General features: G+C 35.7%; 5 protein-coding genes across 19 annotated transcripts; 2 read left to right on the plus strand and 3 right to left on the minus strand.

Moving 5' to 3' along the window:
- The first annotated feature begins 7,145 nt into the window (after positions 1–7,145).
- On the plus strand, positions 7,146–13,766 carry LOC129270048 (uncharacterized). Its single transcript, XM_054907465.2, has 3 exons — positions 7,146–7,460; positions 8,688–8,899; positions 12,533–13,766. Exons 1-3 carry the CDS (start codon positions 7,214–7,216, stop codon positions 12,551–12,553), a joined length of 480 nt encoding a protein of 159 aa, XP_054763440.2. The 5' UTR covers positions 7,146–7,213; the 3' UTR covers positions 12,554–13,766.
- Positions 13,767–24,682: 10,916 nt separating this feature from the next.
- LOC129270416 (cyclin-F-like) lies at positions 24,683–41,565 on the minus strand. The gene is made up of 16 exons (XM_064105703.1): positions 40,979–41,565; positions 39,227–39,438; positions 38,627–38,736; positions 37,532–37,599; positions 36,725–36,906; positions 36,023–36,076; positions 35,398–35,526; positions 34,533–34,610; positions 33,980–34,131; positions 32,893–33,057; positions 32,109–32,232; positions 30,618–30,798; positions 30,204–30,291; positions 29,589–29,843; positions 28,884–29,038; positions 24,683–28,553 (listed from the first exon to the last, which is right to left on the minus strand). The coding sequence occupies exons 1-16, from the start codon at positions 40,983–40,985 to the stop codon at positions 28,072–28,074; spliced, it is 2,442 nt and encodes an 813-aa protein (XP_063961773.1). The 5' UTR covers positions 40,986–41,565; the 3' UTR covers positions 24,683–28,071.
- LOC129269388 (protein HID1-like) lies at positions 41,269–78,877 on the plus strand. 15 transcript variants are annotated; one of them, XR_010294889.1, is made up of 21 exons: positions 41,269–41,491; positions 43,339–43,488; positions 44,771–44,932; positions 45,787–45,813; positions 52,204–52,308; positions 53,509–53,677; positions 55,461–55,518; positions 56,011–56,218; positions 56,485–56,598; positions 57,260–57,434; positions 58,131–58,282; positions 59,103–59,181; positions 60,496–60,660; positions 61,435–61,662; positions 62,489–62,616; positions 63,181–63,378; positions 64,296–64,387; positions 64,721–64,879; positions 72,597–72,711; positions 74,514–76,463; positions 77,231–78,877. XR_010294889.1 is itself a non-coding variant. In XM_054906876.2 (21 exons), exons 1-20 carry the CDS (start codon positions 41,426–41,428, stop codon positions 72,667–72,669), a joined length of 2,568 nt encoding a protein of 855 aa, XP_054762851.2. In that variant the 5' UTR covers positions 41,270–41,425; the 3' UTR covers positions 72,670–72,711; positions 74,514–76,826. The 15 variants fall into 15 exon arrangements, 10 of the variants coding, with proteins under 10 accessions (XP_054762855.2, XP_054762851.2, XP_063961769.1 ...); XR_010294890.1 differs by having other exon boundaries at positions 41,270–41,491; positions 72,597–72,696; positions 77,231–77,883; XM_054906876.2 differs by lacking the exon at positions 77,231–78,877 and adding an exon at positions 50,544–50,603 and having other exon boundaries at positions 41,270–41,491; positions 74,514–76,826.
- An 18,145-nt stretch (positions 78,878–97,022) lies between these two features.
- LOC129269389 (N-acetyllactosaminide beta-1,6-N-acetylglucosaminyl-transferase-like) lies at positions 97,023–108,103 on the minus strand. Its single transcript, XM_054906883.2, has 2 exons — positions 107,443–108,103; positions 97,023–101,567 (listed from the first exon to the last, which is right to left on the minus strand). Exon 2 carries the CDS (start codon positions 101,361–101,363, stop codon positions 99,936–99,938), a length of 1,428 nt encoding a protein of 475 aa, XP_054762858.2. The 5' UTR covers positions 101,364–101,567; positions 107,443–108,103; the 3' UTR covers positions 97,023–99,935.
- A 12,429-nt stretch (positions 108,104–120,532) lies between these two features.
- On the minus strand, positions 120,533–134,021 carry LOC129270420 (uncharacterized). The gene is made up of 6 exons (XM_064105704.1): positions 133,886–134,021; positions 128,794–128,864; positions 127,600–127,669; positions 126,073–126,295; positions 125,404–125,576; positions 120,533–124,820 (listed from the first exon to the last, which is right to left on the minus strand). Exons 1-6 carry the CDS (start codon positions 133,895–133,897, stop codon positions 123,684–123,686), a joined length of 1,686 nt encoding a protein of 561 aa, XP_063961774.1. The 5' UTR covers positions 133,898–134,021; the 3' UTR covers positions 120,533–123,683.
- Between the last annotated feature and the right edge of the window lie 8,725 nt (positions 134,022–142,746).

Genomic DNA, 142,746 nt, shown 5'->3' on the forward strand with positions numbered 1-142,746 from the left:
CCCCCCCCCCCCCTTATCTCCGCAAAAAATAAAATTATAGCAAATTAAATTTCTTAATGTTATATTTGCATGATGTGGAATAATGAAATAATGATTTTGAATTGGATTGCTATGAAATTACAATTTCTCCCACTCATCTGAGTAGTTGAATTTGTTTGGTACCTCGTGTAAAAGATCTTATTCATGTTATCATTATCACGGAGAAAGCAATACCCTGGTAGTTTCACCAATATTTGCCAGGTGCCAATGCTTGTTAATTGTTTCATCATTAAAATGCGAAACATCGTATAGACCTAGATCTATTTTCAGCTAAAAATCGAATCAGTGTGGTAGGGTTATTAACGTTGCTTAAGTTTATTTAAGAATGAATTTGGAAACTAAGCACGTACCAAAATCCTGTCGGGAATTGTATATTTATTCTTGACAGCTTTTAAAAATCTGCCGCCTATACCACAAATGCAACCGCGAACACATCCAGGAGGCTATTGGGAATCTCTTTTTCATCATCATAATATCGACGTTGGCAGAACATGTCTTTTCAGTTTATGTCATATGGTCGTTTTTGGCTATCCGGAATATATATGTGGGCCTATACTTAGACCAGCGCAGTTGGCACAATCATAGCCATGGGGGGGGGGGGGGGGGGCACGTGCCGTATTGGACGTCGATCAAATTGCAAGTATGTATACCCTCAAACGGCAAACTCGTTCTTCGGCACAGTAGCCCACGTTGAAACAGTGATGTTATAATCATAGTAAGACAAATAATTTGTTTTAATCATCACAATCACCATCTTCTCCATCTTCACCACCATCATCATCATTACCCTCACCATCTTCATCATCATCATCATCACCATCATCGTCATCAGCATCATCATCACGACCCCCGGGTCACGACCATCGCCATCATGATGATCATCAGCAGCAGCATCTGTCTAGAACTACCGGACACGTTTATGACTGATAAACAAGATGACAGCGAAGTATTATGGTATTTATTCCATGGTTCTAGTCTCCTAAAGAGCGACAAAATGAGTGAATATTGTCAGGCGCAGATTTCATAACGCATTGATTTGGTTCACACAACAAATTACACTGGCAATTAATAAATTTTGAATGTGTTATTCTGGTGAAATTCATATAAAATCACCATTGTTCACAAATAGATGAGAGAAGAATCTGAAGAAAATAAACTTCATTCCCGATATAAAATTCTTAATGTTTTCCTTTGCTTCTTTTGCTTATACCTCTTTTCTTGATGTAAATTTGAGGGGAAGGACGATGCGCTCGAGTACATTGCGGTCCCGTAGCGGTAGGTCACATCGAATAATCGGTGAAGTGAATCAGATCTGTTCTCTATGGATTCAAGGTTCCTGAGCGTGCATGCTCGCGTGAAAAAAAGTGGCACATCGTGGCGCATATGGGGCAAAACAATAAATTATGTATATATTTTTTTTTCTATGCATACTCGTTTTTATATTTATCTTTGTAAGTTTGGAAAAGAAAAGCCTAACTTTCATTCCCTTCTACTTCTCTCCTTTTAAATGTATAGTATAAATCAGGGGGCCGTTTCATAAAGCTGTTCGTAAGATAAAGAGCGACTTTAAGAACGACTGGTGATCCTTTCTTGTGGTGAATGATGTTCACCATTATGTCTTCATTGGTGATTATTTAGCACATAAGAAAGGTTTACCAGTCGTTCTTAAAGTCGCTCCTAACTTACGAACAGCTTTATGAAACACCCACCTGATTATCTTATTGATGCAAAGCATGATGATTAGGCAGCACTCCCAAAAGTTACAGCACTCCCAATTTTTGTTATCTTAATTGTATAAAGCTGTTACTGTACCTTATATCTTTAAAATATTTTCAGCTCGCGCTTTCGCACTCTCATCATTTTGTTTAGATAAAAATATCATCCTCAAATTTTGTAAGCTCCAAATGTTATGATATAATGGTTGCATACACCCTCTTTATACCCCGCCCCTCGTTGCTGGCACGCCTTATTCCAAACCCCTTAATCAGCCACTTTTGCGCCTTTAAACATTAAACTCTGGCTAAGGCGCGCCGCGCAGTTTTGTATCACGGACTTTGCCCCCCCCCCCTCCCCAGAAAAAGAGAGAAAAAAAAAAAACAGTACTCGAATATAAAGCTTCAAAATAATTTTATCCAGTCGAATTTGAAAAGCATTTTTAATACTGAAAAAACCAAGGGAATGTGTATAAAATAATTTTTAAAAAGATGAAGAAAATAAATACAATGATAAAAATCATTACGCTCTGTGCAGTGATTTCGCTTTCAATATAAGGCCAAATGTGTTTCTCCCTCTGGCGGTGGAATAATGGAACAGTTGGAAGTAAAAAAATTACGAATATCTGGGCACATTCTACTTCTACTACTACTTCTGCTATTCACAAGGACATTTCAAAGTGTCCTATGCAAACGGGCAGGGGATTTGTTTACGATTAAATAACTATACCGACGCTAAAGTTCAAGTTCAAGTTTTATTTTTCATTTCCATCATTAACATTATAAAACGAATACAAACCAAACATACATCATATATAAACAATAAAGAACGCTAATAAAGTAACCAAATCGATCTGGATATTTGGTGTACCATATACGATCTAAAATGTGGTTAATCAATATTTGCTTATTATCTTCAATTCTAATTTTGAAGTTGACCAATGAGCGTCATACATATTTTCATTATATTACAGTTTCACTGCAACCCTTTTCAACGTTAATTATGTCTTTGTTGACGAAACTTTTAATAAAGGTCAAATCTATTTATTCGATCGGTAATCATAATGATTTGAGGGAAACGGAAAGGGAAAAATATATTGATACAACCCTGACCATCAGGATAATTAAGTTATATATTTGCTTCAGATTTGATTGCTCAAAATTATTAAGGGATGCATGTGGCAGATAAAGGAATTCGTGCAGGTTATAAACCGCCACCCTAACCTCTATAATAATGTATATTTGAGCTTTGACAGGATTCCAGAGTTTATAATTCTAGGATTGGCAGGGGGGCAGTGGCGTATGGAGTAAAAAAATCATGAGGGGGCTTGAGTCTGCGCGGATGCGGTGCACTCGCTATTGGCCCGAATCTGCAAGGGAGCGAAGTAAACTGAAAATTTCACATTTCCTTGAAAAAAAAATCTGAACTCTGTTATAGATTTGGCAATTCCAAATAAAAAGAAATCCGCCACACGTTAAAAAATGTTCGATGACAATTATAATGTTGGACAACATGATACAGATCTTAAATGATTGAACAAAAACCATTTTCCTTTTAAATGGGGTCTGCAGGCACAGCCCCCCCCCCCCCCACCCGGGATTCCTTAACGGTCGAACTGCACTATAATTGACCTTGGCTTTACGAATGTAAGAAAGCTAGCTTGCCTGGCCCAATAAAATTATATACCAAGATCTGAAAATCAATTTCGCGCTTGGCTGTCTTTATTGCGTGAAAAAAAGACACCAATTATAGTGGGTATCCTTATTGGTTTTTAAAGTGAATGGGTCAATTGAAAACGTATTTTAGAGGTATGCAGCTATTTCGTAAATCTAGATTACTTAGGGGAATGGAGGGGAAATGGATTTCAGTGTGGCAAGAGTGACAGCAAAAGTAGAAAAAACAATTACTGATGTGTAGGCATCAGATATATGAAGAGCTCACATGCAAAAGGGGTTAGGTCCATTTTTCATCAAATTTGATTTTCTGGTCTCAATGTATAGATTTTTAGTAGCTCTATAAGATGATACCAAAGAAAAGTTGAAATTCCTATTTAAAAGTGATCAAAAATGGCAAAGAAAAATCACTTTTTTTAAAAAAGGGGTTAGGTCCATTTCAGTTTAGTTGCAAAAGGGATTAGGTCCACACCGAATTTTTTTTTTGGAAAAGAATATTTTTAAAAATATGAATAAAGGTAAATTTCTTTTATACCCAATTTTATGTTGTCATGGTAGGGAATCTTGAACATTTAGTTTCGCATAAGAATATGCAATATAGGAGAATAAAAAAAAATGATTTTCTTGGAGTGGACCTAACCCCTTTTGCAAACAAACTCTTCTGGAGAGCTCATTTGTCAAAAGGGGTTAGGTCCATTGTTCATAAATTTTATTGTTTTCTGTCTCAAAACCTCTAAATTTTTAGTCGCTTTGATGAAAACAAAGAAAATTTGAAATTTACATGAAAACGTGAATAAAAGTGGCAAAGAAAAATCACCTTTTTAATCAAAATATATTGGATTCATTTCAGTTTACTTGCAAAAGGGGTTAGGTCCACAATGATAATTTTTAAAAGAATTTATAGAAAAAAATTGAAGACAGGTAGATTTCTTTTATACCCTTATACCCAATTTTATGTTCACATGATAGGGTAGTACATCATGACAATTTAGATTCTCATAAGAATATTGCAGTTAGTGAGAATAAAAAACATGGTTTTTCTCAGAATGGTCCAAAGAGGACCTAAGCCCTTTTGCAACTAAACTCTTCATATATACATGCATACACAAAAGGTTATGGGCCTGTTGAATAACTTTAAACCATTTCGCTATAAGTCTCCTGAGCAGAAATACACGCGAAAAAACGATAATTCACAGACATAACTTGACCCTTTATAGATTAGATAGAACTCTGATCCAATTCACATCTCAATATTAAGATTAGACTTTATCAAACGATGAACACGATAAATGGAGGAAGAGGAAGAAAAGAAGAAGGAAGGGAAAAAGAAGAAGAAAAGAACAAGAAAGGACAATAGATTAGGAGAGTGAAGAGAAGAAGAACAAGAAGAAGAAGAAGACAAATAAGAAGAATAAGAAGAAGAAGGAGAAGAAGAAGAAGAATTACGTCCCATGCTGAATTGAAGAAAATAAAAAAATCACTACAATTTTTTAAGAAGATGAAGGGCTAAATTCGCTGAATTACTTGGGTACTTATGTAGGTAAAAGCGCGTGAAATAGTAACTGTTGTTTTTTTATGGGACGTTTGCTAACTTGTAGGTATGATGACGCAAAGACGGTGCTACATAGAAAAAGTTAGTCGACCCCTTTGCTTTTTTGAAATAGATCTAGGCAGTGGCGTACCTAGGATTTTCCACAGGGGGGGCAAAACCGTCCGCCAAAAAATTTGACAAGCAAAAAAAAAAAAAAAAAAAAAAAAAGGTCTTCAAGCTCGTCAGGGGGGCATCAGGGGGGGGGGGGGGCAAAAAAGGTTTTTCAAGCCCGTCAGGCGGGGCAAAGATACGTTTTTGCATGGGTTGTGACTCGTCAGGGCCCCCCCCCCCCCCCGTAGGTACGCTAGTGGATCTAGGCCTAAAGGGAAAAGAGAGATTAGAAAAAAAGAAAGTTAAGAAAGAGGAATGGTAATTAGAGAGAGAGAGGGATCTGGGTCATAATATTTATTACCCCTGTAATTGAGCAAGAAGTTAGGCCTACGTCCCCTTGATTTGCCACCCCCCCCCCCGTATATTGTGTAATTGCAGACAAAACAATGGAGGGTCAAGGTCAATCCAATTTTATTTCGCGTACACTCCAACTGCGTAGTGCGGTATAGAGCAAAATAACTGTGACGTCACAAAAAATATACCGTCAGCGAATAATGACGTCAACGCGAAAAGCGCTCCACATGCGCATTATATATCAAGATGCGCAACGCAACAGGAACAGAACGTCCTTGACCTTGACATTTTCTTTTCGTACGCGTCTAGTCAAAGCTTGTTGTATGTATGCAAGAAACTCGCAATTAATTAACATTACAAGTTAAAATACGAGTCCCAAAAATCAATCATAAGTCTGACATCTAATTATTAGTTGCGTTTGGATGGCACTGGTACGCTTTTTGCAACACTTAATCAATATTGTTACCTTACCGATATTAGTATATCAAAGTGGTATCAAACATAACTGTTGATTGAAAAAAAAATCTAGCAGCACCCTGGGGCAGCACCAGCACCGTCCCCCTCTTTATTCTGGCTCTAGCAGCTGCAGCTGCGTTGCATTGTACTGTACACTGACCTCTTTGTGACGACACAATTCAAGCATGACTACTGTATTACGTCTACGTCATAATCATAGAAACAGTTTGATCGTACAGTAGGCTACATACAGGGAAAAGATTGGGCAGACTAGTAAAAGGTATTTTCATATTTTTTTTCAAATCAACTTGATAAATCAATGGGTGTACCATTATCTATAGATTTCATGAGTCTTAGTTCCAGGATCTACAGTAGATGTGAAGTGATTGGTTTTGCCACTGCTATTGCCAGTAGGGCTAACGTTAGACGAGATCTAACGTTAGAGCTTTACTTTTACTTTTAGACGAGGCCATGCCCATAGCATAGCCATAGGCATAGCTAGCATACCGTACCGGTAGTCACTCACAGTAGAAATGAATTAGAATGGGGGCTACATGTAGCTGCCGCTCTAGCAGCGGCGCCAGCAGTGACAGTGTTCCGGTCGGGCGCGGGCATGGTAAGGGTGGTCGTGTTGCCAGCATGTAAAATTTTAACTAGGATGGGGTGGGGGTGTCCGGACGGCCTATAACTTACAGCTTTAGAAAATAAGCCTTATTGATTATTCTACTAGGCCTAACGTTAGATCTAGGCCTAGGCCTACACCAAAAATATTATTCAATAGTTGTAAGTTAGATCCTAGGTCTAGGACCTAGATCTAGATCCTAATCATCTTCATTTCAATTTTGTTCTCTAATATTATTAATTTTGTCACTATCTAGTCTAGCCTAGGTCTAGGACGGTCTAGCTCTTGATTAGATATATTCTAGATCTAACTTAGATCTAGTCTAGATTCTACTAGGCCTATATCTAAGTCTTACGTTAGACTTAGACTCTCGATCTCTCTACTACTACTAGTCTAAGTTTTCAAACAACGAAATGGCTGTTTAAATTTCGATTGTCCAGACACACAACAAGTGGGTAGACTAGAAAGTAGGCGTAGCCTACTCTCTGACACTCTGTGTGCATATGCCTTGGCCTGGGGCTGGGCAGGACTTAATTTCTTAAAGACGTGTGTAGAGGTTCTAGACCTAACTTAGATCTAAATCTGAATAGGCCTAGATCGAGATCTTTTAAATTATAATTCAATTTTCACATTCTTTACTTTTCAGATCTGGCAAATTCGTTCTGAAAACCACGGGTAGAGGTAAGGCCTAGGGCTAGTCAAGCCATTGTCGACATGGCAAGCAGTCAACGCCTCTCTGTCATGTCCATGATGAATATGGGCCAGCTGACTGAAAGCATGAACAAAACACTTCGTTTTGGTCAGAGGTGGGGAGAGGCTAAGGCCTTTGCAGCGGACAAACCTAAGACGGCTCTTTTTCTCCTTGCAGTCTTTGTAACATTCAGCATCCCTATCACCTCATTCATCATCGTCATTGGCTCATCATTGTTTGTCGGATTGACAATGCTACTCTGGGTCCAAGGTAAATTATAAAGTTTAAGAGGTCATCTGACCATGTTTCTGCGTATCGTACACGTCAAAGACGAAGTGAAAATATCGATTCTAAATAGGGCTTACTGCCTTAAAGCCCTTAATTTCACCAATATCCATGAATAGCTGGTTTTCGCCCAGCGTCGTACGACGTAGAACGTAAGGGTCGTGTGCAAAAATTGCCAACTTCCATGGAAACAGAGGCCCAAGCGATCTTGAGCTCAAATCACGGACGGTTCTTCCGCAAATTAGCGGGCGTCCGCATTAGAACGTAGGATTTGTCAACAGCCGTCAACAGCCAATCAGATCGCTTGTAGAGTGAGCAAGCTGAGCTGAGCCGCGCCGACAGCCAGTTCATAGAGCGCGGGCGCGGGATTTTCCCTAGTAGTGGTGACGTCATGCAGTCTACATACTTCCGGTCGATCCGGCCGCGATCAGCGATTTGCGAAACTGCTTACAAGCGAGAGTTGAGCGCGACGGACGCACGAACCAAGAGATCGTTCTACGTCGTTGATAGCGTCGTACGACGCTGGGCGAAAACACACTAATGACAGTTAAACAACAAACGAAACATTGATAAAATAGACATCTAAAAAATCAAAGATTTTTAATACGATTGTAGATCCCTGATTGGTAGTGTTTTATAACATTGTATGGAAATGAGCACTTTAAATATGTCTTTTTCTTTGATCATAGCTTTTATTGTCATCTTGCAATACTCTTGCCAAAAAAAAGTCAATAATCAATTAATAATCCCGACATAATCACTTTGGAAAAATGTTTCTTGGTTTTTTTTTTCAGTTTGTTCCTAAACTTCATGCATCCATGATCGTAAAAACTTTAACACTTGGAATTAAGTTTGACCTACATGTTTGCAAGTATTTTAATGCTCAGTCCTGGATCATGTGGATGAAGGAATAGTGTAGGGTACTAACTTATGTATGTAGTTGAATGTGGAATTGTAGTGAAATATCGTGTTCACTGTTTAAGGTCCTGATGTCTGAGTATTTGAGAATAGCCATGCGCGGCGATTTAGTGAGATTTCTTTATACCTTCATTCATACCAATAACTTCTGAGAGGGCCTCCTTCAAATTGTTGCTAGATGCAAAATTCCAAATTTGAGCGACTCCCCCCCCCCCCGACATGGCCACTCATGAGAATAGCAATATATAATTCATTTCATTATTTCAAAAACTTGTATGATCTCTTTGTTTTCAGGGGCTATTCTAACCACTGCCACTGCAGTTCTCCTCCCAACACTAGGATTCTGTGCCCTTATTGCTGCTGGGGTGACCGTCGTCATCCATGGTTCCAGATACATTCTGGAACTCCTACTTTCAGTTTGGCAGCTCATCTACAACGTCGTCTTCCCATACGTTGTCGCTACGCTTGGGGTACTCACCAACCTTTGGGGAAAGCCAAGAATCAGTGTAAGATTAGGTTCATTTGCTTAAATGTTTTGCATTTATTACATTAAGAAAATATTTTTTTATTTGGATATGCTTTTTTTTTTTCAGTTTAAGTGATACCATAAAATAATTTACAAACTTTGTGTTTGAAGAATGATCTTAGAAATGTATAAAATTTGTCAAGAATAATTATGAAATATGGACTCGTCTAGGGATAGAACACTACACGGACATGTATGAAGCACGGATCCAGTTTGGGGAGGGGACGCCCTGATGAGCGTGATTCTGTTACCCATTTAACTTTGTTGCTTTTCATTTTTAACTGGAAAACATTCCTTTTGACCAGTAATATCTCAAATTGATTTACAATATAGGCTCTGTTCAATATTGCAGAAATTTGCTTTGTCCCGTTCTTGTAAGATTTTAGAATCAACGATAAAAAAAGGTTCAAACATTTTAGGAAATGCATTGCCTCATAACACAATGAATGCCAGAACTGGCATTTCCATGACAAATACCAAAATATCCATGTCATTTTCATCAAATTTTGCACAGAGTTACATAAGCACCTGAATATTTCAAATACCGGTATGCAAAAAATAGCATGGGTTCATATGCTTGATTTTTTGCTATTGAGCTTTAAAGTTCACCCAATTGGCAGTTGTCCAGAATTGTGCATTAAAAATGATTTGGCATTTTTAGGTTAAACCTTTATAAGTCAAAAGTCAAAATCTATGTAAATTTCATCAAATGTCATAGTATAGTCCAGAATTGTATACTGAAGATGAAGAATTCATTCATATGGCTATTTGTTTGCCCTTTTGAGGCTAGTAGCACCTTAATTTATTTAAAATTTTGTGAGAAAAGACAAAAACATAATCTCAAAGTATTGAAATTTCTATAACAAATATGAGAAGTATACAATAAATGCTGCACTTTATTCAAAATCCATGTCATTTTACCAAAATTTGCGAGCTTGTAGAGGAAGGTGTACTTACATGTAAGCAGTGTAATGATAAAAAACAGAGGTTCATGTGCTTGTTTTCAAACTATCAGCAATTTTGTTGGAGCAAGATTGTTTACTTAAAACACCCCAAAACGCACCAAAGGCCATGTATCTATGTAAGGAGAAAATCCAAACCACGCTAAAATTTAGTCCAACTCTAGTCATATTCGTCATACTTTGCAGCATTTCTGAGTAAAAAATTCAGAGATTGTAGTAGTATTCAACATTCTTCCATGAATTATTTTCAGCTTATTAGCTTTATGAAATAAAATATCAGGCCCCGTCTTACAAAGAGTTACGATTGATCCAATCAATCGTATCTCTGGAAATCCATCAATGTCATATTTTTTTTTAAATGTCATTTGTAATCAAAGGAGAACATACCGAACTGACAAGAAATCAATGAATTTACGGATATACATTCATATCTAGAAGAAATTTAGAGCAAACATGGATTTCATATGTTGACTTTGCCAGCTTTCCATAGCTGCGATTTATCGGATCAATCGCAAGTATTTGTAAGACGGGCCCCAGATCTGCAGGTAGACAAAATGGATCTCAGAATACCACCCCATTTGAAAAACCAGCTGATACCTACAGCAGCTGATTAACCACCTGTTCATCCATTGTGACGTCATACGCATAGCGTAAATATGTGTAGATCATGATGCGCACAAACATAACTAAATAAATATAAATGAGTAAAGAAATGAACAAAAATCATACATTTCAGTGATTTAGCTTTATGACTGGTAAAGGAATAAATTTTAGCATTTTTTTTTAAATATGGACATTAGTACATTGATGATAACGACGGTTTTGTTGGTCATTATACCCATTATCAACTACATGTCTATGAACAAGCTAACCTATTTTCCAGCATGTTAAGTGCCCATTACTCTTGAAACCCGTGTTTGCTTACAAAGATTTAGACTACTTAAAGTCTAGCATGCTTTCTGCGTGTTCTTCGATATCGTATTGCAATTCTCCAGGCTCCTCAACAAATTGATAAACATTCGTTTCTTGTCTTAACTTCATTTTAAAGCAAACCTGAGAGTCAAAATGTAGTTTAATACGTAGATGGTATTATTTGGGACGATAAATACGCTTATGACCCCATGATGCAGGCATTCTTAACTGTAAAAAAAGCAAAACAATGAATAGAGTGAAGTTTAAAAATGAAAAGTAATGATCAGGGGTCTGTTTCATAAAACTTGTTACAATAACATATTTACAATAACAGTCATAAGCTATTGAAATCCTTCGATCTAATTGGCTGATAGTAAATTTGTTAGAGAAATCTTGCATTTATTATTACAACAAGTCTTTATGAAACGGTACCCTGGAGAAAACTTGAAGTGAATAAAAAAAATATTCAGGTTAATGATCGGAAGAAATATTGGAACTTTGGAAGTGTTTTAGAAAAAATTAGAATAAAGTAAAACGATGAAAGTGGTGAATTTGGGACATGTGGGTAATGATCTGAAGAAACCTTGTATTGCATTAAAAATATAAGTGTAAAAATTAATGATAAGATAAATAATTAAAGGAATCCTTGTTGGGGGTAATGATCTGAATAAAGTGTGAATTGTATAAAAATAAAACGAAATGCTTTTCAGGGTATTTAGAGAAATCGTAGGGGATTAAAATCAGATCAAATATGCAGACATCACATCATTCGTTAAAGCCGTTCCTAAACAAGAGAGGATTATTCTATACATGTCATCGTCAACATCATTGCTTTTTTTCATTGTTGTTGCTATTTTGGCCTGTATGTCATTCTGATATCATTACAAAAGGCCGAAAGGTACACATTCAGTCGAGGCCAAAAGTTTACATACATGTACACCCATGGAATTCAGTGAAATTTGCTTTCCAAACATTTAGTATATCTTCATAAATATAAATACTACCAGGACGAATTTGGTATCAAATGAAAGAGCGTATTATTAACTCTTTCACATGATTGGGATACCGTTGGGATTAAAGTATACTTCAGGTGGAATTTTGTTTGAAGAAAAAAAAGGAATATTCGTGCCAATGTATTATTTTGTTTGTTATTATATTTTCAAACATCGTTTCATAAAGATATAAAAATATATAAAAAAGATATAAAAAAACGCCTAGCTTAGCCGGGTAATATAGGAGCGCCTTGAGCACCTAACAAGGTGGATATGTGCGCAATATAAATACCCTATACTATTATTATTATTATCATTAAAATCAATTATTTATATTACTTTTTCTACATGTATCATGATATGTTACCAATGAACAAAAAGTGTAATCTGAAATGTTTGTGTTGAGAAGTAACTAGCACAAATATGATTTTTTTTTTCAAGTTTTTATTTTCATTTTGTCTAAAATATGAAGATTGCCGGTTTGGGGAAAAATGACACCTACATATTTTTTAGCTCCTGATGACAAAGCAATGTGATGAAGGGGCATGACATACTCATTTGTTTGATATTAAATTCGTCATGATAGCACAAGATACAGTAAATATTATGTTTGGCAAGTTTTAACTTTTCTTTAAATTTCCTGGGTGTATGTAAACTGTACATGTTCATTTTCAAACATTGTTTCTGAATAGCCCACTTGATGTATATTTATGTTTCTATCATGTGTGCCCCCCCCCCCCTTTCCAGGAGCTTCAGAATGATGACTAGGACAGACAGCACCCGGGAGGATCAGGTCACATTCACACTCATCATCCTACACCCATTATTTCATCGAGTTATCTTTACGATGTGAACCGAGGTCACTCAACGCATATTGAAGAGGGCAGCACAGGCTCTCTTCACACTTCAACCTCCCTTCAAGCAAATGCATCACCACGACAGCTCAGAGAATACATGCATACTACCTCTAGTCAAGACAGAAACCCCTTTCTCACCGATTCACTAATGAGGCATCGACGCGAAAGTACGAATCCAACCCCTGCCTACACTGAGGACCCCTTTCAATCCCATTCTCGTTATCTCGCCAATTTGAACGCAACAGAGAACAGAAGACAAAGCGATTTTGATGACTTTTCACGACTGAAGTCCAACGCATCAAATATCGATACCTGCTCATCAGTGCTGCTTGGTAACAATTTGAGTGTGAACACGCTATCTATCCAGCGGAACACAGAACAGTTTCCATTTCCACTTATTTTACTTCTATGTATTGCTTTGGCCGTTGTATCCTTTCACTTTGCTCTGCCTTTCTTATATGTAATTGCATGGTTATCTGAGCCCTAAAGACTGACTTTTTGATTGATTTTGATGAGTAGACCTCGAGGTTGCATTGCTATCTCCACCTATAGAATATTATCGTGGTCTCCCACACATGTATCAGAATGATCAATTTTCATATGACGTTTCTGTTTTGTTTTTACACTCTTTAACGCAACATTATTCAGTATTCTTTCCGGGTGCGCTGAAATTGTAAGTCAGATGTCGATCGCATCTTCAGATTTTGTATATAGATGTACATGTTACGCCATAAGCTCTTTGCTCATGTCTATATACATGATATATTTGAGAACATAAATGAATCGTTATTATTCTACTGGAGGCAATTGGGTTCTCTATTACAAAATGAATATTGATTACTCGCAACTCTTTATGGCTAATCGATTTCATGATCTCTATATATATCAAAACATTCATTGCCTTTATCAAAATATATTTGTCACGTAACCCACTCGAACTACCTCACTTTCTTATTTATCATTAAGATACAAATTTTGAATGAAAAGGATGATGATTATCGATGCCCTTGTTCGAATATCGTCTACTTTATGAACTTAAGCTTGTTTATTTTTGCCATGTTTGTAGTTTTGGCCTTAAATAGAGTTAATGAATTTTCGACATTAAATGTTTAATTCATCTCATGACATGTTATAGATGTTTTTGTTTCTTTGAAGAGATTTTGATAACAGGATTGCATAATATCTTGTATGGATTTAACCGAACTGAAAAGTTTGATAACGAATGGAAAAATTGCAAACTAGATCTAGAAATTTAAAGAAAAAACAAGCACGTACTACTATGACTTATCACTATACGCATGACTCTATGAGGACTTGAACTTCAAATTTGCCTCATTGGTGATATCATTGTGAAGTAGGATAAGGTGGACTCAAATATTCTTCAAAACACAGCATCACTAAAATGTCCTTTATTCAAAGATTATTATCTATTCGTAAATACATGTAATACATACAAAGTAAAAGAACATTTTAACAGCAATAAAGGCCAGAGTGGCATGAGGGTCAGAGTTCATAAAAAAGAAATTCTCCTACATGTAAGTTGCCCGTAGGCATGTGGATTTACCCTCAGAGTTACATAGGCGGATCCAGGGGGGCCGAGGGGCCCGCCCCCCCCCCCCTATTGGCGGAGCAAAAAAAACGAAAGATAGAAAAAAAAGGGGGGAAAGAGGAGAAAAAAGAAGAGGAGGAAGACGAGTGAATAAAATAAGATGAGGGGAAGACTTGGAAAATAAAATATCTTTCATGTCACTATATAAAATTTTCGCTCGCGCTCGCATTGCCTGTTGGGTGATTTTCATATCTTGTTCAATATGCAGTTTAAATATCAAGTTTGGAAGTCAATATACAAAACATATTTCACCTCGGAAATCGAACTTTCATTATTTTGTGTGATTTAAAAATTGTTTTTAAAAAGTGCTATGTAAAACTGTCAGTTTTATGGTCTGAATAATAACATTTTCTGCTCGTGCTGCGCGCTCGCAAATTTTGATTTATCAGGAACCTATCATTTTCGTGTATTCCATAAAGTCTTCTAAATATCCCTTTTCAGGTCTGATTGCCAAAACGTATCAGCTAGCGCTGCACGCTCGCATTTTGATTGGCGAGTCATGCATGTCTCAATATTGATTATACAACAAACTACTTAAAATCCCTTTTTCATGACAGTTTATCAAAAATGTTGGCTCGCGATTTGTGCTCGCATTAATGGTTGAAATATGTGAACTTGATGCATCCTATTTATGATTACAAAAAGTGCTTAAAATGTCCAGTTTTCAGGCCATAATATCATCAGTTTTCGCGCCCTCATTAGGTATTAATGAATAAGGTATTTATTTAATATTATTTTCATGATAAAAGATGTATTTAGAATGCCTAGATTCTAGGTCTAAATATGAAACACGCGCGCGCATGTTTATTCAGATAGTCAACTTGTTCTCTATTCAAATCATTATCCAGTTTCAGATCACAATATCAAAAATTCTGTGCTCGCATTATTAATGTAGGAAGATCTCCTATTCATTCTTTTCATGATTTACAAAACATGAATAGAGGAGTGTCCCGTTTTTGTCTCACCTGCATAGCAGAGTGAGACTATAGGCGCCGCTTTTCCGACGGCGGCGGCGGCGGCGGCGGCGGCGTCAACACCAAATCTTAACCTGAGGTTAAGTTTTTGAAATGACAGCATAACTTAGAAAGTATATGGACCTAGTTCATGAAACTTGGCCATAAAGTTAATCAAGTATTACTGAACATCCTGCTTGAGTTTCATGTCACATGACCAAGGTCAAAGGTCATTTAGGGTCAATGAACTTAGACCATGTTGGGGGAATCAACATCAAAATCTTAACCTAAGGTTAAGTTTTTGAAATGTCATCATAACTTAGAAAATATATGGACCTAGTTCATGAAACTTATACATAAGGTTAATCAAGTATCACTGAACATCCTGCATGAGTTTCACATCACATGACCAAGGTCAAAGGTCATTTAGGGTCAATGAACTTTGGCCGAATTGGGGGTATCTGTTGAATTACCATCATAACTTTGAAAGTTTATGGATCTGATTCATGAAACTTGGACATAATAGTAATCAAGTATTACTGAACATCCTGTGCAAGTTTCAGGTCACATGATCAAGGTCAAAGGTCATTTAGGGTCAATGAACTTTGGCCAAATTGGGGTATTTGTTGAATTACAGCCATAAATTTGAAAGTGTGTTGGTCTAGTTCATAAAACTTGGACATAATAGTAATCAAGTATCACTGAACATCCTGTGCGAGTTTCAGGTCACATGATCAAGGTCAAAGGTCATGTAAGGTCAAAGAACTTTGGCCACGTTGGGGGTATTTGTTGAATTGCCATCATATCTCTATAAGTGTATTGGTCTAGTTCATAAAACGTGGAAATAAGAGTAACCAAGTATCACTGAACATCTTGTGCGAGTTATAGTAGTTTTCAAAATCAGCACTGCTGCTATATTGAATCGCGTGATGCAGGTGAGACGGCCAGAGGCATTCCACTTGTTAGGTCTAAATCTCGATTTTTTCCGCTCGCGCTTCGCGCTCGCATCAATTGTTTAGTTATATACCTATCCTGTTCACGATTACAAAAATTGATTAAAATTTTTAATTCTTTATGTAGAAATGTCAAAAATTTTCAGCTCGCGCTTCGCGCTCGCATTATTTGATTGTTGAAATATGTAACGTCTTCATGACTAAGTGCAAGCCATAGAGGTATACTAATTACGCTATTAGTATATATCTCTATGGTGCAAGCAGTCCTTAACAGGTTACCTTTTCGATCACGATCAGTTCAAAACGTATATAAAAATTTTCTTCTCGCGCTCTGCGCTCGCATTATTAATGTGAGGAAGATCCCCACTTACTCATCCTTTTCGTGATTTACAAAACTTGAATAGAGTGTCTCGTTCAGTAAGTCTAAATCTCTAAATTTTCCGCTCCCGCTTCGCATCAATATTATTGTTTAGTTATATACCTATTCTGTTTAAGTTACAAAAAAAATCAGCTAGCGCTGCACGCTCGCATTTTGATTGGCGAGTCATGCATGTCTCAATATTGATTATACAACAAACTACTTAAAATCCCTTTTTCATGACAGTTTATCAAAAATTTTGGCTCGCGATTTGTGCTCCCATTAATGGTTGAAATATGTGAACTTGATGCATCCTATTTATGATTACAAAAAGTGCTTAAAATGTCCAGTTTTCAGGCCATAATATCATCAGTTTTCGCGCCCTCATTAGGTATTAATGAATAAGGTATTTATTTAATATTATTTTCATGATAAAAGATGTATTTAGAATGCCTAGATTCTAGGTCTAAATATGAAACACGCGCGCGCATGTTTATTCAGATAGTCAACTTGTTCTCTATTCAAATCATTATCCAGTTTTAGATCACAATATCAAAAATTCTGTGCTCGCATTATTAATGTAGGAAGATCTCCTATTCATTCTTTTCATGATTTACAAAACATGAATAGAGGAGTGTCCCGTTTTTAGGTCTGAATCTCGATTTTTTCCGCTCGCGCTTCGCGCTCGCATCAATTGTTTAGTTATATACCTATCCTGTTCACGATTACAAAAATTGATTAAAATTTTTAATTCTTTATGTAGAAATGTCAAAAATTTTCAGCTCGCGCTTCGCGCTCGCATTATTTTATTGTTGAAATATGTAACGTCTTCATGACTAAGTGCAAGCCATAGAGGTATACTAATTACGCTATAAGTATATATCTCTATGGTGCAAGCAGTCCTTAACAGGTTACCTTTTCGATCACGATCAGTTCAAAACGTATATAAAAATTTTCTTCTCGCGCTCTGCGCTCGCATTATTAATGTGAGGAAGATCCCCACTTACTCATCCTTTTCATGATTTACAAAACTTGAATAGAGTGTCTCGTTCAGTAAGTCTAAATCTCTAAATTTTCCGCTCGCGCTTCGCATCAATATTATTGTTTAGTTATATACCTATTCTGTTTAAGTTACAAAAAGTGCTTAGAATTTCCATTCCTTAAGTAAAAATGTCAAAAAATTTCAGCTCGCGCTTCGCGCTCGCATTATTTGATTTTTTAAATATGTAACGTCTTCATATGGATAACTGCAAGCAGTCTTTAACAGTACCTTTTCCATCAGTTCATTTCTGCTCGCGCTTCACGTTCGTAGTAATTATTCATTTACATACACATCTTTTTCAGGATAACAAACATTGCCAGAATTTTCAAATTTTAGGGAAAAGTACCATAAGATTACCCCAAAAATTAGCTCGCGCTTTGCGCTCGCATTACATAAATAAGGAATATGGTATTATATATTTGTGTTTATTCATAAGAATAAAGCTAAGAAGTGACTAAATGGACTATCCCTTCAAAGAAACCAAAATCCCGGTAAAAATCATCTTCGAGCGGACGATCGGGGAAAATATGGCTGAGAAAAAATTCCGCCCCCCCCCCCCTTATTGGCGAAGGCTGGATCCGCCTCTTGAGTTAGATAAGTTCTACCTTCGTGATACCTTGGATTTTGTCTCGTAGAACCTTTCGATGACGCTTGGCACCACCCTTTCCGAGACCCTTTCCTCCTTTTCCGCGACCTGACATCTTGATGAACAAGAATAATATGCTTAATGTATTATATTTTTGTTTAGGCAAAGTCTGAGAAAACGGGCTAACGAGAAATAAAAAGTAAAATCTGATTTTAAGTACATGACAAATATTTCTGTTCTTTCCGCCTAATCTACTCACCAAGTGGCCAATTTGAAATTCGCATCTCCGCCTTGTTTTTTTTTTTTTTTTTTGGATACATTAAACTTTCTTGTCCGATTTCTTTCAAACTTTCTCCATTTGATTTCTCTTAACTTTCCCCTTCGCACACATATTTCATTACCTAAATAGGTTGTATTCCCCTCAGTTATAATATTATGTACCTCACAATGTATATGCGTCCCCCTGTAATACGAGTTCCCTGAAGGAAAACTTCGTAAATGATAGTAGAGTTTGATTTACTATAGGTCATGAACGTCACAAGGAGATGATTAGATCAGTGCCACGCTGTGGCGCCAACGTGACGTCACAACAGTCGTGAGATTTTTCTCCACGATTCAAAACTAAAAGTTTTCTTTGTTCCATTAGACGCAACATGATATTCAACAAATCAGATCTGTAAATTCATTACATGCGTTTGATTTCTTGAGTTGAGTCAAACCTTTTCATACCTGCATGGCCAACCTTCACGAGGGGATTTTTTTCATCTCGTTGACAAGGGGAGAAGGAATAAACGAAAAGATCGAGGTCACCCCCTCCCCAGCTCCCCGAGGCACAATATAGTGGTTAAAACACGTTTTTTTTTTAATTCATGATTGCTAATTGATAATGCCGTTGCATATTTTGTTTTACCCAAATCATGTCGCCGAGTGTGAGATTGAATAAAACTTAAACAAGATTCAATGACGAGGTCAATGAGACAAGTCAGACAAGTATGACAAACAAAACTGACAACTGTGGTAACTTTGCCATAACCGTAATTTACATCACCATTGAAAGTTTAATGATGAACATGATAACACACTCGGGAATACATACATATCATCGGCTTTTTAATCTTTTTTTTTTTACCCAATTCATATCGTTATCAACTATTTTAGCCCCAAAAAGGACAGTTATCGCAAGTTTTTAAAGGTCATGTTGATAGGGTTTCTTGATTTGAATGGCATAGTGTAATAAAGCGAATTGCTAAAATGCCAACATGTTACTGCTATTGATTTCATTATGATCTCTCCTTATTTTTTAATATTTTTTTTTGGGGGGGAGTGGTATGTTTTCTATGTTTACATTCTTCCGTTCTTCATCTGTCCTTCCACCAACTACATCAACTAAGTCCATGTAATCCGATAGTCCCTATTTTCCCTTTTTTTTCCCTTTTATTATGTTTCACTCGTTTCCCGGCCTCCTCCTTTCTTCTTCTCCTTATTCCTTTTCTTCTTCTTCTCCTTCTTCTTCTTCTCCTCCTTCCTCTTCTTCTTCTTCTCCTTCCTCTTCTTCTTCTTCTCCTTCCTCTTCTTCTTCTTCTCCTTCTTCTCCTCCTTCCTCTTCTTCTTCTCCTTATTATTTTTCTTCTTCTTTTTCTTCTTCTTTTTCTTCTTCTTCCTCTTCTTCTTCTTCTCCTTCCTCTTCTTCTCCTACTTCTTCTCCTCCTTCCTCTTCTTCTTCTTCTCCTTCCTCTTCTTTTTTTCCTTCTTCTTCTCCTCCTTCCTCTTCTTCTTCTCCTTATTATTTTTCTTCTTCTTTTTCTTCTTCTTTTTCTTCTTCTTTTTCTTCCTCTTCTTCTTCGTCTCTCGTCATCGCATCCTCGCTGGTCTGACACTCTTTAAAAACTATATATACACTTTCATATAGGCGGATCCAGGGGACCGCCCCTGCATGGACCTGGATACGGAGCTAGATGATCTATTGTTACTGGTGCTGTGGCAATGCTCAGCTGCACCCCCAGTAATAATAGACTCCGCGTTCAGGACCCTCACTGGGACTCCCCTACCCCCATTGGCGGAGCATTAAAAAAAATGGCAAGAAGGGGTAAAGGAAAGGAAAGGAGATGAGAAAAAACAAAGAATAGGGAAAAATGAAGAGGAATATGAGTGAATAAAATAAGATTAGGGGTAGACTTGTAAAATGATTAATAAAATATTTCATGTCACTATATAAATTAGCGCTCGCATTTCATGTTCGATGAAATACATATCTTGCTCAATATGCTAATATGGAGCTTAAATATCAACTTTTGAAGTCAATCTACAATACATATTTCAGCTCGGACATCGAGCTTTCATTATTTGTCTTTATTTACAAATTTATTTTCAAAAAGTGTTCTGTAAAATGTCCGTTCTATTGTCTGAGTATCAACATTTACAGCTCTTGCTGTGCGCTCGAATCATTTGATTTGGGAAAAACCTATTCTCTTCGTGTATTCTATAAAGCTATATCAAAATGTCCCTTTTCAGGTTTGATTGTCGAGCCTATTAGCAAGCGCTGCGCGCTCGCATTTTGATTGGTGAGATATGTTTACCTCTATATAGTAATTTCATAACAAACTACTTAACTACTTTTCATGACAGTTTTTAAGTTTAAGTTTCACAAAATTTCGGCTCGCGATTTGCGCTCGCATTATTTAAAATGTTTAGTTTTCATGCCTTAATATCAACAAGTTTTGCGGTCTCATTATGATTATAGATTGATAAATAAGATCATAAAATGTGTATGTATTCCTAATTACTAAATTGTCCCTCTTTTCAGAAAGGAATATCGACAAGTTTTATCTCACGCTTAGGAAGAGGAAACAATTCATATCTTCTTCACAGTTTTCCTACACAGTGCTTGAACTGACCCTTTTTAGATCGGAATATGAAATATTTTCAGCTCGCGCTTCGTGCTCGCATTATTGATTTTCATGATAAAACATGTATTTAGAATGCCCAGATTCTAGGTCTAATTCTAAACCATGGTCTAAAATATGCGCGCGCATGTTTATTGATGTATACGCAGATTGTTCTTTATTTAAAACATGCTTAAATTATCCAGTTTCAGATCAGAATATCAATAATGTTCTGCTTGCGCTTCGCGCTGGCATTACTAATATAGGAAAATGCATCCCTTTCATAATTTACAAAAATATAAATAGAGTGTCCCGTTTTTTGGTCTAATTCTCATTCTGTTTACCTTTTTCGCTTGCATTGTTTAGTTCTATACTTATCCTGTTCCTGATAGAAAAAATCATTAAAATTTCAATTTTTGTTTAGGTCGGAATGTCAAAGATTTTCAGCTCGCGCTTCACGATCGCATTATTCGATTGTTGAAAATGTATCGCCTTCATGGCTAATCGCAAAAAGTCCTTTTTCAATCAGGCCAGAACGAAATTTCATAGTTACATGCGCATCTTGTTCAGGTTCACAAACATTATCCAGAATGTATAATTTTCAGGAAAAATTCATGAAATTTCTAAAAACTTAAGCTCGCGCTTCGCGCTCGCACTATTTAAATATGTGATTTATGTTGTTTTATAAGAATATAGCTAAAGTGACTGTTAGGTCTATCCCTTCAAAGAAAAAAGAACACAGAAATCATCTTTGAGCGGCCGATCGGGGAAAAGATGTGAGAAATATTTTCGCCCCCCCCCCCCCCCTATTGGCGAAAGCTGGATCCGCCCCTGCAAGTCAAGTCAAGTGAACTTTAGTAGTATACATTAGGGTTATTATTGCTCGGCTATATTAGAGAGTGTATTTAAAGTGACATTTAAGAAATTTGAACATGTCATTCACCTAATGACTACTTTACATTTTCGTCATGTACACTCATAATTTCCCTGGATATGCTGAACTAACCGCATTACGTCAAACAGGATCTAATGTGGGGTTTTTTTCTCTTGAATTTTGTGGATTTTTTTTTGGAGAGACTTAAGACCCAGGCTTCAAACATAGGGTTTTTGCAACCAAGAAATATAATATTGTGCAAGACATTTAGCTGTTTACTACTTTATCTTCGGCTGTTGGAAATTGCCATTACCAAGAAGAGCAATGGTTTTGGCATTATCATTTCGCGTATGCCGTTTGGAATATCGTCATCACAAACAGTCCTCGCTTTCCTCTGCCCCTCCCTCTTTCTTTCTCCACCCTCCCCGTTTAACCCCCACTCCTTAATTTGGGTATTTTCATGGTCTACAATTTATTTTGGGAATGAAATAATTAAGTTGGAATGCATTTTGATAAATGAAATTGCGATCACCTGTTATTTTTTTAGATAGTATTTTAAAACAAGTGGAATGCCTCTGGCCGTCTCACCTGCATCACGCGATTCAATATAGCAGCAGTGCTGATTTTGAAAACTACTATAACTCGCACAAGATGTTCAGTGATACTTGGTTACTCGTATTTCCACGTTTTATGAATTAGACCAATACACTTATAGAGATATGATGGCAATTCAACAAATACCCCCAACGTGGCCAAAGTTCTTTGACCTTACATGACCTTTGACCTTGATCATGTGACCTGAAACTCGCACAGGATGTTCAGTGATACTTGATTACTCTTATGTCCAAGTTTTATGAACTAGACCAACACACTTTCAAATTTATGGCTGTAATTCAACAAATACCCCAATTTGGCCAAAGTTCATTGACCCTAAATGACCTTTGACCTTGATCATGTGACCTGAAACTTGCACAGGATGTTCAGTAATACTTGATTACTATTATGTCCAAGTTTCATGAATCAGATCCATAAACTTTCAAAGTTATGATGGTAATTCAACAGATACCCCCAATTCGGCCAAAGTTCATTGACCCTAAATGACCTTTGACCTTGGTCATGTGTCGTGAAACTCATGCAGGATGTTCAGTGATACTTGATTAACCTTATGTATAAGTTTCATGAACTAGGTCCATATATTTTCTAATTTATGATGACATTTCAAAAACTTAACCTTAGGTTAATATTTTGATGTTGATTCCCCCAACATGGTCTAAGTTCATTGACCCTAAATGACCTTTGACCTTGGTCATGTGACATGAAACTCAGGCAGGATGTTCAGTAATACTTGATTAACCTTATGGCCAAGTTTCATGAACTAGGTCCATATACTTTCTAAGTTATGCTGTCATTTCAAAAACTTAACCTCAGGTTAAGATTTGGTGTTGACGCCGCCGCCGCCGTCGCCGCCGCCGTCGCCGTCGCCGTCGGAAAAGCGGCACCTATAGTCTCACTCTGCTATGCAGGTGAGACAAAAATGGACAAAGGGTAGGGGGGTAGGGAAAGAAATGAAGGAAGAAGACTATACGAAAGAGGTGATGCTGGGGTCCATGTAATACCTCAGCCATATTTCCCCGGCTACGGCTACGGTGGCCGCACGGCGAGTCGAAAACAGCCGTTTTTAACATTTTTGTACCAGCTACATATAGGTGGTTTGAAAAAAAATTAACATAACGGCTGTTTTCGACACGCCATACGGCCGCTGTAGTGGAAATATGACTGATGTACATAACTCGAGTCGTCTTGCCACCCTCTCCACTCCCTCGAGTTGTTTTTTTTTTCACGAAAGCTGGCGCTAGAGTCTAAATGAACGCGGTTTGAAAATAAGAAAATATGCCGCAGCCTTTGCCATGTATATTGTATATACATCCAGGCCTGTTTCATTCTTTCTTTGTCGTTGTGTCGTCCGTCAACTTGATAAATTAAAAAGCATGCCTAGTATTGCATACCCCCAAATAATGATAATAATACCAATAATAATAAAAACAACAACAAAATAATAATCATTATAACGTGAAAATTATTCTAAGTTTTATTTTCGTCGCGATACATGTACTGAGAAACCTCTGTCTTTGGGAAATAATTCAAACGGCGGGGATTTCGTAGGGCTCACCAACAACAAAATCATATGTTATCATCCTCATCATATCACCATCATCATCTTTACCATTAGAATATTCGTCATCATCATCATAATCATCGATATCATCACTCTTTCATCACCAACAGCAGCATCACCATAATCATTTGAACGCCTGACGAATTACTGCCATGACCATCATTATCACCAGCACCAATATCATCATATTCAGGGTTACCATAATTGTAAATCATCACAAACTGCATTACCTTTATCAACAACGTCCTTTTCATCACAAACACAATCAGTAGTAACACCATAATCATCAACATCAGAATTACCATCACCATTCAGTTACTACTGCCGTTATCACCATCATTATCTTCATCACCACCATCTTCATCATCACCACCATCATCATCATCTTTATCATCACCGCCATCATCATCATCTTTGTCATCACCACCATCACCACCACCATCATCATCATCATCACCATCATCATTACCATCATCTCCTTTTTCTCGTAAATCTAAAAATTTAGATTAAAAGGTTGAACTGTGTGTATTCTTCTTATAACCAAAACCAGTTCCATAGTAAAAAGGATATATCACAACAGTAATTGAAAATCAACAACTTTGATTCGTAATGAAGACAAAATGAGTGCTTTTTAATTTCCATCTTTACAAAAAGGCACATGTACTGAATATACAAACATACACATAACTAATGCTGGAAGAAAATAATAAAGCGCCATCACATGGCAGAGGTTGCATAGGCATCATGTTAACTTATACACAAGTCATAACTAAATATTGTATATAAAAAGGGGAAAGCAATGTAGTACCGTTTTCTGTAGTACTTTCCAAATGATTGTAAAAGTTACAAACTTAAAGATTGTAAAAAGCAAAAATAGAAAACGGAAATGCATTGAATATATTTACAATTTCAGCAGATTTTACCTAGAATCAATGTAATGATAAAAGAAATGTTGACATGTTCTGAAGAAAGGGGTTTCACTTTCTTCCCACAAACAAAAATAAAAAAGAATGGTAGATGAAGATGTTATTTAAAACAAAAAAGGAAAAGTTTAAAAAGAAGAAAAATAGTATAACTGAATAATCTACCTTGAGCAGAGATTCACAGAAAAAAAAAAAAAAAAATTTTTTTTTTTTAAAGACCATCATCTTTAGAATTTCCCTTTTCTTTTTATTTAAGGCACATGGTGATTGTATAAAGTATTATATACATGGAGCACAGATACATCAGTGATTGAAAATCTGCCTTGAAAAAACTACAGAAATTCAAAACACAAATTCAGCATATCATAATTTTTCATCAACAATTGGAATACATCTGAAAGGGAAGACAATAATATTTCATGTGAAAATAATGCTTGTTTTGCATCACTAAATTTTGAACACATTTGAATATTCGAATAACTTACACCCAAATTTTTATTCAAATACATATCAGGAATTCTCATAAAAATACAGTTATGGAAAGTCAGAAATACAATTCTGGTCAGTATTTTCCGAGTATCAAGACTTAAATATATTCTTCATAATGCTTTCAAGATTCAAATTCAATAACTTAAAATTTGTGTCATCTCAATTAGCATAATATCATCTTTACATACTGGAAGTTCATTGTGATTATCCATCTTACAACAAATAAACAAGGCTTGTTCGAAAAGAAAAATTCCATTACTTTAAAATTCCAAATTCAATCAAATTCTTTATCAGTCTGTATCTAACTATCTGACTGTCCAAACTGACAGAAATCACAAAATGTACCACTCAATACAATACTGCCAATTTAATCTGAATATGAATCTCTTTTTTGCAGTCCAATAAACATTTTTTCTCTACTAGTCTAAACTCACCATCCCTCATCAACACTAAGATCAAAAAGATATTTGGATCATTCAGACACCATAAAAAAGCACCGTTGATATGGAATGATTATGCAGCATCAAAGGAATGTACACTGATTGTGGAATGCTCATGAAATAGTGAACAAATACTTTTTTCTCCAATTGTAGCTGCTAGAGAAATAATTCTAAATTTCTTCTATTAAATGTGTATGCTCTATACACTCAAAGAATATTGATGAATGTAGTGTGTAATATACAGGGAACTTGGACTATAAATAAAGTCAATTCTAATGGGACGAGAAATCACTCTGAATTAGATGAAATTTGACTCGCAAGAGGTAAAGTATTTCTGCATAATGACACAAAATATGGTTTAAAAAATTGCTTCGGTTTGGGAAAAAGATTGTTATGCAAGTTATTTAAACATGTACATGAACTCTATGATTGATGATTACAACCAACTAGAACAAATGATTTTTGATGAACCCATATACATGTACATGTCATTTAAAAGGACAAGTGTGTAAACAAGCACCTATGTTGTAATCATTGATGCACAACATGTTTATTTAAAATTTTGTGGAAACTTGGGTCCACTTGCCACTGTATAGAAATATAAAGCAATCATTAATAATGCCCGGATTGCTTCAGTCGCTGCTGGTACTAGATTACAATTATGTAAATTACAATGACGGGTGAACGCTGGATGCCTGAAGCACGAGACTGCATCCATCATTGCCACTTACATGTAGGCATGAGTGAATTCATCATAAGTAACAAGATAAAAGATCCTTCGTTCTTGAGAAAGCCAGTATTATATCAACTCTCATTCACAAATCTCAATGGTGCGCTATTTCAATCAGAAAAATTTGAAGTTTCTTTACGTAAAAGGAAATGAAAGCTCTATTTGTGCAAAGTTGAACATTCCTGAGACAACTAAGATATAAAAAAAAATCATCAAAAGAAAAGAACGATACCCATCGTCACATGAAAGTAGATATGAAAAGAATGATACCCATCGTCACATGAAAGTAGATAGAGTATATAAAAAAATAAATGTACATCTATGAAATTGAAAATTATACATTCAGGTTGGTTGAAAATTGATTAAAAAACCCTTCAGCACATCAATGGAGTGAGAATAGGCAAAACTGAAACAAAGATTTGAGAACAGTACGAAAATAATTTCTGACGGTTTTTATGGCGAAAAACACATTCCAGGTAATACCTTTAAGTTATAATTAATCAAAAAACTGCTTACATGTAGCACCATGCTTATCACTTACACATACAGTATAACATCAATAATAACTTCCATGGTTCAAACTACAATCAATGCTGAAAATTCATCAACATTGATGACAGAATTATCATCAAATTTTGTTCAATATTAGGTTTCATGTAATGAGACATATTTAAACCAAATATTGTCTGCATTTCCTCCACAAATGGTAATTGATATTGACATTCAGAAGAAACAAGCTGAATATTCACTTTATTCAGCTGAAGGAGGAGTAGCGACCCTTCAGCTCTCAGTCAATATGTAGTGTAAAGTATTTGATGGACCCATATGATACTGTATGAAACATTCAAAATGACGAGAGGTATACCAAGACGCAGCACAAGATGATAGCTGAGCTAGGTAGATCAAGGTGAAGGATTCCATCAATTCGAGAGATAGCATTTTTAAAATAAGATTTGGAACGCACATATTTTGTGAACAAGGTCAATTCATCAGTCCAATTCTGACAGAAGAAACAAACTGATTATTCATAACAAGTTAACAACAAAGATCATGACCACCTCTCACATATCAAATTGAGTCAACTGTCACTGAAATACAAAATTTGCTCACCAATCTTGCAATTGCAACATTGTGATCTTATTCCCTCTGTCAAGTTGCATCACGATAAATGTCTCAAAGTCAACCATGATATAGTAAGATCATAGATTCTGCTAAGTGAAAGCTAGCACCAATATGGATGCTAATTAGCTGTAACTCCTCAAAAACCAGCAAGACAACAAACCTGTGCGACTGTAGCCTTTGCATACAGAGGTCAGGTTAATCCCATAATTGGATATAGGTCCTTATAAGGCAGTAAGGAAGAGATAATCAAAGTAGGTCTTGAGATGATAACATTGTTATTGTGGTATTGGACTCAATGACCAGCTGCCCCTTCGTCGCTTGAATCATCCATGCTCTTGCGTTTCACGGACTGCACAGGTGTCCTCTGTCTGAACTGGTACCTCACTGTGCTTGAGGGCGTGCAGCTCTTCATGCTGCTACACTGTGGAATGCTCCTACTTCTACTGCTCACAGGGCTTGCCCCGACCCTCCGAGCTTTGACTTTCTGCTGACATAACCTCCCGCTAGCGCTGATGGTGTATGCTACCTGATTATTTGACTTCGCCGACGACGATGAGGATGATGAAAGGGAGGTTGATAGAGGTAGGAAGCAGTTGGTGGAGCCGGCCATATCCCCAGATGTCATCGAACAGGGTTTCGATGATGACGATGGAGCTGATCTTCTTGTTTTTACCGAGACGGACTGGCTCTCGTCTAAAACAACCCACGAGGCCGAGGATCTGGTAGAGACGTGGTCTTTGTTGTTCTTTGGAATAACTTCTTTACTTGGTTTTTCTGCAATAATGTATGAGAATAAGAAAAAAAAGTTCTTCAATATAGTTTTTCAACAAGAAAAAAAGGAAAGAAAATGGGAAAGGGAGGTGAAACTTGAATAAAAAATAAAAGAGGTTGGAATTTGGAAAGCGGTGTCCCCTACCCCAAGAGATTTCTATGCTACAATGAAATTTACTGCAGAAATGTGTAAGAAGGGTTTCACACCATTCTCTCCACCACCATCAGCATGCATCAACAAAAGCAAACTAAAATGACAAAAAAATAATATTTCAGAGATGTGTAATTGGCAAGACTGGTCGCAAGAGAAGTCATAACGATCACAAAGCTTACCAAAGATCTGTGGATCAATATCTGACTCGCTGATATCAATAGGATGGACATCAACACCCAACAATGGCTCATCATCTTCAGGGAATTCATGGGTCGGCGTGGAGACACGGTCACTACGATCATCCTGTAAACTATACTCTGCCGCATTTGGCTTTCTGTGAATCAAAGAAATGAAAACATTTTATAGGAAACTTTATTATTGTGTGAGAGCCATTCAAAATTGTGTATGAAAGTTCATTGTACAGAATGTAAAGTTTTGTTATCTGAAAAAAAAATCCCATCCCAGAACCGTACCGGCAAACTTTCAGTTTTCTGTATTTTTTTTTCTTATCACGTCCGGATAACAATTACAGTATAGTAAATAAGAATACTATAATTGTGAAATCTAGCACAACAAAATATATATTCCCTCTCTCATGACTGAAAAGTGTTTTTTAACCCTATCCCTGTCACAGGCCAATCTGTCTGGCACTAAATTTGCAACTGGGATGTTTGGGCCTATCGCATCAGCTATAACTTTGATTGACAGCTGTACTGCCACAGACGGTGCTAATTATATGAAAACTCATCTGTGACAAGCGAGTTGCTTGCAGATCAGACAATCAATGCTGTATCCCCACATACCAATCAGATAACTCGTTTTCATTTTCAACTAATAAGTTTTCCCAAATGAAACATTAAAACAATGATGTCACGATGACTTACATTTGACCTCTTGACTTTCTTGATGGCGACATGAGCAGGAACGCATCCATGCCATCTTTGCTAGACGGCACCGGGTCGATCCTGCTTGCATTAGACGGATCCTCATCGTCATCCTCCACACACAGCATAGTCCTGAGAGTCTGGTGATCCATAACGTCCAACTTGCTGACCGCTAGGAAGAGGTCCTCTGAGAAGCGCTGCTTGACCGCTGCCAAGGTCACCTCACGGTGGTCTTTGACCGGATCGTCCAGGAAGCTGGTGGTCAAAGGTCATAGAGAAAATGAACCAATCACTGACAAACATTTTACTCTGTTACTAATTCCATATCATTAAACTGTAATGGCGGCTGGCCAAGACTATCTTGTACAGCTCTTTTATTTTAATGTAGAAGGGACTAAGAATACCAAGGTGCCATACCATCAGGGTCTTCTTTCTAAGATTTGGCATAAAGGCTCCACTTTTACCAGATAGAGTACTTGGACTAGTCTTTTTAGCTTATTTGAATTTGTAAATGAAAAAGAAATGAGAATATTAAAAATTTGGCTTCTGTCTTTTAATGTTCTATAAACCATTTAATGCAATACAAAAACCTGCTGTAAAATATATGAGGCTTACCATTTATTATGAAGGTGTAGTGTGCATTGTACTAGATCGCAGATCTCAAAACCAGTGTGTTCAACTAGAGGAGTTGGCCAAGAAAAATCTAGAAAGAGAGAAATAAGCAAATTATAAATGAGTGATAACATTTCCTTTCATGCAGGACTTAAAACTGGCCAGTTGCAATTCATCCATGTACAAACAGAAGATTGATTAAAAGAAAAAAATACTGAAATTGAACATGAATCTTAGTTATAGGCCTGAATTCACAAGGATGCTTTAGAATCTGTTGATTGAAACCAATGTGTAGATATAAAGTTTTTGTATCATTCACCACATAGATTAAAATAATGAATGTGATTTTTCTGTTGGGGGGGGGGGGAAGGGAGTTTAAAAAAACCAACTTTTTTTTTAGTGCACTGCATTTCTTACCTGCTCCTAACATAAGCCTTGAAAGGAAAAGCGAGCAGGCAGCTATCTGGGCCCTGGAGTACTGCCCAAAGTCTGCATGGAGTAATGATAGCTCGCTGATGTACAAAGCTAAGTATTCCATCTTGCTATCGGCTGATACAACTTGGCAGAACAGATGAAGGTAGTCTAATACTGTAAGTTCCTGTGTATGGATGAAAGATAACATCATACAAATGGTCAATGACAGTTTATAGTAATATCACATTTATATCTGGCCATTTCCGGTATGTGGAAATGGCATTTAACCCTAAGAAGACTGGGGGGGGGGCTGATTCAGCCCCCCCGACATTTTTTGCGATAAATCCGCCGCTTGAAATTTAAAAAACAATAGAATACATAAGAAAATAAATGTGATGTTGAAATTTTTGATAAATAAATTTGATCAGATGCCTATCTAGAGTATGTGAAACAAAAATTAGCATTTTAGGGGCATTATTTTATTAATTAGAGCAAACTTATAATTTTACACATAAATTAGCATGATTAATGAGCAATGAGATTTTTCGCAGAATTTGATATTATAGTTTTGTAGATAATGCCATGGGTAACGCGTGTGCCAATTTTTGTCGCGATCGCGCGATCGACGGCGGAGATCATAAGGGGGGGGCTGAATCAGCCCCCCAGTCTTCTTAGGCGTCGAAATAACCCAGTCTATTTAGGGTTAAAGTGTTGAAACGTAACACCTCAAAATTGATGGTATTCAAACAGTTCTCTATTATCAGACATATTAAACATCTAGTTGCATGTACACTCAGCAAGAAGTGTTTGATAATTGCAAAAACTATAACAGTACAAGCTTTGACACTGCCTCAGCAAGAAGTGTTTGATAATTGCAAAAACTATAACGGTACAAGCTTTGACACTGCCATTAGTGACATTTTTCTAGCCCCGTAATTGTGTGTATTGGTTTTTAATGTGAAATAAATGAAATGAAATGTCTGTTACACAGAATTGCCCATATCACTCTTGCTCAAGTTCAGCATTTCATCAACAGTTTCATCCAAAAATTTGTCAGATCTGACAACGTTCCCTGATTTTGATTAGCTGAGAAGCATTGTAACTATGCTAACTGTCGAATAAAATGGGACTTGTCAGATAATTCCTTTCCTGAAATATTCCCTAGTTGTAATTAACCTTATAAAATACAGGTACATGACATTAAATAAAAATCATTCTAATTCATCCCTTCCCTCTATTTCACTAATCAATATACTGGTTCATTTCCATTTCTATGTGGTGGAGTCTAATCAACATTTTTTACCTTAGGAACATGATTTTCAACACATCAGGTTTCAACTTTGCATTAAACAATTTTTGGATGGTAAAAGAAACATCATCCAAAATGAAAAATATGAAGACCTAAAATGGTGTGCTTTATAAGGTAAGCCTACAGATCCAGTCACATATATATTAGATGATTCACTTTTTTATGGTGTGCCAACTTTTCCTTACCCTAAGATTGCCTTTGAGTGTTGCCACCACATCTCCAAGCATGCGAACCACATCTTCATACTTATAGGTACCGTCTGTCAGCCATGCTGCCTCACGGATTGTTATGATGTCATCTTCTAGCAATCTGTAATAAAGTTGGGTATGAGATTCCATTTAGGGACCTTACAATATCTGTGACACTTTTTGAACTGATGCGAGATTCATGTATCAATCCAGAGAATACCAGCCTACCAGGCCCACTTGCATAAAAGTTACTATTATGGTAACTTTGCCACCCAATGGTAAATACCATGGTAACGATGATCAACAGCCAATCAAACTCTAGGATACAATGCAAGTTATTATTGGATGGCAAAGTTACCATAATGGTAACATTTATGCAACAGGGCCCTGATGCAAAAATTATATCCACCTCATCTCAACTATTTGTTACTTTTTACATTGTAATTTCTAAATATCTTGTGGAAGAATATTAGAAGCTATATTTACCCTCAAAATTTATAAGGGTGTTGCAAGAAAACCATTTGCAATTCATTACAAACATCAATTTGAAGGTTCAACTGAACATCAATTTTTAAAGTATGAAATCAATATGTTCTTCCAGTAGCAGGAACAGAGAGCAATCAATTGCAAATTCTATGACTTTTGATTGGTTGAGATTTGAAATTGATTGCATGTTTCTTTGCAACACCCCCTTTTAAGATTGAGAGGTGGATAAAGCAAACTCTAAAAAAAAGAAAAAAAAAGAAAAAAAAAAGAAGCAAAATCACCATCAAATTGTTACCTTGAGCAAATGACCATGCATGTGATGCCGACTAGCTGTAGAGTTGACCGAGAGATATTCCTAGCCATTAGGTAACGGTCAACTAACTGGACAGCACTGTGAATGGTCAAGCATGAGTAATCCTTCATACTACCAACCTCGACTAACCAGTCAACCAAGATGTATCTGTAAAGAGGAAAAAAAAATCTCCAATTCTAAATGTCATAGTCATTATGGAAATAAAGATTTTTTTGAAAATTTAAATCCTGAAAAATAGACTTGTTGAGGTACTGGGTATGTTGTTTGTGAATATCACAACCACCTAGGGAACAAATTTTATTTCAAAGCAATCTTAATTGTTTAACATATTTCCAGAAATTACACAAGCAGGAATTGTGATAATCATGATCCTGTGATTTCACCTTCCTGAACTCCGTCTCCAATTATGTTGACCACTGGGGTTCACAAAATCAATAAAAGAAGTTTCCTTTTTAAATGGCTTGAATAATTTGATTTTTATTTCAGACACTACAAGTACTTGGCATTTAGATCCCAATATAAAATTTGTTGATGGAAGACCAATGCTTGCAAGTAAACCAATTAGCATGACCTGACCAAAGCAGTGATAAGTTAATACCACAATACCTGGCAATAAATGAATGTAGCTGCAGTAAACACTATTTTTAATGAGAAAGGCAGCAATACCAAAGTTAACTGTCACCATATCATCCTAGATCTAGATCTGGTACAGTTACCTAAACTGAACTTTGTGACATCCTGAAATCTCAGGTGTAAAATGGTCACACTAAAGATTGCCAACACAGATAAGCACATATGGGACAGTGTATAATTATTGCTTGGGAAAAGACCCCGCATCAGGCTGGATTGTCATGCTTATTTTGCTAATTTCTCAGCAATAAAACAATTTCATCTAGAACCCTTCGGTAAATATATATATATATTTTTTTTTATGCAAACAGAAACTTGGTTGATCATTTCATTGGACTCTGTAAGACAATATTTTTAAATTGCCTCAACTGACATCTATTAGTAAGTGTGATGTTAATCATATCATTGTGAAGCACCCCATGTTACAGATTCTCTTTACCTCATTGCAGTATTGAGTCCATTTTGAGATCTGAGTATTGTGTTCACTTTAGTCGGCCGTGATTCTTTTACGAAGCCCCTCATCGCTTCCCTGGCATGGGCCTGTGAGACACCTCCTAACTTGCCTTTGGCGTATTCTGAATACAAACGCAGCTGTTGGGGAAATATGGTAGACAATAAGAGAAGTAAAGTTAAGAATATAATGGCTATATACAGGCAATATCATTCCAGTTGTAGTTAATTTGCCTGTGATACAATTTCTCGGTGCACGCTGAAATTCTTCTTTTTTTCTCTCAATCATTATTACGAGTAATTTCCAATGGCTGACCCCACATGTAAGCAAATCAGTCTATATTCATATTGTTAGTTTTGTTTTAATATAAAAAAATATCACAAGTAAAATAACTGATCATAAATTGAATCATACATCCAGCAGACAGGATTGAATCATGTGATAATGATTAATACTGAATTATACTTCCATAGTTTGTAGTGAGCACATTATTTTCAACTGAATTCAAGAATTGAATTGCACGACATCCAATCATACTCACTTTAGCTTCTAAACAGCCCTGAGATGCAAATTCCCTGAGTTGCCGTAGAATGTTCAGACTAGTTGCATGGTCATTAGTCTGAAATAACAGAAAAGAATAGGAGACAAAATGATACACATACATTGCCTGACGTCTGTACATGAAACTAGGGCAAAACAATATAGAAATACCTGGACATTTAAACTTATAAATTATCGATGACATTGGGCGATTACAGGGTCTATGATTATTCCTCATATTTTCAACAAATTTTCAAAAAGGAGATTTCAACATAGTTGGAACAAACCTGTTTTACACTGCTATAATAAATCATTGACATAGGGGGTGTTGCAAGAAAATAACTGCGATCAATTGCAAATTTCATATGCAAATTTACGAGTGATGGATCAATTTAAAATAAAGCAAATCAATTTATATTTGTTGATGCAAGAAACTGACCATCAATCAATTGCACATTTTCAATGAAATGCACGACTTTCAATCAAGTTTGGAACCTAAAATTGACTTGCAATCGATCGCAAGTTTCTTGCAACACCCCAATCTCACTCAATATGGTCCAAGGGAGAGGATTATAAAAATGTTGACCCCCCCCCTCAATAAAAAAGAGGTCCCTCCCAGCTGCATGTGTATTTCATCTGTTGTGTGTTGGTCAATAGCTAAGAAAATATCTTGTCTGACCTTACTTTCCTTCAGACCAACTTGAAAACCAAAGAATACCAGATATTCTCTGATCTTGAACTCCACCCTGAAGACCATGATCAGATGATCATCAAAATGGAGGAGGATATTTCACGAGATCGTAATAATACAACTGTTATACTTCCAAATGTGACATCCTTCAATCCTCTTTTGCATTTGAACTTACACTTTCAGTGAGATCGTTTTTCCAATATTCATATTTGGCTGCCACACTTCCAGCATCTGCTGCCTTCTTCAACCATTCTCTCGCTTCAGACTGGTGACCATTTTTCTTCTTTGTACTCAGATCCATGTCCTGGTAAAACAATTTTGAGAAATAGACACATTTTACAATTTTTTTTCAAAGAAAAAATTCTGTTTTTGTTTCCAAGAGATGGAATTATGTTGTAAACGTATCTCAAAGTGATAAGAAAATGTTTAATATGATGAAAAAGAATTTGTGTATGCTCTATTAAGATATAAGACTCATCATAACAAAACAATTATCACAAATCATTTCAATTTCTTTTTGTCTGTTCAAGGAATAAGTCTACTTCTCAAATTCAATTAGCATTTGTGATAAAAATCTTTCACCTATGTTTTGTAGAGTTACAGGTAATCATAAAAACCTGTGGAGCAAATTGTGATGCGATACAAGGAAAATAATTTCCTTTGGTTAAATCAACTAGTGTTTTGGTAAATAAAGAAACAAGAAAAAAATCCATTGGTATTCCTGCCTGGCATGGTTTCAGAGTTCAAATGGGACAAAGAAGTATTTTATCAGAGAATGAGCATCAGGAGTTCCTACGTACCTCGACAAACGAATGAAGCTTGGCTAGGCAGAATAGTACTGATTGGTCAGCTTCCTGGAAATAATAGAGAGATAAAATAATAGGGTTTAATACAAAAATTAGTAAAACAGACAGCTTAATCTAAATATCCAACTATTTGATTGACAGCAAATCGCCATTTTTTTACATAGATCTCCATTGTTGTAAAATTCACTTTGCAAAAAAAAAAAAAAAATCATCGTACAATGATGATGGATTAATAAAGCAGATACCTGTGCACAGATAAACTGAATTGAGAATAAGTACACAGATCAAGACACTTTCTGCTTTAATACTAAGATGTGTATCATATTGGCGGGTTCTCTTTACGTGATATCATGTGTAGATGAAAAGAAGTCCATATGGCACTGCTGTCCACCATGATTATATGGTTGAAGATGTTCACTCTCGGGTTTGCTGCTTATCAAGATGTACGCTAATTCTAAAATTCATCTTTTCCTCTATATAATTTTCATTAAATTATTACTATAGGAATGTGATACTTTATGCTGAGTTGAGGTCTAAGATACTTACCACCCCCCCCCCCCAAAAAAAAAAAAAAAAAAAAAAAAATATTTGTGACTTCAGTTTCAAAGACTTTCACATAAGAATTTGAGCAGGAGCAAACACGAATGATTTGTTTCAGATTCTCTTAAAATTTTCATTCGCAATACAAAACCTTACCTTTGACTCAGTAGAAATATCCTTCATACATTGAAAGACCCTGGCTTTGCAGCATGTTCCACAATTGCTCCAGGGGGGACGGATGAGTAACCACGTGAAGGGACTATTACAAGGAGCTAATTTCTCGGCCTTGGTGAAGTACTGGGCGGCTCTGCTTCCATCCTTACATAGGGCAGACTCCACTGCAATAAAGATTAGAAATTAGATTAATGTGAACTATTAAAAGGTGATGATTTCAAATCAACTGATTTTAAAAGCTAACAGGAAAATTTGCTGCTAACTGGTACTCATGACTTGTTATGTTGGCTAGTCATTTTGTTGTTGTTTTTTTATAAATAACAAGGATCCAAATTAAAACATACAATGCACATCATTTTGCTCAAGCATTAGAATTACACATACCTTTGAAACAGTACATAAAGGGTAGTGTGATAAGAACTGTTCCAAATATCTCCTGTGCATGCAATTTCCTTGATAATGTGCAATATTTGTATTTACCTTAAGTAGTTTATTAAATAAAACCAAAAAAAAAATACTGGCAAGCATACCAACACTGTTTTCATTAAAAGTGGGTTACAGCGGGCAGAAAAAATGAATCGTTAATTTATAAATAGGACATTTAATTTAAAATCTTGTTCTGCAGATATGAAAAGTGTGTCATAGAATGTGATTGCATCTACATGTACTATTGAACAAAACCAGAAGTTAAAAGCAAAGTGAAACTCATTAGACAAGTAAATTTTACAGATTCAAACTCTGTTTTTACTTTCAGTGAATAGTCATTAAAAAGCTCCTGTCCTCACTTACCTCCTTCACTATACAAATATGCAACACCAAGTTTGATCAGTGCCTCAATGTTTCCTAATGCAGCAGCCCTGTCAGAGGGGGAGGGGATAGTCAAACCACATAAACAATCAATGAGATGAATCTCCAACACCAAACACAAGTACATCAAATTAAGTATTTAACAACTACAGTTCTAAATTTGTTCAATCGAAAGTAAAGGAAAAGGCATGATTTCATACAAGTGTAGTAAGACAAAAAACATAAAGGGCAACAAAGGTAATGCAGGATTTCATCTCCAAATACCAAAGTTGACCGTGTTAAGTTGGAATTTGACTTGGTCAGAAGTAATGTAAAGAAAAATGCACTTGGGCTTGTTCAGAAATCATTTACGTTTTGCTAAATATTTACACATGTACCTCTCAAATCACCCAAGCTAGTGATTTCTTCTTGTGCATTGAAATACGTTTCTTTTATTTTGTTTCATAAGTAAATGTATGTCTCTTGTCTACAACTGTTTGAACTGTAGTGAGTGCGTCAAACTATTTTGAAATTTCAAAAAAAAAAAAATTGTCCATCAAAAGCCCTTCATTTCTATTTGTTTCCAATGTTCCTTAGCATGTCTCATGGAAAAATCTGTTATAATCTGACCCATGTTTGATCGACTGCTTGAATTAAGCAACCAATGTGTGTCCAAATAATTGAGTTTGTTAAAAAAAATTCCAGTTGTGTTCGGGGTTGATAGTAAAGCAACAGAACTTTAAACATTTTAAACATTTTTCATGCTGTATCAAAATTAGAAAAGTTCTTTCATGGAATAACAACTGAAATGCAAACACAAGTCAAATAATGTCCCTCTTTCTCTTTCTAGTCTAGTGGCAAACAATATTATTGTTTAATAAAAATTGATTTTTGTAATGATTAAATCGATTAGTCACTAGAATCAGTAGTCATTTGAATGAAACTCACAATGCTTTGATGATTATGCAATCAATTATAAAAATCAACTACATATATATGATAATTTCTCAAGCTTTGCATTCCTTGGCCCATAACATTGTGAGATCAGTATACTGTGATACACTGTACACAGGCCTGACTGTAAGTCAAAATTCCTACCTGTTGAAGCATTCCATTTCAGTTGAGTTGGTTGGCCACCTTCCGACTACACTTGCATTGGCCCATATCCTTGGGGTAGAGTCTAGCAGCCATTTGAATTGTTTGTTTATCTGTAATTGTCAACAATAAACGTTTTAAAATTAATTGTGTCAGTTACCATATTTTGCACTTATTTTTAGAGCAAGAATGAAAAAAAAAACTGATTGGCAGATTATCATACAAAATACTTTAAAACACTAAAATGATTCACTGTTAAGAATCTGTGGTCTGATTGGTGAGACTGCATTATTCTAATTAATAATGGGTCCAACAGATCATAAGTATTAAATTATACAAAATCATAATGTTTAAATAGCGTATTTGGATTGCCTGCTCAAGCCAAAAGTCACAAGTAACTTTTCCAGTATTTTTATGACACTCGAACCTGATCACATAGAAATACATTTGTATTTGTATTTAAAAAAAGGTACCAGTATTTTTCACCCTCTCCCATGTCCCAAGTACATGACAAGAAAACAGAAGAGAAAAGAAGGCAGTTTTCTTTCAAAGAGATTGGAAAATAAACAATCTGAAAATCAGATAATCCTAATCGATACTTACTCTATACATATTCTGGAGATCACACATTGGTAAGAATTTCAGTAGATAAATGAGGAGTTCATCTGGGAGATCGATGAGCATGGTTTTTGGCAGCTTACTGTTGCTCCTGAGAACCCGTACATGGAGACTGGTTGACCTTGATGATGATGGTGACTGTTTTGCCATTTCAGATGATGACCTTGCAGGCAAGGTACATGTACGGCTACAAGTATCTACAAATTACATTAAAAAAGAAGAAGATTATTCATGTGCTATAAAACAGCTACAATGCATGGATTTGATTATGAAATCAATAAATTCTAGTACAGATTACTCATCACGATAAGTCAATACATCATTATACATGTACTTATAAAGAGTAATGCCGTTGTATGGAAAAGGGGTCTCTCAACAAGGAAATCTTTGCCCAAGAAATAAGTTCTTTATTCAACTCAAGCTCTCACTGAATATCCACTACCTACAGTACATCCAAGTCCCAGACCTAGTCCTGCCTGCTGACCAAAGCAGTTGTTATGTCCAGGCGGGTGAAAATCCTGACAATGTCAGTGACAAGACAGTAATTTCAAGAATTTGACATGGAATGTTGGTCACTGATTCATTGGAAAATGTGAAGACTCATGGAGGTACATGTAATCGCCCCTAATATATTTCACTAGAATAATTTGAAATTAAAAAAAAGATTACCGGTACTTGACTTATCTTCTACTCCATAAACATGACCCATCGCTTGGCGACAGCACGCTAATGCGCGGTTTGCCTGCTGTCGCCAAGCGAAAGACAATGAAATCAAGATGGCGACGTAAACACGGTGGCAACTTTTCCCCGTCTTTTCATAACATTTTTCTCGTTTTTAGAATGAATTCTTGTTTAAAAATGAAATCAATATCGTAGAAATATTGGAAATGAAATTGAATCCCATATACATGATTTAATTAGGGCTAGATCTTTTAAAAGTAGAAATCTCGGGGGCGAAAGTTTGAGGTTTTTTGGCGGTACGTGCAGATGAATGCAATCAAATCCCTGGCTCTGTGTAGAGTAAACATGTACGTTAGTAAATGATTTTTACTCTCTAGACTAGGAGCCTCCTGGCTACCTGGTCCTGGGGATAAAAAACCTCAACTTCACTTCACACAGCTACAGTCCTTCAAATAAATACCTCGAAACGAGTCGAAAGGTGTCATTCAGTGACATTCACCAGAGTAAATTGCACATGCACTGAAGCGACATCACACCTAGACAATACTACTAGATGATACCTGCTATTGCTAATGAAGCGATGTCTGGATTACCCCTTTCTGAGATTCTGAGATCAACACCATCAGATTCTGAATTCAAATTTGTCTTTGTCATTAAGTCAGATCTTGTCTTAAGAATAAGATAAATCGCCTTTGCTTTGCCCTTGGGCTTGGCTAGCTTTGGGTCCCCCATCATAAATCGTTTCTTTACTTAGTAGGGAGGGGTGTGCATGTTGCCACGTCAGGCAACACAAACAACGAAACCAAAAAAAAAATGAGCCTGGACGGCTGTCAGCGGATATGGATGGACGACCGCAACACTAGCCTACGAATTAACGGTCAACGGCTCAACGCTCAGCCAGAAGCTTCGGCGTGCCCTCCCACCAACGACTGCATCAAGAGGCTTTCAATTTAAAATAAGAGTTTTGACTATAAAAGTTAGAATATTTCAACAAATCTTGAAATAAAACATTCAACTTCAAATCATATATAAAAAAAGAATGTGTGTTTATCTTACCCCTCATCTTTTAGAAGACAAAGTACTGCACTCAGGAAAAGAAAAGGACTATAAGTATAATTTGTACGAATATTTACACATATCGCATCAGGCACAGTTGAGCGGATGCATCATTCATTCATTCAAGTTTAGCGCGTTGGCTTGCATTGAAAATACACATGCCAGCCGTTTGTGTTTACGTCCGTTATGAGCGTCGTAGCTCATGATTGGCTGAAAGATTTTGCGCTCGGTTAGAAGTATCCGCCCACTAATGAGGTCAACGGAAACGAATGACCTTTCACATTTACGACTACGTGACGTCATCGTATATGTTTTCGTGCTAAGCTAGCTAGCTACGTTGATTTCTGCTACGTCGAAATCGAGAAAGAATCGAAATAATACTTGTACAAGTAAATGTTATTCCATTAATTGATGCAATCGTGAGAAGCAAGATTTGTGACAATCGAGATGGGAGGGACAGACTCCAAGCTGAATTTTAGGAAAGCAGTCGTACAGTTGACAACAAAAACACAGGTAAACGAGAATCGGCCAATACAAAAATTACAACAACACTCGAGCTCGACATGCATGCACTTCACTGCACATGTTAATCATGGACAACTCACGAGCTCACAGCTGGTAGAGAGCTACTACTAGTACTAGTAATAATACCCAGTTGTTGTGTGTCCGGACGATCAATTTTAGAAAGTCTTTTGGAAAAATTTACAAGCGAAGTTTCATCAATTTTTAGTAGAAAATGTTAGGAAATATTAGAGAGAACAAAATCGAAGATGATTATAATAATTAATAATAATATAACTTATTTTTAACTATTGAATTCATATTTTTAGTGTAATCCAAAGACAAAAAAAGAAGGCTTCAAAAATATAATAAAGTGTCCGGACACCCGACCCCCCATCCTACTTGTACTATGAAAAAAGTGCTACGCCGCGCCACGTCGAAGCGTATTAAATATTGCACATCTGACGGAGGTCTAACTTAGTAACTTAGAATTAAATTGTTAAAGATATTTAAGGTTGGATGTCATTCATTAAAACATTATGAAGCGAAACTCAGCTCAGAATGAAGGGGGAGGGGGATGTCTGTGAGTGTCACTGTGCACTAAATAACATTTAACTTTTTTTAAATAAATGTAATTTTAAACATGAATTTCTTTTCATTCCAGAATTTAATTCAAAATGTGGTTGATTAATGACTTAGTTAGGCCTAAGGTTAGATCTAATGTTAGATCTAAGTTAACGTTGCATGTCATTAAATGTTCCTTGGCCTTAAGCAAGGTTAAGTTAATTTACTAGATCACGTTGACTGCCAAAAATTGTAATCCTGGGGTGGTATTTATGTAACTTTTCTTGTAATGGGGTGGTATTCATGTAAATTTTCTTGTAATGTAACTCAGCACATTAACAGTTCGCAAAAATTATCTTTAATCTGTATTCTGAAAATTATCTTAAAAACTCATCTCTTTAAGGACGTGTCCCCTATTTCATCTCCGACACGCGCAATATCTCATCATCAAGTCAACCAATAAATCATGTTGTTTTATGCTTGGGTTCAACCAATAGAAGCGTCTCTTCTGTAAAAACTCTTAAGTTTAGGCTAGCCCATTATTGACATGATGAGGGCTGAGGCGTAATTTCCCTTATGCCTCTGACGCTTGTGCTTGTGCGCTACTGTGCTAAGATACATTTACTTACTTATTTGGATTTACTTGGAAGTTGGATGTAGAGACGTAAACTTGTAGCTTATTTGCCCCTCGTCACTTTAGATAGTCTGGTTACATGTGGTTGTTCTCCCAGGCATATTTACTTTGAAAAGATTCATCATCTCGAATGAGATCTTTAAATTGCTGCAAAGTCTGCCAATCGGTCTCTGTAATATCTTCAGAATGTTTCATTTTGGAAAACAAGATGTTCTTGTGTGATGCAGCAAAAAAAAAATTGTTGACTGAGAAATATGGCATGCAGCATTGAGTTACAAAAGCCCCAGGCTACCTCTCGAAATTTTATTGTATTTTCCAAGGAAGTTAACAGAAAGCAAAGATAAAAGAATTTTCAGAATACCTTTTATCTCGATATCTTATCTTGTGCACAGAGATATATATGCGCCGTTCTTAGTTTTATGCATCATTATACTAGCTCTGACATCATGTACCCTAATAAAGGAAATGTGTTGTCTGAGGCTTATATGGAATATCATGATCGTGCAGCCCTTCAAAGAATCCATTCTCATTTTTTTTAATGTGAAAATCGTAGCATGCTTATTAATAATGTAAATTACAATTTTTTTGTAAAAAAAATTAAATCATGATTATGAATTTTTCTCTAGTCCTCCATGTTTGCTTTGTTCCTATTATATGACAGCCTGTCGAGGCAGGAGATGATGCCTTCTGGGACCAGTTTTGGGCCGACAGCGTTACCAGCGTGACCGATGTCTTTGCACTCATCCCAGCTGCTGAGATAAGAGCACTCAGAGAGGAATCACCATCTAATCTGGCCACTCTCTGCTACAAGGTATATCTCTGAGCTTAGTCTCTGAACAAATAGGGGAGAGTGTTGATTAAGGCCTCGGGGTAAATAAGGCCCCCACTTAGTTTTTAGCTCACTGCTTAAATTTACCAGTGTCGAAGGGATCGGTGTTTGTGTGGTATTTGAGACAGTTCCTTTAATAGCACATATCACAAGCATAAACAATATATCATGGCCCAATGCACATGGCCAGGAGGAGTACAAACCTATCAGAAAGTCAAAAATCAGCATTTAGAAAGTAGCATCATGACTTTATATAGGCGAGTACTGTATCCACCGAGTAGTGTGATTAATCTCTATATTAGTTTACTTTTGTAAGGAATTATTGTGCAAATGAGTACTGTTTTAATATTTACCGCTTTCCCTCTTTTTTTTTTACTGGAAGCCTATGAACTTAACATACCCAATGGGGCAAATGAGGCCCCCGGATTAAACCATAATTAACACTGTATGGTTACATCTGATAAAACAGTAAACCGCAGTGTAGACATTTCCACACTTGCTTTAATATGTACACCAAAAGTTTTCATTTTCAATAGAATGTCGAAACATATAACTTTGACAGTTGAAAACACAATCCGACAATCATTTGATTGATAATATTGGATAAGATTAATAAAGAAATTCTAAATAGGGGCCTTGTGATTGTATTAAACCAACGGAACTATTTTCACTTTGAATATAGCGACACAAAACAAAGAACAATAAATGTATCAAGTTCTAGACAAGCGATGAGATGACCAGAGGTTCCTGTATAAAATACCCTGAAGAACAACACTGAATTAGTGATTATATTGTTAGTAACTACATGTATGTCTGGGTAAAATGGAAATTAATATGAGGTTCTCTACTCACCAGTTCATTTGTAATGCTACCCATCAGATAATACCAGTTATTTTGCCAATGTGAAGCAAATTACTTGTAATATCTCTGAAAGAAAATATCTTTGGAGGAACTTGTTAAAATTACAAGACCTTTCTTAGGAATTCTCCAAGGTGTAGAGTTCTTTTGCAGTGTAAAAGCAAATGATAAGTTCTTCAAATGTGAGACAAGATAGGCCTACAGGCTTAGTTATATGTACTTTGTATAGGAATGCAATAGACTTGCTTGCTCATAACGAATTGGAACATTATCTGAAAGTTCAGTTGGGTGTGAACAAGTTTATTAGGTATTCTTAGGCCTGTATAAAAGTGCATAAATACAGGACTGATCAAGTTGGTTTGGAAGCACTGAATCATTTTTCATTGATTTTCCATTTCTATTGTAGGCTGTCGAGAAGCTAGTATCAGCTGCAGAGTCTGGATGCTCCGCCCCTAGAGACCAGCAGGTGGTACTCAATGCAGCCCGCCTCCTCACCCGCATCCTGCCGTATATCTTTGAGGATCCTGATTGGAGGGGATTCTTCTGGTCTACCTTGCCTGGCCAATCAGTGAGTTTTTTTTCATATCGAGCTGTGCCTAATCAACTTTCTGGTACAGGAAGCTGACCAGCAATTAGGTTCAAGATATTTGATTGATTCTTATTATTCCAAATGGGCAATTTACAGAGTGTCAGATGTATTGCTAAGAAACGAATGCTGTGGGATTTCTAGAAGGCCTTTGTAAAAAAAATATGTCAACTAAAGAGGTGCATGGCATGTTTCCTTTATTATTCTTCCCTCTAAAGGAAAAAAAACTGCTTTCTTTATTACATGTCAATGATGTCAAATGAAAATTCTGTCTCCTTGCAAATCTCATGAAGCAATGGCATGGTACTATAAAAAACATGCTGCATGTACTATTGCAAAAAAAAACGAAATCCAATTATAAGAAAATATGAAATCAGTGACAATTCAGATTAAATCGCTTGAAACTGCAACTTCCAAGCATGCCAATTGATACATTTTTTAATTTCATATGAAGAAAACATGAATGTTTTGCTTTCCTTTTTGTAAAACGGCAACCTTTAGTATTCTAATGACAATCATGCTTAAGTCAGAAATGTACAGTGTACATCTTATTTCATTTTGATATTCTATATCTTTTCTTTTGTGTGACTATATTGGTTTCATTTTGGATGGACTTCCTAATATTGAAATGTAAATATTATCCCATCTTCTTCCTTCAAAATGTGAAAGTATACTTTGCTTCATCTTACATACATGTATCTTATTAAATTTGACTCCACTCTGGTATGTAAGCATGGCATTTTTTCAATATGCTAAGAATGGTTTCATTGACTTTAATCTTAATACTATCTTCTTTTGTTTTCTTCATGGTACTTTTTTTTCTTTCTGGTGATTAGGCAAACATGGATGGGGTGGATGACTTTGTAAGTTTGCTGTGTGCTCTTTCCCTTCCTCTACTAACTTGTAGGTTTGCTTCAGACAATTTCATGTAGGCCCAAATTCACAAAGGTGGTTTTTGAAACCATCTGTTGAACCCATGACTTATGCAGATTTTCTGTATGAATTACAATTATTTACCGCGTATGTTAAAATTTGTCCTTTGCTGATGCATGCTTTTGTCACAGTGCACCAAAACGCCGCCTGTTCTCATGATTAATTACGCTATTTTATTCATGAGTCCACTGTTTGAAGAGTGGACTTATTGATTCAAAACAGTGGACTTCTGAATGAAATAGTATGCTAAACCATGGCAACATGCATCAATTTGGCGCACTGTGACAAAAGCGTGCATCAGCATTGGACATTTTTTAATATACGTAGTAAATATAAAGCATAATTTATACAGGAAATCTGCATAAACCACAGGTTCAACCGATGGTTTTAAAAATCACCTTTGTGAATTTGGGCCTAATAGTCTGCACAGGGCCTGTTTTTCCCTCATGATCTATCCCAAGTGCTTAAATTTTGCTCACAATATACTGTTCACATGCTTTACTTAGTGTCTTACATTGAAAGTCAGATTGGATTTCTCCCCCTTCTTTTCCTTTCTTTGCTTTTAGGAATTCGTTTTGTATTGTTTATTTCAAAGGGATAATTCATTACCCACCATAGTGGATGAGAGAAAAAAAAAATCAAATTTACCTCTCTTGGGAGATAGGTAAATTTGAGGGTCGCATGATCAGTGCAGTGCGGAGGAAAAGCATACAGTGGATGGAGCGCAGTGAGAGTGAAGGGGAAAAAATCTTGAAGGGCTAGCATCTGTAAGCAAAAACCTGTAAGAAAATTTGAATGATGGATGAGTACTTTAGGTTGCACAATGAAGGCAAACCCCAAGTGTATCATGCTTTGGGATAGTGAACATAACCAGTGGATATTGACTCTTTTATTCAAACAAGTACATTGACATTGAATTATCTTTACTCCACAATACTAACAAAAATAATGATGAAAACAATATGCAACTGTTGGAATTACAATGTAGGCATGAAACAGTCATGACCTATTTTCTCCATCAGTGTGCATTTAAACTTGAAATGGACAGTCAAGCACTGCTGTTGCCCTTCTTAACATGTTCATTTTCAGGGTTCCGATTTGATTTGCCTTGTAGATCATGGCTTTTTTCCTTGTCAGATCAGGAAATTCCCTGGTCAGATTCTGGATGATCAAAGGGGTTGATATGCTAGACAGTGCAGAACAGACAGCAGTGCAGCATGCAAACTTGGAATGGGCTGAAAATGGGCTGTCTAATACTTAGATTGTGTATTCAAAACTGCCGAAACAAGACCAATGAAATTTTTACAGAAGTTAAAACATGAAATGGGCTTCCCATTTCCACTCATTGATTGAGAATAATATTCAATTTTGGAATTAATTCAGCCGTTTATCACAAGGACATTTTGGGGTATGCGCTGTATTGTGAGCTCAGCATAAGGGGGCTTTTAAAAACCTCTGTCTAGTTGCACATGTGTACAGCAAGACCTCCTTTGCAGTTTTTTTCTCCAGATAATGCAGTGAACAGATACATGTACACGTACATGTAGGCTTTAGCTGTAGTGTGCTTGTTAGTTTTTTGTTTTCACACAGTGCAATGAGTGCATTACATTTATGCACAGTAGGTCTTGATACCTATAGATGTGTGCTTTTATTTGAGTGTTTCTGAAAATTTGTACTAACTTTAATATTAGACTAGAATAGATGTGTGCAATTTCCCAACAAAACATCCCTTCTGGGAATACAAAAACTTTGTACATGACATATTTCAAAGAAATAAAGGTTTGGGAGAATATTGCAGATTTTCTTGTTTTTTCTTTCTTCAAATGACATGCCACTTTTAAATTCTTCTATTAAAGTGAAATTTGTTGTTTATTGTATGATTGAAAATGAAATGTTAATGTTAACCGTACAATTTTCACTCAGCAAACACAAACTCATCACAATTGACCATACATTTGGTATTCAAAGAGCTCTACATGTACAATGTACATGAAGGACTTTCCTCTCTCAAATAGGAAGACCCATTCCAGCACTACTCAATCTCCATACCCTTAACGCCTTTATGGCTTGAACCAAAAGGGTGGAGGATGTCTTGTCGGTTACCCTTCGTCGAAAGCCCCCCCCCCCCCCCTATATTAAACGAAAGGGTGCATTGGGATGTTATCTTTTTAATCATTTCACCAAGTTTCAAATTTACAGTAATCTTCAAAGAGCCATTTCAAAGATGCTATTGTCCAGATCAGTTTATTACCACTTGGTCTACAGCCATTTGGTCTACATGTATATTGATAGACAGTTGGTATAACATCATGCATTCTAACATAAGTTGGTCTAATAACCAGTTTGTCTAGTCATTGTTTCGTCCAATAGACCTATTTGCCTTGGTCTTATGGTTATTTGGTTTCATTGCTATTTGGTCTATTCATCTAATTCCCACCCTTTTGGTACAATCCCTCTTTACAAGGGATATTATGATTTTTTGTGTCATACATATACATATAGAAGATTATTCAATGAGCATCATAAAAAAAAAGTAAATTAGGTAAATACATTAGAAATCAACGTTTTTTTTTATTTGGAAGCCAACAAGCAATCTAAAAAATCAAGATTTTTTTTTCCTTTTAGATGCACAGTTAGATAGCGAAATTGCCTCAACCTTAATAAAAATTTAAGGCCTGCTTGTTCTGTATTATTAAGCTACAAAATAATTAGTTGTACTTGTATTTGCTTTGTGTGCACAGTGAATTGATTTAATCTATTTCTTTATTTTGTGTTTGTACATGACTTAAACTTTACAGCTTATGGGCAGTTCCACGGTAACGGAGTGACATTCAGAAACAATTTTTTTTGCATTCGAACAAAGATATCACCCATATTTGAATAGTTATTTGCAAAGAAATGGTACCTGACATTAGTTGCTGAAACCCACTTTTCAAAATAATAACATTTGTTATTTTGATTTACTGAATAATGAGATATGAATATTCATAAACATGGTTACGGAGTGACGCAAAAATGGACATGCATATTTGAGAAGAAAACATATTGCTCAATCTCTGTGAATTTTGAATTGCTATCATAATTTTGATTTATTGATTGGATTCTATGTTGTTCTAGCTTTAATATGCTGCATTACATAAAAAAATTGGTGTATTATTTCATAAATTACGACTTAAAACGTAAACCCATACCCGGTTACGGAGTGACATCAGAAATATCCACTCACTGGCAAAGTAAAATGAACTTATATTATAAAATTTTTGTTTGGTATGATGTAAAATGATGACTTTCAGATTATCCAAAAGAAAATTTTACAAAACAAGCAACAGTTTTCTGTAAATTTGAAATTAAGTAAAAAACAGTATATGTAGTCCCATGTATAGAGTTTCTTGTATGGTTTAGATTCACCTATAAGGAGATGCGTAAGAAAAAAAAATTGTGGCTAATTATGTTCCCCCTTTGTATTTATGAAATCCCATATGAGTTTTGATTGAAAAATTTGATCCAGATATAAAATAGAGCCAATATAAATTTTTGGAAAATGTCCCCTTTTGCTTGGAATTGCCCTTATGCCTTTCACCGTGTACCTCAACAGAATTTTATTTCTGAACTCCTCAAAGAAAGTTTTGAAATCTGAGTTTGGCCATTAATTTCTCCCAACTCCCAATTTTACACAATGCATCTTTAATATCATTCAAAAGATCATTTAATTTTCTTTAAAATGGTATGCTACATGATATGATTATGGTTTACATAGAGGTGCAGTGCCTTGAAATGTGGGGCAAGGTCAAAATTCAAAAGTTGCAAAATGACACAATATTGAAAGTCACTGTTCATTTTTTTCTGTGGTGACGAGTGAGCTTCTCGGCGGTTTCTTTTGTTTTCATGCACCTTACCATCAACATTAACATGGAATCAAACACACCTCTGCACAGGTAAGCAAACACATAACAAACAAGCAAGCATGCATGTGTATTTCAGACTACTCAAACCATGTTATCTCACAGATCTCCATGTTAATGTTGATGTTAAGGTGCATGAAAAGAAACTGCTAAACTCACTCATAAACCACGACGAAAACTTGACTTTCAATATTGTGTCATTTTGCAACTTTTGAATTCTGACCTTGCCTCACATTTCAAGGCACTGCACCTCCATATGAACCATAATCATATCATGTAGGATATCATTTTAAAGAGAATTAAATGATCTATTCATTGGTATCACTTACTTTTAACTAAAACAGAGGAGGGATTTTTGATCAAAATCAGATTTCCAAACCTTTTTTTAGGGGTTTATATTATAATTAGAGAACATTCAGTGTGAAAAAAAGTTGAACTACACTGATAGTCTAATTAAAATTGTTGTTGCTACATGTACATTAGGCTTTTGTTTTAATGTGATACATATTTTTACACATGTCTGTTTTTTTTTCTTCATGGAAGAAAACAGCAAAAAACAATATCATCTGAATTGCAGGGGTTCCTTTCCTGTTTCTTGACATAAACTTTGGTATAAAGGGGGGGGGGCGGCTTTTTTGCATCTTATGGGGGTAAATTGGAAATTTGGAAACTTTACAATATATAACTCTGTAATAAACCCCCATTTTATTTTTACATTGCAACTTTGCATTATATTTCCTCCTTTTTTATTAATAAAGTTATCACAGCTGCTTAGTGATGTTGATCTCCATTTGCCCAAAGAAAACTACCTGACACGGGTTTGTACAGAGTGAACTCCTACTTTTGAGGTTTTCAGTTTGCAGTCCATAGATTACTATGACAATTAACCAAGTGTTCAGTATTCGTTCTTACATGTATTTTAGGAACGGATGTGATGTCAGACTCTGAACATTCATGATTTTGTAACACTCATTAACCTAAAGTTATCTTTTCCTGTACTTACTGAAAAAAAATGCACATCTGCACTCAGTCACTATCTCATTCTAATGCTGTTTTTGTTTCAGTGCAATTAAAAAAGAAAAATTGAAGCTTACAGTAATCCAAGAGTATACTGATCATATAACTTTGCAATGTTCTTGTGAGGAAGGAAAACTTTTCTCATGTCCTGTGAATGGTGAAAACAATTCAATGAGATTTAGTGCCCGTGCATTAATGGGTACCCGAAGTATTGGATGTGTATACTATGCATAGCTCTTCTTGATGCTGCGGGTGGACTGGAGGCACATCGCACTAAATTCTGTTATTTTTCTAATTTGTTTTATTAGAAGCTGAGTACTTTTCTAAACCTTCAAGAAAGAGTTACTGTATGAAGTTTTACCAGAATAATTGAAGAGTCACCATGATTGAGTGTGTTATTTTCAGTCTTTAGTGATGCACTTGTACTAGTAGTTTGCTATAAAGCGCTGTAGAATGCTCCCTTTCTTTTGCAGTTTACATACGTGTAGATGTACAATGTAGTGTAGATTTAGAAGGAAAAAAAAATCTGTGACCAGCCCACTCTCCTCTCATCCCCCCCTCCTTCCTTCCTCCACCCACCAGACACAATCACACTCTCCACCTTTGTCACACTAACAAAAGTCTGTTAACATTGTCTTAATTCCAATTCAAGATTAAGTGATTGCTGTCAAGACTTTGAAATGAGTACTGTAGTTTTTCACAGAGAATAACTATCAGATGTTCTGATGCTTTTAATAATACATGTACATGTACTAGTACTGATATTTCCAGACTCCGTTTTTTCTTATCAAGAAGTTTTCTTGAATGACATGTTGTGTTGGATTGGAATCGTTGGATTCATTTTGTAGAAACCAGGTATACATGTAGGTCTTCTTTTATCCAATTCTCTCATTTTTGTTAGTTACTCAAAAATACAGGATTCAATTACAAAAATGTGCAGGCTTTGACATGTAAGTACCAGTCCTGTAGCCAGGCGTTTCAAATAGATGGTTCTATCCCTTGGCTGAAAAATTTGACATAAAAAGAAAAGGTCATCAGTCAAAATTGTTGGGTTTTTAGTAGCCAAGAACTCTCCCTACTTATCTTGCTTTGGAAAGTTTGGGGGTTCAATCAAATCCCCCGAAATCCCCAGGCTACGGGCTTGAGTACATATATCGATGAGATAATTCAGGCAATTTCGTACTTTCATTTCATCAAAATATTGATTAAGTACCACTGATATATTGTCTTGCATAACAATTTATGAATGACAGTAAATTTATGTAAACAACTGTTTGTTTAGATGTACATGGAGTACACTTTGTGTCCAATTATTTTCTGTATACATAACAAAAATGGTTAAAAATGTTCCTCTCATACAAATTGAATAATGCTTTCTATCAAATCATGTTTGTTTGATAGAGCGATGAAGAATCATTACCCCTGGCCCAGTCTCTCCTTGCAGCCCTGTCAGACCTTCTCTTCTGTCCTGACTTCACCGTGGTCGCTGCCAAGAAAACCGGACCGGTAAGTACATCCTAGGACCTGTCAAGATTGCAATCTTAGTTCGGATTCACAATGCGGTGCACCACCCATCGGTTTCAGCAGACAGGCCAAAATTCGCAGTGCCTCATGGGGAATAGTCAACACTTGTTGCGCACGTTACGAGTGCATGCGATAACATGTATGCTGCACTGGCCAACGGGACTCGGCAGGATTGCATAAAATTGTGCTGTTTACCCTGGTCCAGGAGGTCGGAGAGAAGTTTGCCGCATATTTCTTTGCGAAATTCATACTGTTTTCGGTGAATTCTCCCTCTGCTTTTGCCATATGGTTCTCATTTTTGAAGCATCATAGTCACATTGCAGTACAGTACACTAGCGCTGTGCTCTGCCTGTGCCTGCGTGCGATGTCGACCCTCAAAGTTATAAATTGGCCTGTCCGCTGCAACCGATAGATGGCGCACCATATTGATCTAAATTTCTGTAGTTATTAGATGACACTTTTAAGTCAATTGCAGTGTGAGTTTGGTTTGAATAAAACAAAAAATCCAACACTGAGCATTACACTGAAAGTTTCATCACAACCGCCTGGATGTAATTATAAAATAAGAAAGTTACAACCTTTTTAAGATGCGCTCAATTTCACAAAACAGTTATATGCACATCTTGTTTGGAATGCAAATGAGGAAACTGATGATTTTGCCCACTGAAATTTTTATATATATTTTATTGTATGAAATATTCTTTTTTTTTTCCTAATTGTCCTGTAAAAAAACAAAGTTGTATTACTCCCTGAACATGTGGAATTATCATTGTTTTAATATTTTATAGTTTAGTCAATTTAGTTCTTAATGTCAAATCTGTAAAAATTGAAATATTGTTTGTATAATTCAAATAATAATAAAACAAAAGAAAAAGTGAGTGAGTGACATCATTGACTCCCTCATTTGCATACATGTATCAATGACTTTTGCACATATCTATTTTGTGAAAAATATTAAGTGAAACATGAAAATATATCTTTCTTATTCAACATCCAATTTTGGTGATTTTTTTAAGTGTTATGCATGTTTGATTTTTCTCTTTTGTTTAAAACAATTTTTCGTTGGGGTGGACTTGTCCTTTAAAGAATGACAGGTGGAATAGCTCTCTTTTCATCATCAAAGGAATATGAATTAAAAGCTTTATACATGTACTTCATTAAAACTTTTTTCTCTGTAAATAGGAGAAGCCTGATGACCCTCAGTCAATAGACAGCTGTGAATACATCTGGGATGCAGGGGTGGGGTGTGCCACCGCCCCACCCCACTTTGCTCACTTGGATCAGAATCGGACTGAAATCCTTAAGCTTCTCCTTACCTGCTTCTCAGAAACAATGTATCTTGCTCCGGCCAGTAAGTAACCATCATCAAATTGGCAATATACACTATTTGGGGTTGTTGCAGTTAAACATTGCAATCAATTGTAAATTTACATTGTAATTTTACAATTGATATATATTACATGTAGTTTTTAAGTATAGAAAATTGATAGGAATTTTCTGTTTAAAAAGTAGACCAGCAATTTAGTGTAAATTTGCAATTATTACAAAACTTATGATTAATCATGGGACCATTAATGATTTTTAATTGATTGCAAATTTCTTGTAATGCTCCATTAGTGATATCATGCTCTTTGTATAATAGATATCACATAGGAAGAAAGTCTTCAAGTGTTTTACAGATATGGTGTATCATTACTCCGGGCATCAAATTGTGACTAGTCAAATGCGGTGTATACTGAATCTCCACTCCCTAGGGAGTATTCCAATGCTGAACAGTCAAGTCACACAGATTAAAACAAAAACGGCATTGCTCTCATCCTAATGAGGATGTAACCATGTGCATGTGTAACACCACCATGTCACCCGTATTTTAATGGCAGTACATTTCAGGCACTTTTACCAACTTTTATACTGCTATCAAGTATGCTTTTACGCATAAAAAACAGGAAATGCAAACTACTAGGACAAAACCCCTCACCTTTCTGACAATATCTACTTTATACAAGCTAAAAAAAAATAAAAAATTGCAATTTAGAGTACAAGTTCATTTAAATGCCTTTTTTTCAAAGAAGTGTACATCTTTGCAAACATGCTTAAGAAATTTTTAATGATCATGTGAACACAATGTTACCGTTGAGAGTTTATCATTTAGGTCTCCATATGTGCATATTTGCCTTGGTCTTGACTATCAGATTTCCTTTATTCATAATGATGGTAAATAGCCTGGATTTGAAATGATACCATGCATGAAGTACTACTTGAACCATGACTTCTGATGGTAGTGTAGTGTAGTGTTTGCTCCCAGACATAATTTCCTGGTCGAGATCTAATGAGTATGGGCTCCTAGAGATTCACAGACATAATTTCCTGTAAATGGTATTTTTTGTTATTGTACTTGTATGTAGTGGGTAAAAGCTGATTTTATTATATTTTATTCAAAGAACTTGTTCAGTCTTGCTCTAGACATAATTTCCTGTATATACATGAATAACTTTGGCTCATAAATTCTGCCATTCATGCTATCCTAGTAATGTATTGCTCAACGATAAGTCGAAGTCAAGTTTGCCATGGAAATAGCACTTAAACCCTGGGGAAAATCAATTTCAATGAAAAGAGGGGATTGATAGGAACATTTTTTCCCAATTCCATTGAAATTATAAATGAAAAATGTATAAAAGGTCAAAATGGAATTTCTCAGTTTACTTGTAATTTCTATGGTGATCCTAAAATTTGCATTGCTCTTTCATAGTAATAACTTTATATTAGTATAACACTCCATTAGAGTGTTTTGTGCACAATATGGTACATGTATATCTTCCCCTTTTATCACTCAATGTGCAGCTTATGTCTTCATTACCTCAAGATAATATTCGAAAATGTATTTGACACAAAAAATGCTCCAAATATGTTCACAAAATTTCAGAAAATGAAAGGCAGCATCTCTAGACAATTTGTATATGTATAAAGCACAGTGACAGATGTACTACCAAACCTGCCATTTCGAAGCAAGTGTGAATGAAAAATATGTGGTATCATGCAGGGGCTGAATTCATTTCAATTCTACAGTAGGTACATGTATAGGTAACAATATATGTCATCATTGGTATGATAATTTCTATTTTTGTGTATTTTAGGTGATGCACACAGTCTGCCCAATCAGTGGATTAGTTTCTTCTGTTCATCAGACAACAGGTAAGGAGAGTTCAGATTAAAAATGTCTACCTACATGTACAATGTACATCAAAGGGCAAGGGATATACCAGGGGGCAAAGGGGGGGGGCATTGGGATCGATTGGGTTTTCATGATTTGTGTCCATATATTTCATTGAGTTGTTACCCATTCTGGTCCAGACTTCCTTGTCCCTGATTATTTTGAAAATGTTCAATTTTGATACTTCATAATTTATTAATGACCTAGTGTAACATAAATTTAAGATGACTTAATTTAATAATTCATCTTTCCCAGACCTTCTGTTGTTGTTTTGTAGATGTTAAACATGACATGTTTCTACATGTATATGATCTTGTCAGGTATGAATTGCTGTTCATTCATCTTCTTCCATTCATACCAATAATGGCTTTCCCTTCCACCCATATCAACTTAATCTAATCTGAGTGAAATAGTAATCATATATTAATCTGAGTTAAATAATAATCATATATATGTTTCTCATCTTCCTCCAGACATGCCCTCCCCCTGTTCACCTCGATGTTAAACATAGCATGTGCCTACGATCCAGTGGGCTATGGAATGCCGTACAACCATCTACTCTTCTCAGATACAAGGGAACCCCTGGTAGAGATCGCTTCACAGATCCTGGTGGTCACCCTTGACCATGCTAACCCTCACAATGTTGCATCATCGGTTGATGGGGCAGAAGAAGTCCATGAGGTAGGACTCCAACTATAATCCACTTTTAGCAATACTTCTCAAACACCTTACAGAATATCCTGGTCATCATATTCTTGCATGACAACACACATGTTACATATCCTTTTTTCCACTCCCAGTGGGACATATTCTAGCTAATCAAATTCAAATTGCCTACATACAGGGTTTCTTTTTCATCAGGAGTGTAACTTACAACTGTCGCTACTCGTCTCCCTGCATTTTTTGTCAAGAGCCAAGTAACCATTATTCTCGGTATTATATTGCAGGGAGTGTTACCGGAGAACTTGTTTGTAAACTACCTATCCCGTATCCACCGAGAAGAAGACTTTCATTTCATTCTGAAAGGCATCACAAGACTCCTGAACAACCCACTCATCCAGGTGAGGAAAACAATACTTTAACCCTATTGGCCCGTATTCTGAAGTCGGGTTTAACTTAAACTCAGGTTTAAAGTTGTGGTTTAAGTATGGACAGCCAATTGTTACATAAATCACTAACAGTAGAGATATCATATTTCAACTCATTTGGCTCTCAAATCATTCATAATTGTCTAGGAAGTATAAATAGATTGTCTTCACCATCGATGAATCAGGAAGGAGCATAGTAGACATAAGAAACATGCGACGTAATAAAATTTTTGACACGTTTGGCTTCCCATAATTTTAGCTCAGAGTTAGACCATGGTCTAAATTAAACCTGAATTCAGAATACGGGCCATTGTGGTTGGGCTATTTCCGAGTTGATAGAAGAATTTGATGGGAGGGGTAGCAATCATATCTCTCCATCTGATCTTGGTTGTCATTGGTGCGACTGTGCTGAAATTTGGCAAGGTCACTCCTTCTGCCTTTCTTTTACAAGATTTATTTTTTATTTTTCATATGATTTAAACAAATTAAACATCCAGTTTAATTTGAGATTGTAAATGTTTATGCAGATGTCATCTTTACTAAAAAACAAAACAAGTACAGATTATTGTGATTATGCAGTGAAAAGTGTTTTAAAAATCCTAACCAGGAATATTAATAATTTTTTTCCCTCTAGACCTACCTTCCAGGGTCCACCAAGAAGATAGCCTTTCATCAGGAGCTCCTGGTTCTCTTCTGGAAAATGTGCGATCATAACAAGAAGTTCCTCTTCTATGTTCTGAAGAGCAGCGATGTCTTAGAGGTTCTTGTTCCAATCCTGTACCATCTCAACGATGCCCGAGCTGACCAGTGTAAGTTAGCACCCATCTCTACACCAATTGGGTTATTTCAAATTTGGTGTTTGGTGTCTGTGTGGAGTATAAATGAAGAAGCCTTCTCCAGCTCCCAACACCAGATTTTGGTTTACAATAATGATACCTATCACATCATTCAAAGCTCAGCACCTAGTGAGGTCAAAAGCACCAGTTTCATTTCCAATTTGATGCATTGGCTGATCTAAAATCCACCGACTATGAGCAAATCTGAGCAAAGTGGGCAGAACTTGCCATTTTGTAGCCATTTTTCAAAAGGGCTACAAAATTCTATAAAAGGGAGACATGAGGGCTACAAAACAGCGAGTTTCTCAGTGCGACCCTAACACTATATGTCAACACTAATTAATCTCAATATCACACTTTATTGGGTTTGTTTTACCTTTACTGTACACAGAGAGGTATACAACTTTTTTTTATTATTGTTATTGATCTGCTTACAAACCTCAAATTGGCAATATTTATAGATTTTATATTAAATTGTACCATTAAAAAAATCAAATGAGATATATACAGCATTAGTAAAAATAGGTCATAACTGTATGATTTTATTGTAATTTCAATTTTCTACTATGGATTTTTATTATTTCCATTTGTTGCAAAATATAGAGGGCAGGATGATTTGTAATTTATTTTTTTATATTTTATATATTGATGGTATGATTATTCTTACAGCTCGTGTTGGTCTGATGCACATTGGTGTGTTCATCCTGCTGCTCCTCAGTGGGGAAAGAAACTTTGGTGTTCGTCTGAATAAGCCCTACAGCGTACGCGTTCCCATGGACATTCCAGTATTCACAGGCACTCACGCTGATTTTCTCATCATTGTAAGTCAGTCCAAAATTTTACCCATTCTTACTCTTTAGTCCAATGAATTTTGTAGGTTTTTAAAAAGAAACTGGCAATGTCACTTTTATTTTGAAGAAGTGATAGTGCCTTATTTATACTTGCTCATTCATTTTTTTTTCACACATTATTTTTATAAGGAAAAGTTTTACTTATCCTGATGCTTTTGCATTAATTTTTTTAGCACTGGTAACAATATATTCACTATTTTGACTTTGATTTTCAAATAAATATTTGTCTCTATATTAGAAAGAGAAATGTTAAGGTCATTTTGTGTCCTGTTTGATTGGAATCGTGCGGATCCATACATTCATCATGTTGCACAACTTGACGTTTGGCACCAAACCATGCTGTAAAGCAGCCACCAGATCAGGGTTCCGTTTCATAAAGACTTGTTAGAGAAACGAATGCACAATTTCTATGACAAGTTTAAAATCAGCCAATCAAATTGAAGGATTTCAGTAGCTTTTAACTGTTATTGAAAATTTGTTATCGTAACAAGTTTTATGAAACGGACCACATATCCCATCTTATTCTTTTGTGCTGTATTTCTTCCCTCTTTATCCTGTTAATGACTAGAATGAAATCCATAGTATGTTTCTTAAAAAAACATTTGTGAGTATAAGGGGATATTCCGATGTATAAACAGTAGAGCAGATAAAAATATCCCCTTTTGCTCTAGGTTTTTTCAACAACCATTGTTTGATATTGCTTACAAACAACCTTTCCGTACAACTTGGTATGCCTGTAAGGTACACTATTTTTCATCCTTTTTTAAAATCTTTTTTCTATAATATCCAGGTATTCCATAAGATCATCACATCTGGCCACCAGAGATTACAACCTCTCTATGACTGCCTACTCACCATCATTGTTAATGGTAAGATTGGTTTACATTTGGTTTACTTTGATCTATGCAATCATTTTAGTACAGAAAATTTCATCCAATCAGAATCAACGTCTTATATTTAAAAGTTTCTGTTGCACAATCATAAAGGATAGCAAGCAGCAAACTCCAAATAAAGCTACTGTGTAATTTTCAATTGATTTTTTACCCTGCACTAAAGTGTCAGTACGCTAGGACTTGAGAAGTGTATAACCAATTGTATGTCGTAATCAATAGTCACCATCTTTAGGCTCATTTGGGGTTTTGTGTAGCTTGCAAGTCTATTGATGAACTTGGAGCTCTTTCATGTGAGATTAGGAAACTCTTTGTTTGGTATTTCTTTTGATGGTATAGTGTGAGTCATCACACATAATGCAAATGATCAGAAGATGACATCCATACATTGAGGTGTGCTATACATCAGTAGCTATCCAAGGTTATTGTGCAAGCATAGGCCATGCATTGTGTTAAAATGGACAATAGCTAAGAACCTCTTTGCTGCAAACAGTAGGGGTATACACTTAGGAGGATTGAGGCTTGAGATACAGGGGGGGGGGGATAAACTGCTTGTTTTGATGTTTGACTTGACCAATAGTTTGATCCATTATTATTGATTTTTCAAATCTTTTCAGGTTATCTAGCCATCTTTCTGGCTGTTACTTCTCATGACATGTTAGGAAGTTGTGAATGTTATTTGTATGTTATTTTTTGAAAATTATTTTTAATTAATTTATTTTTTCTATAGAATCTTTCAAAATGAGTTGAGCAGAAGTATTAAACTGATATATTTTTCTTCATTAGACAAAAGTAATTAAAAAAAAGGCTCACATTTTGTGACTTTTTATTCAATCACTCATAGAGTAATACATTAAACAAAAATAGTAATTGTGAAAAGGAATTCAAATTGAGTTTCAACAGAATGTATTCATACATAAATATGTGCCAAATGATTCTAGTAGACGTGTCATTGTTGCATTGCATTCTGGCCATGTGTAAGGTCATTTTCCAAGCAATAATAATAATACACTATCCCACTTACATGTATGCTTGTCTGTGGTGGCGATCTTCAGTGTGATCATTTTCCAGCTTAGATTGCATAATTCAACAAATTTAGGTTTATGTCAATGTACCAGTTTTATATCTACGATATGGGGGTAAAAACCTTGATTTAAGAGCCTTTCTCATGAAACAACTAGTTTTATCTTTAATTTTGGAAAATGCGAAGCAAATCTACCATGGATCCAGATAATTTAATCAAGCTACAACTACAAGTTAAATGATTGCATTATTTGTTTTTCTTTCCTCCAGTGTCTCCCTATCTGAAGAGTTTATCAATGGTATCAGCAAATAAAATGCTTCATCTTCTGGAAGCCTTCTCCACCCCTTGGTTTCTCTTCTCAAGCCCGTCAAACCATCATCTGGTTTTCTTTCTTCTTGAAATCTTCAACAACATCATCCAGTATCAGTTTGATGGTAAGGATGAAGAATCAAAGATCTCTCTCTCTCTCTCTGGAAAACCAAACATAATTAGATATAATGAATGATAGACATTCTAGTGATTTGGTTTTCTTCTTGAAATCTTCAATGACATCATCCAGAATCAGTTTAATGGCAAGAGTGAAGAATCAAAGGTCTCACTATGGAAAGCCAAATGTGATCTCAATCGTCATTCAATCATTCTATTTTTCCCCCTTTTGAATTTTTTTAAAATTGTTTTGTAAACTTATTGCTTTGCTGAATAAATTATGATAATAATATGAGTTCAAGGAATCAATTTCCTTCTTGAAACCAACATCTTTCGCTATCATTTTGACAGCAAGAGCATTCCACTTTTGACCTGTAATCTTCAAAGACATTGAATATATGAAAATTGGTTATAGTCGCTGTTCCATGTATGGAAAGCCGAAGAAGGCATTGTAGATGTCCAGTTTGTCAGGATTTTATGCATCCTGACCAAAGGGTACAGGAATTATTGTCTTCTGGTCTATCCATCAGCATAAACTTGTGAACTTGAATCTTAAAGAATTAATCAACAGTTATTTGTGGAACTTTGTAGCGGGTCCATCTGAATAACCTTTATACTAGTATAAAGGAGATTTAAGGGACATCAGATCAAAGTTCAAGCTCACAGGTTAGTGGAACTGTATGGAAATAGTTTGGGAATGCAACATAATGATAATGATATGCAATGGACTTTCTTACAGAAAATTGTTTCGTCAACAATGGTGGGTTTTTTTTTCATCCCAGGTAACTCCAACTTGGTGTACACCATCATCCGGAAGCGCACGGTGTTCCATCAATTGGCTAACCTCCCTTCGGATCAAGCATCTATCTCCAAGGCCCTGGCTAAGAGGAGTAAGAAGCTTAGCCCCAGTCCAGCCACGGACTACCCTGACGCTGCCTCGATGGAGGGATCCATGCAGGCTGCGGACGCTGAGCCAGGAACTCTCAAAGCCACACTTCTTGCAACGCCAGGTACGATAGGGGGTGGTGGGAATCCATGACTTCTTCTCCAGCCAAGTGTTGCTTTCACCCAAGTCAATGAGAGCAGTTGCCTTGAGCACCCACCTCATTTGTCCTGCATTTCTCTTGCAATTTTGCTAGTACCAACTACCAAACTGCCTTTCCTCCTAAGGGCTTGTAGTGAGGACTGACACCAACACAAATTAATCCTATGCAAGATCTGTATAGTAACCTAAACTTGAAAGCTTAAACTCTATTGAATACGTTATGGTACATTCCCACGCTTTATCCTTCCTCTTTTTATGAATGATGATACCAGGGGTGGGGGAGGGGGGATAGAGGCATGGAGGAGCAATGTATATGCACTCAAATTTCTTTCAGATGAGGGTGTTTGTTATCATTCAAACCCACACTCATTTTAAGGTCATTTTCATTAAAAATCCACCACTGTTACCATGAGTAATTACCTTATTACAGTTAAAATATTTAACTGAAAATCTTTGAATGTGTGCAACGGAAACATTCCACACAGATACAACTTTGAAGAGCCATCAAAATAACCTACCCAAATTTGATAGAATTCAAAATTCATAAAGTTCCTAACTACCCTTTCCAATCTTTTTAAGTAATGCAATCAGGAGGAAAATTCATTCAGTAGAAAAAAATAGAGCTACATGTTTGAGCTCATCAGCCAAAATTTGTAACATTGTATTGTATTACAATTTGCACAAGACCCTATGGGGATTTCCAGTGCTCTTTTGGGCATTTGGGGCCAAATTCACCCACACCCTCATGTAATTCCTTCCCTGAATGCCATTCAATGTCTCTTTGCTATTAGGTGTGTCTATGATGACAGAAACATCCAAGGTCATGCCGGGTGAGGCAGCAGCGGCAGCAGCAGCTAGCATGGAGAACAGTAATGCAGAGGCACTCTCAGGGGGTGGCGGTGACAACATGGCACAGAGTGTGAGTTAGCTAGGCGGGACTAGGCCATCTTCTATCTGTTTACTTTTTGGTTTGAAAGTTTATCCCCAGCTTTAGTAGCAAAATGAATTTTGATCTGAAGTTAGTGAAGTATAGTATCATGCTGTAATGCAAGGACCTCAATGGCCCAAATTCACAAAGGTGGTTTTGAAAACCATTGGTTGAACACATGGTTTATATAGATTTGCTGTATAAATTATCCTGTTGCTCGCTTTTGTCACAGTATGCCAAATTGATGCCTGTTGACATGGTTGAGCACGCTATTTTTTCATAAGTCCGCTGTTTTGAATTAATAAATCCACTGTTTTAAACAGTGGACTCATGAATAAAATAGTGTGCTTAACCATGTTTTCCTTCTGCAAGAAATTTACTCATGTTGTCTTGCACTCAACCCAGGCTTTGCAAATTTGGTCTCAAAAGTCGTGCAAGACATGAAAGACAAAACGATGCCAACTTTTAACATTGCAGATTCATCACGAAAAATTTGATTGATATCTTGAAAATGATGTGTTTCTGTTCATTGATTTGATATTATCTTTATTATAGATCCAGACAGCCGTTTCCCCTCAGAGCGATACTGAGAGCCACACCTCAGAATCAAGTAGAGTACCACCCCAGGATGGCCAAGCACGACCTGGTTTCAACAGCGAGGATTTCCGGCCGGCTGCACTGCAGAGGACGGGATCAACATCATCAAGCGCTGCTGCCAGCGTAGCGGGAGAGTGGAGACCTACTCCAGAATGGGTGAGGAAGTTGATGATGAGGAGGAGGGGGGAGGGGGGGGGGGGGTGATGATGATGATATTTATGATGATGGTTATGATGATGATGATGAATGTAAAAACAAAAATTGTCTCTAATGTAATAGAAGGCATACCATATCTCTCCATAGTGTACATTATACTTGGAGTACCTGAACTTTTTTTCTATGAAAAAGTCAGATGATTTTTTAAGGTTTGCATGGTCATGGTACAGGTAACATTTAAGGATTGTACAGTTCACCATGTGGTTAGTCCTGGAAAGGACTGTTCGATGGTGGAGTGAAAGAGATGGAAATTTAAAGGTTAAAGAAAGATGAGAGTGAGATGTATCTGTTGTAATATACAGTAAGTTAAATTCTTTATAGGGATTGTAAACTAGATGAAAAATGATGACTTGGAGCACATTAGCAGTGGGAAGTAGATGTGATGATGTCACTGTTAATCTATAAAGGCAACATATAATCAAGGTTCACTTTCTGCCTGAGAGCTGAGCCCTTACCATAATGGCAAAGGTTGTTAGCAATGAGTTTTATACAAAGGGACCCAGAATACCCATACCGTGAAAATTTTACAAGACTGTACAAGAGAGGCAAGAAAAGCAAACTTTTATGACCAGGGGCCCGTAACACAAAGCTTAGCAATGATCGTAGAGTATTTTTCTACGATCGATTGCATTGACTCCAATGTACAATCAATCATAAAAATCAAGGGTACACCCCTTATTAATCGCTAACCTTTGAGTTATAGACAGGCTTGTAATATGTGTTTTATAGGGAAACACCTTTCAATGGAAACCAAACTTGTGGTCTTTATATACAGATGGTCCTTCTTTAGAGTTGTCTCTAAAGTAGCTTAGACTGTATGATATATGTGAAGCTTTCTTTCTGTATCTGTTCATCAGGTTCAGTCTTGGAAGCAGAAGCTACCGCTTCAAACCATCATGCGGCTTCTTCAGGTCCTAGTCCCACAGGTGGAGAAAATCTGCATTGACAAGTGAGTATTGTACATTTATTGTCATGAGATCATTTGTAGTTTTGAGATGAAAGCTATAAAGTAATTTCCAGAGGTGGGCTTCAAAACCCTTAATAATTGCTACCAAATTTATACAAAGTTAGGGTTTGCCACTAAAAGGGCAATTTCCCCAAAACAAACAAATGTCCACCATTTGCTTGTTTAAACTTTTAAGAGGTATTCAACCTTCATGGTCAGCCATTTTTTTAAATGTGAATAAATAATCTTGACAAAACAACTTATCTGTGTTGAAAATCTCATTCCTTCCCTTTATGTCCAAGATCATGCACATAATTTTTTCATGAAATATTACAGAGGACTAACAGACGAGAGTGAGATCTTGAAGTTCTTGCAGCACGGGACCCTTGTGGGACTACTCCCTGTCCCTCATCCTATACTCATCAGGAAATACCAGGCTAACAGTGGTACAACACTCTGGTTCAGGACCTACATGTGGGGAGTCATTTATCTCAGGTAGGTCATCACATTGTTGCGTTGCTTTCCTGTGAGTCTCAAAACGAACCCTTCCTGACCTCCACCCCAGCTTCCCCTAACCACCCAAGCCCTTCCATTCGCTTCCTTGTACGTGTCCATGTGTTACATAAATATGTGGGAAGTCTCTTATGGAGCATATATTCACAGAGCTGTTCCCAGCCACCCTGCACCCCACCCCTCAGCCTTCTCCTTGACCGACCTCGCAAGTCCCTTCATTTATTTTCTTTACATGTCCAAATATGTGGGGAGGGTAATTAGAATCTGCTATATTCTTATTCATAGCTCTTCCCAACCAACCTCCCCCCAAAAAAAATTTCTTCCCATTTCTCTTACTCTATTCTTTGTTCTCTCTACCCCCTCCCCTTCTCTCTCTTTCTCTATCTTTCTTCCTTTTCTTTGGATAGATTAACATTTTTTCATCAGGGGTTCTTATGAAGGAGGGCTAGCCTGAATAAAGAACAAGCCTAACACTGAAAATGTAATCATAATCAGATTTTAAATAAAGTATAAAGTTAAAATGAGATAACCCTCTTTGATGGCAAGGCAGGTCTTACATCGTTTTCATCTTTTGATATAAGGGTATTGGTGATAGCAGGAATGATGGTAGTTATTTATTCTGGTTGTGATGATAGCCTAAGCAAGCCCGTTGAAAAAAGAGTTGCTTTTAAATGCAGACTTTAACCCTAAGGGGCTGATTCAGCCCCTCCTCAACATTTTTCGTGATAAATTCGCTGCAAATTTTTTTTGACCACGTCGTTCGCTGACTTTTTACTTTCAAGTCTCGAGCAACTTTTGAGACCAAAATTGCGACCCCTGGGAACACGGTTCTGAAATTACGCAACATTTCGTAAGTGCATGCAGACCCAAAATTGCTCAAAAACATGAATCCGTGTACAAATTCAATGCAAATGGTGTTTTAAGCCAAAATTCATAAATGTATCATTATTTTTCCCTTTTCTGATTCAAATCAATGAATTCCATCTTTTTTATGGTCAAAACAAAGTCCATGACAGTTTCCATTGAAAAAAAACAATAAAAACTAAAAGTCGAAAAAGAAGGAAATACATAAGAAATTTAAAAAACAATAGAATAAATAAGAAAATGAAAGAGATGATGAAATTTTTTTAAAGTACATTTGATCACATCTCTATAAAGAGTCTATGAGGCTGTTCTCACTACGTTCCTAAAACTAGTTTAGTGGAAACTAGTTTAGTGGAAACTAGTTTAACGCCTAGTGAGAACGGTCAAAGCGGTCTTGGAAGCGATCTTCCAAACCAGTTTGGAAAACCACCTCGCGATGTAGTTTTCAAGATCGCTTTGCCTCGTTAAACTGGTTTTAGCGTAAGTGAGGACACAACCGTTCTTCGGGAAGCGATCTTCGCACATTTTGAGCGCGCTACTCCACACGACAGGTGTATAATGCCTATGCTGCAGTTTCGAATTTCGCGCGAAACGTGTCACCCCACTGTTAGCATTTCCATAGCAACAAGAGCGCTTTACGTGAAGTGATTTTGAAAACCACTTTCGTGTGATATAAGTGGGAATGCTAGCAAAGCGATCTTCCAAAGTGGTTTCCTGAATCGGTTTCCAGTAAACAAGTTTTAGAAAGCGTAATGAGAACGGCCTCTATGTACCAAAAATTGGAATGTTAGGGGCATTATTTAGTTAATTAGACTTAGAGCAAACTAGCATAATTAATTAGCAATGAGATTTTTCGCAAAATTTGATCTTATAGTTTTGTAGATTATGCCATGGGTAACGCGCATGCCAATTTTCATCGGGATCGCATGATCCATGGCAGAGACAATCAGCCCCCCCCCCCCCCCCCCCCCCGTCTATTTAGGGTTAAAGATTCAAATGCTACTTAAAATCAGGCGCTAGTCTCAAATGCGATCTAATGATTGGCAGAGTTACATTTAAAGTTTCACATTTGATTACTACCCTAAAATCAAACGCACCTGTATGCGCTATGATGATCATCTTAGATACATTTAGATTTAGATTTGATTATGTCTAAATGATCAAACACAAGTCCCAAATGCACTCTGATGACGATAGACCCATATGTAATTACTTCTACGAAACGTAATACGTTTGATCGCAACTCTTTCAGCAATTGAGGCCTGCCTTTCTAATCTGCCCTGGAAACTTAATTCAGTCTCACTTTCGGTTTTTGGTATCCTATTTATTTCCTTTTGTCTAGATGGACAAAGAAGCAAAAGAAGAGTAAAGTGCCCTATTGCACACATCGTCGAAGGCAGGGATACCATTTTGATTATCTTTATACAACAAAAGATATCCCACCAACAAGGTTACTTTGATTTCGCGTATAAATGGCTGAAACACCCGTGATTGAATTTCCTGAAATTTTTGTTTTGAACTCAAAATGATGGCACAGGTGCTTGTATGCTAATCAAAATTTAGATTGATATACATGTACAATATGTATTGTTCAAATACATACTAATTTGAAATTGTCTACATGTATTAAAATTGTGACAAAATCTTGTTATGAATATTCTGTTTCCTAAAAAAAAAAAATTAAATAAAAACAAAAGTGTGATTCAAGATTCACATTGTTGGATCATAGCCAGCTCTAGTTAATTTGAAATGAATAAAATTTGCATTTCATAGAAAGATTCTACTCAATCAAAGCAACTTTTGTTTGGTAAATAAAAAGTATCTCATGACAATTAAAATGTCAATGTCATTTTAGTTCTCCTAAGGTTTTTTTCTTCTTTTTTTTTGGTTGCACAACTCCTAGGTGCACTTGGGTGTCTACAGTTGTATGTTATCTTGATTTTGTCTTTTGGAAGGTTTTGGGATCTCATTTTGATTGGACTCTTTTGACTTCGTGTTTTTCAAATCAAAATTTTAGTTTCTTGCATGTATCAGACAAATATATTTTTTTATTTTAAATCTGCTCTACCTATGATATTTAGATTTTGAACGACCTCATCTCTTTCTATAAATCCATCAACAGTACCAATTTTCATTTTCTTGTTTCAGGTTTCAGGACTGCTTTTTTTTTTCATGAAGTTTCAAGCATATTCAGGAATATTTATAAAAGGGTTTCCATGTTTCCCCTTCAAAATCAGACTCTGATTCATAGCATTAGGGTATTTCATTATGTACATGTTAGATTCTTTAAACTATTTATTCTTTATATTACTATTTGTTCATGAATAATCCTTTATTGATATATTTTTCTTAAATTCTATAATCCCCCCTCTGTGTTATCCCTTCATAAATCTCACTCATACCCCATTGTCCCCCTATCCACTTGTATCACCCCTAATCCCCCTCCCCTCCTTATCCTCCACAGCTAGTATAAAAGTATGAAAAATATACATGATTGACAAGATCTATAGGACAAATGTGAATACATGTTCATATTCTGCCTTACTTTGTTGTTATCAAAAGGAAGCAAGACTTTATTTCAAACCAAAGTTAAGTTAATTTTTTTTTCAAACCTTTTTTACTTGCTTCCTTTTGTCAGAGTATGACAGTATTTAAACCCCTGCAAAAGAAAAATCGGTGTGTCTATTTATTTTTGAGAAAGATTGGAATATATTGACACTTAAACAGTAAAAGGAATATAAATGTACTTAAATCAAATACTGAACCTCCTGGGGTGAGATTTTGAGGTTGAATATCTCAAATTGATTCAATGAATTCATTTGTAGAATATTTTTTATATGTCATTCTATAATACATTATTCTCTCATTCCCTTCTGTGACCAAATCGTTCCTGCACACAGTCTATGGGAATTACAGAATTTAGAAGTCATTTGGTTGAATTCCGTGTGAATCAGGATTATAGCAATGACCTTTTGCTCAGCCATCTTTCCAAAACAAATTTATGTTTGTAGGAAAAATATGTGATGTCACTCATAAATGCTACATAATTTGTACCTGTACAAAAGCACAGCAGTACCTGGAAAACGTTTTGGTAAAAATTGCAAGTATCCAAACAATAAATCATGACTTTCTTTTGTTTTTGTAGTACATGTATGTATACTTAACAGAATGTAGGTTTCAATTCTGTTTTCTCCTTCCTCCTCCTTTTTGAGACTTTTGAGACTTGAAGAATAATTTGAGCATTGTGCAACATGCATCAGATGCATGCGGTTTCCTCATATTTTAGTGTCATTAGCTTACACAAAATGATATACATGTACAGTCCGACCTCTCTTATCTGGCCTCCCCTTATCCGGACGCACACTGGCCGAGATTTTTTTTTTTCAATTCAATCTAGTACGTGAGGAAATGAGATTTCAATCTAAACTCAATCCTATACGCAAACTCACTTTGATTACATATATTTTCCAATATAGTCTACATACAACAGGAAGAAGGAACCTCAAACTCACCCTCTTCTTCAAAGTGGTCGGGGGGTTGGTGTAGCTAACGCCGTTGGGGAGCTGAGGCAGCAGCTGCGTGTATTTAAAGGACAAGTCCACCCCAACAAAAAGCTGCTTTGAATAGAAAGAAAAAAATCAGACAAGCATAACGCTGAAAATTTCATCGAAATCCGATTTAAAATAAGAAAGTAATGACATTTTTAAGTTTTGCTTAATTTCACAAAACAGTTATATGTACATCCTGGTTGGTATGCAAATGAGGGGACTGATGACATCACTCACTCTCTATTTCTTTTGTATTTTATTATGTGAAATATGAAATATTTTAATTTTCTCCTCATTGCCATGTGAAAAAAATCATTCCTCCCTGAACATGTGGGATTCCATTGTTTGAACATTTTGTGGTTCAAACAAGAGGGTCCTATTTGTCAAATTAGTAAAAATTGAAATATTGTATAATTCAAACAATAAAAAACAAAAGAAATAGTGAGTGATTGACATCATCGACTCTCTCAATGCATATCACAGAATTGTGCATTTAACTGTTTTGTGAAAAATAAGCGAAACTTTAAAATGTCATAACTTGCTTATTTTACATCCGATTTTAATGAAGTTTTCAGCGTTATTAGTGTTTGATTTTTCTCTATTTATTCAAATAAACTTTTTTCTGGGGTGGACTTGACCTTTAATATTGGGTCTCCCAGATCCGGATAAATCCCTTATCCGGATTGGTGCTGGTCCCAGCGTGTCCGGATAAGAGAGGTCGGACTGTACTGCATATTCTTCTCATCACATGTTTCTTTTTATGAATGCCCTTATAATCTTCATTCTACAAGTATGACATTCAGACCTCTAAGTTATGATTGATTTTATGTATAACTGGTGAACCTAACCCTGAGTCATGTCAGAATTTTGTGTTCTGGAATCCGCCGGTGATGCGCCGGTCAGAATCCAGTATCCCAATAAATGAATTCACAAACGGGGAAGTACAAAGAATTCACAGATTATACAATACTGATTTCATTTTTAAACAAACATTCATTGTTCTCTTTGTTGGTAGCTACGAGAGGCATACATGTATAGAGTCTGCCGCCCTCTGCAGTATATGCGTCTCGTAGCTTAGCTACTAACAAAGAGAACAAGATGGCTTCATAAACATCGGCAAGTTTTTTCCATTCTTCTCATCATATTTTTATCGGTGGTTACCTGATATGTAACAAAGAAACCTGGGTTATGATTGGTAGGAATGAATGAAACATACTCGATAATTATGTTAAGAAAAAGAAAATGTTAAACTATTGTGGATTACAATGTTTTATCGGAATACCGGAACAGAAAAACAAAACCGGCACCCGCACACATCGGATGGATTCCGATATTCCGTCTATCCTGACCCAGCCGTAGGTGAACCATACATGTGCTACATGTAATGTTAATCCCCATGTAAATGATTTAGCACCTAAAACATATTTCAGTCGTGTATAAAGTTGTGCATAATTTTATGAACAGCATTATGAAACACCCACCTGACTGATTATGAAAGAGGTATTCTAAATCATTTCAGCTATGATGATTTCAGAGGTTGCTTCCTTTAAAGATTAGCTATGTAAATGTACATATACTTTTATTAATCTTTTATTCACTGCCTGCATGTTAGATCTCAAACATTAACTGATATGAATCTTTTTATTTCATTCCAACATTAAAGGTCTACGAATCAATTTATTCTATTCCATCCTTCTAATTTCAGCACATTATTCAGCATATTATATCATCAGTTTTGAAAGAAGAATGCAGATAACTATTTCCATGTTCTAAGTTTATCATTTCATTTTACCCTTGTTTTGTAACACTTTCTCTTTTACTTTTCAAAAAATTTTCCATATCAGTTCATATAATGCTACATCAAATTTTTTGACACTTCCTTTCTCACTTCATTCTTTGTCATTTCTTCTTTCAATCATTCTCCTCATCCCATTTTCTCTGATGGTGTTTGTCTCTCTCTCTCTCTTTCGCTATTACTTCTTTGTCATTCCCCTTTCATCCTTCCCTCTCTCCATCGTTTTCTTTCATGCTAAAACTCTTCACCCTGTTTCCCCAGCTTTCAGCTCTGAGAGTTTCTCTCCCTCTCTCGCTCTCTCATGTCATATATACAGAACTTCATAGTAAAATATTAAATAATCGTCAATAGTCTCTGGGCTGAAATAGCCTTTCTGAGCTGTTCAGTGGACAGGTTTATTGGACTGCACTTTATGAAAATTCATTAATAATCAACATATAAGAAGTGGTTGCCATGGTATCTATGTGCGGTCGTAAGCTCTCCATATTCCTTACATTCGACTTTGACCTTTCAAGGATTCATTGAACCTCTTTCTGGGCCATTTGTGGTGCTGGAAAAGTAAGCTTTAAAATCAAGCAAACTTTTGGCTTTTTTTTTTAGAAGTTTAATATTATTTGACTTGGTGCACACCAAATAATTTTGCTTCTTTGAATCTCTCTGTCTCTCTGTGTTGTCTGTCTGCCTCCGTATCTCTCCTTTTCTCTTTCTCTTTTATTATCATTTTCTTGTCTTGATAACTACCCTCTTCTGTGGTAAATACATATCTTAAAACCATATGGCCCTGGCAAGCATTTCATCAATCAAACCGTATCTCACAAGAAAAAACTTTTCTCTTTTTTTTTTGTATATGTGATAACTAACAACCATATTTCTTTCCATTTCATCATTAACAGAATCGTCCTTCAAAGTTTGAGCTATCAACAATCTCAATAATACATGTATATAGCAACATGTGAATGAAACATTCTTTTTTCTTTCATTGAAATAATGCCTGTTATTTTGATTCTTTAAAATCTTCTTTTTGATCATTTCATTCTATCTTGACTAATAATATTGTAAAGACTGAAACTTAATGACAATGTTCTATACATGTACACTAATTGCATGTGAAGAATTCAGCGAATGCAGTAAATAGTATACAGCAATATGAACAGGAAAAAATATATAAAAGACAGAATGAATGAAGAAGGAAAGATATGAAGTTAGTATAATTTTCAAATATGAAATATTTGATGTAACATAGATATACCGGTAATGTAAGGTTAACACTTTATCTAGTGGTAATAACCTGTTCACACAGCATGGCATGCACATTAACAACCATCTCCTATTTCCTCTTTGATTGAAATCAGAAACGCATGCAGTCTAAACAGGGCCTCACCATTGCATGACACCGTGTATCACAGGTTTTAAGTCCATTCACACACCTCTGAATTTATGAGGAATATTATATGGCGTATCTCAGTGACGAATGTTCTTTGTGTTTCTACAGGAATTTGGAACCGCCCATCTGGTACGATACAGCAGTGAGGCTGTTTGAAGTTCAGAGAATCAACGACAGCTAGTCACAGGTTGCTGCAGACTTCTTCCACGTAATAAGCTCACCGGTATTGTGTTTTTGTTGTTGTTTTTTAATAGACATTATCCATTAACCTCCCGTTTTATCCCCTACAGACTAACTCGAAGTGGTGTTAACAATTTCCATGGAGATGCATTTATGTTCACATTTGTGTTGGTTGACTAATATAAGCTAAAGCATTTTTTTTCTCACAGTTTTCTTTGTGTATTATCAAGTGTTTTGTATGAGTGCACTTTGCTTCACATCACTAAAGGTGTTTAATATGGTGTTGGGTGCTAAGGCAAAACAAACACCAGCCACTACACCCAACATAGAGCAAGGCTGGTGTTAATAAGATTAAACGCCTTATGAAGTGACTTGTAGTCAGCTTAAAGCCTATCTAAGAAAATAATCTTTACTTTAAAAAAAAATGTAACATTTATTTTGAAAGTTCTAAATTTATAATCAATTAAAATCAAAGTATTATCATACTTGTAAACATATAATTTTGAAGAAAAAAAATTGAAATTAATGTACTAGACTCAAAAGATATAATTCATGAATTGTCACAACGTGCTTCTTACATTACAAATGTTTAGGATGCTGAATCAGCTATAGCCCCTCTCTATCATTTTGAAAGTGTCAAAGCATTCTGTTGTTAAGCCTCAACATGTACAATAGATTCATATTGTGTGAATCTGTACGTTCTAAATGTATTTCACCTGTTTGCATCATTAGGGGCGTTCATGCACAAGAGAAAACAAAGTTTAGATCGTGGTTCAAATTTAAATTATATTTTTCTCGACCATTCATAGTTGACAAATAAAAATTATTTAAATCGCAAGGAAGGATTCCTTGAAACTTGCATTACCAGAGATACATATAACCATGATTTGAAGAGCTGTATCGACCTGTGTATAGTATGCAGGGACAAATTAATCATTTGTTCACAAATATTTGCTGTGCATTGTGGGATAGAAAAATATCAAATCAAATCGTGAGAGGATTCTTACGTGTATACAGAACACTTCTTGAATTTGTATTCTGTCCACACATGAACATTTTTTTTTTAATGGGATTTTCAAATTTCGCTTTTTTCCGTGTGTGTGAACACCACTATTGATAAGTAGCTGAATAAACCTTTCTCCTTCTCCAAGAGTCCTGATTGTCAATTTCCCATGTTTCCATTAACATTGTTTTTTTAAGAGAAGTTCATTCTCCGGAAAATGTCCGCCATTCATGAAAATCGTGTCTCAACCATCCATTGACCCACAGCCCTACATCCATGCAAGACAACATCAATAAACAAGCTACAATGTACCCCCTGCATCTGCACTTTACGCCATCAATTCCCTGATCTGAACATTAAAACGGATTACTGATAACAGAATATTAAGGATGTTAACAAACTCATTTGCATATTAAAGCATTACTGGCCAACAATTGCGAATGCAGTGCGATGACTATGAATCATGGTTGTCTTAATGCTGCATAGAATAATTACGCTATTGGTCTAGCTGGTTGAGACAATGTGACATTTTCAGGGAATTACCTTATAAGAACTCAATATCTTTTGTGTGATTTTTATTCTTTTGTACAGTGCCATTTTTTTACCATTTTTTTTTCAGTGCCATTTTGTTGATAACCATTGTTCAATTTAAGTGACTGTCTTTTATTTGGGGTTTAAATTGAAAGGAAATGTATTTGCCTTTTATTAACACACTCAGAGAAAATACTAAGTTTGTTTTTATATAGGGGTTGAATGCAACTAACCTGTTCATATTTCTATCATTATTATAATCCAATCAAAATGAGTAATATATATTTGATTTTGTTTTCTTTCTCCAACAGGAACTTGGATCCACCGATTTGGTACGACACTGACGTGAAACTCTTCGAGATTCAGCGGGTGTAATATATTGCTACTAATAGAGTATATAGATCTAGGCTTGTATCCATGGTCCCTGAGTAGTGCAACACTTGGTCTAATATCCATTTGGTCCAATAGCAATTTGGTTGAAAGCCCACCTGATCTAATTCCCATTTGGTCTAATTACCATTGGTCTAATGCCCAGATGGTCTTGGTCTAATGCCCATTTGGTCTAGTGACAATTGGTCTAATGCCCATTTGATCTAATGCCATATGATCCAATCCCATTTTATGCATACCTAACCATTTGCTCTAGGTTTTTTCCTTTTATGAAATGTAGGTGATGTCCATTTCGTCAGTTACAAACTTTCTGTTTAAATTGATTTCACAAATATGCAATTGGTCCAAGAGGTTGTAAAACAAATAGGGGAACAACCAAGGCAATGGGACAGTCTTAATCAAATATACAATCATAAGACAAATTACTATTAGGAGGAATGGATATTGGACCAAGCGATGTTGGACCAGATGGCAATTTGACTAAAGTGTGAGTACATGTAGACCAAACGGGTTCAGTCAGTATGGAACTAAGCCATGGAATTTAAACCAACTGATTAATGTCAAGTAGATGTTACTCTCTTCCCGAGACAAGCCTCTCTTTTAATACCTAAAAGCATAACTTCATGAACAACTTTATAATTCAGCCACTGGTATGTTATACGTGTAATGACCAATGTCAAGCGTGCCACTACAAGCTAGTGGTTAGGGTTTGGAAAATTGATTTTAAAAAAATCATAACATGGTCTTGTGCAAAGCTAGATTGCTAATTTTAGCCTTCTGATCAATCTAAGAGACATCCCTGCGCAATTTATTTATAGAAAACCTGTCTGTATATATTGTTTTCATCTCAAATGCAATTACCACACAATGGACATGCATTTCATTATGCAAGTATGTAGGAGTGGCAATTATATACGATGGAGGGGGGGGGGCACCAAAGTTCACCACCCCAAAAGACGCCCAAATCATATTGAAAGGTAAGAGTGGAATAGATAACGTTTTAAGAGGGAGCAAAGCAAGCGAGCTGATGGATATTATGAAACAATAATGGACAGTCGTCAGTGCATGAATTTGGTATTTTGGCTTAATTCAGATTTTTTTTTTTTCGCTATAAAGTTTCAATGGAAGATGATCCCCCTCCCCCCCCCCCCTCCTCCTGCCAAAAAAAAAGAGAGAGAGGAGAACATACTGAATTGTGCTATATACTTCACATCTATATGGCTGTCAGGTGAATGCACTAAGAGTAACGTTATGTATTAGTAAAATGTCTACCAGCATCTTCAAATGTTCATTGTACATATATATACATGTATATAAAATATTGTATATACAGTATGTTTTTGTGGTCAAAGTACAGGGAGTGTACTTTATAGTAGAAACACAGTTTACACCTGCATTTATTAGGGCAGGTGTCCCAAAAAATTGAGCTATTCTCAAATCCACTTGTCAGTAACAGTGCTCATGCATTATTTAAAGAGTAATAAGAAAAGGGCACTGTAAAGAAAGAGGCTCAGTCAGTATTGGAAATTGAATTGTTTTGTGTGCACAGTTTGTCCTAGACTTGCTATTACAATCAGTTGTAAGATTGATTGCATCTTTGATGGCACAGGGCCTACTAGTAGGTCCTTCATGTCAGTTAGGATGTGCCATTCTGGGGTGGGTTTCACAAAGATTCAAGTGTGACTTCTAACCGCACATTGAGTAAAGAAAAAGTGCAGTATGATACATTGGAATACGGCCCCCCCCCTTTCCTCCGGCATTGAACAAATATAACATTGACTTTGAATGATGCCTGGTGATGTGGTGCTATGATATATTTCAAGGAAGAAATTTCCAGTTGCTTCACCAATGTTGAACTTGGCGAATGTCTTGCCTTAACCCTAATTCTCCCGGGGGGGGGCCATTATGGCCCCCCCCTCGACAATTTTCGCGATATATCTGCTGCGCAAAATTTTTTGACCTCGCTGCTCACTGACTTTTTACTTTCAAGTCTCGCGCAAATTTTGAGCCCAAATTTGTGACGCCCGGGTACACGGTTACGACATTACGCAACATTATGTAAGTGCATGTCAGACCCAAAATTGCTCATAAACGTGATTTCATGTACAAATCCAATGCAAATGGTGTATTTAGCCAAAATTCATAAATGTATCATTATTTCTACTTTTACTGATTAAACTTAATTAATTTTGCCTTGTTTATGATCAGAATTAAGTCTGGAACAATTTCCATTGAAAAAACAATAAAAAACAAAAAGTAAAAAAACAAAGAAATACATAAGAAATTCATAAAACAATAAAATACATAAGAAATTGATTTCCAAACTGAAGTTTTTTTTAATGCGATTGTTAAGAATGCTACAAAGAATATTTTTACCAAAAATTAGCACTCTAGGAGCTTTATTTAGTGAATTAGAGCAAAAAGTTTGATTTATGCATAAATTAGCATAATTAATTCATATAAAATAAAATCTCATTATTTTGGAAAATTTTACCATACAGCCTTGTAGATTACATCGCACACTACCAGCGTGCAAATTTTTGCGTCGCTCGCGCGATCGGCAGCCGAGATCTTAAGGGGGGGCCATAATGGCCCCCCCCCGGGAAGGACAAGAATCAAAATACCCCGGGAGAGTTAGGGTTAATCCAGCTTCACAGTGTATAATCCTCTGTGATCAAAATTGTGCTAATATATGGTAAGCACCTTGACTGATCACATCTACAAATATTCTTATAATAATTTTGCTAGTTTATCCTTGCATCCCAAATTAAGGCCCAACCAGTTTATGATTTTACCCAATAGAACGCAATGCCCAGTCACATGATTGCTCTGACATCACTTTTGATTAGAAACCAGTTCTGCCTTTTCTGATACAGTAAACCATAGGCACCTCCCAAAGCTCCCAAGTATTACAACACCAGCCCTGATTTTTATATAACCAATGCAATGATAATTCATGAATGCATACAAAGATCAATTCGCAGATTTTTAAGATTCTACAATATTCTGAATGATAATCATAGTGTTCTGCTTTTGATGTATGAAAATACTTTCAGGCTTTGGAAACTTTGTAAATGAAGTGTTGATAGCTTGGCACTATGCCAAAACATCTAATCAGAAATAAGATTAGAATAATAAAAAATAATCATAGGTTTTTTTTCACATGTAGTTATCTTGGGTTACAGTCACATATTTTGTGATGGTATATGAAACATATTAACTTCCCAAAAAGTGTCGATATGTGCAGGTTGTCTACATAGACAAAATGTTGTATGCATGTTTCAACTAGAGAAAAAAGATATTCAAAAGAAACCAAACTTGTAGTCTGTGTAGACAGATGGTACTTCTTTGAAGATAGCTCCATTTCCTTGAAAAATACATACCTGTAACTGTTTGCACAAATTATCGGAGTATGCATGTATATTTTAAGATAATATACCTTGACTTTTATTCTACTGGGGGCCTAAGCATTAAAGCCTACTGTCTCTTGTCAAGTACATGTAGGTTGATACCATTTCACCAAAGAGATTTTAAAATGATTATTTTAAAATATATTTGGTTGACTTTTGAGTGATGTCATGCAAGCATTTTTTTTTTCTCTCAACTGAATCATGTCAGCCCATTCTCTTTAATCGTAAAATTCATGCAGCTGCGATGCCATTTCTTATGAAATACACTAGTTTTCACATGCCAAATGTAATTATTGAAGTAATGAATTTGATTGTATCAAATATGAAAGGGAATCACACTATTGATTTGGAATTATTTTAAATTATTACATGTTACATCCAATGCCTTCTGTATTATAAACATAGCACATATCATTTTTCATTTGATTGTCGGGAAACATGATTGTTTAACTTGTAATCTATATTAATTTTAAATCCTTATAATCATTATACCCAATTATAATGAAAGACCATTAACATTTACAATTTGATTGAGAATATGTCTTTTAATGGAAAATGTCTATTACATACATAAGACATTATAGTACATGAACTTTGACTGACTACATTTTCAATATCTTAACCATGACTCAGGCATCATCAAAAATTAATTCAATGATTAGTAGAATCACAATTTCCCTTGAAAATGTTATTTATTATCCATGTACATGTGTCTCCAAGTAACATAGAGATGTATTCTGTTTTAGCGGTATATAAAGTGAATTGCTGTTTGGCAAGCACCGCGAGTGTCCATGCAAAGTGGGTGTTGCCCAAGAAGTCCTCAGTATAATTGTTTATTGCTCTTTGAAGTACCTAAGTGGTGATGTCCTCCCCCCCAAAAAATGATGATAATGATAATAATGATGATGAAAATAGTAATAATTGTTTCCATGTCCTTTTTTATGCCATATTTTTGTGGAGCATTATGGAAAGAAATTCAGAACCGGGTCCACAACTCATATTTGATGGGAATAGGTCCACAGGGGCCCAATAATTGGCCATACGAATTTGCCCCTTCAATACATGTATTGGTATGAGTTAGCCTGGCTCCAAACAGGCCAGTACACACTGATTTCATTGGGCCTATTAATTATTCATTTGGCCATACCTTGCATTTGGCAACTGCAAACTCAATTATTTGGTCAGTGGATTTTTTTTTTATCATGCTCCGCCGAAAAATGGTCATGAAAATGATGAAACGCACCAAAGAAAATTGATGCCACATTCTATGTTTTGTTCTCTCAAAATTATTAGAAGATATGACCCTGTACAATCTGTGCATAACCTTGGAATGACTATGTCCTTGTGACATGGTGGAGACATGTAGTTGAGATATAGCTGCTTCACTTTACATCCTTATATTGACCAGAATAACTTCATATGCATGCCAAGTTCTCCAGCCAAAGGGGTTCTAGAAAAGAGAAATGCAAAGTCAAATAATATTCTTGTACTTTGATTAATGTGCCAGATTGATTTATCATAGTAAAGGCTATTATCATTGTCTTATAAACAAATGTAAGGCTAGGATCACAATTGTAATTTTTTTCCAAGGTATATGACATTCCACTATATGTATATAGGCTGAGAGTGCTCGTGTCAAAAAAAATTAAAAGATATTTTTTCTTCATTGTACTTTTTAAAGATAAATGTTGATCGATGCATTATTTGGTAGAGTTGTAAAGATACAAAAGGGAGATTAAGTTATGTTAGGATTGTATTTTTAATATTTATTTTGAGTCTAAACACATTTAGGAAACTCCTTTCGTGCTGTGATTTAGTTGCTGCTTAGGTCTGCTGTATATATTTTGTATGCTAGTTTATAAAGTATTTATTCCCAATACCATACAGCTTCTGGGTTTTTACAGGTAACACTTGATAATTTATATTTGTTTAATTAACTATTGAAAGGCTTCTGTTATGTTTTGTGTTTATTTGCATGTGGCTATGGAATGTTATGAATTAACCAGGTGCAATACTTTTGTTCCAACTTTTCTGTCTGATCGTTATACTGTTTCTATGTTGTTGATGTGGTCATTATTAAGCTCTAATTCTGCCTGTAAGTAGAGTAATATTAGTATAGATTATATACTATATATATAATTTGATGTTTCTTATTTCTTAATAGAAAAAGAACTACTTCATTTTAAGGGTAGGCTTTGGTAAAACCCTGTAAATTTGATCTGTGAATGCACTGCACTCCAAATGGAAGGGAAATAGTAAATGGTACTATGCACCCCCCCCCCCCCCCTACACCTCTTGGGGATTTGATTGATCTAATTGAGCAAAACGTTTTTATCTTCCATTTTCTTTTGTTGGATTAAAAATGTATGTTTTTTATATTTCCATCTTGAATAAGAGGAAAATAAAGAATGTAATTTTATTTCATCTTATGATGAAAATATTCCTCATACATGGATCAGATGGTCTTTGTGCAATCTAAATGGCATATTTTTTTAGTACTTACAGTGTATTTTTATTTGTTTTGTTTTCTTTCTAAAACATGGCATTCCTATTCAATACATATCAGTGCTGACTTTACAAGTATGCCCTTGTACGACTACAGTAATACAAATATAAATACGAACCTTTCTTTAAAAGTACATGAATTATAAAGATAATAACTTCAAAATGGAATTGCTATTTGTAGACTCGATTGGAATTCAAATCCCATGTTAATTGAAAAAGAAAATACTGAACGGGGAACACTAGTTTACCATTCTGAATTAATTTCTATTATGTCTATTTTAGATTTACACTGTCATGTAAACCATATTGTCCTCTTCTGTATGTAAAAGGGTGCATGTACAGTTGTATTACATTACACCAATTGATTTGTTTACAGAAACAAGTTACATTGTATAATACAGCATCCATGTTTGAAATAAGTGACTGTCTTATAATTGATGTCATTTTTGCGGTGGTCATGTAGACACTTGAGATTCAAAAGTGAAGATCATTAGAATTCAATTGACTATTAAAACATTGCAAAGAACAAATTGATATCAGCTGTGAATAATGATTTAAATGTTATGTCTTCCTGGTCTTTATTCTCATCTTAAAGTTTTATTTGATTATGATTTAACTAAGAATTGCGAATTTGTGCAAAATGCCACTGAAAACTCAACATTTGAAGTTTTTTTTCAACTGTTAACCATACTTTCTAGCATATTAAGCCACTTTTTGTATTTATATGATAGTAAGGGCCATTTGGTAATTCTTTCAGATGTTCACACTCTTGGATAGTACACTGATGTAAATACTGGGTAGTTGATAATGATGATGGTGTCATGATGGTGATGGTGGTGGTGGTGGTGATGAAGTTCGTGGTGGTGGTGATGATTATGATGTTGATGGTGGTGATTATGATGATGGTGATGGTAGTGATGAAGGTCATGTATGATGATGGTGTTAAAGGTGATGGTGGTGATGAAGGTCATGGTGATGGTGATGGTGATGATTATGATGTTGATGGTGATGATTATGATGATGGTGATGTTGATGATGAAGGACATGTATGATGATGGTGTTAATGGTAATGGTGAGGATGTTGAGGATAATGATGGTGGTTATGATGGTCATGGTGGTGGTGATGGTGATGGTTGGTGATGTCGAAAAAGAAGAGGTAAAAATGTGGCGAGTTACCATTAAAAAAATGAATTTTCATAACAATCTGGATGAATCCAATCTATTAAAAGAGTCATTTAACCATAGGCGGGTCCAGGGGGGCGAGGGGCCGCCCCTCCCCATTGGCGGAGCAAAAAATAGAAATTAAAAAAAGGAGGGAAAAGAGGAGAAAAAAGAAGTGGAGGAAGACGAGTGAATGAAATAAGATGAAAGGAAGACTTGGAAAAAAGAATCTTTCATGTCACTATATAAAATTTTCGCTCGCGCTTTGCGCTTGCATTGCCTGTTAGGTGATTTACATATCTTGTTCAATATGGAGCTTAAATATCAAGTTTGGAAGTCAACATACAAAACATATTTCTCTTCGGAAATCGAACTTTCATTATTTTATGTGATTTACAAATTGATTTTTAAAAAGTGCTCTGTAAAACTGTCAGTTTTATGGTCTGAATATTAACATTTTCTGCTGCGCGCTCGCGAATTTTGATTTATCAGGTACCTATTATTTTCGTGTATTCCATAAAGTTTTCAAAATATCCCTTTTCAGGTCTGATTGTCAAAACGTATCAGCTAGCGCTGCCATGCTTGCATTTTGGTTAGCGAGTTATGTATGTCTCAATATTGATTATATCCTACTTAAAATCACCTTTTCATGACAGTTTACAAAAAAATTCGGCGCGCGATTTGCGCTCGCATTAATGGTTAAAAATATATTAACCGATTACTTCTACATCCTATTCATAATTATAAAAGCGCTTGAAATGTAAAGTGTTCAGGCCATAATATCATCACATTCCGCGCCCTCATGCATTAACAAATAGGATATCAATTTAATAAGTGAATTGTCCCTTTTGTTTAATCTCACGCTTAGCAAGAGGAATAGGAAGATAGTCATCATTTTCATATGATGACACGTTCTAAGGATGTCCCGGTCCTATGTCTCAAAGTAGTAATAATGAAAAATATGAGCTCTTTATTAAGTGCGATTTATATCCACCTCACAATTTTCCTGCAAAGTGCTTGAAATATAAAGCTGAAATTGATCCCCTTTTCAGATAGGAATACAAAATATCTTAAGCTCGCGCTCGCTTTTATTTTCATGATAAAAGATGTATTAGATTCTAGGTCTAAATCTGAAACACGCGCGCGCATGTATATTCAGTTATCCAGTTTCAGATCACAATATATCAAAAAATTTCTGCTCGCCCTTTGTGCTCGAATTATCAATGTAGGAAGCTTCCCTTTTACTCATCCTTTTCATGATTTACAAAACATGAATAGAGTGTCCCGTTCTGAGTCTAAATCTCGAATTTTTCCGCTCGCATTAATTGTTTAGTTATAAATAGCTATCCTGTTCACGATTACAAACATTTATTAAAATTTTCCATTCTTTATGTAGAAATGTCAAAAATTTTCAGCTCGCGCTCGCATTTTTTTATTGTTGAAATATGTAACGTCTTCATGGCTAAGTGCAAGCAGTCCTTAACAGACACCTTTTCGATCAGTTCAAAACGTATATAAACATTTTCTGCTCACGCTTTGCGCTCGCATTATTAATGTAAGGAAGATCCCCAATTACTCATCCTATTCATAAATTTACAAAACATGAATAGAGTGTCGCGTTTTTAGGTCTAAATCTCGATTTTTTTTTCCGCTCGCGCTTCGCGCTCGAATCAATTGTTTAGTTATATACCTATTCTGTTAAAGTTACAAAAAGTGCTTATAAGAATTTTAATTTTTGGGGTAAAAATGTCAAAAAAATTTCAGCTCGCATATTTGATTGTTGAAATATGTAGCGTCTCCATGGCTAACCGCAAGCAGCCTTTAACAGGTAGGCCTACCTTTTCTATCAGATCAAAACGATTTAAAATAATTTCTGCTCGCGTTTCGCGTTCGTAGTAATTATTTAGTTGCAGACACAGGATAAAAACTTTGCCCAGAATGTTCAAATTTTAGGAAAAAATAAATACAATTTCAAAACAAAATTGCTCGCGCTTCGCGCTCGCATTATATAAATAAGGATTATGGTATTATATATTTATGTTGATTTATAAGAATAAAGCTAAGAATTCACTATAAGGACTACCCCTTTTAAAGAAACAAACAAAAAATCATCTTCGAGCGGCCGATCGGGGAAAATATGACTGAAAAAAAAATCCTTGCCCCCCCCCTCCTATTTGGCGAAGGCTGGATCCACCGCTGATTTAACATACACAGATTTCATTCACATGCGTGCAATTCCAAACTCCTTCCATTTCAGTAATTTTGTATGATATTCTACTTCACAAAACATGCTAGCACTCTCCCCCCCCCCTCCGGTTACCGATAATACTTTCGCGTTTGAGAGAATGATATTCTCATTCAATTGGCATTTCAAACAATGCACATTCCATCTCTTTATAATTCATGTTGATGATGTCAGGGGCGAAAGGTGGGGGGCACACTTTCCCGAGGAAAATTTTGACAAGCAAAAAAAAAAAGGAGGGGGGGGGTAACCAAAAATTTAGGGGATTTCGTCCACGAAAAAAATTGACAAGCAAAAAAAAGTATTCACCTTCAAAAGGCAAAAGGGGGTGGCACACTTCTGTTTTAACGGCATTTTTACATTACAAATTTTGATTGTGCCTCTCAAAGGGGGGGGGGACACGGGCCGGCTGTGCCCCCCCCCCCCCCCCCCCCCCGCCCTTGAATCTCCCAGTGGTTGATGTTATTATTGTTCATCTACACACAACGATCGTCCAAAATAGTTCTTCGACCCACGGCTAATTGCCATGCACGCTTACTGCAAAATGCGTTAGTTTTCTATCTGTAGCGGGTTGTAGAGTGGAATTTCTCAAATTAAAGCCATGTAAATGTCAAACCCATATTCGTCGACTACATGTCAACGTTGTCTTAAGGCATTCTCCATCAAAGTATTTACTCTAGAGCTCATTTAGTTGGAGTGAAAATTAATCATCAATTGGCAGTTTTATTAAAAAGTTCGTGTTGCTTCTAGTAGCGCTAATGGACCCTGAACAAAAAAAGAAGAACAGCATTAATGTTTTAGTTTAATGTACTGATACATGATGGTAATACTCTTTAATCTGTAACACATGTTAGGTAAAATTTTATGAAAACAGGCATCGAAGGTTTTGGAAATTTTGGAAATATTATTTTGTATTCACCGAAAATATATGCTTAACTTTAGGAACATTTTGAATGGTATAAAAATGTAAGAAGAAAGATGAAAAAGAGACATTAAACCTTTAACTAAGTTTTTAAAATATGAAAATGCTCAAATATTTCACCACTAGGGATGCTTCAGAAGTGATGTTTGTTGTTAACTGATCAATTAATGTTGAGAGATTCTCCATTAAAAACCAATAAAATATTATGAAACGCATAGAGGCAACCCTAAAAACAAAAAATAAGAGAAATCCTCATTAGACTTATATTGACAGTTTGAGAGAGAGGGGTCTTTGGACACGCCTGAGTGCTTTCTGAAACGATTTTTCATCTTCAAAATAAAGTCAGTTTGAAGCCTGATAATTACCTTCTATTTTGATACTAAATTGTCACTGTGTTTCAAGAGCATATATAAGTGAATGAATTGTAAATTATTGTAAAAAAAAAATCAGTTCTGATTACAGGTCTACCCAAACTTTTGACTGGTACTGTATATATAATATAATCTGGAATATATATATATATATATATATATAATTCAAAAAGATATAAAAAGAAATAAAAACTCCGTAATGAAAAGTATTTATAGGTTATTTATATATAGGTTATTTATATATAGGTTGTGGTATGTTTGGTTGATTGTCAATTTCTTTTGGTTTACTTCTTAACCATTTCATAGACATTTTTAATTTAGATCGATGCGTTATCGCGACCACAAGTGACAAAATCCATGATGGTTGAACATGTGATGATATCTATAAAAGCTGAGGGTTTGGGATTGTGATATTTCACTCTGCTTCAAGCTGAAACTCCATGCAAGATATTTCTTCAGTCGAAAATCTTAGAATCTCACCATCATGATTTCGAAGACAACCATCGCCTTGTTTTTGCTCATCGGTGTTCAAGACTTTGTGCTAAGCATACCTGACGGTAAGCAAAGTAGGGGCCGGTGCGGTCCTGGGGGATTATCTTTTTTTTTACCACTGGTAGAATACTTATGATAATATAATCAGGGACAACCCTTATTTATAAGTTTGATGATGGTGGTGATGATGGGTTCCTATATAGCGCCGGTATCCGCCTTTGCTAGGCGCTCATGGCGCTCAAAAATAGGAAATGTCTCACAAGTTTCAATGTATGTCTTTTGACAGTTCTTAGAATCGTCATTCAGTTCAAATACTGTCCTAGTAGTGCAACAAGTCATTCTGCAATGATGTTATCCAGAGTGGACCTTGAGTGAATGGTTAAAGTGATCATTTCACTTTGTTCTGATAAAAAAGTATCATTTTGGTTATTAGAAATGGGCTAAACATTATGCTTACAGTGTATAGTGTAGAAATATCATCCCAAAAGTTTCAAAGTATCATATCTACAGGAACTGTTTTAAAACTTTGGAGATGTTAACCAAAGTTAGAAAATAATTTGGGGTTGGTTTCAATGACTATGTGTATAAAGCGAATCTGTGCACAACAACACTTTAACAGATGAACACAGCATGACCTTCATACAGTTTGTTCAAGGTATACACTGAATGTACAGTGCAGCTAATGATAGTGTGTGTATAGGAGATACACACAGCAGAAGGCAGTCAACACAGCCAACGGACTTTTTGAATTGAAGAAAACTGGTCATAAGCTGCACCCGTCTACCAGACGGTTCTCAAACTCGGCTAAATTCTTGTATCTAAATCAGAGTTTTTCGTCCTATATTGCGGTCTGCTTCAGGGATTTTGAGGACAAATACAGGCACTCATACACATGTTACATCTCAGTTTGATAATTTTGTTTTTTAATCAGCTGCTCACAAAGTGAAACGATCCTTGAAAATTTGGTTTCTGCTTTAGTTTTATGTGGGATTCGAACACACGACCCTTTGAAAACAAAGCGAGAGTCAGAACCTCTGCGCTATACGGCTCGGAGATTTTAATCTTGAATTAGGCCTATTGTATTTTAAATTATTTCAAATCACTGCATCTTGAGGTGAAACTCTGCTATGCTTTATTTCAAATAGAAATTAATAGCAAACTCATCTGAAAATACTAAATGACAAAATATGAAATCACGATTTTTGGTTGGGCACTATGATGAAAACTAATCAACAGCAATTTTATTGTTGTTGTTTTTTGTCCAACTTAATGGATATTCATTTCGTTTACATGCAAACATACAAATTCCAACACATACAGAAAATATACATAATCAAGGAGAAACAAATACAAAATGTTGGCGTGCACATAATACATATTCATTCTTATACATAAGTTGATTAAAAGAGTATGAGATCATTATCAAAATAAGAACAATAAGTAGGCATATGCAGTATTGTAATCAAATTTTGGATCATGTCAGAACTGACAACGAGTACTCTTCTTTGACAATTTACCATTAATTTGAAACATTAGATCTCTGCGTAAGAAAAAGACAGAAATCATATTCTTTGTTTTAACTTTTCCCATCCCTCCAGTCTCTCCTACTTTTTAATGCACAGCAGCGAACTCTTTTCTTCCCCACTCCTATCTCCGGGCCCATTCACATTAATGCGTAATTTCGGTATTCAAAATGTGATAAAAAAAAAATATGTTCTTGTTTGGTGATACTCGTATAGTTCATATCAGTATTATGAGAATAGAGATTAATCGCTTGCATCTTTGATCCATTTAATTATAACCAATATTTTTTTTTACATAGAATGAAGTGATGATAAATGAAAATGTCAATACTGGTATGTTAGATGAAGATGATATATCATTACCAACACTTTACGGAAAAGGTAATCTCATTTCTTTTGTTTACTTTACTTAAATTCGTAGCTATTTCTAACATATCACCGAAACTCTACAAAAAGAAAAGATACCTAAAATTTTAAGCACTAAGGTTGTTTTTAGATATCCTAGCTGAAATGTTCCCGCCTTTCCTACTTTTTAATGCACAAAAGTGGAATATTTTCTCCCCCACCCCCTATCCCCGGGCCCGTTCATTTCATAATGCTTACTTTCAGTATTAACAAATGCGATTTCTTTTATCTGTTCTTGTTTCGTCACACTCTAATAGTTGAAACTTATACCGCTTATTACGAGAGTATGATGATATTCTTGCCTCTTTGATCCATTTATAATACAACCAATCCTTTTCTCTTTTATTTTTTACATACAATGAAGCGATGATAAATGAAAATAGACGTAACGGCATGAATCGAATCAGGCATCCAGGAACAAATATGATGAGAAATAGTAACTTTTTTTTTTCCTTACCCAAATTTGTAGCAATCTGCGCCATTTTGTATAGTGATCTATAACTTATCATTATCATAATTATTATCATTATTATAATCATCATTATCATCACCATCATCAACATCATCATAATCATTATTACTTACACTGTTTTCCCACTTTTTAATGTTATTTCTTTATATGTTCTTGTTATGTCACACTTGTATACCAGTATACACATGTCACAGCTCATACCAGTGTTATTAGAGTAGGGGTGAATTCCTGCCTCTTTCATCCATTTATACCAGTACATAAATCTCTCTTGCTTTCTTTTCCTTTTTTTTTTTACAAAGAATAAAGAGATGATAAATGAAAATCATGGCAATGCTGGCATGTTAGATGAAAATGTTTATTATCTACCAACACTTATACGGAAAGGGTAATTTCATTTCATCAATTCGTCAACATGTCACCGAAACTCTACAAAAAGAAAAGAGGCCTAATATTTTAAGCACTAAGGTTGTTTTTGGATATCCTAGCTGAAATGTTGATTTAAAAAAAAAGGTTGATTTGGCTAGCTCAGTGCGACACAGAGGATGATGAAATTTACACCTATTTCGTGTATTCAGGTATTATGGGAATAAATTCAATATAAAATAACTTTAAAGTGACAGTGGTATATTACCATGATAGCCAGTTTGTAAAGAAATAATACTATGGATTGAAAGAATAATCATTTTGGAAAATAGAGGGGGAGAAGGATGTAAATGATTAGAATGTGTTATAACTCTTAGTGCCCTTTTTTGTAGACGAAATATACGATGAAGATTATATTTTGATGAAAAGCCCCACACTGTGGAAGAATAACTTAAATGAGAAGATATTAGAGAATGATACAATGATTTAAGAACATTTCTGGGCAAAAATGATGATTACATAAGAATTCCGATATTTTTAGATATGATACCACATAGATGACCTATAATTATTCCAAGACAACTTATCATCAATAATAACACCTAAGAACTTAGAACTTGACACTCTATTTTGAGATATCCTTTAGCTTAAAATAATGTTCGAATGGGAAAGCCCGCGAACAACAACAACAAACAGTCGGTATTATTAATTTATTATTATTATTGTCATTATTATTATTATTGTCATTATCGTTACTGTTATTATTATAATTTTATTATTATTATTATTATTACTATTATTATCATCATCATCATCATCATTATTATTAATCATACTGTTTATTTCCCATTAGAATGTTATTTTTTATATGTCCTTGTTATGTCACACTGTATAGTTGGAACCTAAACAGCTTGTATACAGTATTATGAGAGTAGGGATTCATTCCTGCCTCTTTGATCCCTTTATATTATAACCAATAACTTCTTTTCTTTCTTTTTTTTACAGAGAATAAAGAGATGGCAAATGAAAATGTCAATGCTGGTATGTTAAATGAAAATGATATATCATTACCAACAATGTACAGAAAAGGTAATTTCATTTCATTAATTGTTTTCTTTACTTAAATTCGTAGCTATTTCTAACATGTCACCGAAATTCTACAAAAAGAAAAGAGATCTATAAATTTTAAGCACGAGACTGTTTTGAGATATCCTTAAGCTTAAATGAAAGCCCGCGAACAACAACAACAAACAATCGGTATTATTTCATCATCATCATCATTATTATTATTTTTTGTTTTTTTATTATAATTATTATAATTATTATTTTTTTTTTAATAATTATTATCATTATTATTATTATCATTATTATTGTTATTATTATTATTATTATTATTATTATTATTATTATTATTATTATTATTATTATTACTATTATATCATCATTGTTATCATTTATTTATTATTATTATTATTATTTTATTATATTATCATTATTATTATCATCATCATCATAATCATCATCATCATTATTACTTATACTGCGTTTTTTCCATTAAAATGTTATTTTTTTATATGTCCTTGTTATGTCACACTTGTTTAGTTGGAATTTAGACAGCTTATACCAATATTATTAGAGTAGGGGTGAATCCCTGCCCCTTTGATCCCTTTATATTAATACCAGTACACACATATCTCTTCTTTTCATTTTTTTTTTTACAGAGAATGAAGAGATGATAAATGAAAATGGCAATGCTGGCATGTTAGATGAAGATTATTATTTACCAACACTTTACGGAAAAGATAATTTCATTTCATTATTTGTTTTCTTTGCTTTAAGTCGTCAACATGTCACCGAAACCCTACAAAAGAAAAGAGACCTATACTTTTTAAGCACTAAGGTTGTTTTTAGATATCCTAGCTGAAATGTTCCCGCCTCTCCTACTTTTTAATGCACAACAGCGGGCTCTTTTTCCCCCACCCCCTATTTCCGGGCCCGTTCATTTCATAATGCTTAATTTCAGTATAAAAAATGCGATTTTTTTTTATCTGTTCTTGTTTCGTCACACTCTAATGGTAAAACTTATACGGCTTATTACGAGAGTATGATGATATTCTTGCCTCATTGATCCCTTTACATTACAACAAATTATTTTCTCTTTTATTTTTACAGACAATGAAGCGATGATAAATGAAAATGGCAATTATCTATTAAGTACACCTAAGGGAAAAGGAAAGTTCATGTCGTTTATTTGCTTTCTTTACTTAAAGGTCAAGTCCACCCCAGGAAAATGCTGACTTGAATAAATAAAGAAAAATCAAACTAGCATAGTGCTGAAAATTTCATCAAAATCGGATGTAAAATAAGAAAGTTATGACATTTTAAATTTTCGCTTATTTTTCACAAAACAGTGATATGCACAACTGGGTGAGTCAATCGATGATGTCCATCACTTACTATTTCTTTTGTTTTTTATTGTTTGAATTATATAATATTTCATTTTTATAGATTTGACAATAAGGACCAACTTGACTAAACCATATACTATTAAACAATGTTAATTCCACATGTTCAGGGAGGAATTAATCGTTGCATCACTTGACAATGAGGAGAAAATTCGAATATTTCATATAATAAAATACAAAAGAAATAGTGATTGGATGACGTCATAGTCTCTTCATTTGCATATCAGCCAGGATGTGCATATAACTGTTTGGTGAAATTAAGCGAAATTTTGAAATGTCATAACTTTCTTATTTTACATCCGATTTTGATGACATTTTCAGTGTTATGCTTGTTGGATTTTTCTCTTTTTATTCAAATCAACATTCTGTTGGGGTGGACTTGTCCTTTAAATTCGTATATATCTCTAACACGTCACCGAAACTCTGCAAAAAGAAAAGAGACCTGTTTTTTTTTTTTTTCATTAATTTCCACAAAATCAAAAATTTATACAAGTCAATATACAAATACATTTAAAAATAGTGGTGAACCAAGTGAAAGCTCATTCAGGCTTGTTTGGATGGCCCAAAATAACATTCATAAGCGTACATAGTACTTATAAAACATAATACATACATACAAATGGCATACGATAGGACACAAAAGAAGAAGGAAAGAAACAGTGCGGCTAAGATTATTTTTCAAGAGTAAGGGATTGCTGAATGTAAAGTAAATGTCGTTTGTAATTAAAATTGAAAAGTTTATATGTATTTGCTGTCTGAAGTTTAACAGAGAGATTGTTTCACAGTAGAGGTCCTTGATTTAAAAAAAAATGTTGATTTGGCTAGCTTAATGTGAGACAGAGGAGGATGAAATTTAAACCTATTTCTGGAATTATGGGAATGAATAGATTGATTCAATATAAAATTATTCAAAAGTAACAGTGGTATATTGCCATGATAACAGTTATTCATGAATGAACCAGTTTGTAAAGAAATAATACTATGGATTGAAAGAATATTCATTTTGGAAAATAGAGGGGGAGAAAGATGTAAATGATTAGAATGTGTTATAACTCTTAGTGCCCTTTTTGTAGACGAAATATACGATGAAGATTATATTTTGATGAAAAGCCTCACACAGTGGAACAAAAACTTAAATGAGAAGATATTAAAGAATGATACGATAATTTAGAACATTTCTAAGCAAAAATGATGATTTCGTAAGAATTGAGATATTTCTAGATATGGTACCACATTCCAAGACCACTCATCATCACACCTAAGAACTTAGTACTCTATTTTGAGATATCATTTATCTTAAAATAATGTTCGAGTGGGAAAGCCCGCGAACAACATCAACAAACAGTCGGTATTATTATATTATTATCATTATTATTGTCATTGTCATTACTGTTATTATTATAATTACTACTACTATTATTATTATTATTATCATCATCATCATCATTATCATTATTACTTCTACTGCGTTTTTCCCATTTGAAAGTTATTTTTTATATGTCCTTGTTATGTCACACTTGTATAGTTGAAAATTAGACAGCTTATACAAGTATTATGAGAGTTGGGGTGAATTCCTGCCTCCTTGATCCCTTTATCGTAACCAGTATATGATTTTTTTTTACAGCCAATAAAGTGAAAAAAAATGGCAATGCTGGCACGAGAAAGGAATCCTAGGTAACAAAGTCATAAGAGGTCGTTGGCCGGTGAGCAATGTGGAAATGTAATATTATTCGTGATTTATGAAATAGACTGAATCCGATACGGTTTCTTTAATAATTACATTTTGCATTCGAGATGTTATTAATTGAAGGTATAACACATCGTGGAGTTAGAGTTCGGATCCGGGGGAAGGGGGTGAGTGGGGGTTTTTGCCCGTAAGTTTTTTATGACGTGTAGATGATTTCATCGGCGTTAACATTACACATATCCTTATTTACTTCTTTATTTTATTTTATTTGTCAAACAATTTATACTAAAAAATGTTTCGTTTATGTTGACCCCCCTCCCCTCCTTATTATTTTTTCATCCGTGTTTTTGTGTCATTTTTCAGTGCCTTTCCTTCTTTTGGTAAAGCCAGATAATATTGACACTGAATTACAATTACAATATTCCTGTGAATATTGATCTGTTGCTGCTTTTAAGGGACAAGTCCACCCCAACAAGAAGTTGATTTGAATAAAAAGAGAAAATTTCATCAAAATCGGATGTAAAATAAGAAAGTTATGACATTTTTAAGTTTCGCTTTATTTCGCAAAACAGTCATAATTATGCACATCCCGGTCGGTATGCAAATGAGGGAACTGATGACATCACTCACTCACTATTTATCTTGTATTTTATTATATGAAATATGAAATATTCTCATTTTCTCCTCATTGTCCTGTGAAACAAAGTTTTATTTCTTCCTGAACATGTGGAATTATACCGATGTGTAACACTTTATGGTTCAGTAAAGTTGGTCCTTGTTTTCAAATCTCTAGAAATTGACATGTATAATTCAAACAATAAAAAAACAAAAGAAATAGTGAGTGAGGGACATCACCAATCCTCTCATTGGCATGTGACTAAAATTGTGCATCTAACTATTTGGTGAATAATTAACCGAAACTTTAAAATGTCATAACATTCTTATTCTTCGTCCGATTTCAATGAAATTTTCAGCATTCTGCTTGTCTGATTATTCCCTATTGATTCAAATCAACATTTTCCTGGGGTAGACTTGACCTTCAACACGTCAAAAATGCCGAATAAAGTTCTGCATAATGCCAAGGTAACCAAGTACAATTAACATAACTTATCTCTCGTGTTGTTTTTCCTCTTGCAGATTTGCGCTAGCAATCAAGGAATGAGAATCCAGTCACCTAATGTCTCAAACGATGGGCAGTGATCTGATTTTGCGTTTAACTCTTTTTTTTTTCTTCTTCTGTGACGGATAAAATTTCTGCTTAGTTTGGTGCGACATGATTATGCGTGTTTCGGAATAACTTTTCAAGTCCTTATATATAGTCCTTTCTCTTCATAACTGGACTAAATTTTAGAAATAAACTTTTAGTTCTAATCGAATTGAAATCCTTTCCTCGCCAATACATTCCAGGATTACGACAGGAATTAGATTCTGAAATGACGAATCTGAACTCTCTTATTATACAAAGGTTTATAATACTTTCTTTTTTTACAAATCTCTCTTCACCGCGATGTGGTATTCAGCCGTATATCTATCCTTATATTATGAACATCAACATTTCATATAATCGTCAAGTCACTAGTAGGATAGATGGATATATAGTAATATTATGTACGCCTAGGATGTTATATTATGTTTTTTGGAGTCGTGTGCTTATTGTAATCCTGATTAATAAATTTAACGATTATCTTCAACATTTGCATGTAATCGCCAACAGATGGATAAAGGCCTATATAGAAAATATATTATGTACGTCTTGGATGTTATTGATGATATGGTTTTCGGGAGTCGTATGCTTATTCTATTCCGATGAATTTTAATCCCGGTTAATAAATTCATATATTATCTGAATTGTTTTGTTTGCACTGTCTGGTTTCTCTCAAGTGCAAGTTTCCTCACCCCCGCACAGTAAACTGAGACGCTGTTTATGTTTTTTCTATGATTATACAACGCTGTTTAATATATCTTACAGTAGTTATTCAAACAGTTAGTGTTTAAATTTTTTGTTTAATTGATATTTTATTCTCGTAGATTAAGCACGGTTGTTTGAACTGTTAACAGCGTTATATAAAGTTTAAAGGTCGGGTCCACCCCAGAAAAATGTTAATTGTGATCAATAGAGAAAAATCAAACAAGCATCACTTTGAAAATTTCATCAAAATCGGACTGTAAAATAAGAAAGTTTTGGCAATTTACATTTTCGCTTATTTTTCACAAAACAGTTATGCACAACTCAGTGACATGCAAATGAGAGAATCGATGATATCCCTCACTCACTATTTATTTTGTTTTTTATTGTTTGAATACTTTGCGCATAGATTTGAAAAACTCCCCTTCACTTGCAGTCTTCAAAAGAAAACTGAAGACATTTTTATTGGCTACGTATAAAACCTAGCTCTCCCTGTAGTACTTAGATTGTCCCTTTTTTATTGTCAATATTATCATTATTATCACTATTATCATGATTATTTTTGTTATTATTATCATGATTACCATTATTATTGTGATTATCAATATCATCAACATTATCATTATCTCTTTTATTACTGTCATTGTTATTATTGTTGGTATCGAAGAACTCGTCACCACTGCTCAACCAGAAATACACTTTGATCCGTTTCCTTTGCGCGTTTACTTCATACTCGTTATACATCACCTGTGAAACATTTTCTTATTTTAGTCCACATGCAGATATGTTCTCCTCATCGTCTCTCCTTGTTATTCTTCGTAAATTACTCATTTCATGCATCATGTTATTGTTTATTTCACATTTTTCTTCCCCTCTTTTGGCCACTATCATTATTTTAATTATGTAATTTAATATTAATGAATAATTTGTTTTGAGGGGTCCACGATTTACAAGCACAGCTTCACAGTGGACCTCTCCATTTCCAGCCTTTTATTTTCAGCCACAAATATTTCATGATCCATATTAAGTTTCAAATGTATAATTTAGATGAATATATATATATATACATATTGTGTTACATGTTTCTTTATTACATTTCAATTGTTATAACTGTATTTATGATGGATTTTGTCTACTGTTTTGTTGGAAATGAGAAAAAATAAAACTGAAACTGAAACTGAATTATTACAATATATCAATTTTTACAGATTTGACAATAAGGACCAACTTGGCTGAACCATAAAATGTTAGAACAATGGTAAATCACATGTTCAGGGAGAAATAAAACTTTGTTTCATAAGACAACAGGGAGAAAATTTGATTCTTTCATATTTCATATAATAAAATACAAAAGAAATAGTGAGTGATGTCATCAGCCCTCTCATTTGCAGACCGACGAGGATGTGAATATAACTGTTTTGTGAAATTCAGCAAAACTTAGAAATGTCATAACTTTCTTATTTCACATCCAATTTTGATGAAATTTTCAGTGTTATGCTTGTTGGATTTTTCTCTTTTTGTTCAAATTAACTTTTTTGGGGGATAGACTTGCCCTTTAAAGCAGAGATGGTAAAGTCGGTTGTCGAAGTCTGAGATTTCCCTCTGCTTATGGTTATAAGTCGTTGGAACGAATTTTAAGTGGAGGGATCAAGGTTGGTTGGTTGGTTTTAGTGGCGATGGCGCTATTCCATCGATATCCGTTATTATGACAATTTATTGTACTTGATTATAAAACAAAGGAATTGAAAAAGGTATTATGACGAAGGAACGAGTTAAAACTCGATGAAACGAGTAAGTAAATCTTGGGAACTAATTAGGAAAAAAACATGTCATGTAACATTAGGGACCCCTTACACTCTAAAATTATCGAGTAAGAAATACCCAATATTGGGTAAAAAGGGAACATGCATGTTTGCTGGGTATCCCCCCCCCCCCCAATATTGGGCACAATGCATGTATTAAGGGTTAATTTCAACGCAACATTGCGTAAAATTTACAGAATATTCAATATATTTTTACCCAATAGTGAGGAATTTCTTTTTATAAGTGTAAATGAATTTCTATATCTCCGTGGTTAATACTGCGCGTTGTGAATACACAATAAGGAATCTTGCTCCAAAAGGGACCAAAATAATTTATGTTCCTCAAAATCTGTTTAAAAATTGGCTTCGATTTGATATGACATTTTACATGCATGGCCCTGGAAAGCGGGGGTGCTGGGGGTGCTTCATCAGCACCCCCAAGATTTTCCCTGGGGTGCTGCAATCTACATAGGCAGCACCTCTAGGAATTCTGGTTGGTTTATAAGCGAAATGACCTATATATTTTATCGAAACCATTTTTTTTTCTTGTCAAATTTGTCGGGAAAGAAATAACCTTCATTTTGCAGTGAAACCCTCTTTTTCTGCTTGTCAAATTTACATCAGCATAACCAGTAAAAAAAGTTGTTCCAATGGCCCTGGTTAGATGGGTATTTGAAAGAGACGAGTATGACATATTATGGCAATGTTGTTACGTCAATCCAATTTTAATAATTCAATTTCAGTACAAATTCAAACATTTTGACTGTCATTATTTAACAGTCTAATTTGATAAAAATATCAAGCACGAAAATTGCATCTGGAATAATACAAGCTTTAAAACATTAATACAAATTGAGCCTACAAGCAAAATACCGACTGTTTCAAACAAAATGTTCTGTCTCACACGATTCGGAACATGAATTTTGTGTCATTTCAGTTGTAGTACAATTCCAAAGTATGTTTGTAAAATCATCATGAAAGATTATTTATAACACAGATTTGTTCAATTCTAATTATGCAGGTAGGTTTTATTTGAATTGAAAAATCTTCTTTACTAGCTTGAATTTAACATATTTACCGCTGCACGAACTGGTGCTATACTTTTTTTTTTACCTTGCTGGAAATCTATGATCAATCGTTTATACTACCATGGACCTGTGACACACTCTAAGTGGAGTGGAAAAGGTAATTTGGAAATCCTGTCTCACATTTATTCAAGTGCAAGGATCACATTATCGCTATCTGATACAATAATAATCTTTTCGATACCACTTCAACTAAAAAAAAAATCAAATTAATCCATTTGAATCGTGCAAGTTACTATCGGGTTAGAATAATTTTTACATAATGAATGTCAAATTGTTTTTAAATCCATATCCATCTAGAATAACACCGATCATTTCAAATGAATTCACTTAAATTATGTCATATAAATAACTTTGATTGAAAATGTGTTTTATACTGAAATAAAAATATCAAATGATCGTTATCCAATATCATTAAAATCCCTGTAAAGTCATTAGAAATTAAAAATGAGGGATTTTTCAGAATCCATTTACCTGAACAGTAAAACGCATTTGGGTTTGACACTAAATATGAATCATTTGCGATAAAGATTGAATAATTTTATAGGCAACGATTATTTCAACAATGCTACTGATTGTTAAAGGAATAATTCATTTAAATTGTAATATTATAATAACTACTCGAATAATCATCAAAATTATACCTTCATTCTCAATTTAAAGTGGCCTTTTTGCAAAATACAAGTTAGAACTGAATTGGTCAATTGCAGCTTACTTAAAACATCAGATATTCACAACAAAATAACTATTTTATTCACGGCTGTTGAAACATAACGAATTGAAAATACTGATTTCATAAAAATTTCACAATACACCGTAAATTTCATATCCTACGCAATTTGAATGATACTTTCTTATTCGAAACTGATCAAAGTGAAAGTCTAGAACACATTCAGTCATAAAAACAAGTACTAGAATACATAATAAATTGGTAAATCATTATATAAATAAAGATTTAACAATTTTCAATAAAAATTAAATCATGCAATGCTGAAAGTTCTTTCCACAATGCTTCCTTTGAGGGAAATAATATAGAATAAATATATACGTGTATATTCAACAATTTCATCAGCAAAAACAGAAAAATATCATTATAAAAAAATGTGTCTTATAGAGCACAATTTTGCGTCGGTCGGACATTTCACGTCGAAGATTGGGAATCTGGGGGCGGTTCAAAGTGACCGCCCCCGACACAAAACAAAAAATCCAGCTCTGAAAAGCCACATTGAAATAGCATGAAAGTACTGTTTATTCTGTTAGTGTTATCTAATGTATCTATTTTTGTTATTGCATATCATTATTTTTTCTTTCAGGTGTCTGTCAGTGGCCCAATCTGCCTATCTACGTAGGACCGCGAAAAACGCTGTTTAGTGTTTACATTATGATTCATACAGTAATTTTTTTAAACAGTTGAAACCAGTATTTAACATCAAACTTTGATTATTAATATTCAATTCTCAATAAATTAAGCATGGTTGTTTAAACTATTAAACAACCATGCTTAATTTAAACTGTTAAAAAACTACCGTAAGGTTATGGTAAATAGCAGTGTATAAAATTTTAAACAGCGTATTATACTGTGGCGTATCTTTATATTTTGTTCGGAGTTTGATCCCAAAGTGACACCTAGTATCATTCAATTCATGTTCAAAGATCACCAAAATGTGTCATATTTTCATGTTGTAATTGACTTCAAATATGGAGTCAAGTGCTAATAAAAATATTTTACTGATGTCGAATGTCCCAAAATAAATCCAGTAAATTAGGTGTAAAATCGAGGCATTATACTCTCATATTGATGTAGGAATATCAACACAGTAAGCATAGTAAGGTAAAAAAAATCTTAATTAATCCTTAACATGCCACACTAGTTTGTATTGAAAAATAATCTTCTTTATAGTCTTTAAGAAAATATGGAAAAGCCCTGTTAATCCTAATAATTATACACCATCCAAGGAATATCACGTCATGGAATCACAATGGTAAAATCTCTAACAAGATTTGTGGTACTTCAAAATTTTCTCAAATGACGTGCATGTTGGCTAATATCTCTAGTGAGTAAGACAAAGATAAGCCAGGTCAACAAAATAAAGTCTTCCAGTACTGATTGACAAATGAAATTGTTAACTATTGAAATTGAAATTCTGAAGAAAATGCAAAGCGATTCAAAATGGAATGACCGATTACGAGATTTGCAGCGATTTGTATCATGGTAATACGTATGCAACAAATTAACCCTTTTTTCGAACATTTATTTTTGTCGTTTAAATCCTTGCGAAGAATGTATTCAATATAAATAAGTAAAAACTGATAAGCTTGGTCGCTTCCATCCCTCGCTTGCGTAAGGCCTTAATTTGTTCTCCAGTATTTTTAAATACCCTTTAATTCCCTTAAAGGAAATGTCCTCACATATTGCTATGACGTACTCAAGGAGATTTAGATGTAATTATCATGGTTATGGAAAATCATAAAAAAATGAATGGCAAAAAAAATAGCTTTTTCGATTTATAGTACTTGCGACAATTATTGCAATTAAGGAAACATATTTTTGCTTGGATAATCCTGAACATATTCAGACAGTGATTCCGGAAAAACCGTCCTGTAGTCTAAGAATTCTTCTAAACATTGCAATGTGATTGGATCATAACTGTAATAGAGTTTATTGACAAATATATGCGGTTGGCTTGACAAATAAGGCAGATAGCCGGCTCCGATCACGCAAACAGCTCGAACGTACTTGCCGACGCACGGTGCATAGTAATCAGAATTTGTCCATCGGATGAATCGAACATTTGATGCCCAGGTTGAGTTCGGATACCCACCTGGTACCCCCGGATACCGGTTTAATGTAACCCACAGATGTTCATCCGGGCTGAGAGAATCCTTTAGATAAACTATTATGTCATTTGCTTTTTTATCTGTAAGGAGATGTACAACATACTCTTTTGTAGCAGCATAGTAGGCATTCCCAAAGTACATTTTGGCATTGTGAGGTGGATCGGGTTTTTCGATATTAGTTCGAATGACTTCACCTCGGATAACCTCATGTTTGAATTTAGTCCTACCAATAAACCATTGAGTCTGCTCTGGGAAAATACCCGGTATATCGTTGAGACCATTGTATGCTTTCATCTGTCTGACAATTTCGAGATTGGTTTTGAGCGGGAAGTCCTGTCCACAAAGATTGATCACGTATTTCCATTCGTGCTTCACGAGGTCTCTCATGCAGTTGATATCGGCCTGCACTCGGCTAAATCCGGCGTACTGTACATTCTCAAGTTTGGAAGCGACGAATACATTATCGAAACAGGCGGCAAGATTACGAATTGCTTGGTGAAGAGCCGATCGAGATTTGGTATCGATATGGATACAGTAGAAATTCTGTGGCTGGTAAATAACTCGGAGGAGACGTTCAATTTGGGCCGCTTCCTTGTGCCCAGCGATAATATACGCAAGAGGGTACTCCGATTCTTCAACCGATAGCGCTCTGAGCGGATATCGGCGATGTCGTCTGTATAACGGACAATCTTTGGTCCAATTCACCACCTCTTCGTCACAAGGGACCTTCACTTCTTCCCGTCGGATTGCCTCGTATGCCTGACGTATGATTGTCTGATTATTATGAATAATACCAGAACAGTTGACATCGTAGCGTTTATGGTATCCGGGTGAGTTGTATAAAGAGTTCCAAGTACCTGATTTGAAGTTGGATTGCAGTTCTGGGCTTGGAACTCGTCCACAAACCGCATCTTGACAGCTTACATCGTTCTTCTTATCCTCACCAAGAGCTTGATGCCGTACGACAGATTGTTCGTCAAAGCACCTTTTATCGGTTTCGGAGGCATTTTGCTCAGGGCTAAGAAATCCGAAAGATATAATGAAATATAGGACACAACAAACCCCGAACAGACTCCCTAACTTACGGATAGAGAGTTTGCAAGCTCGTCTTTTCCCTCCCATTGTGGTTCTGCCAGCATGGTCAGTAAAAGCACGAATGCCGGTCGAATAGGATTGGTCCAATGTTTGTTCCTTGGGAAACGCTTTCAAAGTCAGAAGTATATAGCGAAGCCGATTGCGCAGTAAGTCGCTGGTAGTAAAGTAAAGTTTAGTTCATCTCTCATTTCCGCTCTTCGGGTGTACGGCATTTCTCGTCGTCTATGGATACTGTAAAATAAAGATAAAATCATTATGAGAATCTGATATACGGAAGACTCCACTTATCACATTAATATATATCCTTATATGTCTTACGTTATTCATGTTATATACTTATTCAACATAAGGCCTGAATCATTACTTTACTGTAAAACCCATGGTTGGCTACATGTTAAACCACAACTCCGGTGTGAAATACTGTATATACCCCAGAGTAATATCACCAATTGTTAGAATAACGAGCAAATGTACACATTGGAAATTCAAATAACACCATAATTGGGTTTAAAGAGTTGGTATCTAACTACGTTCTACGGTGCTTAAGTTAAAACGATCGGTCGCTGAGTACGATGAAATGCTTTCACAAAATAATGGTTACCCAATTTGGTCGCTGGGTCAGTGGGTACGGTCTCTGCGACCGTACCTTGGTGTGAAAGCAGTATCAGTTAACATTGACATGTGTCACAGAACATAGCATTCCATATAAGTGAAGAGTAAACTTATTGTTTAATTTGTGAGTTAAACCTGTGCTTTATCCGATCCCATGCTTTTGCAGTACACTCTATAAATTTATAGAATTATTCTTTGTCCCGTGTTGGCCTCTAAAGGTTCTCCAGATAAGCAGGAAAATGTTTTTTACAATCAAAGAACTGGTCAAGGTTTCTTTTATAACTTATCAGCATATGAGGTTCTTGATGGTATAAATGGGTGGGTTCGTCCATGGACCTATTAGGTCCATGGTTCGTCACACCATTAATAATCCTATAGGTTCATAGCCCTGGGAAGCGGAGGTGCTGGGTGCTGCTGCGGTTATATTCCATAGTCTCACCCCTTAGAAATCTGGTAGGTATGCCAAATGGTAGAAATGTGTAGCGGAACGCTTTTTTTTCTTGTCAAATCTTAACTAGCAACAACAACAAAAATCGTTCCCATGGCCCTGTGCAGGTTACTGCTATACAGTGCGTCCCAGAAAAAACGAAACCGAGATTTAGCGATGATTTATCATAACTTAATCACAAATAAAATAGACAAATGACCTACCAATGTAAAGCTTAGAATCTCCTCTTTCATCTGATATTAATTATAAAATGAAGAGGTTTTACAGGCTAGCGTTCAAACTCACTCGACACTCCGTTTTGTTTACGATCAGCCATGCATTAAGTCTTTTGTTAACCATGCGATAGCTTCTGTGGGAAACCGGTGAAAACAGTTTATTTAATGAAATTATGGAAATTCAAGCCTTATTTCAAATAACCAGAACTTTGTTATTTCTTGACCATTTTCTGTAATTGAGGTATCAAATTAAAGAGCAGATATTGAACTTTTAAGACATGTGATTTTCTTTTTGAAATTCATATACCCCCCGCCAAATGAGTTTTTGGTATCCTTCCTTCAAATTGTTTTTGATCACTCATGCGTGAATGAGGAATAATCTAAGTAATATCAGATGAAAGAGGAGATTCTAAGCTTTACATTGGTAGGTCATTTGTCTATTTTATTTTTGATTAAGTTATGATAAATCATCGCTAAATCTCGGTTTCGTTTTTTCTGGGACGCACTGTATTTTTCATACGTTTAAGTATTTCATGTTCGAGTGACTGCGTAATTTGGAACTCGTTTGCTTGAAGCGCTTAGTAACACCATGTATTAAGTGCTATCATAAATACAATATAATATTCATTATGATTTGGTTCATCCTTCTATTTTGAACTCCATGCACATCCTTTTCATGTGACCGCTTTGCAGCCTACATCTGAGGATATTTTGACTCCAAAACGTGCATTTAAGGTTTCTCCATTTTTATTTTGAATATATGCCCAATTGTGCTAATTAAAAAGGCTTTCAAAACTGACTCTTGGATTTTTTTTCTTATTGCCTCGTTAGCCCGCGAATAACCATCCCTCCCGCCCCCGACCCCTGCCCCCCAAAAAAGAAATCAGCTGTATTTCATCTTGTAGGAAAAGTGTGTCCTTATTTGTGGTAATAACCTCTTTTAAACTTGTTAGAAGTTTTGAGAGGCAATTACGTCATTTTTTGCAAGTGAAGGCATTTTCTAAATCCTCGTTTTTTGTTATTATTATTTGTTGGTGTCAGCAATATCCGTAGGAATAGACTAACTACATTGTACAGTGTATATAGTAGGCATATGCCCCTTATGTTTTTTTTAGTCCGCCCCTGACTGTCACCTTGAGTAAACAATACAAATGAAGGACACAATAAAGTCTATATTGAGCCCCATGTATTTTCATCAAAACCAGAAAAGTCATTGATAACGGTTTTTTTTTCAATGACAGAATAAATGACTAAGAATATTTTGAGCGATCCGTTAGCATTTGCACGGTATTGCTATAACCATGGACATACATGGAACGTACACACCGTTGAATTGAATTTTTAGTAAGATATTCATAAACATATTGCGATAATATTAATTAAAGTTCAAAACTCCAAAGTACATCACCATTATCTCGTTAGCTGGGATGGCAATAAAATTCGTCAGATAAAATTCGTCCAATAAAAATCGCCTTATGGATTTAAATGACCAATTCATACCTGGGACCCATCACGAGTCGCTTTCCCGCAATATAGGAAATATGAATAATTATATGACTTTGCAGGAATGCAGGCCATTACAATTTTCTTTCATTTTAGAGAGAGCACTAACGTACATTATGGGGGGGGGGGGGGCTTGTGGGGCTCTGGCCCCCAAATTTTTCACGACCAAGAAAAAAAGAGAAAAGGAAAGGGATAAGGGTGAAATATTATATTATTTTCTGAATATCATGTCGAAATCTATCCCAAACTTGGATTTTTGTAATAAAAATGTTAAATTTTTCGCTCGCTCGCAACCTTTCATTAATTTTATGCGATACGCCATGTCGAGCTCCCTCAAATTTTTTGGCCCATTACGCCGCTGGGAGAGGGTGTGTAACTTCGTCAAAAATTAGGTCGACAAGTACGGTCGACCATTGTATCCGTGCTTGGAGGTATGGGTCGATGTTTTCTTCCCTGAAAATCTGACATGTCTGAAAAGCAAAGGTTTGAGGAGTGTATGATGTTGACGAGTTTGTCATGAAAAATCAAGAAAGTGCCGAAATTAAAGACATGTCCATGGCTGAAGGAAAACATAATTTATGCTCCTCAGAAAATGTATCTAATTACATTCGAGCAGTGGTTTTAATATTGTCACAGGTGCACGGGGTAAAGAGGGAAAAGATAAGAGAGTGAGAGACAGAGAGGTGGGGACGGAAAGTATGTAGGAAACATTGATTAAATACAATGTGGAAAATGAATGAATGAAGGAAAGAAAGAATGAAGAATGAATTAATCGAGAATATAATTGAATGGATGAATGAATGAATGAATGAACGGATGGAGGGATGGAGGGATGGATGCATGAATAAATAAATGATCAATCAATCAATCAACGAAAGAAAGAAGAAATGAAAAAAGAAAAAAAGAAATAATAAATACATGAATGAATGAATGAATAAATTTAACTTAACATGTTTCATGATTCAGTTCCGTTTTCCCTATACTGGTCAAGCACGGGATGGTAGGAGGATGCGAAGTAGGTGGGTGGGGTTTCACAATCAATGCTCAATATAGCCATGATTATGTGTCACTGCAGTTTACTTCCTCAGCAATTGAAAGACCTGGGGCCTACAGGTATAATCGTGCCACTAGATCTACATTTTGTTGTACTTTGTATCAGCATTGTTCTTATCATTGTCCTTCCTATTGTACACAATTATGCCCCTTTTTGTCAAGTGCGCACTCATAATCAAGAAAACGTTGTGCGCAGACAAAATACTATATTACTCAAGATACAACATATCAAGACATAACATACTACGACACCCAAACATACTATCATACTCTTTGCATGCTGAATAATAATAATAATAATTTTTTTTTTTTTTTTTTTGGGGGGGTAATAATGACAATAATTGTTTCCATTTTATTTTCTTTAATTCCATATTTCCATACTGCACAATTGATAGTTATGATTTTACATAGATGTTAACCAAGAACTATTACGTTTTATTAGCTTCTTTAATTTGAAGGTAGGGGAGAAAACTAAATATTACGATCATGACGATTGTTGAGAGTAATTGTACGAATGTTCAAGATTGCAACATCAGCGCACACTTATCATGATAATATTGATTTAAAAATCCCCAAAGCCAACCGACAATTGTAATCAAATTCGTTTGATTGCTTACAACGTGGTGCATAATTTTCCACCATGAGAGAAAATTAAACGTGAAAGTTGGAATGATTATTGTTGTTACAGATTAGACATACACAGTTTTCAAACTTGGAAGAAATAAATTATGTGGTTGGGCGAATGATAATTCAAAATGTCTTTCTATGAAGAAACCTTCCTTGAATAGATGCTGGTAGGATGAAATGGGACAGGAATCCTTTAAAGGGGAATGAAACCTTTGGAACAAGTAGGCTTGTTTCGAAACAAAAAAATCAAAGAATAAGAACAAAGAAAGTTTGAGAAAAATCGGACAAATAATGAGAAAGTTATGAGCATTTGAATATTGCAATCACTAATGCTATGGAGATCCTCCTATTGGCAATGCGACAAGGATGTGTGTGTCACATGTGAACAACTTTCCCTTTGATCATGGACCTATAGGTCCATGCTTTGATGGACTATAAAATACCCCCAAAATGTCTCTATTTGCTTTTTCTTATGGTGATACAAACTGTATTTATCCATGATGTTTTCTTTAAAAATCTGTATTACATGTCCTCCTATAGAAAGAATATATGCTCTACTGATGGATGTGAAAAAAGAGGCAGTTTAAGTGAAACATATACTAAAGTGATGGGGAGCGTTGTTCACAAGTGACATCACACATCCTTGTCGCATTGCCAATGGGAGGATATCCATAGCATTAGTGATCACAATATTCAAATGCTCATAACTTTCTCATTATTTGTCCGATTTTTCTCAAACTTTCGTTGATCTGTTTCTATGATTTTTCTGTTTTCACACAAGCTATCTTGTCCCAAAGATTTCATTCTTTAATGGGCTTGATATTGGGCAGAATAAAAACAATATTCCTTTGTATGAATTCATTTATATTTTATCGTATTATCTCATTTTCCAAATGCCTCTCCACAAGAGCACACATTGAGATAGCGCCCAGTTTGTTTGTTGCTGTTGTTGTTTGGTGGGTGTAATATCACTGAAATAGAAAATATAGGCTTATCAAACTTGGTTATATCTCCAATCGGAATAATATAAGATTAAGATAAACACTGACATTTATTACACATGTATACCCATGTCTAAAAGCCTTTAAGTTTGAACTCTACAAAAGGACTACAATCACACTGCGGGATGCAATAAATACAGTTACTTTATATAGATTAATACAGTAGTCAAAATGCTGTACAAAACAAAATGAGAAAGCGTAGATTGTGGAGTATATTATGCAAATAGAACATGTTTGATTTCAAGGAGCAGTGCATGCATAAGAGCAGAACGAAATGTTGAGTAATTAACCAAGTTTCTTAATATCCTCCTATTTGAATCCCCATTTCTGTGAATTACACCATTAAATTTACTAATACATGACTGTACTTCCCACTTTATTCTGTACTACTGTATCTTATGCTTTTTTATAAGGCGTATTTGGGCATTATTCAGTGGAATGGACATACGCATTCGAAATGTATAGTTATTATTCTAAGCGGTCAGGCGTCAGGCCTGGGTGAAGAAAACATCCGCAAACGAAAAGGTTTTGAGAGACAAAGTTATATAAAAACATGAAAGCGACAAAGAAGGATGTGACATGATATATTGGCCCTAGACAAATATTAGCGAGTGGAAATAAACAACTTTCACACACGAATACATTACCTGAAGGCACATGAAGGAAGCTGGCAATCGACCCAGTACAGTGTCACTCTTCCATGATCTTCAATCCGTTAATCATTTATAGGAGTCTAAACAATGACGTCGAATCATAATATGCTAACGGCCCATTTTCATATTCTGCATGTATTTCCTCGTCTGATAATGGAGTATTTCCTCGGTAGGATTGCTAGTCCGTATTGTCTTACAATAATTGTGCTTTACTGTCGAATTCCGGTATCTGGACAGTATAGGAGCTTAAAAGTGAACCAACTGAACTGAAAGCAAACCCCGTTGGTGTATTGCAATTGTTGACTAAAGTAGCATTGCCAATATAGACACAGCAAACTTGGGGTGAATTAATTGGTCGCACGGCTCGGCACACCAGTCTATTTATCATCCTTTCAGTTTCGTTGCTTTATACAGTCAAAGTTGAAATGAGGATTTTTAAAAGCTCGAAGTCCAAAAAATAAGGGCACAGACAGACACTCTCTATATACACCTAATTGCTATTATCTATCACTAGCACGTAGCCCTCATTCATGCAGTGCGGTATGACTAAACGGGAAGGGAAGATCCCTGGATTCGATTCGACCAGAGTATATATATCCTGTTCAATACACCACTCGCTGGCCTGCACTAATCATCAGATACGAATTCCGAAATCACATGTCTCTCCTAAATACAGGTTGCTTGTACGCCGTCATCCATGAACAAGCATCGATACAGGAGCTTCTCTAGCTCCGCGCGCACTGCTGCATGCACTCAGGCTGGCGGGAAAATATTAATTTCAGGCTGTCAGCGAGAAACCGAAGAGTCTGTTGGTTGCGAAACCAAACCGTCCATCAAAACTGAATTGAATATCTAATGGAGACGTCACTAGCGACCAAGCTTTATTTAGTATCGATATAATTTATTTGCGCATGCACATGCAGAATGGCCCATAGACTGATATACATTCTAAAAAAAATGGAAAAAATGATTACGATTTCCGCGTTGAATAAATCATATACATGTACTAGTATTGTATTCGAAGCGCCATGGCGTCATGTGTATGCCAAAGAGCTTGGGAAGTCATTCACATATGTTACAAAGATTGTAATCACATTTTAGATCATTAGGCAATGGGCATGGGTGACAGACACACTGTCATGACTGTGGTTTTATTTTAATCATAAGCTCGGTGAGCAGTGAGTCCCCATATGTTGGTATAAAATTATATTGATTCCACCGAACGAAACTTGTGCGTTAATGCAATCTTTGGCATCAGTGCATGAAAAGCATCTGTTTGCAGCACCACTTAAGGAATCCGGGGCTAAAGGTGTCGAGTATGTTACAACGATGCTTGATAATTCCATATACACACACATCTCCATTCATCATCATGCAGATATATTGGTGTGTGTGTGTGAACTATTTCATTCACCGCCAACAAATCTTATAATTCCCCTTTAAACTGAAAAACTTCATAAGACTTGATATGATGCTGCTGCTGATGATGATGACGGTGATGATGACGGTGATGATGATGATGATGATAACGATGATGATGATGATGATGACGGTGATGATGATGACGTTGATGATGATGATGATGACAGTGATGATGATGATGATGATGATGATGATGACGGTGATGATGATGACAGTGATGATGATGCTGATAAAATGATACCATTATACCTACTTGTGATGATAATAATAGTAATAATAATGACAACAGCAACATTAATAAACAGCATATAAAAACATTGATGATAACACTGTCAATTGGAATCTGCATACATTAACACAACAGCTAGAAGCCATGGTATTCTGGTAACTATGATTTCACAGAGAATTTATTAAGATTGGTATAATAGTTTTGATATAAGGGAACATCTTTTAAAGGGGGATTTGGAAAAAGGCATGTATAAGGCATTTGGCGTTATTTTTCCAATACCATAGGCCTAAATATACCTTTCATATAGAGTGAATTTGGAAAATGTTTCGTCCATCAAGTCCTCAACGCCAGGGTGACGGCCTGGGGTTACGGTCGCCAATTTCACAATCTCCCAGACAAATGGCGATAAAAATTAATATTCCTTTTATCATTTTGTTTAGGGCGCGCTGAGGAACCAACGCGTGAGTGGTAAAATTAAAAGCAATATCAAACATAATATTAGACTAACATTTCATCGCAAATATCACTTACCGACAAGCTCGAACGAAACGTTTTAATGTAAAGAGTTATCGATCTACAGTCTCTTTTTGCCGACTACTAATCACGAAAAGTGGTTAAAGTTGACCGTGAGCGTCAAAACGCCAGTTATGTCACCCCTTGATAAGAGAGAAAAATAAAACTGAGGGGGAATTGGAGAACACGATGTATTTATCGAGAAAAAGACAATACCTGAAAATTAAAAAAAAATACTAAATTTTCTTCTTTTGTCGCGCTTCCTTTCCAGAATTTGTACGTCTTGTTAAGACGCAGTAAAACTATGTGAAAATATTTGTCTGTGATTTTGAAAATCGAATTCCTTTGTTGAATATTTTATCATTGGAGAAGGCAATGGCAGCTTAAATCGTGGTCAGCCTAGGTTAACCCATTCTGGGGCCCGTTGCAGAAAGAGTTGCGATCAAACGTAACTAAAAAAATCTTGCGCAACTTGATTTTCAGCCAATGAAGCACCCGTATTTGGGACTTGCGCTTGTATATTGATATTTTGACTTGCGTTTAAACGCAACTCTTTCTGTAACAGGCCCCAGTTCATATATACCGTGTTTACACTTAATCGGCAATTGGTTCTGAACCAAATGCCGATGCAGAATCGGCATTTGGATTGCGTTTACACGTTGTTACAGCTCGCGGTTCAGAACCGCGAGCCGATGCAAAAACCTGAAATGATACGCATACCTACAATATACGTCATAATAAAGACAACGCTGGATCAGTGCGCTTACAATTACGTCACAATGGTAAAGTAATTGAAATGCGCACAAATTGCCGGTGCAGAATCGGCTTTCTGTTTACACATAGTAAAAAAGCCGATTCTGCATCGGCTCGCGGTTCAGAACCTACTACTTTGGTGGTGCAAATTGCCGGTTCTGAACCGCGAGCCGATTCAAGTTGCTCGCGTTTACACGCTATGAAAAAGCCGATGCTGAATCGGCTCGCGGTTCAGAACCGCGAGCCGATTCAAATGCCGATTAAGTGTAAACACGGTAATAGTGTACGCGATTGACACTAATTGGCACAGATTGATTTTTCTCTGCAGCTAACCACTTGGCTTGATTAAATCCCGGCCTCTTAGGCCATTATCACATTTTTCTAATTTTCAGTAATGCTTTGGCCATTTCATCCAATATCCACTTGGCCTAACAGTGATGTGCTAACGGAAAAAGTTATGGATGGACAAAACAACAAATATATCTATAATGAATGTATCTATAGTCCTTAGAGGGAAGTTTACACTGATAATAAGTTGGTTTTAAGTTAATTAATTCCTTAAAAAAAACTGCAGCAGTTTCTTTATCTGAAGTATGCGTAGTCATATATATACTGTATATTGTCATTTTTTGTTGTTTTGTCTCAGTTTATATACTTTGTTCATGTCATGTATATTTTATCTTGTCATTTCTTTACAATCTACATAATGTTTTGCGAACTGCGCATGTACAAGGCCTCTTGGTTTTTTTTTGCAGTCCCTTGTTTCATTTTTACTTTTGCTTGTTAATAATTTTGTATATTTTGTATTATGTATATTTTTTTACCGAAAATGAAATAAATGCGAATGGAATTGAATTGAATATTGGGTTTATAATATAAGACTATTATGTTCAAAATGCTGTTTTGGGGATATGAGGGCACCAGGAACCAATCTACAGTAATTGGGGACTCAAGCTGATGATAATCAGTGTATATGACTAGGGTATATTTGATTTGATTTGATTGATTTATTCATTTCCACATTCCAATAACAAAAGTATATACAAGTGTAATAAGCAAATGACATAATGAATAACATATGCATATATACATTCTAACAACCTAATTGAAATATATTTATACCTGATATTTTTGTTATTATTAAAACAAATAGCAGAAAGAAAAAAAATATATATCCATATATCGACATAATACATTTTGAAATGTGGGAGACCTCCATCTTAAGCTTAGAGCTTGAAATTGATAAAGGCCTCCAAAGGAAAGGGAAAGGAAAACCAGACAAACAGTGCAATAAATAATATAATATATGATAATATACTGCCTTTAAACATTTTAGATGAAATGAAATCAAATAAGACTATGCGCAGGATTCAAGGCATTTGAAAATGAGAGTTAAAAATAAAACCACTCTGAGCTCAGAACACCTCATAATCAGATTTGGTATCGATTTGTCACCTCACATAGTTCATCCTTTACTCAAAGAAATATGATTTGTTTTGGAATGGATGGATGGTTTAATCAGAAAACCCAATCAAATTATGGAGTCCTCTCGTCTTCGCCCTCCAATCTTTGTAATCAAGGCATGAATTCGTCTCGTAATTGGAACAAGATAGCGCCACGGGAACTTGATTTATGTCATTCCAAGTCATCGATATAAAAGAGGGAGGGGCCGATCCAGGGGTTGTTGGGGTTTAGGTAGAACCACCCATCATCATTCGGCGGGAATTTATGACTATCTTATCGAAAACAATCATGGAGACATTTCCTTCTATTCATTATAATCATTATTGTTATGTTGAGAATTGGTGTTGAACATTTATTTTGGATGAGTAATTCCTCTTGATTCTTAAAAAACGCAAGTTATACTAGGAGTAACTGGCGTAAATGTGTGTGTGTGTGTGTGGGGGGGGGGGGTGGGGTGCTGCCCTTTATTTTTATACATTCTTTCAGTAGCGAAAGTAGTATCGTAACGTTCTAATTTCAACGTCATGCGTAATTATCATCGGATTTCCTGGAAATCTGTCGATTTTATACAATCTATACTCAAAATCTATTAACAATTCAATTGTTGATTTATTTTCTCGCTCGCTTAACTTCCTCGCAAATTGTAATAATATATAAAAACTCAACCCCTTTATCTTTATGGTCTTATTAGGCTACTGGTGGGAGGAGCTATACCCACCCCCAAAATTATCTGAGCGATCCTCGTTTGCCTCTTAGCAACACTTCTTGTGAGTTCAATTAGCTAAAGTGAAGAGTAAGGGTCGAATTGAGATAGCAGATTGCCTGAGGATAAATCATACAACAGGAAAGTGAGATAGAGATATTTCGGCCCTTTCGATATTTTCATTCACGCCTTGAATGATTTATTCATGTCTTTTTATTTATTACAAGAAGTTAATTTCGATTCCATCACTGAAATCAAGATTTACGACTTGTATACAAAAAATAGAAACATCCACGCCAACATGAACACAAAGATGTTAATAGATGATGCTAGAATGTTCAATCATCGTTGAGCTTCACTGAAAACTCATTTAGTTTTAATGATTTTACATTAATGTAAGATTTTCGCTGAACCTTGTAAAGAAATATGAAAAAATTGATAAATAGATAAGGAATATGAAACTCTATACTATATAAGTTTCATAACAAATGGTTTAATAATGAATATCAATATGTAAATAATGAATGAGTGAGTGAGTGAATGCATAAATGAATGAATTATTGTATGCATTAATGAATGGATTAAGAAATTAATTGAAATTCAATGAATGAACGAATTAATTAATTAATATTTGTAAAAATAGACAGAGAGGGTGAAATAAAGAAATGGAGAAAGGGAGAGAGAGGCGGGGAAATTGAGGATGAGAGAGAGGAATGGGGTGAAGGAGGGAGAGACGGAGAATGGAAGATGAAATAATAGATGAGCATGTGTTAAGAAGAAAAAAGAGATATTGAATTTCACATGTCATTGAACTCGATATCCCGATATTAAAAGTCAAGCGCATATCCAGGGACACTGCATGTGAAATCGCTATCGATCGTTGATTTCAGAGGCCCCCTGCGGGGCTGCACATGATCAACCAATGTCGAATTCCAGGTGCAAAGATTGAACCGCTGCTTTTACTTCTCCTTTTCAGGAGCACCCCCCCCCCCTGCTCTTATTTTTTTTTTAATTGTTCACTATCATGTGAACATAAAATTGGGTATAAAAGAAATCTACCTGTCTTCAATTTTTTTCTATATATTTTTTTTCTTCAAAAATTATCATTATGGACCTATCCCCTTAATGAATCCAATCTCTTTATAATAAAACAATTAATTTTCTTTGCCACTTTTATGCACGTTTTAATGTGAATTTCAATTTTTCAGTGGTATCATCAGAGCGACTTTTAAAAAATCTGTAGGTTTTGAGACAGAAAACAATAAAATTTATGAAAAATGGATCTAACCCCTTTTGGCAAATGAGTTCTTCAGAGTTTGGTTGCAAAAGGTCAGGTCCACTCCAAGAAAATCATTTTTCTTAATATTCTCCCATATTGTAATATTCTTTTGCGAACCAAATTTTCATGATTCCCTACCATGTGAACATAAAATTGGGTATAAAGGAAATCTACCTCTCTTCATATTTTCTTAAATATTCTCTTCCAAAAAAAATCTTTGCCTTTTTTGTTCCATTTTTAATAGGAAGTTCAACTTTTCTTTGGTATCATGTTATAGAGCTACTAAAAGTCTATACATCGAGACAAAAAAAAATCAGATTTGATGAAAAATGGACCTAACCTCTTTTGCAACTGAGCTCTTCATATATTGTTCGAAATTGTCAATGTTCATTTTAAGATATTTCTTGTTGAAAAGTGGAAGCAATATGAGTAAGGAGAAGTAAGAGGTGATCAGTAAAAAAAAGGATAGGCCTATATGGCAATGTGGAGCGTTGTGGCCCAGTGGATTGGTCTTCGGACTTTGAAACAGAGGGTCGTGGGCTCGAATCCCAGCCATGGCGTAATTTCCTTCGGCAAGAAATTTATCCACATTGTGCTGCACTCGACCCAGGTGAGGTGAATGGGTACCCGGTAGGATTTATTCCTTAAATGCTTTAGCGCCTATATGGCCGCTCAGCTACAGCCGGGGTAATAATAATATACCAAGTTTATTTCAGCGCCTTGAGCACATAATTAATGTGGATTTGGCGCTTTATGAATACTCTATATTATTATTATTATTATTATATGCACGGACAACAATGAGTGCTTGATAATGAAATCAATTAAGGAATTAAAATGATAATGGAGTAAGACTTCAAACACTGCCAAGTGTGATCACACGACATGACTTCCTCATCAGACATAAGTACGGTTTGGGTTTCGGATTCATTTCCGCATTTCATGATAATATTAAAAAGAGAAAATATGATTCAATCATGTATGCCTATCTATAATAGGCCCTGCAATATAAATAAACGAAAGTACTAATATTCACAATAACCAGGAAATATCAAGTTTATATATATATATATATATATTGCTGTTATTTTAGTTATACATCGATGCAAGGAAAAGGCCGTTAAGATTATTTGCAGGAGTGGGTCCAGGATTACATAAAGTATCGGGGTACAGAACGTTGGGGCAATTTATTGGAAGTCTTCATTAAAAAAAAAAGGGAACAAATGGGATTTCCACTACGAAAAAACAGGCGAGTTTGCCTTAAAAATGAGAGATTTTACATAATATTTGACAAACGCATACACACTAAAGATCACGTTGTGCCTTGGAAGAGGAGAGTGGTAATTCTCAGAAATGGGCAGACAAAAAAAACCCAATTTTGTTCGATACGTAGGAGGCAGCACCTGCCCACCCACCCCTTCTCCCACTGATCTGCCCCTAGAATTAAGGAACCCCTATTATCCTGTATATCATTGGCATGTTGGGGAGGAAGAGCCTGCGTAACCGTTGACAGAAAGTTCAAAAATAAATATGAGCGCAAATAAACTAATAACAGAACACACACATAAAAGGAACAATCAATAACAAGGACATCTTATGGTAATTAATTATTTTCACGCCAATGTAGGATTACCCAATAATTTGAAATAATGGACATGATGGAAACGAGGTGATAGTTATTAGTAATATCATTTCCGCTTAGAAGCATCTCTATCATTTGACAGCGGGGGGGGGGGGGTTATATTTTATAGTTCATGGCAGCTTCTCATTTTCCCAACTCTCTCCATTTCCCTTTTTTATCTCCTCCCGTTTCTTCGTATTTTTTCCCCATGTTTTTTTTTGTATCACTTGAAAAAAATGCCCCGTGAATGCCAGCGCGCCCCTGTGGATATAAATTAAAGGATTTTGTTCCGTTATAATGTCAAGTCTATAATAATTACCATGGTGTAACATCCAAACCCCTTGTAATATCCCCTTCAAATGAATTCTGTCTTGAATAATTACACATTTAACGATTAAACTTGATTGCGTTAAAGACTCGCCTTTGAACACGTTGAATATAGTAACGAAAGAGGAAAAGGTATGATATACTATATTAACTGGCTAACAAAATAAGCGAATAATAACTTCTTATACACTAACATGTGGATATCATTATGTTCATTTCAAAGATGCCAATGAAATTTCTTGATTTTCTCGTTTTCGTCTTTTAAAAAGATGTTTCGTATATATCATTAATTGAATACAACAGTAGATTTTATAAGTGCAGTACAGTTTTTCGTCAATTTGTGAGCGAGTGAAGAGAGTGATACCAAATTGGTTATTAGAATTAAAATGGTTAAAATTGATTATTAGGCAAGATTTAATGTAGACGATGTCGTCAGATATTCAAGGAAATCTAAATGAAATTTACGATAACCGATCCTTGTCAGGAGAAATGAGATTGTGATTGTGCATGGGTTTGGAGGGAAGTCTCGTCCACAAAAAAAAGAAGGAGAAAAAAATCCACATTGTATCTGCAATACAACGACGGTCGATGAGAAAAAAATATGATAATATTTCCAATCGATGAAGAATGCAAATATCAGAAGGTTGCATGCGGACGTCTTCCACTCTGCAATACTTTTAATTTACAAATAGTTTGATTATGAAGTGCATACTGATTATATTATGCAATACATAGTGATTAGAGGAACAGTGACGGGAAGGGAGATTCGGAAGGAGTGACAGAGGGGTGGGGATGAGAGACGAAGAGACAGAGATAGAAAGAGAAAGAGGGAGGGAGAAGTAACCACTATAGAGAAAATTAAAGCGACGCACAGAATATATTCCCAGAGGAGATATAAAAGGAACATTATTTGACTCTTCAGCAAAGTGAGCTTGATTTATACGCTATAGTGCCTGCACTGGAATATTTTATACAGAAAAAACAAGAAATATGAAACTTTAAGGAGATAAGTATACGTAAAACTGAAGTTTCATGGACAATTGGATATCATGTCGTATGCCGGCCAGAAATTTATAGAGTTTAAGAAATATACCAAAAATAAACATAAAGCAAATATTTCTTCGAAATGGGAGTAAAAATATGAAATTAATACACGTTTTAGACCGGAATACCTTTTTGAACGAATGCTTGAAAGGATGGTCCGGGCTGAAAATATTTATATCTTAATACATAGAGAAGAATTCACTGAGCAAAATGCCGAAAATTTCATCAAAATTATTGAAGTTTAAAGTTTAGCAATATTTTGTGAAAACAGTCGTCATGAATATTCATTAGGTGGGCTGATGATGTCACATCCCCACTTTCCGTTTTCTTAAATTTGTGGAGCGTTGTGGCCCAGTGGAGTAGTCTTCGGACTTTGAAACAGAGGGTCGTGGGTTCGTATCAGCCATGCCGTAATTTCCTTCAGCAAGAAATTTATCCACATTGTGCTGCACTCGACCCAGGTGAGGTAAATGGGTACCTGGCAGGAATTTATTCCTTGAAATGCCAACGCGCTGTAAAAGGCTGCGAGGCTAAAGCCAGGGTAATAATATCCAATTAAGCGCATATAGGGACGCATTTGGCAGTGATATGCGCTATATAAGCATGTTGGTATTATTATTATTATGTTATTACATAAAATCATAATTTTTTCATTATTTCATACTTGTTTGAATAATGTGTCTCCCTTATAATGAAATAAGTTGCAACAATAAATATCTAATGCACTAAATCAGTTGTCAATCCATTTTTTCTAGTTCTTAGAGGAAAAAATTTGAATAAACTTAATTTCATATAATAAAATACAAAAGAACAAGTGGGGATGTGACATCATCAACCCACCTAATGAATATTCATGACGACTGTTTTCACAAAATATTGCTAAACTTTAGAATTCAATAAGTTTGTCATTTGTTATCCGATTTTGATGAAATTTTCGGCATTTTGCTTAGTGAATTCTACTCTAATTATTAAACTATAAACACTCTCAGCCCGGACCATCCCTTTAATAATTTCAAAGTAAGAAAATAAAAGAAGTTCGAAGGAATTAATCCCGGGGAATTAATCGCATGCCTCGTTGCGTTTGTTTTAAAATTAATTGGGGATGGTGATCATTACGATAAAAAGGGGTTCCTAATTTCACATATAATGAACTTCATTTGATGGAAAGATAATTATAAAGTCATCGCTCGTTAAATGCACATTCATTCGTTTAAAGTGGGTCTATAAATGATTGTTATGCATGCCACATCTGGTGTCATTACTCAGTGCTTAAATTGCCCATAAGCATGGTAATTTCTCTTTATTGAATTGAAGATAAGCGACGTTAATCGTGCGGAACAGTTTGTCGGCAAAACTTTTCATAATAATCAAAGGAGTTGTGCCCAAAGGAGAGCTATTATATGGAAAGGCACAGACATACGGTCGTAACCATTTTCATGATTCATGATATTATGATGAGGTACAAAAAATTATTGTCATAAATGAATCTGCAAAATCTATATGTTGTTGCAATATGTAGGTCATGGACTTTGAAATGTTTGAGAAATAGGCTTCAGGAAACAGAGACCAACAACGTTTGTCTTATTTTAAAAAAAGAATAATTCAGTAATTCAGGGGCCAGGATTTTTCGATGGGGGGGGGGGGCATGCAGGGGGTGGACAGGGGGTGAAAGACTGCCTAAATGTGGCGACGTGTTACCTGAATTGAATGATAGGAGTATACAAATGTATGAAAGGGGTATAAAACAGTATGAAAGGGGCACCGAATACGTTCGTGAGGGGTACTGATACGAGAAAGGGCACCTATTAGAAGGCAAAAGGGCACTTGCCAACGGCATAAAACGGGTCATTCTCAGGCATGAAAGGGGCACAGAACACGTTTGTGGGGGGCACTTTTCTTGGGTAAAAAGTGCTTCAAAATCACCGCCCCTGAGTGACACCCCTTGAGTGATCTGGTTTGCCAAATGGAGATCATGTTAAACTTTCTTTTATTTTTATTTCAAAGCGGCACAACATGATCCCAATAAAAAAAAATGGATGAATTATTGCTTGCTCTATTATGCCAGAGTTTTATTATGAATAATTGTTTTGTATTCTCTCTCCATTAGCAACATTAACGACTAAACACAATTATAATATTACAAAAATATGGAACGAATATTAATCCATATCTTTCGAAGTACAGGGGCGGACCTGCATATGATTTCATTATGGAAGCATTATGGGAGCACATGAAGTTTGATTTCTACAGACCTTCCTGACAAGTATGCACAAAAAATGGAAGAGATTTCTCACTCTTAACTTTTTAAGTATGCGGGTTCTCCGGATTGGGGGGGGGGGGCGGTGAAGGGGACATGCCCCCTGAGGATTCGCGCCTAGTGGTGTATGGTGATCATGAAACCAAACATGCAGTAAATCGTTCTATATCCCTCTGCTGAATTGAAAGGAATAATTATGGTAATCCGTGCACGTCAGTGAAGAAAAATGAACGTTCTCTCAGCAACTTATATTGATTTGGCTTCAATACTCGGGCTATCTATTATTCTAATTACTCCGCGGATGGGGATATTGGTGGATATCATTCAATTATTCATGAACATGCATCGTGTCAGTAAGGTCAGGAGAATAGAGATATATCGTGTTTCATCTTGGATTATAATGAAAATAAAAAAAAGTGTTTTTTTTTTTGTGATAGAGGGTGAGAGAAAGAGAGAGAAGAAAAGGGGAATCGACATTTTCCATGTTCTCTATTTAAATTTACATCGATTCAGTTTATGTTTCAAAGGGACTCTATAATGACCATCTGATCTAATTTGTATAACCCTTCTTTCAAGGGCAATAGACAATGTTCAGAGTTTTCAGACATGTTCCTCGTCCTTTCCTTGAATCAAAAGAAGCGACACTCCATGTTTCCATCCACAACTTCGTATTTAAAACAAAGGCATTCGGATTTATGTACATTGGCGTAGATGGCGTACTCCTAGAATGACTGAGATATCACATTAATTTATGTCTCCCAAGTACAGTCACGCGATTCCCCCTATTTTTTCTCAAAAATTTTGACCTCTCACCTTTTCCTTCCCACTCTGTCTGCCTGTCCATCTGTCTCTGATTCTTTCAACCCATCCCACGTTTCTCCCTCACTCTGACTGTCATGTTGTCTATCACTATCATTCTGCCTGCCTCTCACCTATCACCTCACCTCTTCCTTTTTCCAGAGGGGGGGGGGGGGGGCAGTCAAATATATTGCTGTACACACGCGTGACCAAGGAATTTCCAAACACCCCCTAAACTAGTTTTTCTCTGTGTGCAAAATAACCCCCAAAACAAGTTTTTATCGCGGGCTTTATTTACACATTTTGGCCCCTAAACAAGTTGTCGCCAAAATATGACCTCGGGGCTTAAAAAAGCTTTGGGGAGAAAAACATACCCTAAATACGTTTGACCCCGCGATTGAACATTGACCAGTCTTTCAAAACCACCCTTTTTCTTGAAAATCTGTGTTTTTGATACCCTTAGTGAGTCCACGCGCGGACCGCGTCCAAAACTGAAAAAACACCTCTTTAAACGCGTTTTTTTGGTCACGCGTGTGTACAGCAATATATTTGACTGCCCCCCCCCCCCCTGGGTCCTTTTTATCCCTCTCTCAAAGAATGCACATTTACAGCAACAACTTTACTTCAAAACTACACAGATTCTTCATTTATCTTTATGTTAAATATTATCTGACCTGTGCATTGGTGCTGGAAGCACAGAGTTTAGTCACACTTACCAATCTTGGGAAAAAAAAGGAATACCATCACAATAACCACTTTCTTAAGTACATTATGAATAAAAAAGGTATTTATTAATATTACTTAGTATTTATGTACAATGTAGTCAATTATTCATGAAAACATACATTATTGGTCTTAATTATATTTCACCAATGTAATTCATCAAACATTTCTACATGTTCTTCATGTACCATCATAAGTAGTATAAATACCCTTCCATCCTAAAAGGAAAAAAATCAAATCACAATAATGGGAAATATATATGGGGTATTCTTATTGCTCTTGGTTACTATTCAAGTATTTTTGGTGGAAAAAAAATTACACAAATAATCAGTCTACAAGAACAAACAAACAAAAACCTAAAACTTAAAAATAATAAGGGCAAATGTATAAAAATCACCCCGATTGGTTTTGTGATCACATATCCCTCTGCAACTTTGTCAAGATAGGATTTTTTTTGGAATTAAAAGTGGGCCCAAATTATTAGATGTTTACAATGTAATTAATTCTCAATGAAAATCAACCAGCAATATCCCTTTGTACATGTGAGTAAGAGTGGATAAAATTATGTTGAACCAATGATGGGCGACTCCACACATGCAATATCTTTCCATTATCAACATTTTTTTAGAGTCTGTGCGACTGTTTTGTACATTTCCTTCCTTTTTACCTGTACCATAATGCAATGATCAGGTGTGTGTATCATAAAGTTGTTTGTGAGTTACAAGTGACTTTACGAAAGACTAGTAATTCATTCTTGAGGTAAATGGCATACACCAGATCTACACTGATGTGAACTTAATTTAAAGGGGAATGCAACCCAAATGAAAACTTGTTTTTATAAGAAAAAGAAAATTCAGACAAGTTGATAGGTGAAAGTTTGAACAATATTAGACAAACAACGAGATAGTTATGCATTTTAAAAAGTTGTAAATATTGGTAATCACTATACTCATGGAGACTTCAAATTGGCCGCATATGGGATGTCATAGTGATGTAAGGCAAGGACTACTCTTCCATGTACTCCAATACATATTATGGCTAAAATGTCATTTTTCCCAAAAGTTTTAATTCAAATTATATTTTTCTTTCATGAAGACATTAAACAATATACTACCTTGATTATATTTAGATTACTGCCCCAGGGGAATGGGTACTTAAGAGAAAACCAGAAATCTCTGATAATAAAGTACATGGCCTATGGGAAAGTTGTCCTTGACCCTTGTCATAATTTACTTACCCAGTTGCCAATTTGAAATCTACATTCTATTAGTGATCTCAATTTTAAAGCAGCTATAACTTTCTTATTGCTCGTCCGATTTCTTTCAAACTTTCACCATTCTGTTTACCCGGTAATTTATTTTTCTCCTTCCCAACATAACATTTTATAGCCAAGGCTGGATTCCCCTTTAAATCATAAGAAAGGGTCACCAGTCACACGTAAAAGTCACTTAGCTGGTTAGAAGTTGACTCTGGAGGAAGAGAACAAAATCATATTTGAAGCAAGAACCTTTACTTCTGACTCAAAGCAAAATTATTGCCCTTTCTCCTTAAAGGGATGCTCTGGGCTGAAGATATTTATATCTCAATAAATAGAGTAAAATTCACGGAGCAAAATGCCGAAATTTTGATCAACATCGGATAACAAATAACAAAGTTCTTGAATTTTAAAGATTTGCATTATTCCGGTGTAACAGTTCTAGGCATGTCTTTATGAATATTCATTAGGTGGGCTGATGTCATATCCCCACTTGTTCTTTTGTATTTTATTATATGAAATTAAATTAATTAAAAAAATATCTATCAAAAACTAGAAAAATTGGATTGACAACTGAGTAAGTGCATTAGTTATTTCCTGCTGCAACTTATTTCATCATAATGGAGACACATCATTTACACATTTATGAAAAAATGAAACAATTATGATTTCATGTAATAAAGAAAAAGGAAAGTGGGGATGTGACAGCATCAGCCCACCTGATGAATATTCATGAAGACATGCCTAGAACTGTTTCACCATAATAATGCAGATCTTTAAAATTCAATAACTTTGTTAGTTGTTATCGATTTTGATGAAATTTTCAGCATTTTGCTCTGTGAATTTTACTCTTTTTATTTAAATATAAATATCTTCAGCCCGGAGTATCCCTTTAATGAATCTTGGATATGCCCCTGATACAAACTATTTTAAACATGACTACAAAACATAATTACATTGTAATACAAAATTAAGAGGATTATATTGCAAATGACTATTAATATGATGTGAACTAGTGTAGGATTAAAGGTTGTATTGTCTCAAACAAGGCGAGTTGTAATTTTCTCCAAAAGAGGTTAATTGTAAATTTGCTAAAGGAACCAATAATTTGCATTTATTAAAAAAAATACAACCTATTACCACAAATAAGGCATTTATTCCACAGTTAACAACTTTACTCTTGTAAAAAAAGGTTTCAATTGTAATGTTAATACTGAAAATTGGCTTTTACCCTTGCTTACGTAATGAAGTTTAAAACTATTAAAACAAGGTAATTCATTTTTCATACCGGACGGGTTCATAGGACCAGAGCTGCATGAATATATTTTCCAATCAATTGCATATTTCACATAACAATTATGACTGGATAACTGTCAGCCTTGTAAACAAAGTGTTTATCTAACAACAATCCTGATTGTCTGTTCCCATTTGCAACTTAATACTGCATTTGTGTGTCTTCAGGAGACCACTGGGGGTGATTCAATAAACAAAAATGAATTCAACATGTACATTGACCTTCAGACCCTTTAAATTTTCATTCAACTGTTACTGGATACCTCCCAGGACATGTTTGACAAAATATCACTCAAGTCCAAAAGTTGTTTCTTTAATAGACAAAAAACTACATGTATAGTTGATCCTTGAATATCTGAATACATGTAAGTGAATTATAAAATTCTCTAGTTGCCTCTGCCTAATTCTCGAATTAATCAACTGATTCATAGGAACTCAAGTATTCAACTCTAGTAAAGACCCAAAGTCAAGACCACCGGTTTCTAGATTAGACCAAAACATCTCCTAGTTCATTACAAATAAAAACCCTTCAAAGATTGGTAGCAGGATATGGACTAATCATCAAAATGGTAGGGATCATCAGAGGGATCTACAGGGATTTTCTTAAGTTCTACAACTGCTCTCTTGTTATCTAGAGACAACCTTCTCATGGTTTCAGGTGATCCCCTAACCCTGCTTTCCAAAGGAGAAGAGGACTTGGTAGTCTCCAATATAGGAGGCTTGCTCCTCAATTCACTTGCAACGGTGGTCTTTGATTCCGTAAATGTCCTAGGGCTAGAGTCGACTAACGTTTTAGGTTTTTCCTGTTCAGCACTACATGTAAATCTGCTTTTCATTTCCAAGGGTACCTTGCTCTTCAAGTCAGAAGATAGTATACCCCATGAGCTGGAAGTATCACTTGATGGTCCAGTGACATCTAAGATTGGTTTGGACTTGGTGTAGTCTGTACTGGATCGCATCTTAATATCGAACATTGGTTTATTCTGGAGAGCCGACGCAAGAACAGTCCTCTCCTCGCCTTTGCTCTTGAGTTCCATCATGGCTGGGTTTCTGAGCTCAAATGAACCAGGTCTTGCACCAACAAGCTCCTTGATGCTTAGGTCCATCGAAGGTCTCATAGGAGCTTCTGGTAACATCTTAGGTGCTGCATGACTCAAGATGGTTGGTGAGGCAGATTTGCGACCCGTTGCGATTTCCAGAATGGCAGGTCCTTTGTAGCTTGGTTGAGGTGACCTTGAAAATGGTCTGACATCTGTTTTCATGAAGAAATCCCTGAGCTGTTGCTTACCATCAGTTTCTGCTTTGCTTACATTGGGTACTTGTTCGTGAGAGTCCAAGCTGGGAAATCCAAACAACCTAGCTTTGTCAAAGAGCTTACTCTTGTCAATTTTCTCCAAGCAAATCTTAGGCTCCTCAGCCATGCCTTGAGGATCATTGAACTCAAACTCATCCTTCTCGACATCGATTGTTTGATCTTCACTGGTGTGGGATGTCTTTATCTTTTCCTCTCGGAAATCTTTCGGCTTCCAGTCTTTCTCCTGGCCCATCTTTACAACATCAATCATCTCTGAATCACCATCGTGTCCGTTATCCCTTGATGCTTTCTTCTTATCATTTCCAGCTCCCTTAGCATACTTCTTGACTGCTTTGTCATATCGATCTTTCTCCTTCTCATACATCAGATAGTAATGCTAATGGGAAATGGACAAACGGAAGGAATGTTATGTGGATCAGGAATTATACATGTACATAATAGTCAAAACAATTTTCTTGTTTCTCAAATCAAATCTATCAACCGAAGCTAGCAAAGGAATTATCAATATTTGCTACTTCAGAGAGATGACCTCTTTAGACCAGATCAAATAGCATGTAATGATTTGGAAGGAAAACAATTGCATCATCCTCACAACAATGTCCACTCTGTATTCAAAGGGGACTACTCTGTATACAACAGGGCCATTCAGAAAGGTTGGGACTGGTCTTTTGATTTTATCTACCTATCCATTTATCTTTTTTATCAATCCAAACATCTACAGATTTTACTTATTTCAATTCATTTTATCTATCTATCTATCTATCTATCTATCTATCTATCTATCTATCTATCTATCTATCTATCTATCTATCTATCTATCTATCTATCTATCTATCTATCTATCTATCTATCTATCTATCTATCTATCTATCTATCTATCTATCTATCTATCTATCAATCTATCTATCCATCCATCTGATAATCTATCATTATGTTTATTCTTCTATGCATCATCTTACCTTCTTTTCCTCTTCACTCAGGAACTTCCATTGTTTAGCCAACTGTCTGGTGAGGTCCTGGTGGCTAAGATCAGCAGAGTAGATGCCATTGCCCTCGCCATCCTGTACCTTCTGTCTCTCCTGTTGGCAGTACATCAGGAAGGCATTGGCTGGCTTCTTGGGTGCATTTGGATCTGTCAGGAAAATCAGGAGAATGTTCAAGACATGTACAGGCACACAACATTAATACAATAATGGCATCTCTCTCTCTCTCTCTATTGCTCTCTCGTTTCCTTTCATCCTCCCATCCTAGTACCTTACATGTATTTCTCAGCTTCTGAAGATGCTTTCTCTCTTCTTCTGCATCCTACATATCACTTCCTGAATAGCTCCATTCTCAGCACAATTTTTGTAAAAATAACTACAACTTAACAGAGCCCAACCCATGTGAAAACTAACCTCTATCTCTTGGAATCAGAAAGAAAAAAAATCATATCCTGTGATCCCCTTGCATAGCACGGAGAAGCACAAGCTGCATTGTACTAAAGCGAGTGATGGAAATTATGGGGTGGTATTAATTTGAATAGAAATTCACCCCAGATAAGCTCTTAAACTATTCATCATCATGGCTCTCATCATGATTATCATCATTATTACCATAATCATTATGATCATCATTGTTAACAATACCTTTTTCTCTCTCCGGCTTGTTGACATCTCTTGATCGCTTCTTTCTGCCTGGCTTGCCTTGAACTGCAGGTGTCTGAGGTGTGTCCTTCAGGGAGAGTGTCTCCTCACCTTTGGTAGGTCCTCCTTGACTGAATGGGCTGAAGACTGCAGCATTCTCTGCCATAGCTGGCCCACTAGACGATGGGCTTTCCGCTGCCCCTATCATTGCACCAGGCAGCTCGTCCTGCAGAGTCAAATGTCAATGACACAGTCAAGGTCAAACTTGACATATAAATAATATACTCTCTTCTACAACTTAAGTTCCAACCAAACCAAGCTGATTTAGCACTTGTCACAGTCCAAATTGTACTTTTAACCATTATGTCAGGGATTGCTAGGTCTTTGCTTCAAAGATTTCATGGTTAGAGCTGTATATTTGAATCATGGATACCTTTGCGGCAGTAGGCTAATGAAGAATGAGCCGGCTACCAAGTAATTAATGCACATACCTTGTGTTCTTAAAGCAGACATTTATTTACAGCACAAATATCAAATATTACACTGATTCCTATCAAGTCCAGATGAAATTCCAAATTACAGTCATAATGTACCCTCTTTCTTATTCCTATTCATAGAGGATTTTAATTGTTTTAAGGTTAACTCCTACCTTGAAATACTACCCCCCCCCCCCCCCACAGAGATATACAAGGAAGCAGGCAGACTATACAGTGCGTCCCACAAAAAAAAAGAAACCTGTTTTCAGAGATAGATTTCACAATTATTATATATGTTTTTACCATAAATTTGATACTTACAGTAAGAGTGGAATCTCATCTTTAATTTGAGACCAAAAGCTTTCGGGCAAATCTTTCACACATGGCGGATTACAAATAATAAATAATGAGACATACCAGAAACGATTTGCGCAGAAACTCACGTGTGAATCTGAATCCACTCTCATTTCAGGGATCAGTGAGAGAAACTTAACAAAGAATACAAAAGAAATGCAATCGTCGAATAAGCAGTCTTCTTATCACGAACCAATCTTGTTCAATGTTTCTGCGCAAACTGGTTTTGACACTAAAATTTCAAACTCGTCTTGCTCAGTAATGCGAGAAGTGTTTGTCTCATGATAGATATCAAAATAAAGAGGAACAATTGAATTATATGATGTAAGTGAAATATCATAATTCATTTGCATTTGAAGAAAAAAGACATGGGAATCCTGGTTTTCTTTTTTCTCGGACGCACTGTATAATAATCTACACCCTCCTATTCAAGTACATAACCATCATTCACCAATATATAATTTTTTTCAATTCATTTTCTTTTATTCATTGTTTTGTTCAATTATGTCTTGCTGTTTTACTACATACTTTTAAGGGATATTGGGATGATTATCAGACAAGAAAATATAATTATTTCCTCACAAAATAGGCACATATGAGGGTGAATTGGTACTTTTTTCAAAGGTGAGTGGTATCAAGAAGAAGAAAGTAGGTCATGCTGTATTTGTTGTTCTCGTTGAGAGCAACACAAGTGTTTTACCTCAAGAGGGACTGTCAGGTCACTCTTCTTGAATTCATCTCCAAGCTCTGTCAGCTTTTTGGCAAGGCCCCTGAAAATATAATTACAGAATGAGAGAACAATTCCTAATGAATTACATATTCAGGCTGCAAATTTAGACCACCTTCATCAAAGAAAAAAAAGGGAACTTAAGGCAAATGACTGAATCTACAAACAAGATACAGGGAACAAATGCCCTTTTTGTTCCAGATCTGCATCAATACATCTCTGCGATTTTTATGACAAGTGCCCCTTTGTATACTTTTTTTTCCATTTGGCAATTAAATATCTATCTAGAGAATGAAAAAAAAATCCTTTTTTCTTTCTTTCCTCATGCTCATCTTTTCTTGTAATGAAAATGCATCTTTTTTAGTATTTTACTACTGATTCACTTGTGTGTGTGTGTTGGGGGGGGGGGACTTTGAAAATATCTACATTTAAAGGAGAATGAAACTCTTGGAGCAAGTTAGCTTTTGTGAAAGCAGAAAAATCAAAGAATAAGATCAACAAAAGTTTGAGTAAAATAGGACTAGCAATAAAAGAGTTATGAGCATTTGAATGTCGAGATCACTAATGCTATGGTGATCCTCCCATTGGCAATGCGACCAAGATCTGTGATGTCACACACGTACAACTCTCCCATTTGGACTCTGAAAATATACCCCAAAACATCTCTTTTTGCTCATTGTAATCATATGAAAAATGATTCATCAATGATATAATGTTGTGAAACCTCTGTACTTGTCATCTCATAAAGAGAACACCTCACCTTGTGATAGACTCTATAAAAGTGAGAATATAAGTGAAATAAGTACTAAAGTAATGAGGGAGTTGCACGTGTGTGACATCACAGATCTTGGTCGCATTGCCGATGGGAGGATCTACATGGCACTAGTGATCTCAATATTCAAATGCTCATAACTTTCTTATTATTCATTCAATCTTCCTCAAACTTTCAACAATATGTTTCTTTGATTTTTCTCTTTGATATTGATTCAGCTGGTTTCAAGGGTTTCATTCTCCTTTAAGTTACATTCTTCCCCTCCTCATTTACAAAAAAAAAAAAATCCCTCCTCAGGACTATGGTCACATACAAATACCACAATGCCAAGCATCCAACAATTTACAGTAAATCTAAAGACTTAATAGAAATAGATAAATATCTTAGCAACTTACCTCCTTTCTCTCGAAAGCTTGTGAATGTATTTCTTAACATGGAAAAGTCTGTTCAGAACTCGCTCATTGCTCTGAAAAAAAAAAGACACAGCATTATTATTGGTGTAACAACAAATACTAGATCTTAGAATCAAATTAATTTATGATTCGTCTTTGATTACATAAGTGGTTGATATCTCATCAATTCACCAGTGTGCTCAAAATCTATCAATTTAAGCATAGTTTTGCAAGGTCCTCAATTGCTGTTGGAGAGTGACAAATTAAAACTTAACCTACAAACTTGTTTTTTATAACAAAATACCTTGAAAAAATGTTAGCCTTGGGAAAAGGAATGGATAACTGTATCAATAACTGACTGTGTCCAAAAATTCAAACATTTAACTTAGCATCAGATCAGTATTGTCAAATAAGTCATCAATCCATTTTTTGCCATTTAACAGCATTATCCCATTCACTTCATACAGCAACGCTTCCTTCGGATAGAATCTACAATACATGCACTCTGGTTCCTTATTTCCGCTTCTATTCACTTCTTTTTTCACACAAAACAAGTGACAAGTGTTTCTCAATAATAGGGCCTACCGTGATCTGACCCTTATCTCTTTTTAGTCACTGCTGGTGACATCATTCCACTGCCAATCCCATTGTTAGTACACGCATAAACACAGTAACAAGTGACATTTTTCAAAATACATGTAAGGCCCTAGACCAAAAGCTTCGGTCTCTGTTATATTGGTTGTTCCGCTAAACTCGGTTGGCTCCACTCACCAATTACAGAGACAGAAGTTCTAACTCGATCTGTACAGGGACTCAATGGCCATATGTTTATGTATTAATTTCTGATAAACAAGGGAAGTGGGAGTTGCGCGACAGCTGAAGTAAGTCACTATTTTTGTCCTTTTAAGTTTATTTTTTCCCCGTTTGTTGCATTTCAGGCCAAAACGGAATAATAATCTTTATTTTGGTCCAGTTGTTTTTATATTTTTTTATAGAATAAAGACAAAAATCAACGAGCCCCGTCAGGGGGATTTTGCATTGTTTACCCCCTTAATGGCGGCTGCACAATCACGAGCCGTCTGTGTAGGAGGAGAAATAAAAAAAATAAATGAAAAAATGTTTAATAACTCCTTGAAAAAGACGGCTGCCAGCTGTCTAGTAAGGCCCATACTTGATCTATCGACAAAATTGTCCTGGCCTGGCAACAACTCATAAGACATAATAATATTGAAGTCATGAAACTGAAGTGAAAGTCAATGACATGAAACTGAAGTGAAATTCATTCTTAATCACGCATGGTTTAACCTTAGCTTGTGTAATGAGCAGATACACATAAGGTATACATTTTATATAATAGTTAATGTACATTGCCATTTTGTTAATTATCTGACTGAACAGGCAACAAACTTAACTAACAACAGTCACTACACTATCTATTCATATTTCATGTCATTAACATTAATAACAACACATTCGAGTCAAGCCAGGCATGACCGCAACTTAAAACTGGAATTCCTTATTTGAGCTCCAAAATTTCCTTAAATTTGGACAAAATTCCTTGAATTAGAGTCTGGAGAAAACCTGTCTATATTGTTGCGTTACAAGCCTAGTTGTTTCACTGATCATGTAGAATGTTGCATACATGTATCAACAGATCAAATGCTAAGCCTAATAATAGTTGCCGTATGATCAGGCACAGAGAAGAAAGTAAAGAAACAGAACTAACAGAAACGTCTTTATGCACAGTATGGTAGTCAGCGGCGCGCTGTGGGTCATGACATTGGGGGGGGGGGGCACCAGCAAAACTGTTGAGTCACTTAGTGGGCGCGCGAAGCGCGCTCCATTGCCACGTATAACCTAATAGAGATATTTTAAGGACGGTGTCATTAAACGATTATGTATCTCACTTATCAAATAATGCGAGCACGAAGCTCGAGCTGAAATTTTTTGTATATATATATTGACCCGAAACAGGGACATTTTAATGACTGTTTAAGGGAATTCATAAAGAGCATATATATCTCACCATAGTCATCTAATGCGAGCGCCATGCAAGCGCTTGCTGATTTTGTTAGAATTACACCTAACCCATGAAACACCTTTTGCAGTGATTGTAATCATGAACATGATACATATCTGACTACTCAACTATTGCGAGCGCGAAGCGCGAGCTGAAAATTTTTGAAATTCAGACCTGAAGAGAGTCATTCTAAGGCTTGTTTGTAGTAATTCACTAAGACCATTATACGTATTTCATTAACCAAATGATTTTCCTCCGTTATTTTTTTTTGCCCCCCGTAGTTACGCCACTATGGACTAAGCTATTGTAGGTTGTGTGCATTGACAGGCAGCAATTCAGTGCACACAACTCACAATAGCTTAGTCCATAGCACCTATGGGTACATTACCGCCGCCGTCCACAGGATAACCACTTGCACGGCACTTGCAATGCCTTTCGGGCTATATATTTTAAATTAGCAATATATATGGATTAAAGATCAGATAAGCTTTGGATATGAAACTTACAAAACGATATGAAGCCAATTTCAATTCCTCTCTGTCTTTCTGGTACTTTATATCGATGATTTTTCTTGATGTTGAAGCAGGCATGGCCCCGATTCGCTGGTTCTCTCTATACGCACTGAGAGGGCGCGCGATATTATTTAATAAACTTGCTTGTTTACGTCGTTTATGTCAGATCAGCTGTACTGCTGGCTGCGTTCTAGGCGCTCCGCATTTTTTTCGCTGTTCAGCGTTATTTTATGATGTAGCGCCATCAGCGATTATATGTGACATGCAACCTGTTGATTTTTGGTACAATTTCCTATTATGCGCCGGCGACTTGAATCTAGACTGTTCGATAGGAAAAATTCGCATTTCGATTGTTGTTTGCGTAATTTCCACCGCAGTATGAAGGATGACTAAGGACGGATCGAACGAAGTATCGTGGTTGAGATTTGGAGGTAAGCGATAAAAACACTTTTATAAATAATTTCCAATTCCTTTTTACAATGAACTTAAATCATACGATCAAGATTAACATAGTGGAAAAATATTAAAAGGTTTGGCGTGTTTTAGTCCCTCACATTCGTGTGATGAATGAAAACGTCAAAATGCACTATGAAATCACATGCGTTGTGCGAGGTTAGTATACTAACCTCGCATGTTGTGTGAGTGAGTCCAGGTGGGTGTTTCATAAAGCTGTTCGCAAGTTAAGAGCGACTTTGAGAACGACTGGTGATCATTTCTTGTGGTAAATGGTATATTCATTGACGACGGTTTAGCGCGTAAGAAAGGATCACCAGTCGTTCTTAAAGACGCTCTTAACTTACGAACAGCTTTATGAAACGGCCCCCAGAGCTATAGTTATCACTGTGCGCACATAAAAATAAAATACATGTCTCAGCATGCCAAGTAAAAAAAAAGTATAGCACATCAGCCAGCATATAAGAAAATTTAAATGTTGTTGTTTTAGCTTATACGGCGCGTAGCATAAATGTGGATTTAGTAGTCTGACATCCAGTCGTTTATTGTGTGAGAAATGAAACATTTTTAAGATTCATCATTATTTTTAAATAATTCAATAAATTTACGGCATTATCGTGGTTTATGTCACCAGTCCATTCACTGCCGTTTATTTCGTCAGCGCCAGCGGTGGTGACATCTTTCCACTCTCATTGACTTTGTACACAACGAGCGCACACACACCAACACACACAAAAGGAGAGGTGACAAATTTCACGATAAGGCCAAATTTCCCACTCCTAGTACCAATTAGGTCCAAACATTAACATGTATGGACCTCATAGGCGACAATGCGTTAAAAACAGGTTAGAAGTCCTGCACCCAAGTATTTTTATGATATTAGTGATTATTACTCGAAAAATGCAAGCTTTGTCCTCATTTGTTTAGCATTTATTAAAAAATTACCCATTAACTATAATCCTACTCATATTTTAAATGTTATAAAATAAAGGGAAACTTACATTTGAGTCCTTTTTCGATCTTTTCTTGGCAGTCAGTCCGGTCCCGTCGAGTGCGATCAAAGCGGTACGAAGCTGATTTTCAGATCACGTGATACGAGTAGTCATCACCTGATCGATCGACTATCCTTTTTTTAAAGACCGCAACAATTATAAATTTTATTATAAAATATATATAGAATAAATAATTGCATGATATTATATATATTTCTACAATTCAAAATATTTTGTGATATGAATTTAATATTTGACGTAAAAATCGCTATTTAACAAAATATTTATTAAAAAATAAAAATCAAACAAAATAAAAACGCCTTGGACACAGTGCAAAAAACCTAACAATTTGGCCGCGTCCTTAACAACTATCGTAAGGGGCGCTCTATTTATAAATAAAGTTGCATATGTAGCTGTCTACCGCGACAGGAACAGCCGCAGAATTGAAGCCAGAAGCGTGGGAAATTGCCAGAAAATTCAAGAAAAGAACCGGTGAGTACCGATTTAACAATACTAATTTATTAAGTAACATTTATTGAATCATTACAAGATTTATTTTTTAGTAAAACAAAGCTTAGTTCTAAGCTAGGGCGGCCCAGATGCGCGTGAGTGGAGTCCCAGTTTATTAGCACGGGTAAGTACCGTAAGGGCACTAGTATTCAACCCGTTTGGAGAGTTTCCTCAAATATATAGAAATATAAAATTTACCTGAATTTCAGACCCGTCTTATTTCCAAGAGCAAATGCTGGTTATTCTTTTTCCGTTATTTTTTTCTTCAACCAGTTGACTGTGTGCGCGGGCGATCGAATTATACGGCGACGGATTTTGGTACTAGTATTCAACCCGTCGGCACTAGTATTCAACCTAGCGATGAAAGATGGCCCTGTCTCTCAATCTGCACTTGTCCCATCCAACTATGGACTAGACCATTTGAGACGAGACCAAACAGGGAATTAATCAAAGCCAGAGACTTACATAGATCTAGATCTAATTTAGCAATCTAAACCCTTTTGAGATTTGCTATCAATCCTCACTAGGTTGAATACTAGTACTAGGGATCCCAAAACGAAAATCTAATTTTTTAAATCTATGTTTAAAAGCATTGAAAAGTACCTCACCTGAATCAGCATATTCAAAAACCCCAAGTGAATGACTTTTAGTGTTCCAAAGAGATCTAAATATCTGTTAATCTGAGGCTAAAGTTGGTCCGAATTGTGACAGATTTGTGTACAAATTTAATTTTGAAATTTCGTCGACACGTATTCACAGAGCTCGGCACCAGCTGAACGAGGGATTGTGGGCGTGTCCTTTCTCGCCTCGGCGTATTGTTACGTAAATACACAACTCGAACGAAAGTGCGTTCACCGTCCCATTTAGTCTCGGATCCGAGCTTATCCAAATAAACAATGATTAAATAACAACAAAAAATAGAAAGAAGAGAAAAGAGAAAATAAATGGCTCAAATGCAGTCGTTTGGTGACGGATAGTATGCTGTGACCTCTTGCTGATATAAGGATTAGATATGACAAGTTTTATGCCATGATAACTAAAGCATGGGGGGTGGGGGCACTCTGACTTTCAAAATAATTAATTCTTTAAACATCTATATCTAGGCAAGGGAGGGTCCAGGATTTTCCAAAGGGGGGGGGGGGGCACTATTAGCGGCGGCAGTCAAAAAATTTAGGGGGGCACCAAAATCTTTGACAAAAAAAGGTTATCAAAGGGGGGGGGGGACCGAAAAAAAAATTAGCAAAAAAAGGGTAACAACGTCCCCCCATAGGCAGCGGGGGGGGGGGGGGGGGGGGTCGTGTCCCCCCTAAATTTGAGGTGGGGGGACAATCGCCCCCCCCCCTAATTTTTTTGTTGATAACCTTTTTTTTTTGCTTGACAATTTTTTTTCCTGCGTGCCCCCTAAATTCCAGTGGACCCCCCCCCCCTAAAAATTTCATGTGGTCTCCCCTAAAATTTGGGTTGATAAACTTTTTTTTTGGTGGGGGGCCTATGGAGGGCATATTTTCCCGATGCAAATTTGATAAGCATTACAAAATGTTTTTACAAAAAATTCAAAGTCATTTCGTCCCTAAAAATTTACAAGCAATAAAATTGGGCCTATATATATATATATATATATATCCTCATTTTCAAGGGGGCATGCTTGGGTAAAAAGGGCATGCTAATGTTACAAATTACAATTTTGGCTCTCGATAATTATGCCCCATGGATCCACCAGTAATCTAAGGGGAATTTTTTGTTTTTAGTTTTGATATGGCTACCTTCTCGGAGGGCGTCCTCGCCGCGGTAGCTGGATAGTGCTGCAAAAGAGTAGGCCTTATACATCTTTTGCAGCATTAACTGACACTCCGAGACTTATAATTTAACCTCATACTTAAAAATGAATAATACAAAATAAAACATAACACTTGTTTTTAGAGAAAGTTGATGTCAAAATATATTCAGTCTGGGGCATGAAGACTTGGAACTCTGCCCCATATCATTGTACTTGCCTCGCTCGATTTGTATCATAATTTTTTTTTTAATGTTTCCACAATAAAATATAGATCTAAGTACAATGGCCAGAAATAATAGTACGAATAAACTAGCAGAATTTGTATCATATCACCCATATTATTGAACGCCAATAAAGGCAGTTTCTAAAACTTGTTTGCTTTATCCCACTTTTCCACTAAGATCTATCCCTTTTGCGTGTCATATAAAAGCAATTTTGTGCGCAGATCTAGCGTAACGGTGGGACCACATGCAGTCATTAATAGGTCTCTTTAATTTTTTTTCAACATATGATGTCTCATGCTTTCTTTAAAATTAATAAATTAGAATCCTTGTATATGGCCCTGAGAAGTGGGGTGCTCTGGTTGTTACCCCCAAGATTTTTTTTTTTTTTTGCTGGTGGTGCGTTTTTTGTACACGTACGGCAGGGGGAGTGGAGCGAAGTTGGGGGAACAGAAAAGGGGCACTTTTTAGTGCTTTTAGAAGTGGGGCATTGAGCCCTCGCCTATCCCCTGGATCGCCGCCCCTGCACCAGAGGCAGCACCCCCTGGAAATCAGTTTAGTATGATATTCGACCAAAATCAACTTATCTTTAGAGAGATAATCTCTTTCGTTTGGCTTTTTTTTCAAAGCCAGCAACCCCTCTTTAAAAGATTTCTTTTCGGGCAATCCTCATGATTATCTCAAAAATTTGAACATTTTTTCTTCAAAGCATCTTTATAGTGACGGATGGTATAATCATATTACTAGCAGTGGCGGTATGGCCAACCCCCCCCCCCCCCTCCCAGTTTTTTTTTTTCAAGTAGTTTAAAACAGGAAGAAGAATTACATAGATTTTTGTACCGAATTATTTTCATTAATGATTTTATTGGTAAAAATACCCCCCCCCCCCCAAAAAAAAAAAAAAAAAAATCAATTTTTCATGTTTAACCCCACTTTCAAAACTATTCCTCGGTTCCTGGAAGAATGGAGAGAAATAAATAGGATGAAGGGTGGATCCAGCTTTCGCCAAGGGGGGGGGGGGTTTCTTTCACCCATATTTTTCCCCAATCGGCCGCGCGAAGATGATTTATGTTTGTTTCTTTGAATAAAATGTCACTTCTTAGCTTTTGTCTTATAAATCAACATAAATATATAATATCATAACTCTTTTTTATATAATGCGAGCGCAAAGCGCGAGCTAATTTATCATTAAAAAATATGTGTTTTTTCCCCAAAGTTTGAAATTTCTGGGCAATGTTTATCATGAAAAAGATGTGTATGCAACTAAATAATTACTAAGAACGCGAAGCGCGAGCAGAATTGAAATAATAGGCACTTTTTGTAACTTAAACAGGATAGGTATATAACTTAGCAATTGATGCGAAGCGCGAGCACAAAATTGGAAGATTTAGACCTAAAAACAAGACATGTCTATTCATGTATTTTAAATCATGCATGGAAAGGATATCAAATTGCCGATCTTTGTTAAAGCGCGAGCATAAGATTTTTGTTTACGTTTTCAACTGGAGACGTTACATATTTCAACAATAAAATCATGCAAGCGCGAGCCGATTTTTTTGGGGGGACACTTCTACATAAAGAATGGAAAATTTAAATCAATTGTAACCATGAACAGGATCGTCGCTATAAAACAATTAATGCGAGCGCGAAGAGCGAGCGGAAAAAAAATCGAGATTTAGACCTAAAAATGGGACACTCTATTCATGTTTTATATATCATGAAAAGGATGAGATAAGAAAGTAGTAGTGCATGGGCGGTATCGCCAATAGGGGGGGGGGTGCCAATTCGTCTACGGCAAACTCGTCCACTCACTACATGGTCTATTTTCATTAAGTCTAATGCCAATCTGTCCATCAACATTTCGTCTAACAGCCATTGGTCCATTAACCATTTGGTCCAATCATCACTTCTTCTAATAACCATCTCGTCTATGACCATTTAGTCACATAACCGGTTGGTCTAATAGCCATTTCATTTTCATAACATTTATAGTCCAATTAGATGAAATGGTATATGGACCAAATGGCTTTTGGGTCCACTGGTCATTAGACGAAATGGCATTATACTAAATGAAAAAAAAAGACTATGTGGTGAGTTGACGAACTGATGGACCAAACGATAGTAGACGAGTTGGCAATTAAACAAATTAGAAATAAACCGGGGAAGGGGCCGAAAAATATTTGCTCTGCTCAAAGTTAATAGGGGTAGTCCTAACAGTCACTTCTTTATTCTCATTAAACAGCATACACAAAACACAATATATAATAATCTCATAGCCCCTATAGTGCGAGTGAGAAGCGCGAGCTAAAATATCTTTGAAATTTCATGTTTTTTATCCTCAAAATTGAACATTCTGGGCAATGTTTGTGAACTTGAACAATATGCGTATTTTAATAAAATTTCTGCGAGCGCGAAGGAGGAGCAAAAAAAGAAAGAAAAGGGAGAAATATACATTCTGGTCTGATCGAAAAGGGACTTGCTAATGGCGGTTTACAGTTCAATCAAAATAATGCGAGCGCAAAGCGAGCTAAAAATGTTTGAAATTCTGACCATAAAAATGGACATTCCAAGCACTTTGTGTATGAACAGAACAGAATAGGGCCTAAGTAATATTTTAGGTACAAAGTGGGAGCACGAAGCGTGAGCGGATAAAAATTGAGATATATAGACCTAAAAAAGGAACACTATTTTATATTCATGTTTTCTAAATCGTGAAAAGGATGGGTACTTGGTTACACCTTTACTTGTATAATGCAAGCGCGAGAAGAAAATTTTTGATATTCTAATCTGAAGCGAGATAATTTAAGCATGCTGTTTTCAATACAGGATAAGCAGCCCGTCTCAATAAACATGCATGTTCTAGAATTTGCGCATTCTTAATACACTTTTTATCACGGAAATCAATAATGCGAGCGCGAAGCGCGAACTGAAAATATTGGATATTCCGATGTGAAAAGGTCAAATTAAGCACTGCACTGTGTAGGAAAATAATCATGAAGTGGACATGGATTGCTCTTAAAAATGAGGCGAATGCAAAGCATGTCGAGCTGAAGTTATTCTGGACCGTAGGACCGGGACATTCTAAGGACATTTTTTCATCATTATGAATGACTGTCTTCCGATTCCTCTTCCCAAGCGCAAAAAGAAACATGTCGATCTTCCATTCTGAAAAAAGTGACAACTTAATTACGGTATTAGGAATTAATGAAATGTTATCCATATCTTATTTACTAATCTAATAAGCCTAATGAGAGCGCTAAATTTGTTGATTTTAAAGTGTTAACCTCGGAGATTATAAGCACTTTTGTCATTATGAATAGGATGCATTAATTAACGTACTTAACGAAATTAATGCGAACGGCAATTGCGAGCAAATTTTTAATTTAATAAACTTATTATTAACTAAAAAAACTGTAATGAAAAGGGGAATGTGAGTACTTTGATTTATATATATTAGGTATACATGACTCACCAATTCTAGCACGTGCGCGCAATATAGCTGATAAGATATGACAATCAGACCTTAAAAGTTATATTTTGAGAAATTTATGGAATAGGGCCTACACGAAGAGGAGGTACTCCACAAATCAAATAATGCTATAGGGCACAGCGTGAGCTAAAAATGTTGATACTCGGATCATAAAACAAATATTTTACAAAGCACTTTTTATTGATTCGTTATACCTCAGTCACATTTTTTCTACGGCGGCCGTACGGCGAGTCGAAAACAGTCGTTTTAACATTTTTTTTGTACCAGCTTAATATAGGTGGTTTGAATAAAAATGAATAAAACGGCTGTTTTCGACTCTCCATACGGCCGCCGTAGAGCAAATGTGACCGAGGTATTAATAAAAAAGAATAATGAAATATCCTAGCTGACCATACAGTATATGTTTTGTATTTTGACTGCAAAGCTTGAAATGTCAAGCTCATATATATCAGCCTATTGAGCAATATGTATAGCTCATCGAAAATGAGCAATGTGATGTTTTTTTTTTTAATCATCAAAGTCTCCCCTCCCTAGTTTTATTCACTTTTCTCCCTCCCTTCCCCCCTCTTCCTTTTCCCCTCTCTTTTCCTTCTGTTTCTTCTTCCTTCTCCATTTTTTGTCTTTAATCCGCCAACAGAGGGGGGGGGGGGGGGTGACCGGCCCCTCTGGATCCTTCTATGGTAGCGATGGTGAAAGCATTTGAATTATTCACCTCACAGTGTTAAACTGGGAAAATAGGAAATGGCTAAATTTTGAAAATCATCAATGTGGAGCCCTATTCAAGTTTAGTTTAGTTTAATCTATATACACCTTCGACAGGGGCTGATCCAGGATTTTCCAAAGTGGGGCATTCAATACAAAAAATAAACAAGACCTAGTATACTAGAAATTTTGCTAGGAAAAAAATCATTCCATACACAAAATTCCTGGGAAAAGTTGAAAAATAAGTCCTCATCTGAGAATGAACGACAAAATCCACTAACAAATATTTGATATATTACGGGAGGGGACACCTTTATCTTTCTCCCCTTTCCTTATTCCTCATCCATTCCATAGGCAGATCCAGGTGCCGGACCCAATTATGGGCGGCGGCACCCCCTCTTACTGGCGGTGCGAAAATTAAAAAGAAAAGTTAGATCGTGCCGTTTTGTTAAAGAAAAAAAAATCGGCTTTTAACGGCGCCGATCGGGGGAAAAAATTGTTGTCCCCCCCCCCATTGGAAAAAAAATTGATCTACACCGGGTATTTGTCTGTCGTACCACCCAGCATTGGCGGCGGAAGCCAAGGGGGGGGGGGGGTCTACCTGAAATTTTGTGATGGACACAGGTAAAAAATAATTTGACAAGCAAAAAAAAAAAAAAGGTTATCAACCTCAATTTTAGGGGGGGGGGGCCGTCCCCCCCCCACCGCAAATTTAGGGGGGACCTGTCCCCCCACTTCCGCCGCCTATGCCTCCCAGTAAATGAAACAACAAAATCAACAAATCACCGTTGCACTAGCTGTACTAAACATTTTGCGAGTCTTTATTTTTTTAATATTTTTGTTTATAATGGTATTCATTAATTATATAGTGGAGGTTCGCATCCCGAGAATGTGAAATGAAAAAAAAATGCACTGAACAGGAAACACTAAATGTTCTTTTCAATTCCAAATTTACTCAGTCATTCAAATAAAAAAATAAGCATCATTTTTTGATACCTTAACTTGTTCATCACGAATTCAATGAAGCCGACAATTATTTGCTTTGTTTTGGATTAATCTTTGTAATATTATTAATTCACTTCAAATAAAATTCATACATAAACAGGAAAATATCACAGAAAATAATGTAACAAATTAATTGCAGTTGTATAAAACATCATAGAAAATAACATGACAGATAAATTTTATGTCGATAGGCACACTGTTCATTCGATCATAAAACAATCGCGCTGTTTCACTCCTTGTACACGCACAACTCTATCAGTATTGTTTCATCTTCATCTGTCCTCAATGGCAAGGACACCAGCATAATTCATTCACTTCAAATAAAATTCATACAGAAAAATATCAAAGAAAATTAAATAAAAAATCAACTTGCAGTTGCATAAAACATGATAGAAAAAACATGGCAGATGAATTTTATCTCGACAGGCACACTGTTTCATTCGATCATGAAACGATCGCGCTTTTCCACTCATTGGACACGCGCGACTATATCAGAATTGTTTCATCTGTCCTCAATGCGGCAAACACCAGAAGTGATGATAAGTGCACAAGTTGCAGTTGCACGTGCGCGGAGAATGAATTAAATTCGGCGGCTGAGTAAAGTCTAGCGAGAGAGACAAGTCACCAACGAACTTCACGATAGACCACGCCTACTTGCCGAGGTAACCAACGTTGATTGACGGCCCATTTAGTTTTTTGAGTAGTATGAAAAAGTACAGGCATGTATAAACATCATTTTAGTTTGAATTCATTAAAAAAACACATTTTTCTTCTAATATAGATGTTTCAAACATATTCCATGTGGAAAACATAATTTTTTAAACATTTATTGCTATATTTTTATCATGAAAAAAGGATTTCTTACGCAACAACAAGTATGATATGTGTGGGCAAGAGAACTACCGTTTTAGCCATAAAGCATATTTTTTATGATTTTATTGTGAGCCTACTCAAAGGATTTTTGTTTATTTTTATGAATTTCCAGACCAAGTTCAACAGCGCCGTCTCGAGCTTGCAATAACGCATGCGATCGCACGCATTTTTCTCCATAGCGAATACACGCGACGAAACTCTGTGGATTTCTCGTGGATTTAACCTCCAAACGTCACTTTCGATACCACATGAAGGTAAGACACTTCATCCCACATAAGTCAATTTAAATGTAGAAAAGACAGGGCCTAATTTTTTTCACTAAGATGAACTAATTTGCTGAGGAAAAGCATTTCAATGCTCATTTTTGCCGTCGAGAACAGACGATGGTGGCAATGCACACTGTTTACGCACTTGCAATTGGCTTTTCATTTGCCCATAGCAATTTTGCTCAGTGGATCGGCCGACCTTTTGGTAACTCTACTACTAGTACCATTCAGTGCAAAAGGCCATCGCCGCATAATTCGATCCTCCACGCATACAGTCGACAGATTGACAAAGAAAATATCGACAACAGATTACCCTGGACATAACAAAGGTGTGAAATTAAGATAAATTCCCTATTTCTAAATATTTTGGGGAATATGTCAAAATCTTTGAATTATGCCGGGTTGAATACTACTAAGTACCCATACGGTATTGGGGTGTCGCCTAGAGTGACTTTTTTCATTTTTCCTTGTAATTCCTTGAATTGTCAAAATTCCTTTAAAAGATCCTTGTGGAGTCAAAAGATCCTTAAAATTCCCTAAAACAAGAAAATTTCCTTAAACTGCGTCTTTTACTTCAGTCCCACATACTCGCAAATAAGCAGGGACATTTCTTCAACCATGTCAACAGCTGCTAATTTGTTCATAAATATTTGTTTCTCACCATTTCCAATGAATCACACTTCCTTTTGAGCGATATGTACCTCCTCTTGTACGTCTCCTGCATTATTTTGGCAATGTTTCTTGGGCACAAATGGCAGATCTTGACTTCGAAATTTAGCAAGCATAAAAAAGAGCGAAAGACGTCGCGATTGTTTCGTTGTAAAGAAAATGGCATGCAAGATTGGTCACTTTGTAAAATTCGTAGCCTAGAAAGTAGTACGGTACGCACATGAGTGGAAATATGTTATGATTTCATGTAGGCCTAATAACATAAATACATTTAGAAAAAGGAAACTGCCATCATCAGTCCATCTATAAACAATATAAAGCTGTTTTCACAAAAATGTTGCTAAAATTCAAAATTTAATAACTGTTATTTTTTTTACCTCATTTCGATGAAAATTTTCAGCATTCTATAGCTGCTATGTATACAGTGAATTGTCTACATTTTTATCTAGATATTATTTTCAGAGCT

Source organism: Lytechinus pictus, chromosome 10 (genome assembly GCF_037042905.1).
Source record: "Lytechinus pictus isolate F3 Inbred chromosome 10, Lp3.0, whole genome shotgun sequence".
Classification (NCBI taxonomy): Eukaryota; Metazoa; Echinodermata; class Echinoidea; order Temnopleuroida; family Toxopneustidae; genus Lytechinus; species Lytechinus pictus.

Bases quoted from the DNA above. Each gene is read 5' to 3' on its own strand.
- LOC129270420 (XM_064105704.1), bottom strand. The intron at 127,670-128,793 runs GTAAGTTGCTAA...TTATATTTTCAG, and splicing joins AAGCTTTCGAGAGAAAGGAG to GGGCCTTGCCAAAAAGCTGA. The intron at 125,577-126,072 runs GTATTGTTAACA...TTTTCCTGACAG, and splicing joins CAAGCCGGAGAGAGAAAAAG to ATCCAAATGCACCCAAGAAG.
- LOC129270048 (XM_054907465.2), top strand. From the start codon at position 7,214: ATGGCAAGCAGTCAACGCCTCTCTGTCATGTCCATGATGAATATGGGC. The intron at 7,461-8,687 runs GTAAATTATAAA...CTTTGTTTTCAG, and splicing joins AATGCTACTCTGGGTCCAAG to GGGCTATTCTAACCACTGCC. The intron at 8,900-12,532 runs GTAAGATTAGGT...CCCCCTTTCCAG, and splicing joins GGGGAAAGCCAAGAATCAGT to GAGCTTCAGAATGATGACTA.
- LOC129269388 (XM_054906876.2), top strand. From the start codon at position 41,426: ATGGGAGGGACAGACTCCAAGCTGAATTTTAGGAAAGCAGTCGTACAG. The intron at 43,489-44,770 runs GTATATCTCTGA...TTTCTATTGTAG, and splicing joins TGGCCACTCTCTGCTACAAG to GCTGTCGAGAAGCTAGTATC. The intron at 61,663-62,488 runs GTACGATAGGGG...CTTTGCTATTAG, and splicing joins CACACTTCTTGCAACGCCAG to GTGTGTCTATGATGACAGAA.
- LOC129270416 (XM_064105703.1), bottom strand. The intron at 36,077-36,724 runs GTAAGGTTTTGT...TATTATTTCCAG, and splicing joins ATATTTCTACTGAGTCAAAG to GAAGCTGACCAATCAGTACT. The intron at 34,132-34,532 runs GTGAGTATGATT...TTTCCCCAACAG, and splicing joins AGGGCTGTTTAGAAGCTAAA to CTGCGTTTGTATTCAGAATA.
- LOC129269389 (XM_054906883.2), bottom strand. From the start codon at position 101,363: ATGGGAGGGAAAAGACGAGCTTGCAAACTCTCTATCCGTAAGTTAGGG.